The sequence below is a fragment of the Bombina bombina genome, chromosome 8 (genome assembly GCF_027579735.1).
Source record: "Bombina bombina isolate aBomBom1 chromosome 8, aBomBom1.pri, whole genome shotgun sequence".
NCBI classification, from domain to species: Eukaryota; Metazoa; Chordata; class Amphibia; order Anura; family Bombinatoridae; genus Bombina; species Bombina bombina.
The window spans coordinates 328,456,051-328,600,229 of NC_069506.1; positions in this window are offsets into that span (position 1 = coordinate 328,456,051).

Here is a 144,179-nt window from a genome sequence, read left to right on the forward strand (position 1 = left end):
TCTATTAAGTCCCTAACCATTTAATCCCCCCCTTTTTAACTCCTTTACTGCCATAACCCCCATATCACCAGTAATTAACCCAATAACTGCTATAACTTCTATCACTAAACTTCCTCTTTTGTTAACCCCTCATCCTCCAGACCCCATCACAAAACCCCCCTTGTGCTTTTAAGCCCTAAGACGCTAGACCCAATTAATGTTTAAATCTTTTTATTAACATATTTTCATACGGATTACAACATATCGCACATAATAATCATGTTTCCATTACCATATACAATCTCCAATATAATAAAAGTAACTTGTTCAATACAGACCACATTTCTTGTACTATTTGTCTTTACACATTCTACAAATGATTATATTGGACTCCAATATTAAAAGACATTTTCAAACAGTAGCAGAAGTCTATACAAACCAATACCTAATACTAAAAGTAACAATAACCAAAAAGGAGAAAGAAAAAGAAAAAAAAAAAAAGAGAAAAAAAAAAAAAAAGGAGGGGGGAAAAAACAAAATTGAGTCACTTGAATTCAATACTTCTGTGTTTGATTTAAGTTTCTAATTCTATCATTCCTTTTTTGAGGTGGAAGGGTGGACAACCTTGGGCCGTATAGATGAGAATGGCAGTTTGTTAGAATTTGACAATCTATTGCAATAATGGCCTGGTTCTAGAAGTGTTAGCAGGTGACCCTCTCAATACCCAATAAAACCAAATTTGGTCGACTGTCTCCCTATTGTCCAGAATCCAGGCTGCTGAGTCATACATGGAATAGGTGGTATTAATTTTGTTAAGAATCTCCTGCCAGGAAAGAATGCCAGTTTTCCAATGTTTAGCAATGCCTATCCTTGTGACCGTACATAATATTTTAATAAATATATTGATTGGTTTATTGAAATGAGAAAGATTTTCATTAAGCAAAGCTTGGCTCTTGGTGAGTTGTATATTTTCATCCAAGATATTGCTAAGTAAGAGAGATAGGGCATCCCAAATAATCTTGACTTTGTCACATTCCCACCATAAATGACTATACGTTCCTAGTTCACTACACCCCCTATAGCAAAATCTATTCCCCGCAGGAGTCATATGTGCTGTCTGGAGTGGAGTTAAATACCATCGAAATGTGGTTTTTATCGCATTTTCCCTTAAGTCCGCACTTAATAAACCCTTATCAGTAAGGCTCAATAAGTCAATCCATTTCTGTTCTGTCATCTCTAATCCCAATTCTTTCTCCCATTTCAACATCAATTGAGTTTTAGAGTGGATATGTGACGTCTGAATAGCTATATAGAGCCTTGAAATAGTATGTTTTGTTCTATGGGGGGACTTGCAGATGATTTCTAGGCTAGTAGTGAGTTGGGGTGAAGTGCGGTCTTGAAATTTTCTGAAAGAGGACATTATCTGTAGATATAAAAACCAATTGAGTGACAAAGGGGCAATTCTATCTTGTAACTGAGTGTATGAGACAAATTTCTTATTCGTCATTAGGTCTGCTACCCTATAAGGTCCCTTGTTGCTCCACTTATCAACTAGTGTACGGTGTTCTCGAGATAGCAAATATCTGAGTGGCATCACCCAAGAATATTGCGGTCTTAATTTGGTAGTTGTGGCTTGTTTGGTCCAGATATTTATCGTGGATTCAAGGGTGGGTGGATCAATCCGCTTTCTGGTAGGATTATGTGTATGTGGATCCCACAATATGTCTGCTGGTGAGTCCCAACCTCCTATTTCGGCTTCAAGAGCAGGCCACATAGTGTCTAAGCCGGGCTTATCTAGGAGCGTCGTTTGAGCCAATCTAGCTGCATGGTAATAGGTAATTAGGTCAGGTAATCCCACTCCCCCTATTGTTTTGTGTCTGGTAAGTATGCTTGATGTTATTCTGGGTGACTTTTTTCCCCTGATATATTTTATTAGGTCTGATTGAATCCTGACAATTTCCTGAGTTGGAATTTTTATTGGGAGTGCTCTAAATAGATACAGTATGCGTGGTAAAATGTTCATTTTAACCGCTGCTATGCGACCATACCAGGAAAACGAATATTGTGACCATTTTTGAAGGTCTCGACGGACATCTCTAAATAAGGGTGCATAATTGTATTTATATAATTGTCCAATTTGGGTCGTGACGTATATTCCCAGGTGTTTTAAGGTATGTTTGGCCCACTTCATAGAGAAGTTGAGTTCTAAGTGCTTCTGTGTTTGGTGTGGTAATATAATTGGTAGGGCCTCACTCTTATCTAAATTAATCTTATAACCTGAGATAGTAGAAAAGTTGTCTAAAAGTTGGTATAAATTAGGGAGTGAGATAAGTGGCTTGGTTATAGTCAATAAGATGTCATCGGCAAACAAAGTCAATTTATACTCAGTTGAGCGGACTCTGAATCCTGATATGTCTGGGGAACCTCTTATCCGGGCCGCTAAGGGCTCAATACATAGGGCGAATAAGAGAGGCGAAAGAGGGCAGCCCTGCCTAGTCCCGTTTAATATAGGGAATATCTTAGATTTATAGCCTGTTGCTGTCACTTGTGCAGTAGGGTTGGAGTAAATTGCTGCAATAGCCGTGATGAAAGGACCTTCAAATCCCAGATGTCGAAGCAACAGTAGTAGGTATTTCCAGTCAATCCTATCAAACGCCTTCTCTGCGTCCAAAGATAGGAGCAGAGAAGGCTTTTTAGTTTCATATAAATAGTGAATGGAATCAATTATGCGCCTAATATTGTCTGGGGCTTCCCTGTCTTTTATAAAACCAACTTGGTCGAGGTGAACTAGGGTAGGTAATATTAACTTGAGTCGGTTAGCAAGAATTTTAGTAAAGATTTTGATGTCTTGGTTGATAAGAGAAATGGGGCGATAATTTGAGCAAAACTTAGGGTTCTTACCTGGTTTGGGTATTACCACTATTTTAGCTGCTAATAGTTCTGAGGGGATAGAGTGTCCCTCCAAAATGTGGTTACAAAAGTTTGTTAAGTGTGGGATCAATATTGATTTGAATAATTTATAATATTCCCCAGGAAACCCATCAGGGCCTGGAGCTTTTCCTTTTTTAAGGTCTTTTATCGCCATAGAGACTTCCAAGGGTGAAATCTGTGCATTTAATGAGTTCTTGTCCTTCTCTGATAATTTATTTAAGTTGGCTCTTCTGAGAAACTCTAAGGAAGAGAGCTCTATATGGGGAGTATGCTCAACTTTTTTACCATTATATAATTTCCCATAGAAGTCAGCAAAAGTGTCTGCAATCTCCTGGGGATGAGAGATAGGAACCCCCCTTTCATTTATTATAGTTGGGATAGCAGATGCTTTGCACCTCTCACGAATCTTTTGGGCTAAAAATTTGTCAGGTTTGTTGGCAAATATATAGTATTGCGTCTTTAATTTCAAAAGAGCTTTAGTTGCCATAGAATTTAGAAGACCATTTAATGTGTCCCTTTTTTTGTTCAGATCTTTTAATATATTTTGTTGCTGGGTGCGTTTGTGTTGAGTTTCTAAAAATTTGATTTCATTTTGAGGTTGAGTTATCATGGTTTTGTTATGTAAGTGTATGTGAGATTTAGTTTGGATCAATATACCTCTTATGTATGCTTTATGCGCTGCCCATGTAGTCAAAGGTTTAGGAATGGAATGAGAATTGACATTCCAGAATTCTGCTAATAAGCCACTGGTTTTATCTAGTACATTATTATCCCTTAATGAACTAGGGTCAAAAGTCCACGTCCTGGCTCTCCCATAGTCCTGGACGCCATCTAAAAGGATTGAGATTGGGGAGTGGTCAGACCAGGTGCATGAGTGTATTTCGGAAGAAAGTACAAGTGGGAGTATAATCTGACTGATTAATACATAATCTAGTCTTGTATAAGATTGATGTGCCACTGAATAAAAGGTAGTGTCATTAGTGTCTCCATACAAATATTTCCAAGTGTCAATTAAGGTGTGGGGACATAACATATCTCGAATAGATTTGGCCACCTTATTATGTCGAACTTGTTTATTAGATAGCTTTGCATTTGCAGTGGGTAAAATAGGTGACATATTGATGTTAAAATCCCCTGTGAGGACTACCCTATATTGGGACCAATTTGTTAATAAGTGTGAAATATGTCTGAAAAATATATGTTGCTTGTCGTTAGGGGCGTATATATTACAGAAAATAATATCTAAATCATCCAGTTGTCCTTTCACTGCTAGACCCAATTTAAAGAGAAAAAAACATACAAAAAAATTCTGCCTATCATATGAAGACCATTTGCCAGCGTCCAGCATGTCCAGTATCTTGTTCCAAATCTTCTCACAATGCAGGGAAGCCGCTTTATGGGCTAGAGGCTAAGAGCAGGAGGTGAATTTTATCAATGAGGTTAAAAGTGGATTTTATTTTTAGTGATGGGGTTGTGGAGATTATGAAGTCAGTAAGGATCAGGGTTTTATCTTGGGGACAGGGTCAGATTTATCATTAGGCAGAGTAGGCATGTACAGACACTCTTCATAAAGGGGCGCCATGCTACTGCATACAGACACCCTTCATAAAGGGGCACCATGCTACTGCCTACAGACACCCTTCATAAAGGGGCGCCATGCTACTGCCTACAGACACCCTTCATAAAGGGGCGCCATGCTACTGCCTATCACTCGGAAGAACTGAGTAGCAAAACACATTTTATTATGTGGGGCTGTTGGCTGACAGTGAAAGGTGACATGAATCAACCAAGATCCCTTGTCACAGCTACCGCATGCTTCTAAGGGGCTGTGTACCTGGAAATGTGCCGCTAGTTTGCTCATGCATGTGGAGGGTTTTTGCTGGATCCGCATGCTGTGTGAGTAGAAGGGCAAAGTGGAAATATATGGTTAGTAATTCAATCAATATATAATGCATTAGAACAGGCCATTAACATTAGAATGCCATTTTTCTGAACTAGGATTCTCTAAAAGTCTGGCTTATACTTGTTTCTAGGTCCTTCACTCCGTGACCGGTTATAGATGACCATCACTTCACCCATCTTTTCCAACATTTCATTAGTGACAATTTTTGCCTATAGCAGGTGTAGTTGCAAGTGGTGCCCGATATATCATATGTTGCGCATTAAATGTGAAACCCTAGCAATGTGCAAACAATCATGACCCTTCCACTCAGTACCTGCTAAATAAATACACAACACAATCATGGGGTACAAAGGCTGCAGCTTTTATTTATAACATACTTTATAAATATCTTTTAACTTAAAACACACAAGGCTTGCCCATAGCAGTCCCAAATTCCACTTTAAAACACCTTACCCACCAAGCTCTCTCCTGCCTCTCCAGGAGGTACCCCCTAACTGCTAATCCAAGGCAAGCACTCCGCCACAGGCAAAGGCTACCGCCGTGCCCCGCCAACCAAATCCAAGGCCATTGTAACCCCTTCCTTTAAATTGAAATTAAACAAATGTAAACCTACTTCGTTTAAGTGCACCCCATCTCGAAGGAAAAAAGATTTGCCCGAGTCCCCCTCGAACTCCACGCGCCGTAAAGACAGCCCACCCAACCTCCTAATAAAGCTACTCATCATCCTGTTGATTTTCCTTCGAGATGCCTCCAGCCTTGCCACATCCCATGCCGCCCTCCATTCTTGTCTAGGCTCGATCTCAGACCATAACAACACTAACCCCGGAAAAAGCTCCAACAACCTCCTCACATCCCTCTTCATTCTTTCCACTAACTCTTTTGGGACATAAACCCTAAATCATTCCCCCCAGCATGTATCAACAATAACTCAGGAGGCCGGAACAATCAAGCGTATTCCACCACCTTCACCAACAACTGGTCCCACCTCATGCCTCTGAAGCCAAGCCAGTGAATGTTGACTTCCTCTGGTGACCACCCCAGCTGTCCCCTATTGTCCTTAACCACTGCTGCTTTCTTTGCCCAGTATATATACGAATGGCCCATCAACCAACACTGCACCGGACCTGTATAAACATAACAACACACAACAAAATACCATTAACATCGTATCAGCGCCGGTCTAACATATGACATATAACTACTAGAAGCCCACCTCCCAATTCTCTTTATCCCTGCCACCTCTATCCCCAAGGCGTGAGCCTCCGTCGCCGCCCCGATTCTGAAAGAATGCGTTACAAACTCCCCTGGCTCCCAACCCCCTAAGCTGACACATCTCCTAAAAACCGCCTGGAATTGAAACTGTGATAACACTGACCCATCCTTATGGATCAACAACGGACCCCCTTTCTGAGGCCTCATTCCCATGTACTCCCGAAACCCCCCAACCGGACAACAAGCCCCTCCCATAGCTTTCAGCGTTATCTGACACCCTTTTCCTTCTTGGTCCGTTTTAGATTTCCTCAACCAAATTGATAAAACCCCATCCCCTATAGCTACATCCGCCAACTGGATCCCACTTCCATCTTTCCTGTTCCTCCCCACCAGTTCTGATATCCTAAAGACCCCAAAAAACGCTAACACAAACGCTAACTTGAACAATTTCACCTCAAAATCTGAATAACACGCTTCCTTTAACTTGTCCACTATCCTGGTCAGAACCGCAAATACCACAGGCCTCCTGCCATCCTGCGTTTTTTTGCCTTTACATAATCCTCTTGCCGCCATCCTAACCATAAACTTTTTTTGTCCCGTCTTCCAAACCCATGTGTTGCCACAGGAATGACATAGCTGCTAGCCTTCTCCTCACCATGGATTTTGAAATCCCTTTTTGCTGCCACACCAGCATCCAATCCAGTAAGGCCGCCACCCTATCTTCATATGATTGTACCCCCCCCACCAGTGTTGCAAAAATTCGAACCACATAGACCATACCTGTGTGTATGCTTTCCATGTGCCTGGAGCTACCGCTCCCCTCACCATATTCAACCTGTTACGAATGCTCTCTCCCATAACGATACCGGACATTGCGATCCCCTCTCCTCCACCTCTGGAGCCAACCAACGAAATCGCTCCCACTGCAAACGGGAAAGAGCGTCAGCCACATTATTCTGTTTACCTGGCACATGCACAGCACAAAACAGAACATTGCATTTTAAGCATTTCAACACAAACAAGCGTAACAAATGAACCACAGGCAGGGATGAAGCAGACAAACGATTTACGGCTAACACCACGCTCATATTGTCTGAGTGAAACGTAACCCTCTTATCCGCTAGCAGATGAGGCCATACTTCCAGAGCTACCACCAGGGGAAACAATTCTAAGTACACCAAATTCTTAGTCAACCCTACCTTCACCCACTCCTCTGGCCATTGTCCCATGCACCATTTCCCTTGTAGGTAAGCCCCGAAACCAATCGCCCCTGCCGCATCCGTATACAGGTGCAGCTCCTCTTCTGCTGCCGCGGCCTCCTGAACCAGCGCCTTCCCATTGAATGTTTCCAGAAACTGTTTCCAAATGACCAAATCCTCCTTGAGTTCAACCCCCAACCGGATCCTATGGCTGGGCTCCCGCACCCCGGCTGTAGCCAGGGACAGCTTCCTCGTAAATATCCTTCCTACCGGGATGATCCGACATGCAAAATTAAACTTGCCGATCAGCGACTGCAACTCCCTCAATTGAAGCTTCCGCTTCCCCAATGCCACATTAATCGCCTCCGCCAAGTCCTTCACTTTGTTTGCTGGTAAGCTACACTCCATCCACACTGAGTCGATCTGGATCCCCAAAAAGCTCAGGCACGTAGACGGGCCCTCTGTCTTGTCGGCTGCCACCGGAATACCAAATTGTTCTGCCACCTCCATGAAAACATCCATCAACTGTTCGCAATCCCCCGTTCCCTCCGGGCCCACAAATAAAAAATCATCAAGGTAGTCGACCACAGAGTCCAACCCCGATTTTTGTCTAACCACCCACTCCACCAAACAGCTGAATTTTTCAAAATATGCACATGATATCGAGCAGCCCATCGGAAGGCAGAGGTCAACAAAATATTCCCCTTCAAAAGAGCAACCTAGCAAGTGGTGACACCGCGGGTGCACCGGCAACAGCCGAAAGGCGCTATCCCATCATTCACCGACTCCCCTTTGGGATACGATAAATGGTAGATCATCCGGAACTGGCCCGCAGCCTTTTTCGGGACCACTCCGAGTGGGGAAACCCTCAGGTTATCCAACGGGATCTCCTTGAATGGGCCCGCCATCCTCCCCAACGCTACTTCCTTCCTTAATTTTCCCCTCACCACCTCAGGAAACATCCTAGCCGATTTCAAATTCCCATGCGCCCTAAATCCCCTTGTGTCATCAAATGGTATCCAGAACCCAGAGCTAAATCCCGACAACAATAGCTCCGTGTCCTGCTTCCCCCTCCGCCCCTTAGCGTATCGTTTTAACCAAGGGACCATCTCTACGACCTTCACCGATGTCCTGGCCCTGTGAACCCACTTCCCCTGGCTTACCAACTCCTTTTCCTTTCTTGAAACACTTTGCGAAACTGTAGGCTCCCCCACAACCCGAACATTCGTGCTTATACTTACAGGACCCTCCGAATCTGCACTGGCCATCGTTAAACTGGAAACAAAGGCCCTTTCTGAGTGCCACTGCCGCTGTTGTTCCGGCCCCCCCGGACACCGTCCCCCCTGACCCTCGAAAGGACTGCCCCCCCCCCAAGCGGCGTCATCATCTCCAACCAGATCCCCATGTCCCAATCATCCCACTTAATGTCTGGTCGTACAACTATACTCTGCCCGGAACTGCTCGTCATACCTCCACCACGCCATCCCCCCGTACGTCCGATAGGCCGCTGATATTTTGTCATAGTAACAGAATAACGCCGAGCCCTGTTCCGGGAACTTCTCCGCCATCACGCTGGCTAAGATGCAGAAGGCCCGAGACCAATTCCCAAATGTCTTTGGCAGCTTTCTGTAACGCTTCTTACACTCCTCCTCCTCTTTCTTTCCTTGCTCCACCTTCGGATCCTCCTTGATCTCCACAAATTGCTCAAGAGGGAGCAAGGAGAATATCTCTAAGAATTCCCGCTTCCAAATCTTTTCTTTCACTTCTTGTGACAAGTGGATCCCCAGCGGCCCAATCGTGCATAAACAGGGCCTGGTCATGGCCACTTCCACCACTTTAATAGAACCCCCAGAGCCACTCGCCGCTGCCCCTGCCAGTGTACTCTGAGCCCCCACCTGTTGTCCCCAAACCCCCGCTACCGTTCCTCCCTCCCCACATTGCTTCTCAACCTGCGTTACCAAATCTCTCAAACCCTTCAATAGTGTTGCCACCCCTTCAGGAGAATTCCCTATAGTACTTGTGCCTTAAGATGCGATTGGAGTTACTCCAGACACCACACCTGTACTGGGAGATGCCGTCGCCGGTCCAGAGCTGCCGGCCCTTCCGTTTCCACTTCTGTCCTCGTCTGTCCTTCTCCTTTCAACCGACCTCCTCTCCATCCTGCTCGCTCCTGTCCGTTCAGCCGAGTGCGCTCTGGGCCTACACCTCCCCCTATCCATGCTCCTGCTTCTCCTTGGGGACCTATTCAACCTGCCCCATGTAGGGGAAGCATGCCTTTGTCTCCTTCTCCTATCGTCCACTGGGGAACGGGACCTCTCCCGCTGACCCCCTGCTCCAGATCCACTGCTCCTCTGAGCGCTACGCCTAGCGCCGTATCCCGCTCCAGCCTGTGAAGAAAGAGGATTGTCAAGGCCAGCCCCACCAGACCACCCCGTACCAGTCCTGCCCCCGCTGCCACTGCTCCTCTGCTCCCGGCCCGTTTCCTGGTTGGGCCACCTACCACCCCTTTCTCTCCCAGCAGCACCAGGCGTCACCATTTGCAACAATTGAGCTAAGACCCTCATGTCGCCTACCTGGTCCGCCGTAGTAGCTCCAACGTCCCCACCATCTTGCTGTTCCTCTTCAAACTCATTGAACGAATCCAAGAAGATGGTGTCCATATCCGCCTCATTGAAATCTGGCTTCCGGCATAGGCGACCCCTGCTCCCCAGGTCCGCCGTCCCCGCTCCTGCCCGACGCTCCACTCCCTGCTGCGTTACCAGAGGAGAAAAGAAGGTGCACACACAAAGCCACATGTTAATATCCAACCACAAAACCATGCCAGGGGAGGGGGGGGGGGGACAGAAAAAGGGGGGGGGAGGGAGGGGGCAGACAGAAGGGGGGGCACAACAAACAAGAGGGGGGGCACAACAAACAAGAGGGGGGGGCAAAGCATCTCTTCGTCAAACTGGCTGTCAAGCCACCCCCCTTTACACCCAGCAGGCTTGCCTAACCCCCCTTTCCCCAATTCATATCATTCCTCCCAGTCAGGGGTCCCCTACTAACCCCACGCTCCCAGTGGCCTAAGGCCAACTGCCAGGTGGCCAAGCCAGATTTAAACCTAACCCTGTTACAAAATGGCAGCCCAAACCCTTAGGCCCCCCCCTGTTCTCTTGAGGCCCCCATTACCGTCCCAACCCCTTAAATGACCGTCTCCCTTTGTCCTTTAATCCCACACCACTTTATCTAAAGTGGGGGGAGGCTACCATCCATATCTACCTCTCCCTAGCTAGCCTGCAAGCTGTAACGAAGTGTAGCCTAACTGTCCCTGCGCTAACTAATACCAAACTTAACCCCAACATATCCCCACTTGTGCCACAACACCCCCCCCCCAGTGCTCATCCCTGCACCTTATCCCCCAGGCCCCACCATCCATGCCTAGCCCCTCCAGTTGCAGGCCCTTCCAGTTGCGGAGCCCCCCCACCCCAGTGGCCTGCACCCATGGCTTTCCCCAGCCGTTCTTGGCTCCCAGCCTGCTGGCGTCCACAGCTTGCCCCCTCACCAGGCCCCGCACTCCAGCCCCCAGCACACTACCGCCGCACTCAGCCGTTCTTACCTGCTCCGCCTCTGGCCTTCCGTCCTCTGCCGCCCGACCGCCGGGCGGTGACGTCATCCTCCCGGCTCCCGGTCCGCCGCTCCACACAGTCCACGCCAGCCGCCCTCGCTCGAGGCGTTGCAGCTCCTGCCGCCTCCACCTCCGATCTGCCGCGGCCCCTGGAACATGACCCACGAGTCCTGGGTCTGGCCACCACCTCCGGGCTGAGTCGCGCTGGGGGTCTGGCCCTCCTCGTAGGCCTATTGCCAGGCCGTGTTGTCCTGCCTCTAGCCGCCTCTCCCGACCTCACAGGCGGCACAATGCCCGCCGCAGATAGCTGCTCCTGCAGCCAGTCAATGCCCCTGGTCTGAGCCAGGGCCATTACAGTCCCAATCAGGTCGTTTAGAGCCGCCATTATCCAAGGTTCATGGTGGAACGTACAAGCTTCTTCCCCACGGACCTTGATAATTGCTTTGGGGCTCTTTTCTCTCCCCGCCTCCTCTTCTTATAGTGACTCCCCTCTGCTCCTCCTCTCATCCTCTGCCCAATCCACAGTGCTGCACCTACGTTAGGGTCATATGCCCCTACGTAGTAGGCACTCCTACAGGGCTCCATTACACAGGTTTGTATTAAGGAAACACATGTTCCAAATAACTTATGTAAATGTGATTGTAAAGTATTTGTATGTCTGTTTAGTTATACTAAAGTGATGAGTCTCCAGGGGATAATCATAGCCGTTCTGCGGCCTTCATTGTCTGTACCTGCACCTTGTCCCTGTGAAGCCTCTTGTCTTGTGGTCATGTCTCGCTTTTCTATAGCTGTCAGGTTGTCTTGTGGTCATGTCTCGCTTTTCTATAGCTGTCAGGTTGTCTTGTGGTCATGTCTCGCTTTTCTATAGCTGTCAGGTTGTCTTGTGGTCATGTCTCGCTTTTCTATAGCTGTCAGGTTGTCTTGTGGTCATGTCTCGCTTTTCTATAGCTGCCAGGTTGTCTTGTGGTCATGTCTCGCTTTTCTATAGCTGTCAGGTTGTCTTGTGGTCATGTCTCGCTTTTCTATAGCTGTCAGGTTGTCTTGTGGTCATGTCTCGCTTTTCTATAGCTGCCAGGTTGTCTTGTGGTCATGTCTCGCTTTTCTATAGCTGTCAGGTTGTCTTGTGGTCATGTCTCACTTTTCTATAGCTGTCAGGTTGTCTTGTGGTCATGTCTCGCTTTTCTATAGCTGCCAGGTTGTCTTGTGGTCATGTCTCGCTTTTCTATAACTGTCAGGTTGTCTTGTGGTCATGTCTCGCTTTTCTATAGCTGTCAGGTTGTCTTGTGGTCATGTCTCGCTTTTCTATAGCTGTCAGGTTGTCTTGTGGTCATGTCTCGCTTTTCTATAGCTGTCAGGTTGTCTTGTGGTCATGTCTCGCTTTTCTATAGCTGTCAGGTTGTCTTGTGGTCATGTCTCGCTTTTCTATAGCTGTCAGGTTGTCTTGTGGTTATGTCTCGCTTTTCTATAACTGTCAGGTTGTCTTGTTTTTATTTTACTGTTTTTAAGTTGTCTTTTTTGCACATAGAAAAATGGACTTAACAGTAGAACTTGTTCTAAGCTCCGAGAAGATGTGGCACCATTAAAGGGACATGAAACCTAAACATTTTGTTTTGAGATTAAGGTAGAACATACAATTTTAAATAACTTTCCAGTTTACTTCTATTATGAAATTTGCTTCATTCTCTTGGTATCATTTGTTGAAGGAGCAGCAATGCACTACTGGTTTCTAACTGAACACATGGGTGAGCCAATGACAATCAGTATATATATGCAGCCACATATCAGCAGCTACAACCTAGGTTCTTTGCTGCTCCTGATCTTACCTAGATATACCTTTCAGCAAATGATAACAAGAGAAAGAAGCAAATTAAATAAGAGAAGTAATTTGGAAAGTTGTTTAAAATTGTGTGCTCTGTCTAAATCATGAATGCTTATTATGACTTTTATATTATAATATTATGCTTATTATGACTTTTATTACTGACCCTTTAAATGTTAAATGTTATCCCTCCATGTTCAATTGTAATTAGCTCTCTGTTTTGTTTTTTGTCCGTTGTATGTTCTGTCTGTCAACAAGGGTTAACAAAAAGGGTGCAGATATTTTGAGAAGGGCCGGTTCCGTTGATGTTTACCTTAATGCCAAGTAATGATTCACATATAGTAAGATATTGAATCTGTATCCGAGATTATTATTGTCTCTATGTAATTCCTCAGCATATCACATCCTCAACAGGCAACATTTACTACACATTTCTAACTATTCAGGCAGCTATGTGTTTTTAACTATTTCAGCAGCAGCAGCAGCAGATTTCCATAGGTACTCCTGTCTTTTTATATAAGCATAAATAAATGTTGTTTTATTAATAATTATTCAAGTGCAAAACAGCATCTCTTTTTTTCTCACCTATCGGAGGTATTTGTGTATACGAGTACATTATGATGCTGAAGCACACTTTTGGATAGCTACCCCTCATACAATTCATTTTTTTCTGAACGAGGTCATCCAAAAGTTACCATCCATTTTTGTTTTAGGACCACAGTACTTTTTCTTACAGTTTTATGAACAGGTTTTATTGGATCCAAGCCTATGCAATCATTTTTATTTTCATTTTTAATATTACTTAACTGGATTTGATGCATAATCCACCTTTTTAAAATTATAGATTATGTGCTCACATTTTACAACAAACTGCACATTTTGTTTAAAATACCCCCCCCACACACACTTTTATAATGATATAAGCAACTATTATATATTGTGATCTGTAATATTGCTCATATTTTCCTGAACTGCTGGTATTTAATTAGCCTCTGATTTATAGTGGAATCCTGGAGCTTTCTGCTTTTTTCCCAGTGAGATGAGCCACTGTCAGCAGATTCTGGGAATCTGAATTACATTTGATTGCACCTTTCCGAAACTCTAATGAAAATACGCAAGCTCCCTAGTGGTCTTTTGATTTATAATTAATGTCTATAAGAGGCACAAATAGTAACACTCCAGTGCCTTAGACAAATTCTTGTTTTTTGTGTGAAATATTTGCATTTTTGATAATGCCAAATTGTCTTTGTTGTTAAAGGATTCTGAAAATAAAATACACAAAAACAACAACAATAACAATATAGAACATGGTTTCCATACATTTAACAGTGCTTATTAATGGCCACAAGATGGCGATGTAGTTGCATTCTTATTTCAAGTGTCTTCCTGAGGTCCTTTTTTATCCATGTTGTATGTTATTAGTAAACATACTGTATATGTCATTGTTTATTTGCTCTCATTCTGGCTAATCCTGAAGAAGGCAGCTTAGCTCTGCTGAAACACTGATCTAATTCTAATTCTAATTATTTGTGTTTTAGAATATGATGTATGGTTAAGGTTCCTAAAAATATTATCCAAGATTTGGGAGAAGCAACTTTTTAAACTCTGTTAGTCTGTTACTTGCTTTTTTATTATAGTGGAGCCTCACTGGAAAAAGAGATGAATGGAAATCAGTCTATTTTCCCCCTTTTTAATGTGTTGTGCGCCCTCTTGTGCCTATTTACGGAGTTGACAATCTGTAGGAGAAGCGCAGTAGAAGAAACTGCAGGTGGAGAGGGGAAGTATGTTAAAGGGACAGTTCACCCCACAATGTTCTCCCATTTAAATTGTTCCCAATGATCTGGAGTGTGTTAAACTGTTTACAAGCAGTTCCTTTACTCCTATTTTGGCCTCTGAAATAGCTGATTTAGCCTTTGGTATCCCAACATAAACTGAAAGTTTTGATACTGGGGTGTCAGTTATTGAATAGCCTGAGTAAACACAGCCAGCAGAATAAATTACACTCACAGAGGGGTGCAGAATAGTTAAGTAATAAAATTATCATTTTCCATTGTTCTGTATAAGTATTGAGCTTTGGTTTTCCAGGCAAATATAAGATAAGGAAGCAAGTGTGTGTACACAAAGTGATAACATAATGAGATCTGATATTATCTGAAGCTTGACCCATTGTAATTGCTGTGGTTTAAAAGAACACAACCAGCTATTTCATATACACAAATAAAAAATGCAATTTCTCATACATTTTATTCTCTGCAGCTGGTATAAGAAGTCACTAAAAATACATTAATATAAAAACAATTTTACAGTGTACTGTCCCTTTAAGTTCAATCATATTCAAATCATATTAGTAAAGCAGAATTATAATCAACAACAAATTAGCTACCAAATCTTTTGTCTTGTAAATGCTCTCAGTCTAGACATGAGCTTTCAATGAGCCTGAGCTATTGTACAAGTATATTCATTTTATTAGTGTTATAGTACCTGGATATTTAGCCCCTTAGTTGTCACTTAGGACATAGACGACTTCAAAGCTACACTGCCAGCCAAAGGTTAATTTTAACAAAACTTTAATGTGTGTACTTAAAAGGACACTCAAGTCAAATTAAACTTTCATTATTCAGATAGAGCATGTCATTTTAAACAACTTTCCAATTTATTTCCATTAACAAAATGTGTATAGTCTTTTTATATTTACACTTTTTGAGTCACCAGCTCCTACTGAGCATGTGCAATAAAGCACAGAATATACGTCTATGCGTCTATGCATTTGTAATTGGCTGATGGGTGTCACATGATGCAGTGAGAGTGGAAATACATATAACTGAAAATTGTCAGAAAAAATCTACTACTCTCTTGACATTTAGACTAAGTGCTATTGCATTGTATTGTTATCATGCATTTGTTTATTATGCAAATCAAATATATTTACTGGTCCTTTAAAGGGACAGTAAATTCAAATTAAACCTCCAGGATTCAATTTACTTCTATTATCAAATTTCCTTTACTTCTAATATAAAATCTCCTTCTTTCTTTTGGTATCATTTATTGAAGAATAAGCCTAGGTAGCTTCAGAAGCAGCAAAGTACTACTGTGAGCTGGCTGGTGATTAGTCAGCTAGTGTTCAGCTAGTGCATTGTGGCTTCTGAGCCTATTCTTTAACAAAGGCTACCAAGAATAAAGCTAATTTTAAGTGGATTGGCATATATATTTGCTACTATTGGCTAATTCCACTGTTAAGTACTATAATCTTAGCTTGCTACATCTTTCTATTGCACATAGTACTCTTTTCTAGAATTTTCTTCTTTGGCTTATTATCTTACCTATTTCAGGGCTACATTATAGGGTCTATTTATCAAAGTGTCAATCTCAGTGCATTCACCTGCGTTAATACACTTGCCAGACATTGCTGACGCGTATCTGAATATGATCCCTCTATTTCTCAAAAAAGCCGTCAAAAACACGCGCGTCAAGTACGGTGCAAAGAGCATTGGACTGTTGTTAACTAACAGTCATCGATGTCGCGGTTATTCAGGTTTTTCCAAACTTTGTTTATACCATTTCATTACTGTCCATGAACAAGCACATTTCTCTAAAGCTAATCTTTAATTTTTCATGTTAATGTCCAATAAATAAATACATTTATACCTCAACAAACAATATCTCATAGAAAGTTATTGTTATATTTATTTATTATACAAAAAAATCTGTTATATGATACTTTCACATAAATTAATATGTATTTGTATTTCTAGAAGTCATGATATGCTTTTATCTCATGTTTTTTTTTATAAATGATTATTAATGCTAGACTTTGTACATATATCTTTGCACATACTTGTGTATATATATATATATATATATATATATATATATATATATATATATATATATATATATATGTGCATGTGTGTGTTATATCAGGAATCTTTTTCAAACATATTTATTTTTCCCTAAATTCCTTTTTTGTTCTAAACAATGTTGTCTGTCACATCTCTGTGTTTATTTATACCACTATATGTATATAGTGTAAATGTATTATTATTCTGAGCAGGAATAATTGCAAATATAGCATGTAATCAGGATATCATATGTATGTATTTGCAATCAAGGGATATTTTAAAAGCTGGGCCAGTTTTCTATCTGTACCTGTGTAACCCCTCCTGATTGCAATCTAGTTTTAAAAAAACCACCCTTCAAAGGTGTTATAAAATTGGCTGGCATATAAGATGACATTTCTTACTGAAAAATAAATTCAAGAGAAGAAGAAATGCACTGAAAATAGCTTGACAGTAAAGAGGTTATTTTATTTCTGCTGTATCTGATTCATGACAGTTTAATGTTAGGTGGGCTATCCCTTTGAGCTATCAATTTAAGATTATATTGAATCAAACATCAATTTGATTTTTAAAATCCTTGTCTAAAATATTACAGCGTGTGTCTTAATGTCAGCATCAATGTTTATCTTTAATTCTAAATTCACATATACATACTTTCAAAGTATAATACACAATGTAACAAATGACACTTACAAGTTCTGATGAGTGATCAATGACGCAAGTATCGAGCAATTGGATTTGCTAGTGATAGTTAAAAATGTATATATGAATCAGATTGGCTGATGTCCTAAATCATGTGATAATGCACACATAATAACACCATCTAATAATTATACATTACACAGTACAGTTACACTCATAATAACACTATATAATAAACATACATTACATAGTACAGTTACACTCATAACATCATCTAATAAATATACATTACACAGTACAGTTACACTCATAATAACACCGGCTTATATATATACATTACACAGTACAGTTACACTCATAATAACACTAATAAATATACATTACACAGTACAGTTACACTCATAATAACACCATCTAATAAATATACATTACACAGTACAGTTACACTCATAATAACCCTATCTAATAAACATACATTACATAGAACAGTTGCACACATAATAACACCATCTAATAAATATACATTACACAGTACAGTTACACTCATAATAAAACCATCTAATAAATATACATTACACAGTACAGTTACACACATAATAACACCATCTAATAAACATACATTACATAGCACAGTTACACTCATAATAACATCCTCTAATAAAAATACATAACACAGTACAGTTACACTCATAATAACCCTATCTAATAAACATACATTACATAGAACAGTTGCACACATACTAACACCATCTAATAAAAATACATAACACAGTACAGTTACACTCATAATAACACTGTCTAATTAAAATGCATTACAAAGTACAGTTACACTCATAATATCACTATCTAATAACAATACATTACACAGTACAGTTACACACATAATAGCACTATCTAATAAAAATACATTACACAGTACAGTTACACTAATATATATACATTACACAGTACAGTTACACACATAATAACACTATCTAATAAATATACATTACAAAGTACAGTTACACTCATAATAACACCATCTAATAAATATACATTACACAGGACAGTTACACATATAATAACACCATCTAATAAATATACATTACGCAGTACAGTTACACACATAATAACACCATCTAATAAACATACATTACACAGTACAGTTACACTCATAATAACACCATCTAATAAATATGCATTATACAGTATAGTTACACTCATCATAACACCATCTAATAAATATACATTACACAGTACAGTTACACACATAATAACACTATCTAATTAAAATGCATTACAAAGTACAGTTACACTCATAATATCACTATCTAATAACAATACATTACACAGTACAGTTACACACATAATAGCACTATCTAATAAAAATACATTACACAGTACAGTTACACTAATATATATACATTACACAGTACAGTTACACACATAATAACACTATCTAATAAATATACATTACAAAGTACAGTTACACTCATAATAACACCATCTAATAAATATACATTACACAGGACAGTTACACATATAATAACACCATCTAATAAATATACATTACGCAGTACAGTTACACACATAATAACACCATCTAATAAACATACATTACACAGTACAGTTACACTCATAATAACACCATCTAATAAATATGCATTACACAGTATAGTTACACTCATCATAACACCATCTAATAAATATACATTACACAGTACAGTTACACACATAATAACACCATCTAATAAATATACATTACACAGTACAGTTACACTCATAATAACACTATCTAATAAATATACATTACACAGTACAGTTACACACATAATAACACCATCTAATAAATATACATTACACAGTACAGTTACACACATAATAACACTATCTAATAAATATACATTACACAGTACAGTTACACACATAATAACACTATCTAATAAATATACATTACACAGTACAGTTACACACATAATAACACCATCTAATAAATATACATTATACAGCACAGTTACACACATAATAACACCATCTAATAAATAAACATTACACAGTACAGTTACACACATAATAACACTGTCTAATAAATATACATTACACAGTACAGTTACACTCATAACACCATCTAATAAATATACGTTACATAGTACAGTTACACACATAATAACACTATATAATAAATATACATTACACAGTACAGTTACACACATAATAACACTATCTAATAAATATACATTACACAGTACAGTTACACACATAATAACACCATCTAATAAATATACATTATACAGTACAGTTACACTCATAATAATACCATCTAATAAATATACATTACACAGTACAGTTACACTTATAATAACACTATCTAATAAATATATATTACACAGTACAGTTACACACATAGCACCATCTAATAAATATACATTACACAGTACAGTTACACAATAATAACACCATCTAATAAATATACATTACACAGTACAGTTACACACATAATAACACTAATAAATATACATTACACAGTACAGTTACACACATAATAACACTAATAAATATACATTACACAGTACAGTTACACACATAATAACACTATCTAATAAAAAATACATTGCAAAGTACAGTTACACTCATAATAATACCATCTAATAAAAATTATTTAAACAAATATTGCACACAAAATTTATAAGAGCTCAAAGATATGAGTTCTCAGGTTAGAGAAAAAAGGCAGGCAAAGGGCTTTAACATTGTGATACATAAGGATACATCTCTAAAATGTCTATATATATATATATATATATATATATATATATATATATATATCCATTTGTGGAAACCATTCCGAGTTATGTTAAAGATACCACACATGTATTGAACATAATGGAGAATCAAAAATGGAGTGGCTCACACAAATGGCTTACTATAGATGTGTCGTCCCTTTACTCCTACATCCCTCATGATTTGGGCATTAATACAACTGATTATCACCTATACCTTAAGAATGATTTTTCTAGTGATCTAATAGAGTTTATTCTAGAAGTGCTAATGTTTCTATTGATCCATAACTTTTTATGTTTGTCTCAAAATACAATTTACATATATGTAGTACAGCTATGGGGGCAAAATTTGCCCCCTCATATGCCAATTTGTTTTTAGGTTGGTTTGAGTCAACATATATATATGGTGATCAGAAGGTCTATGGTCAATTCATACAAACCTATGCAAGGTACATAGACGATCTGATTGTAATATGGTCTGGCACCGAGGAACAAGCACCAGAATTTGTAAAATACCTTAACTCTAATAATGTGAATTTAAAATTTACCTATCAGATAAATAACCATAGTATCCAGTATCCAGACATATTGCTAATTGGTGAAAATGATAAAGTACTATCAGAATAATACAGGAAAGAAATTGCAGGTAACACCATCTTAAGGGCTGATTTATGCCATTCTAAACATCATAAAAAGGCATTGCCAAAGGCCAACTGTTTAGAATAAGAAGGATATGTTCAAATGTGGAAAAGTATGATCAACACTCATTAGACCTGGTTAACAGACTGGTAAAAAGAGGTTATGAATGAAAACCCCTATTGCAAATTCGAGCAAAAATCAGAAGTATGAGTAGGGAACAACTTTTAAAACAAAGGGATAAGAGGAACTGTAAAAACCAGGCAGAAGATACGAGTAGTCGTATAATAAACTTTGTATATAATTAAAAGAAACAAATTAGGGAAACATGGCTAAAAACCAAAGGTTTCTTTCGCTGTGCAAGACACTGCAATGTATGTTCACATTGCGACACAGGTAATAAAGTGAGATCGACAGCAAATAATTCTATATATAATATAAATTATAGATTAGACTGCTGTTCTAAGTATGTCATCTACTTAATTACCTGTGGAGTATGTGGCAAACAATATACAGGATCCACCAGTAGGAATCTTAAAGACAGGATACGTAAAACTCACTTCCATAGATAGAGACCCACCAAAAACACCAGTTGAAAACCTTTTAACCAACACACAGAATGAAAAAAAGCATTACACTTTCAAGCCATAGATTATATACCCGAAAATATAAGAGGAGGAGATAGATATCATCAATTATTGAACAAAGAGGTCCAATCGATATTTAAATGAGGTACTAGAGAGCTGGCAGGTATTCATCTAAGGTGAGATCTGGATCTTTATCAGGGTATGCAAGGTGCAAATAAATCATCCCCTTTTGATACACAAAACTCAGTATAGGTGTGAGAAACAAATAAATAAGGCACATATTAATAATTTCCCCCAAATATATAATACCTAGTATAGATGTGAAAAGCAAATTAGACCTATTTTAGACCTACCGTGTACCTATGTATTGATGTAATGAGTTGAATACATAGGCAGAAATTGGACTATTACAGTATGATACATTCCAAATTCACTTGCATTGTGCATAATATGATACAATCACCTACAACTGCAAAAAGACTCTAGGGTATTATACCAATATTTATAGCCATATTACTATCACAATGTTATTATAATGAATATAGCATGATACAATTATTCTATACCCTTAGAAAGACACTAGGGTATTTTACTAACATTTATGGCTATGTCTATTTGATACATATCCTCCAGTCTCTGTATTGTAACTGTTTCTCTACACAAAAGTGAAAATTTGTTGACATTAACAACATCGCCTGGATTTTGGGTGTATATTTGATTTAAATGTATTCTGTATTCTGAAATGGGCATAGATCATATTGGGAATTCATTGTTGCATTACAGTTAGATAACATGTTCACAACAGACATGTATACATACTGCTAATAGTGCGGCAATCTGTATGCTGCAATATATTCCAGAGCTTTTTTCAGTTATGATATAACAATTGTCCTTTATATGTAGCATTAAGTTTTTTAATTGATTGTAGTTTTTTTTTAGTATCCAAAGTTTGGCTTTGTTAACAAATTGATTAAGTATACTCTCTGTGTATTTGTCATATATACGATCATCATTAACTCTGTTTATAATACAAATGTGAGTTGAGTGACGTCTTTTTTGTCAGATGCAGTTACACAGACCGTATAGGTCATGTTAGTTTTTGGGGGTGGGTTGACCGGGCTTGAAAAGTCTGAGATCACCTGTTCACAAATTATCTTTGAGAAAGTGCCTGTAAGGCGTGAATCGCGTCAGTTGACATGACTTGTTGCACTATTCTGCTTCACTATGAGTTTGTGCCTTTATATATTTTTAATGCTTGTTGATTAAACGATTTTAGTTTTAACAAGGCTGTGCATAGTGTGTACCTTCTACGGAGGATTCGTTACCTGTTATCTCTTCTGTGCCACAAGTCCTGGAACACCCACTGGAGGTAGTGACATCTTTCACTGGGGGTGTTTTCCTGTTACGGCGCCGAGGATGACTGCACCTTTTCCCCTCAGCACGATAAGGTACAAACATTGGTATCAATCTTAGCTCTGTGTCACCCTTACTTTTCCTCTCTTGTTATTAGTATATATATATACTGTATATATATATATATATATATATATTTGTGTGTGTATGTGTACATATGTATTTATATGTGCATATATGGATTGGAGCCCTTAAGTAGTTAAGTAGATGAAAACATGTAAAAACATATTTATGCAATATTCACATTTAATAAAGTGTTATTCTGTGTATTTATGTAATTATTTCACGTTTCTATGTTCTGCACATAGCAGAATATGTTCTAAATATTTCTAAATATACATATATATAATCTATCTATCTATCTATCTATCTATCTATCTATCTATCTATATATATATTCATATACATATATATATACTGTGTATATATATATATATATATATATATATATATATATTTATGTATAAATATATATTTGTGCAAATAAATATCATCAGATATTTGTAGACATTTTTATGAATAAATATAACATATTCTTCTATCTGGTCAGTTGTTAGCTCTCCTGGTTGGTAAGTGGACATCCTTGGGTGATCTGTGGCTGGTATGATCAGAGCTCCCAGCAGAATGTGTCAGGCATATTTATCTTTAACAGTATCAAGAATACCCTCTGTTTTTATGGAATTATGTTTCCCTGAACATCAGGGCAGGCATTGTTTAATCCTATAAGGATAATCCTTTGCCTGTTGCGCATCCACACTCTTTAGCCAATTAAATATAAACCTCTATATAAACATTATTAATGTTGGTTTATTTTTACTGAAGTAAATTTACCACATCAGTAATTAAAGGGACATAAAATACTCAGAGGAAACTTTGCAGTATGCTTTAATGATTTGATTTTGCTCAACTTTCCTGTAATTAGTGGCTTTCCAAATACCTAGAAAATTGGAATTGTTGACTTCAAAATCTTAACACATTTATGTTATTCACAGCTATCGGTGGCTCACTCTAGTTTATATGTGCCCCTTAAAGGGACACTGAACCCAAAAAAAATATTTTGTGATTCAGATAGAGCATGCAATTTTAAGCAACTTTCTAATTTACTCCTATTATCAATTTTTCTTTGTTCCCTTGCTATCTTTATTTGAAAAAGAAGGCATCTAAGCTAAGGAGTCAGCCAATTTTTGGTTCAAATCTCTGGACAGCACCAAAAATGGGCCGGCATCTAAACTTACATTCTTGATTTTCAAATAAAGATACCAAGAGAATGAAGAACATTTGATAATAGGAGTAAATTAGAAAGTTGCTTAAAATTGCATGCTCTATCTGAATCACAAAATAAAAAATGTTGGGTTCAATGTAGTGTAACCATATTGCCGCTTTAAAAAAGGACGCATGAAAAATACACGTCAGGGCTGTTTTCAGGGCTGTTTAAAGAAATGTTTTGTATAAGAACCCTTACATATGTATTTTTCATATGTGTCCCTTTTTAAACCGGCAATATGGTCAGTCTAGTTCAGTGTCCCTTTAATTACCCTCAACAAAGGAGATAAAAGAAAATCAGGGTTACAATGTGGCTTTTCCTATTAAATTATAGAGATTAAAACTCTATATCAATTTCTTCCTTTTTAAACAATGAAATAGATCGACATAAATCTTTAAATGGATATAAAACCCACATTCTTCCTTAATAATTCAGATAGAACATACACATTTAAACAACTTTCCACTGTACTTCTATTAAATTGTCTTTGTTTTCTTGCTATCCTTTATTGAAAAGCAGGAGTCATATCAGGAGTGTACACGTACAGTATCTGCAGCACTATTGGGCAACAATTTGGAAACAATGTTATAATTAGCAAGAGCACTAAATGGCAGCTTTATTTGCTGCCATGTACTGTTCCACACATGCACACTACCTATCTAGATATCCCTTCAACAATGAATAACATGAGAACTAAGCAAATGTGATAATAGAAGTAAGTTCGAATCTTTTTTAAATCGCATTCTCTATCTGAAACATAAAAGAAAAATTGTGGGTTTCATGTCCCTTTAACCATTGGGTAGCAAACACATCAGCACAGAAAATAAGGGTTTCAGAAGATTTGTTTCCCTTTTTGCTGGGTTTTTAAAATTCAGGGGAATCCAGGGGCTTGCTGAATAATATGTTTATCAGTATCTGTGCATATTATCCTGTATAGTAGTGTCTATTACATGCAGTTATATGACAATCAGTGTATACTGTATATTTATATCAGTATCTGTACATATGTATAGTAGTGTCTATTACATGCAGTTATATGACAATTAGTGTATACTGTATATTTATATCAGTATCTGTGCATATTATTCTGTATAGTAGTGTCTGTTACATGCAGTTATATGACAATTAGTGTATACTGTATATTTATATCAGTATCAGTACATATTCTGTATAGTAGTGTCTATTACCGCAGTTATATGTAATTAGTGTATAGTGTATATTTATATCAGTATCTGTACATATTCTGTATAGTAGTGTCTGTTACATGCAGTTATATAACAATTAGTGTATACTGTATATTTATATCAGTATCTGTACATATTCTGTATAGTAGTGTCTATTACATGCAGTTATATGACAATTAGTGTATACTGTATATTTATATCAGTATCTGTACATATTCTGTATAGTAGTGTCTATTACATGCAGTTATATGACAATTAGTGTATACTGTATATTTATATCAGTATCTGTACATATTCTGTATAGTAGTGTCTATTACATGCAGTTATATGACAATCAGTGTATACTGTATATTTATATCAGTATCTGTACATATGTATAGTAGTGTCTATTACATGCAGTTATATGACAATTAGTGTATACTGTATATTTATATCAGTATCTGTACATATTCTGTATAGTAGTGTCTATTACATGCAGTTATATGACAATTAGTGTATACTGTATATTTATATCAGTATCTGTACATATTCTGTATAGTAGTGTCTATTACATGCAGTTATATGACAATTAGTGTATACTGTATATTTATATCAGTATCTGTACATATTCTGTATAGTAGTGTCTGTTACATGCAGTTATATGACAATTAGTGTATACAGTATATTTATATCAGTATCTGTACATATTCTGTATAGTAGTGTCTGTTACCTGCAGTTATATGACAATTAGTGTATACTGTATATTTATATCAGTATCTGTACATATTCTGTATAGTAGTGTCTGTTACATGCAGTTATATGACAATTAGTGTATACTGTATATTTATATCAGTATCTGTACATATTCTGTATAGTAGTGTCTATTACATGCAGTTATATGACAATTAGTGTATACTGTATATTTATATCAGTATCTGTACATATTATGTATAGTAGTGTCTATTACATGCAGTTATATGTAATAAGTGTATACTGTATATTTATATCAGTATCTGTACATATTCTGTATAGTAGTGTCTGTTACATGCAGTTATATGACAATTAGTGTATACTGTATATTTATATCAGTATCTGTACATATTCTGTATAGTAGTGTCTGTTACATGCAGTTATATGACAATTAGTGTATACTGTATATTTATATCAGTATCTGTACATATTCTGTATAGTAGTGTCTATTACATGCAGTTATATGACAATTAGTGTATACTGTATATTTATATCAGTGTCTGTACATATTCTGTATAGTAGTGTCTATTACATGCAGTTATATGACAATTAGTGTATACTGTATATTTATATCAGTATCTGTACATATTCTGTATAGTAGTGTCTATTACATGCAGTTATATGACAATTAGTGTATACTGTATATTTATATCAGTATCTGTACATATTCTGTATAGTAGTATCTATTACATGCAGTTATATGACAATTAGTGTATACTGTATATTTATATCAGTATCAGTACATATTCTGTATAGTAGTGTCTATTACATGCAGTTATATGACAATTAGTGTATACTGTATATTTATATCAGTATCTGTACATATTCTGTATAGTAGTGTCTGTTACATGCAGTTATATGACAATTAGTGTATACTGTATATTTATATCAGTATCTGTACATATTCTGTATAGTAGTGTCTATTACATGCAGTTATATGACAATTAGTGTATACTGTATATTTATATCAGTATCTGTGCATATTCTGTATAGTAGTGTCTGTTACATACAGTTATATGACAATTAGTGTATACTGTATATTTATATCAGTATCTGTACATATTCTGTATAGTAGTGTCTGTTACATGCAGTTATATGACAATTAGTGTATACTGTATATTTATATCAGTATCTGTACATATTCTGTATAGTAGTGTCTATTACATGCAGTTATATGACAATTAGTGTATACTGTATATTTATATCAGTATATGTACATAATCTGTATAGTAGTGTCTATTACATGCAGTTATATGTAATTACTGTATACTGTATATTTATATCAGTATCTGTACATATTCTGTATAGTAGTGTATTACATGCAGTTATATGACAATTAGTGTATACTGTATATTTATATCAGTATCTGTACATATTCTGTATAGTAGTGTCTATTACATGCAGTTATATGACAATTAGTGTATACTGTATATTTATATCAGTATCTGTACATATTCTGTATAGTAGTGTCTATTACATGCAGTTATATGACAATTAGTATATACTGTATATTTATATCAGTATCAGTACATATTCTGTATAGTAGTGTCTATTACATGCAGTTATATGACAATTAGTGTATACTGTATATTTATATCAGTATCTGTGCATATTATTCTGTATAGTAGTGTCTGTTACATGCAGTTATATGACAATTAGTGTATACTGTATATTTATATCAGTATCTGTACATATTCTGTATAGTAGTGTCTGTTACATAGCAGTTATATGACAATTAGTGTATACTGTATATTTATATCAGTATCTGTACATATTCTGTATAGTAGTGTCTATTACATGCAGTTATATGACAATTAGTGTATACTGTATATTTATATCAGTATCTGTACATATTCTGTATAGTAGTGTCTATTACATGCAGTTATATGACAATTAGTGTATACTGTATATTTATATCAGTATCTGTACATATTCTGTATAGTAGTGTCTGTTACATGCAGTTATATGACAATTAGTGTATACTGTATATTTATATCAGTATCTGTACATATTCTGTATAGTAGTGTCTATTACATGCAGTTATATGTAATTAGTGTATACTGTATATTTATATCAGTATCTGTACATATTCTGTATAGTAGTGTCTATTACATGCAGTTATATGTAATTAGTGTATACTGTATATTTATATCAGTATCTGTACATATTCTGTATAGTAGTGTCTATTACATGCAGTTATATGACAATTAGTGTATACTGTATATTTATATCAGTATCTGTACATATTCTGTATAGTAGTGTCTATTACATGCAGTTATATGACAATTAGTATATACTGTATATTTATATCAGTATCTGTACATATTCTGTATAGTAGTGTCTGTTACATGCAGTTATATGACAATTAGTGTATACTGTATATTTATATCAGTATCTGTGCATATTATTCTGTATAGTAGTGTCTGTTACATGCAGTTATATGACAATTAGTGTATACTGTATATTTATATCAGTATCTGTACATATTCTGTATAGTAGTGTCTGTTACATGCAGTTATATGACAATTAGTGTATACTGTATATTTATATCAGTATCTGTACATATTCTGTATAGTAGTGTCTGTTACATGCAGTTATATGACAATTAGTGTATACTGTATATTTATATCAGTATCTGTACATATTCTGTATAGTAGTGTCTATTACATGCAGTTATATGACAATTAGTGTATACTGTATATTTATATCAGTATCTGTACATATTCTGTATAGTAGTGTCTGTTACATGCAGTTATATGACAATTAGTGTATACTGTATATTTATATCAGTATCTGTACATATTCTGTATAGTAGTGTCTGTTACATGCAGTTATATGACAATTAGTGTATACTGTATATTTATATCAGTATCTGTACATATTCTGTATAGTAGTGTCTATTACATGCAGTTATATGACAATTAGTGTATACTGTATATTTATATCAGTATCTGTACATATTCTGTATAGTAGTGTCTATTACATGCAGTTATATGTAATTAGTGTATACTGTATATTTATATCAGTATCTGTACATATTCTGTATAGTAGTGTCTATTACATGCAGTTATATGACAATTAGTGTATACTGTATATTTATATCAGTATCTGTACATATTCTGTATAGTAGTGTCTATTACATGCAGTTATATGACAATTAGTGTATACTGTATATTTATATCAGTATCTGTACATATTCTGTATAGTAGTGTCTATTACATGCAGTTATATGACAATTAGTGTATACTGTATATTTATATCAGTATCTGTACATATTCTGTATAGTAGTGTCTGTTACATGCAGTTATATGACAATTAGTGTATACTGTATATTTATATCAGTATCTGTGCATATACTGTATAGTAGTGTCTGTTACATGCAGTTATATGACAATTAGTGTATACTGTATATTTATATCAGTATCTGTACATATTCTGTATAGTAGTGTCTGTTACATGCAGTTATATGACAATTAGTGTATACTGTATATTTATATCAGTATCTGTACATATTCTGTATAGTAGTGTCTATTACATGCAGTTATATGACAATTAGTGTATACTGTATATTTATATCAGTATCTGTACATATTCTGTATAGTAGTGTCTATTACATGCAGTTATATGACAATTAGTGTATACTGTATATTTATATCAGTATCTGTACATATTCTGTATAGTAGTGTCTGTTACATGCAGTTATATGACAATTAGTGTATACTGTATATTTATATCAGTATCTGTACATATTCTGTATAGTAGTGTCTATTACATGCAGTTATATGACAATTAGTGTATACTGTATATTTATATCAGTATCTGTACATATTCTGTATAGTAGTGTCTATTACATGCAGTTATATGACAATTAGTGTATACTGTATATTTATATCAGTATCTGTACATATTCTGTATAGTAGTGTCTATTACATGCAGTTATATGACAATTAGTGTATACTGTATATTTATATCAGTATCTGTACATATTCTGTATAGTAGTGTCTATTACATGCAGTTATATGACAATTAGTGTATACTGTATATTTATATCAGTATCTGTACATATTCTGTATAGTAGTGTCTATTACATGCAGTTATATGACAATTAGTGTATACTGTATATTTATATCAGTATCTGTACATATTCTGTATAGTAGTGTCTATTACATGCAGTTATATGACAATTAGTGTATACTGTATATTTATATCAGTATCTGTACATATTCTGTATAGTAGTGTCTGTTACATGCAGTTATATGACAATTAGTGTATACTGTATATTTATATCAGTATCTGTACATATTCTGTATAGTAGTGTCTGTTACATGCAGTTATATGACAATTAGTGTATACTGTATATTTATATCAGTATCTGTACATATTCTGTATAGTAGTGTCTATTACATGCAGTTATATGACAATTAGTGTATACTGTATATTTATATCAGTATCTGTACATATTCTGTATAGTAGTGTCTATTACATGCAGTTATATGACAATTAGTGTATACTGTATATTTATATCAGTATCTGTACATATTCTGTATAGTAGTGTCTATTACATGCAGTTATATGACAATTAGTGTATACTGTATATTTATATCAGTATCTGTACATATTCTGTATAGTAGTGTCTATTACATGCAGTTATATGACAATTAGTGTATACTGTATATTTATATCAGTATCTGTACATATTCTGTATAGTAGTGTCTATTACATGCAGTTATATGACAATTAGTGTATACTGTATATTTATATCAGTATCTGTACATATTCTGTATAGTAGTGTCTATTACATGCAGTTATATGACAATTAGTGTATACTGTATATTTATATCAGTATCTGTACATATTCTGTATAGTAGTGTCTGTTACATGCAGTTATATGACAATTAGTGTATACTGTATATTTATATCAGTATCTGTACATATTCTGTATAGTAGTGTCTATTACATGCAGTTATATGACAATTAGTGTATACTGTATATTTATATCAGTATCTGTACATATTCTGTATAGTAGTGTCTATTACATGCAGTTATATGACAATTAGTGTATACTGTATATTTATATCAGTATCTGTACATATTCTGTATAGTAGTGTCTATTACATGCAGTTATATGACAATTAGTGTATACTGTATATTTATATCAGTATCTGTACATATTCTGTATAGTAGTGTCTATTACATGCAGTTATATGACAATTAGTGTATACTGTATATTTATATCAGTATCTGTACATATTCTGTATAGTAGTGTCTATTACATGCAGTTATATGACAATTAGTGTATACTGTATATTTATATCAGTATCTGTACATATTCTGTATAGTAGTGTCTATTACATGCAGTTATATGACAATTAGTGTATACTGTATATTTATATCAGTATCTGTACATATTCTGTATAGTAGTGTCTGTTACATGCAGTTATATGACAATTAGTGTATACTGTATATTTATATCAGTATCTGTACATATTCTGTATAGTAGTGTCTATTACATGCAGTTATATGACAATTAGTGTATACTGTATATTTATATCAGTATCTGTACATATTCTGTATAGTAGTGTCTATTACATGCAGTTATATGACAATTAGTGTATACTGTATATTTATATCAGTATCTGTACATATTCTGTATAGTAGTGTCTATTACATGCAGTTATATGACAATTAGTGTATACTGTATATTTATATCAGTATCTGTACATATTCTGTATAGTAGTGTCTATTACATGCAGTTATATGACAATTAGTGTATACTGTATATTTATATCAGTATCTGTACATATTCTGTATAGTAGTGTCTATTACATGCAGTTATATGACAATTAGTGTATACTGTATATTTATATCAGTATCTGTACATATTCTGTATAGTAGTGTCTATTACATGCAGTTATATGACAATTAGTGTATACTGTATATTTATATCAGTATCTGTACATATTCTGTATAGTAGTGTCTATTACATGCAGTTATATGACAATTAGTGTATACTGTATATTTATATCAGTATCTGTACATATTCTGTATAGTAGTGTCTATTACATGCAGTTATATGACAATTAGTGTATACTGTATATTTATATCAGTATCTGTACATATTCTGTATAGTAGTGTCTATTACATGCAGTTATATGACAATTAGTGTATACTGTATATTTATATCAGTATCTGTACATATTCTGTATAGTAGTGTCTATTACATGCAGTTATATGACAATTAGTGTATACTGTATATTTATATCAGTATCTGTACATATTCTGTATAGTAGTGTCTATTACATGCAGTTATATGACAATTAGTGTATACTGTATATTTATATCAGTATCTGTACATATTCTGTATAGTAGTGTCTATTACATGCAGTTATATGACAATTAGTGTATACTGTATATTTATATCAGTATCTGTACATATTCTGTATAGTAGTGTCTATTACATGCAGTTATATGACAATTAGTGTATACTGTATATTTATATCAGTATCTGTACATATTCTGTATAGTAGTGTCTATTACATGCAGTTATATGACAATTAGTGTATACTGTATATTTATATCAGTATCTGTACATATTCTGTATAGTAGTGTCTATTACATGCAGTTATATGACAATTAGTGTATACTGTATATTTATATCAGTATCTGTACATATTCTGTATAGTAGTGTCTATTACATGCAGTTATATGACAATTAGTGTATACTGTATATTTATATCAGTATCTGTACATATTCTGTATAGTAGTGTCTGTTACATGCAGTTATATGACAATTAGTGTATACTGTATATTTATATCAGTATCTGTACATATTCTGTATAGTAGTGTCTATTACATGCAGTTATATGACAATTAGTGTATACTGTATATTTATATCAGTATCTGTACATATTCTGTATAGTAGTGTCTATTACATGCAGTTATATGACAATTAGTGTATACTGTATATTTATATCAGTATCTGTACATATTCTGTATAGTAGTGTCTATTACATGCAGTTATATGACAATTAGTGTATACTGTATATTTATATCAGTATCTGTACATATTCTGTATAGTAGTGTCTATTACATGCAGTTATATGACAATTAGTGTATACTGTATATTTATATCAGTATCTGTACATATTCTGTATAGTAGTGTCTATTACATGCAGTTATATGACAATTAGTGTATACTGTATATTTATATCAGTATCTGTACATATTCTGTATAGTAGTGTCTATTACATGCAGTTATATGACAATTAGTGCATACTGTATATTTATATCAGTATCTGTACATATTCTGTATAGTAGTGTCTATTACATGCAATTATATGACAATTAGTGCATACTGTATATTTATATCAGTATCTGTACATATTCTGTATAGTAGTGTCTATTACATGCAGTTATATGACAATTAGTGTATACTGTATATTTATATCAGTATCTGTACATATTCTGTATAGTAGTGTCTGTTACATGCAGTTATATGACAATTAGTGCATACTGTATATTTATATCAGTATCTGTACATATTCTGTATAGTAGTGTCTGTTACATGCAGTTATATGACAATTAGTGTATACTGTATATTTATATCAGTATCTGTACATATTCTGTATAGTAGTGTCTATTACATGCAGTTATATGACAATTAGTGTATACTGTATATTTATATCAGTATCTGTACATATTCTGTATAGTAGTGTCTGTTACATGCAGTTATATGACAATTAGTGTATACTGTATATTTATATCAGTATCTGTACATATTCTGTATAGTAGTGTCTATTACATGCAGTTATATGACAATTAGTGTATACTGTATATTTATATCAGTATCTGTACATATTCTGTATAGTAGTGTCTATTACATGCAGTTATATGACAATTAGTGTATACTGTATATTTATATCAGTATCTGTACATATTCTGTATAGTAGTGTCTATTACATGCAGTTATATGACAATTAGTGTATACTGTATATTTATATCAGTATCTGTACATATTCTGTATAGTAGTGTCTATTACATGCAGTTATATGACAATTAGTGTATACTGTATATTTATATCAGTATCTGTACATATTCTGTATAGTAGTGTCTGTTACATGCAGTTATATGACAATTAGTGTATACTGTATATTTATATCAGTATCTGTACATATTCTGTATAGTAGTGTCTATTACATGCAGTTATATGACAATTAGTGTATACTGTATATTTATATCAGTATCTGTACATATTCTGTATAGTAGTGTCTATTACATGCAGTTATATGACAATTAGTGTATACTGTATATTTATATCAGTATCTGTACATATTCTGTATAGTAGTGTCTATTACATGCAGTTATATGACAATTAGTGTATACTGTATATTTATATCAGTATCTGTACACATTCTGTATAGTAGTGTCTATTACATGCAGTTATATGACAATTAGTGTATACTGTATATTTATATCAGTATCTGTACATATTCTGTATAGTAGTGTCTATTACATGCAGTTATATGACAATTAGTGTATACTGTATATTTATATCAGTATCTGTACATATTCTGTATAGTAGTGTCTATTACATGCAGTTATATGACAATTAGTGTATACTGTATATTTATATCAGTATCTGTACATATTCTGTATAGTAGTGTCTATTACATGCAGTTATATGACAATTAGTGTATACTGTATATTTATATCAGTATCTGTACATATTCCGTATAGTAGTGTCTATTACATGCAGTTATATGACAATTAGTGTATACTGTATATTTATATCAGTATCTGTACATATTCTGTATAGTAGTGTCTATTACATGCAGTTATATGACAATTAGTGTATACTGTATATTTATATCAGTATCTGTACATATTCTGTATAGTAGTGTCTATTACATGCAGTTATATGACAATTAGTGTATACTGTATATTTATATCAGTATCTGTACATATTCTGTATAGTAGTGTCTATTACATGCAGTTATATGACAATTAGTGTATACTGTATATTTATATCAGTATCTGTACATATTCTGTATAGTAGTGTCTATTACATGCAGTTATATGACAATTAGTGTATACTGTATATTTATATCAGTATCTGTACATATTCTGTATAGTAGTGTCTATTACATGCAGTTATATGACAATTAGTGTATACTGTATATTTATATCAGTATCTGTACATATTCTGTATAGTAGTGTCTGTTACATGCAGTTATATGACAATTAGTGTATACTGTATATTTATATCAGTATCTGTACATATTCTGTATAGTAGTGTCTGTTACATGCAGTTATATGACAATTAGTGTATACTGTATATTTATATCAGTATCTGTACATATTCTGTATAGTAGTGTCTGTTACATGCAGTTATATGACAATTAGTGTATACTGTATATTTATATCAGTATCTGTACATATTCTGTATAGTAGTGTCTATTACATGCAGTTATATGTCAATTAGTGTATACTGTATATTTATATCAGTATCTGTACATATTCTGTATAGTAGTGTCTATTACATGCAGTTATATGACAATTAGTGTATACTGTATATTTATATCAGTATCTGTACATATTCTGTATAGTAGTGTCTATTACATGCAGTTATATGACAATTAGTGTATACTGTATATTTATATCAGTATCTGTACATATTCTGTATAGTAGTGTCTATTACATGCAGTTATATGACAATTAGTGTATACTGTATATTTATATCAGTATCTGTACATATTCTGTATAGTAGTGTCTATTACATGCAGTTATATGACAATTAGTGTATACTGTATATTTATATCAGTATCTGTACATATTCTGTATAGTAGTGTCTATTACATGCAGTTATATGACAATTAGTGTATACTGTATATTTATATCAGTATCTGTACATATTCTGTATAGTAGTGTCTGTTACATGCAGTTATATGACAATTAGTGTATACTGTATATTTATATCAGTATCTGTACATATTCTGTATAGTAGTGTCTATTACATGCAGTTATATGACAATTAGTGTATACTGTATATTTATATCAGTATCTGTACATATTCTGTATAGTAGTGTCTATTACATGCAGTTATATGACAATTAGTGTATACTGTATATTTATATCAGTATCTGTACATATTCTGTATAGTAGTGTCTATTACATACAGTTATATGACAATTAGTGTATACTGTATATTTATATCAGTATCTGTACATATTCTGTATAGTAGTGTCTATTACATGCAGTTATATGACAATTAGTGTATACTGTATATTTATATCAGTATCTGTACATATTCTGTATAGTAGTGTCTATTACATGCAGTTATATGACAATTAGTGTATACTGTATATTTATATCAGTATCTGTACATATTCTGTATAGTAGTGTCTATTACATGCAGTTATATGACAATTAGTGTATACTGTATATTTATATCAGTATCTGTACATATTCTGTATAGTAGTGTCTATTACATGCAGTTATATGACAATTAGTGTATACTGTATATTTATATCAGTATCTGTACATATTCTGTATAGTAGTGTCTATTACATGCAGTTATATGACAATTAGTGTATACTGTATATTTATATCAGTATCTGTACATATTCTGTATAGTAGTGTCTATTACATGCAGTTATATGACAATTAGTGTATACTGTATATTTATATCAGTATCTGTACATATTCTGTATAGTAGTGTCTATTACATGCAGTTATATGACAATTAGTGTATACTGTATATTTATATCAGTATCAGTACATATTCTGTATAGTAGTGTCTATTACATGCAGTTATATGACAATTAGTGTATACTGTATATTTATATCAGTATCTGTACATATTCTGTATAGTAGTGTCTATTACATGCAGTTATATGACAATTAGTGTATACTGTATATTTATATCAGTATCTGTACATATTCTGTATAGTAGTGTCTATTACATGCAGTTATATGACAATTAGTGTATACTGTATATTTATATCAGTATCTGTACATATTCTGTATAGTAGTGTCTATTACATGCAGTTATATGACAATTAGTGTATACTGTATATTTATATCAGTATCTGTACATATTCTGTATAGTAGTGTCTATTACATGCAGTTATATGACAATTAGTGTATACTGTATATTTATATCAGTATCTGTACATATTCTGTATAGTAGTGTCTATTACATGCAGTTATATGACAATTAGTGTATACTGTATATTTATATCAGTATCTGTACATATTCTGTATAGTAGTGTCTATTACATGCAGTTATATGACAATTAGTGTATACTGTATATTTATATCAGTATCTGTACATATTCTGTATAGTAGTGTCTATTACATGCAGTTATATGACAATTAGTGTATACTGTATATTTATATCAGTATCTGTACATATTCTGTATAGTAGTGTCTATTACATGCAGTTATATGACAATTAGTGTATACTGTATATTTATATCAGTATCTGTACATATTCTGTATAGTAGTGTCTATTACATGCAGTTATATGACAATTAGTGTATACTGTATATTTATATCAGTATCTGTACATATTCTGTATAGTAGTGTCTATTACATGCAGTTATATGACAATTAGTGTATACTGTATATTTATATCAGTATCTGTACATATTCTGTATAGTAGTGTCTATTACATGCAGTTATATGACAATTAGTGTATACTGTATATTTATATTAGTATCTGTACATATTCTGTATAGTAGTGTCTATTACATGCAGTTATATGACAATTAGTGTATACTGTATATTTATATCAGTATCTGTACATATTCTGTACAGTAGTGTCTATTACATCCAGTTATATGACAACTAGTGTATACTGTATATTTATATCAGTAGCTGTACATATTCTGTATAGTAGTGTCTATTACATGCAGTTATATGACAATTAGTGTATACTGTATATTTATATCAGTATCTGTACATATTCTGTATAGTAGTGTCTATTACATGCAGTTATATGACAATTAGTGTATACTGTATATTTATATCAGTATCTGTACATATTCTGTATAGTAGTGTCTATTACATGCAGTTATATGACAATTAGTGCATCATGTATATTTATATCAGTATCTGTACATATTCTGTATAGTAGTGTCTATTACATCCAGTTATATGACAATTAGTGTATACTGTATATTTATATCAGTATCTGTACATATTCTGTATAGTAGTGTCTATTACATGCAGTTATATGACAATTAGTGTATACTGTATATTTATATCAGTATCAGTACATATTCTGTATAGTAGTGTCTGTTACATACAGTTATATGACAATTAGTGTATACTGTATATTTATATCAGTATCAGTACATATTCTGTATAGTAGTGTCTATTACATGCAGTTATATGACAATTAGTGTATACTGTATATTTATATCAGTATCTGTACCTATTCTGTATAGTAGTGTCTATTACATGCAGTTATATGACAATTAGTGTATACTGTATATTTATATCAGTATCTGTACATATTCTGTATAGTAGTGTCTATTACATGCAGTTATATGACAATTAGTGTATACTGTATATTTATATCAGTATCAGTACATATTCTGTATAGTAGTGTCTATTACATGCAGTTATATGACAATTAGTGTATACTGTATATTTATATCAGTATCAGTACATATTCTGTATAGTAGTGTCTATTACATGCAGTTATATGACAATTAGTGTATACTGTATATTTATATCAGTATCTGTACATATTCTGTATAGTAGTGTCTATTACATGCAGTTATATGACAATTAGTGTATACTGTATATTTATATCAGTATCTGTACATATTCTGTATAGTAGTGTCTATTACATGCAGTTATATGAAAATTAGTGTATACTGTATATTTATATCAGTATCTGTACATATTCTGTATAGTAGTGTCTATTACATGCAGTTATATGACAATTAGTATATACTGTATATTTATATCAGTATCTGTACATATTCTGTATAGTAGTGTCTATTACATGCAGTTATATGACAATTAGTGCATCATGTATATTTATATCAGTATCTGTACCTATTCTGTATAGTAGTGTCTATTACATCCAGTTATATGACAACTAGTGTATACTGTATATTTATATCAGTAGCTGTACATATTCTGTATAGTAGTGTCTATTACATGCAGTTATATGACAATTAGTGTATACTGTATATTTATATCAGTATCTGTACATATTCTGTATAGTAGTGTCTATTACATGCAGTTATATGACAATTAGTGCATCATGTATATTTATATCAGTATCTGTACATATTCTGTATAGTAGTGTCTATTACATCCAGTTATATGACAATTAGTGTATACTGTATATTTATATCAGTAGCTGTACATATTCTGTATAGTAGTGTCTATTACATGCAGTTATATGACAATTAGTGTATACTATATATTTATATCAGTATCTGTACATATTCTGTATAGTAGTGTCTATTACATGCAGTTATATGACAATTAGTGCATCATGTATATTTATATCAGTATCTGTACATATTCTGTATAGTAGTGTCTATTACATCCAGTTATATGACAATTAGTGTATACTGTATATTTATATCAGTATCTGTACATATTCTGTATAGTAGTGTCTATTACATGCAGTTATATGACAATTAGTGTATACTGTATATTTATATCAGTATCTGTACATATTCTGTATAATAGTGTCTATTACATGCAGTTATATGACAATCAGTGTATACTGTATATTTATATCAGTATCTGTACATATTCTGTATAGTGGTGTCTATTACATGCAGTTATATGAAAATTAGTGTATACTGTCCCTTTAATAAATAGACTGAAAAATAAATATGGATGGTCATTCATTTTTTTTCTAAAACAACCAATCTAATGGTGGCCTAAGACTTTTGTACAGTACTGTATATATAAGACCAAAAAGAACCCATCAGATATATATATATAAATATGCATTTAAGAATAAATAGATCATATTCTACTATGTGAAAAATACTGTAATGTGATTTATTTATATTTTTTGTCGGGTTAGCGTACTTGATTAAACAAGATCGAGTATGTGTGTTAGTTTTTTTCTCCACTGTTCACGCTCCATTAAACTTGTACATTTAACTTGTAATATGCGCTCTAGCTGACACGCACTATCAGGCCCATTTATCAAGCTCCGTACGGAGCTTGAAGGGCCGTGTTTCTGGCGAGTCTTCAGACTCGCCAGAAACACAAGTTATGAAGCAGCGGTCTAAAGACCGCTGCTCCATAACCCTGTCCGCCTGCTCTGAACAGGCGGACAGGAATCGCCGGACATCAACCCGATCGAATACGATCGGGTTGATTGACAGCTCCCTGCTGGCGGCCGATTGGCCGCGAGTCAGCAGGGGGCAGCGTTGCACCAGCAGCTCTTGTGAGCTGCTGGTGCAATGTTAAATGCGGAGAGCGTGTCGGATCAGGTCCGCAAGCCCTTTGATAAATGGGCCTGTAAATGCTTACTTCTAGTGAGGTTAATGCACGAGAGGGTGCACTAATTTGCACTCCACTTGTAATCTAGCCCCAGATGTGTGCAGCTAGCTCCTATTTACTTTAAAAAAAAAAATAAAGTTAAAGGGACAGTCAAGTATAAATTAAACTTTCATTATTCAGATAGGACTTTTAATTTTAATTGACTTTCCAATTTACTTTTATCATCAAATTTGCTTTTTTCTCTTGGTATTCTTAGTTTAAACTAAACATAGGTAGGCTCATATGCTAATTTCTAAGCCTTTGAGGGCTGCCTCTTATCACATTCTTTTTAAATCTCTTTTCAACACAAAGAGACAGAAAGTACACGTGGGCCATATAGATAACACTGTGTTCAGACACAGGGGGTTATTTAAGATCTAGCACAACACAATGCTAAATGCAAGACAATAGATACTAAACAGTCACAGTCATGTGATCGGGGGGGGGGGGGCTGGAAGAAGGTTCCTAGATACAAGGTAATCACAAAGGTAAAAAGTACATTAATATAACTGTGTTGGTTATGCAAAACTGGGGAATGGGTAATAAAGGGATTATCTATATTTTAAAACAATAACAATTCTATGGTTGACTGTCCCATTAATAATTAGAATTGTAGCTTTGACACTTGTACCTGTATTAACTGATAATATTTTTTAGCTCATTGTATAATGGTTTAACTCATTATGGGCCAGAGAGGAATGAAATATTGAATATCTAGACATCCAAGCAGCCTACGGGAGTCAATTGGTTAAACATGATACTGCCACTTTAAATTGACTCAGACAATACATTTTCCAATTTTATTAGCATCCTGTAGAAATTTAATTTAATATTGCTTCCCTAGGATCTGTGTAAATCAAGCATATCAGCTACTTATGCTTATCTGTTTGACTAATGAGGCCTTCTTAATTACATTGCCAAACAACAGACTTTACAAAAACAATTCATTTCTAGTTTACAAGACTGACAATCTTATCACCCAAACAAACTAAATAAAGATTCAGGGAAAATAAAAAAAACAGCTCTAAAACTTCAGTGAGAAGGAAAACTAAATTTAAAGGGACACTACAGTTAAAATTAAACTTTCATGATTTATACAGAGCATGCAATTTCAATAGGTTTACAATTGACTTCTATTATCAAACTGTGCACAGTGTTTTTTATGCACACTTTCTGAGATTCAAACTACTACTGAGCATGTGCAACAGCTCACAATCTGTACTTTAAGCCTATGATTGGCTGATGACTGTCATATGACACATCAGGCTGACAATTTGAAAATTGTCAGAAAAAAAATCTACTGCTCATTTTAAATTCTGAGCTAGGTGCTATTGCAATGTCTTTTTATTATGAACTTGTTGGATATGCAATTCTACTGTATTCAATTGTCCTTTAAAGGGACACAAATCTCTCCTGTTATATAATTATTATTCTGAGCTACATCCATGTTGAAAAGGTAGAATGTACCAAAAACTCTCACTTATCTTTAAATAGTCTGTACACACCCGTCTAACCTTATGAAATACTCTTGAATACTGCTGTTTTCTATTTGTAAACTAACCCTGCAACATTGTGAATCCTTATTTCAGTGCAACAACTTATTTATATCTGTTGCTAATAGCTATAGCAAAGAGGATAATAAGATAAGTGTAATCAAGAGGATTCTGTGAGGGGTGTGTGCAGGGCTGAAACTAGAGGGGGTGCAGAGGTCGCAATTGCGACTGGGCCCCCAAGAATAGGGGCCCAGCTAAAAAAAAAATGTACTGCACTGATATCATGTGAGTGTGACATGATGCTACACTAGTGTCTCTGACTACAGGGGTTAGTGTTTCTGTTTTACCCATTGGTGTTTGTGTGTGTATGTATGTGTGTATGTGACTGTGTGTGTATTTATACATGTATGTGTGTGTGTATGTTTGTAGAACCAGCAAATTACAGACCTTGTTACTACAGCATGGGGGGGGCAGGGGGTAAACAGTGTCAGTCTATACAGTACCACTATATACAGTACGGGGGGCTGGACCATGTCACAGACTACTGTGGTCACTTTATAAAGTACTGGGGCGGGTAGGGTCAGGCCAGCCATCTCACCGGCAGATTACAGACGGTGTCACTGACTCACTATATACAGTACTGGTGGGTTAAACAGTGTCACTATATACAGTAATAGGGGATCAGAACATCTCACAGACTGTGGGCACAGGGTACCTCCTTTTGCAGACATGTAATCTGATTCACTTTTTTTATTTCTGTGTTAAATTTAAAAAAAAAAAAAAAGATATGTATCAAATTCACTTTTTTTTTTGGGGTGGGGGGGGGGGGTTGGGGGCCCTTCTTAGATTCTTGCACCTGGGCCCTGCGGCTTCTAGTTACGCCTCTGGGTGTGTGCCTTAAAACAACACTAAAAACAGTGGAATTATTGACAAATGCATAATAAAAATAAAATGCAATAGCACTTACTTTGAGATTAAAATGACCAATAGAATATTTTCTGGCAAAATTATTCTAATTGTCCCTCCCCCTCTGCCATGTGACAGCCATCATATCACAAGATACATATACAGAAATAATCTGCAGCTCAGAAAGTGAACGTATAAAAAGAATGTGTATCATATGTTTTGATAATTGGAGTATATTAGAAAGTTTTTTATCTGAATAAATAAACTTTGTTTGACTTTAGTGTCACTTTAACCCCTTAGTGACCAGGGCTGTTTTTACATTTCTGTGGTGTTTGTGTTTAGCTGTAATTTTCCTCTTACTCATTTACTGTACCCACACATATTATATACCGTTTTTCTCACCATTAAATGGACGTTCTAAAGATACCATTATTTTCATCATATCTTATAATTTATTATAATTTACTATTTTTTTTTAATAAAATATGACGAAAAAATGGAAAAAAACACACTTTTTCTAACTTTGACCCCAAAAATCTGTTATTTTGTCCTTAGTTTCGAAATACCCAATGTTTACATGTTCTTTGCTTTTTTTGCAAGTTATAGGGCAATAAGTACAAGTAACACTTTTGCTATTTCCAAACCATTTTTTCCCCAAAATTAGCAATAGTTACATCGTAACACTGATATCTGTTAGGAATACCTGAATAACCCTTCACATGTATATATTTTTTTAGTAGACAACCCAAAGTATTGATCTAGGCCCATTTTGGTATATTTCTTGCCACCATTTCACCGCTAAATGCAATCAAATAAAAAAAAAAATGTTAACTTTTTCACAAACTTTAGGTTTCTCACTGAAATCATTTACAAACAGCTTGTGCAATTATGGCACACATGGTTGTAAATGCTTCTCTGGGATCCCCTTTGTTCAGAAATAGCAGACATATATGGCTTTGGCGTTGCTTTTTGGTAATTAGAAGGCCGCTAAATGCTGCTGCGCCCCACACTTGTTTTATGCCCAGCAGTGAAGGGGTTAATTAGGTAGCTTGTAGGGTTAATTTTAGCTTTAGTGTAGAGATCAGCCTCCCACCTGACAAATCCTAGCCTCTCACCTTATTATTTATTTATTTATATATATATATTTTCTGCAGGGTAGTATAATCCCTTTACCTCCTAACCATTTTTTTCCGTAGTGTAGCTGCCCCCCCGCTAGCAATGGCCGTCAATCATCCCACCAGGACCGCTGCTTCTTAAATTCCGTTTCATGTGCACTTAAATTGTTAAAGTATACAATAAGAATCAAATTGATTTTACACATTAAAATTTGTATTTTTGCAGTAAAATTGCTATTTAAAGGACATAATAAAAGTTATATTTACAGTTATATAAAACCCCAAATTTGAGCGTACAATTTTTAAAAAAGTTTTGAGTTTAGGTCTATTATCAAATTTGATAAAAATGGAAAAAGTTTAAAACTGCATGCTCTGTCTGAATTGCAAAATAAAAACTTGAGGTTTAATGTTCCTTTAATGTGTAATGTAATTTTAAAGTAATTGTACACATTTTTTTTTTTAAACTGTACATTGTTTTTCTATTGTAAAATAAATCTCGCAGACATAGCGGTATATTTATCATGCTGCGGAAGCAGCTGTTTCCGCGCAAGCCTTCAGACTCACCGGAAACAAAAGTTAAGAAGCAGCGATCGCAAGATCGGATACGATCGTGATGATCGACACACACTGCTAGCGGCCGATTGTCTGCGAATGTGCAGGTGGCGGCATTGCACAAATATTTCACCAGAAATGGCTGTGCAATGTTAAATGCCGCCAGCATATGCTGTCGGCCTTTAGTGATGCTACAGCTACAGTTGTTAAATCTACACCATTGAGTATTAACTGCAGTAGAAATAAGCTTTTTGAATGCATCGGCTTACGCTCAAATTATGAGTTGAAAGTAAAATGTTTTTGTTCGCATGCTAACCCGACAAATGCAAAAAGCCAAACTTAGAATATTGCATGCACGTTCACGTATTCCCCCTTAGAAGTTAATGAAGAGAAAAAAGTGGAAAGTAGCCTAACACCCAACTCACATGCAAACCAGAACGCATATTCTCAAGTGCCCTAAACCAACATGAACATATGAATATTTCAAATTCCATTGTTCTTCACATAAACGAATATATTCTATTTATTCATAAATACATATTTCTATATATAAATGATGTTTTTTTGGTACAATATACAGTATATTTATACCTACATACAGGAAGTGCAGAATTATTAGGCAAGTTGTATTTTTGAGGATTAATTTTATTATTGAACAACAACCATGTTCTCAATGAACCCAAAAAACTAATTAATATCAAAGCTGAATATTTTTGGAAGTAGTTTTTAGTTTGATTTTAGTTTTAGCTATTTTAGGGGGATATCTGTGTGTGCAGGTGACTATTACTGTGCATAATTATTAGGCAACTTAACAAAAAACAAATATATACCCATTTCAATTATTTATTTTTACCAGTGAAACCAATATAACATCTCAACATTCACAAATATACATTTCTGACATTCAAAAACAAAACAAAAACAAATCAGTGACCAATATAGCCACCTTTCTTTGCAAGGACACTCAAAAGCTTACCATCCATGGATTCTGTCAGTGTTTTGATCTGTTCACCATCAACATTGCGTGCAGCAGCAACCACAGCCTCCCAGACACTGTTCAGAGAGGTGTACTTTTTTCCCTCCTTTTAAATCTCACATTTGATGATGGACCACAGGTTCTCAATGGGGTTCAGATCAAGTGAACAAGGAGGCCATGTCATTAGATTTTCTTCTTTTATACCCTTTCTTGCCAGCCACGCTGTGGAGTACTTGGACGCGTGTGATGGAGCATTGTCCTGCATGAAAATCATGTTTTTCTTGAAGGATGCAGACTTCTTCCTGTACCACTGCTTGAAGAAGGTGTCTTCCAGAAACTGGCAGTAGGACTGGGAGTTGAGCTTGACTCCATCCTCAACCCGAAAAGGCCCCACAAGCTCATCTTTGATGATACCAGCCCAAACCAGTACTCCACCTCCACCTTGCTGGCGTCTGAGTCGGACTGGAGCTCTCTGCCCTTTACCAATCCAGCCACGGGCTAAACCATCTGGCCCATCAAGACTCACTCTCATTTCATCAGTCCATAAAACCTTAGAAAAATCAGTCTTGAGATGTTTCTTGGCCCAGTCTTGACGTTTCAGCTTGTGTGTCTTGTTTAGTGGTCGTCTTTCAGCCTTTCTTACCTTGGCCATGTCTCTGAGTATTGCACACCTTGTGCTTTTGGGCACTCCAGTGATGTTGCAGCTCTGAAATATGGCCAAACTGGTGGCAAGTGGCATCTTGGCAGCTGCACGCTTGACTTTTCTCAGTTCATTGGCAGTTATTTTACGCCTTGGTTTTCCCACACGCTTCTTGCGACCCTGTTGACTATTTTGAATGAAACGCTTGATTGTTCGATGATCACGCTTCAGAAGCTTTGCAATTTTAAGAGTGCTGCATCCCTCTGCAAGATATCTCACTATTTTTGACTTTTCTGAGCCTGTCAAGTCCTTCTTTTGACCCATTTTGCCAAAGGAAAGGAAGTTGCCTAATAATTATGCACACCCGATATAGGGTGTTGATGTCATTAGACCACACCCCTTCTCATTACAGAGATGCACATCACCTAATATGCTTAATTGGTAGTAGGCTTTCGAGCCTATACAGCTTGGAGTAAGACAACATGCATAAAGAGGATGATATGGTCAAAATACTCATTTGCCTAATAAATCTGCACTCCCTGTATATAGATGATTATATAAAGGTATAAAAATACAGTATATAGCTATAACTAGGAATTCTATTTATAAATACTTAGAACATAATTTGCTATGTGCAGAACATAGGGATGTGAAATATTTACAGTAAATACATAGTTAAAACCTTTATTAAAAAATGAATATTACATAAATATTTTTTTCATGTGCTTAACTGCAAAGGGTGCCAACTAGTGATGTCGCGAATAGTTCGCCGGCGAATAGTTCCCGGCGAACATAGCATGTTCACGTTCGCCACAGCGGGCGAACATATGCGATGTTCGATCCGCCCCCTATTCGTCATCATTGAGTAATAATTTGACCCTGTACCTCACAGTCAGCAGACACATTCCAGCCAATCAGCAGCAGACCCTCCCTCCCAGACCCTCCTACCTCCTGGACAGCATCCATTTTAGATTAATTCGGAAGCTGCATTGTTAGTGAGAGGAGGGACAGTGTAGCTGCTGCTGATTTTATAGGGAAATCGATAGCTAGGCTAGTGTATTCAGTGTCCACTACAGTCCTGAAGGACTCATCTGATCTCTGCTGTAAGGACAGCACCCCAAAAAGCCCTTTTTAGGGCTAGAACATCAGTCTGCTTTTTTTTTTTTCCCTGTGTAATCTAATTGCAGTTGCCTGCCTGCCAGCGTGTGTGTCAGACTCACAGCGTATACTGTGCCCACTTGCCCAGTGCCACCACTCATATCTGGTGTAACAGTAGTGTAGATTTAAAAAAACAACACTTTTTTGACTGTGTTAAATAACAGCAGTCAGTTTCCTTCACACGTGTGCGTTTCAGTGCCTGTCTGCCAGGGCACAGTGTCACCCCAGTGCAACTCATATCTGGTGTAACAGTAGTGTAGATTTAAAAAAACAACACTTTTTTGACTGTGTTAAATAATAGCAGTCAGTTTCCTTCACACGTGTGCGTTTCAGTGCCTGCCTGCCAGGGCACAATGTCACCCCAGTGCAACTCATATCTGGTGTAACAGTAGTGTACATTTAAAAAAAACAACACTTTTTTGACTGTGTTAAATAATAGCAGTCAGTTTCCTTCACACGTGTGCGTGTCAGTGCCTGCCTGCCAGGGCACAGTGTCACCCCAGTGCAACTCATATCTGGTGTAACAGAAGTGTAGATTAAAAAAAACAACAACACTTTTTTGACTGTGTTAAATAATAGCAGTCAGTTTCCTTCACACGTGTGCGTTTCAGTGCCTGCCTGCCAGGGCACAGTGTCACACCAGTGCAACTCATATCTGGTGTAACAGTAGTGTAGATTTAAAAAAAACAACACTTTTTTGACTGTGTTAAATAATAGCAGTCAGTTTCCTTCACACGTGTGCGTTTCAGTGCCTGCCTGCCAGGGCACAGTGTCACTAGTGATGTCGCAAACTTAAAATTTTCCGTTTGCGAACGGCGAACGCGAACTTCCACAAATGTTTGCGAACGGGCGAACTTCCAGTTTTCTTTCTGTTGTTTGCTCAAGTCATGGGTATTTTGAGCAACTGTGAGACCTTCAGAAGGTTATTAGTCATCTGTAGTGATGTCGTGAACCTAAAAAATTGGGTTCGTGAATGGCAAATGCGAACTTCCACAAAAGTTTGCGAACAGGCGAACCGGCGAACCGCCATTGACTTCAATAGGCAGGCAAATTTTAAAACCCACAGGGACTCTTTATGGCCACAATAGTGATGGAAAAGTTGTTTCAAGGGTACTAACACCTGGACTATGGCATGCGGAGGGGGATCCATGGCAAAACTCCCACAGAAAATTACATAGTTGATGCAGAGTCTGGTTTTAATTCATAAAGGGCATAAATCACCTAACATTCCTAAATTGTTTGGAATAGCGTGCTTTAAAACATCAGGTATGATGTTGTATCAATCAGGTAGTGTAAGGGTTACGACCGCTTCACAGTGACAGACCAAACTCCCCGTTTAACGCACCGCAAACAACCACAAACAGTCCATTTGCACAACCGCAAACTCCCCATTTGTACAAGGTTGGATACCAAGCTAGCCATGTCCCGTTCCTTGTCCTCACTGATGTCATTGAAGGTCTCTTCCTCCACCCAGCCACGTACAACACCAAGGGTCCCCGAAAGGTGACAACAAGCCCCCTGGGATGCCTGCTGTGTTTGGTCTTCCACCTCCTCAAAGCCACCTTCTTCCTCTGACTCCTCTTCTTCAGACTCCTCTCTCTGCGTTGCCTCTCTCTGCATTATTATAAGGTGTGTTAAGTAGTTCTATTCTTATCAGTTTAATCCCTGTTACGCCCCTATCAGGGGACGTGTATATGGCATGGATTTTAGGAACCGGGAGATGGAAAAAGATGCTTGGTCGGTCCTCCTACTTCAAATTAGGGGCACTGCACGTGCAATCGTGGCCGGACTTTTAGCCGAAGGACATTTGGCAGACGGACATTTGGCCGACGGACATTTGGCCGAAACACAAGTGGCTGTCACAAAACAGTCCGGCCACGAGATAGATAGATTTGATAGATAGATAGATAGATACATAGATTAGATAGAAGGATCAATAGATGCAATAGATACATTTGATAGATACAATAGATAGATAGATAGATAGATAAGTTCCCAGACAGAGAATTACAAGATGTGCGGTCTGGGACCCATGGTAAGGTTCCCAGAGGCAGTTGCGGCGCCAGGGGACGTGTATATGGCATGGATTTTAGGAACCGGGAGATGGAAAAAGATGCTTGGTCAGTCCTCCTACTTCAAATTTGGGGCACTGCGCGTGCAATCTACTGTGCCACCAGATATGAGTGGTGTGTTAAGTAGTACTATTCTGATCAGTTTAATCCCTGTTACGTCCCCTATCAGGGGACGTGTATATGGCATGGATTTTAGGAACCGGGAGATGGAAAAAGATGCTTGGTCGGTCCTCCTACTTCAAAATTGGGGCACTGCGCGTGCAATCTACTGTGCCACCAGATATGAGTGGTGTGTTAAGTAGTACTATTCTGATCAGTTTAATCCCTGTTACGTCCCCTATCAGGGGACGTGTATATGGCATGGATTTTAGGAACCGGGAGATGGAAAAAGATGCTTGGTCGGTCCTCCTACTTCAAATTTGGGGCACTGCACATGCAATCTACTGTGCCACCAGATATGAGTGGTGTGTTAAGTAGTACTATTCTGATCAGTTTAATCCCTGTTACGTCCCCTATCAGGGGACGTGTATATGGCATGGAATTTAGGAACCGGGAGATGGAAAAAGATGCTTGGTCGGTCCTCCTACTTCAAATTTGGGGCACTGCGCGTGCAATCGTGGCCGGACTTTTAGCCAACGGACATCTGGCCGAAACACAAGTGGCTGTCACAAAACAGTCCGGCCACGAGATAGATAGATTTGATAGATAGATAGATATATAGATTAGATAGATAGATCAATAGATGCAATAGATACATTTGATAGATACAATAGATAGATAGATAGATTTGATAGATAAATAGATAGATTTGATAGATAGATAATTTCCCGGAAAGAGAATTACAAAACGTGCGGTCTGTGACCCATGGTAAGGTTCCCAGAGGCAGTTGCGGCGCCAGGGGACATGTATATGGCATGGATTTTAGGAACCGGGAGAGCGAAAAAGATGCTTGGTCGGTACTCCTACTTCAAAATTGGGGCACTGCACGTGCAATCTACTGTGCCACCAGATAGGAGTGGTGTGTTAAGTAGTACTATTCTGATCAGTTTAATCCCTGTTATGTCCCCTATCAGGGGACGTGTATATGGCATGGATTTTAGGAACCGGGAGATGGAAAAAGATGCTTGGTCGGTCTTCCTACTTTAAATTTGGGGCACTGTGCGTGCAATCTACTGTGCCACCAGATATGAGTGGTGTGTTAAGTAGTACTATTCTGATCAGTTTAATCCTTGTTAGTCCCCTATCAGGGGACGTGTATATGGCATGGATTTTAGGAACCGGGAGATGGAAAAAGATGCTTGGTCGGTCCTCCGACTTCAAATTTGGGGCACTGCGCGTGCAATCTACTGTGCCACCAGATATGAGTGGTGTGTTAAGTAGCATTATTCTGATCAGTTTTATCCCTGTTACGTCCCCTATCAGGGGACGTGTATATGGCATGGATTTTAGGAACCGGGAGATGGAAAAAGATGCTTGGTCGGTCCTCCTACTTCAAATTTGGGGCACTGCGCATGCAATCTACTGTGCCACCAGATATGAGTGGTGTGTTAAGTAGTACTATTCTAATCAGTTTAATCCCTGTTACGTCCCTTATCAGGGGACGTGTATATAGCATGGATTTTAGGAACCGGGAGATGGAAAAAGATGCTTGGTCGGTCCTCCTACTTCAAATTTGGGGTACTGCGCGCACAATCATGGCCGGACTTTTAGCCAATGGACATTTGGCAGACGGACATTAGGCCGACAGACATTTGGCCGAAACATAAGTGGCTGTCACAAAACAGTCCGGCCACAAGATAGATAGATTTGATAGATAGATACATAGATTAGATAGATAGATAGATCAATAGATGCAATAGATAGATTTGATAGATACGATAGATAGATAGATAGATATATTTGATAGATAAATAGATAGATTTGATAGATAGATAATTTCCCAGACAGAGAATTACAAGATGTGCGTTCTGGAACCCATGGTAAGGTTCCCAGAGGCAGTTGCGGCGCCAGGGGATGTGTATATGGCATGGATTTTAGGAACTGGGAGATGGAAAAATATGCTTGGTCGGTCCTCCTACTTCAAATTTGGGGCACTGCGCGTGCAATCTAATGTGCCACCAGATAGGAGTGGTGTGTTAAGTAGTACTATTCCTATCAGTTTAATCCCTGTTACGTGCCTTTTTTTTGGTTTGGTTTTTGAAGCCACAGTGCAGCACCAGAGGCCAGAAAAATTTGGCATGTACACATGCCTGAAAAATTAGGTATTGTTGCAGCCTCTGCTGTAGCAGCGGCCAGAAAAATTGATGTTTGTTTCCCAGGCAGAAAGTGCCCTAAAACATTGCGGCTTGAACCCTAGTTGGTGGCGGATGAGTCACGCAAGTCATCCGGCATTTGAAGATAAAATACAACAGCGTGTGGACCATTTTTAGCCCAAGGCATCTCATCTCATCAGGCCTTTTTTACTCGAATGTATCGCCCAATGTCAGTCCCTTCGGGATCCATCCCTCATTCATCTTAATAAAGGTGAGGTAATCTAGACTTTTTTGACCTAGGCGACTTCTCTTCTCAGTGACAATACCTCCTGCTGCACTGAAGGTCCTTTCTGACAGGACACTTGAAGCGGGGCAGGCCAGAAGTTCTATTGCAAATTGGGATCGCTCAGGCCACAGGTCAAGCCTGCGCACCCAGTAGTCAAGGGGTTCATCACTCCTCAGAGTGTCAAGAACTGCATTTAAGGCGAGGTAGTCTGCTACCTGTTGGTCGAGTCGTTCTCTGAGGGTGGACCCCGAAGGGCTGTGGCGATGCATAGGACTGAAAAAGCTCTGCATGTCCTCCATCAACAACATGTCTGTAAAGCATCCTGTCCTTGCCAGCGTGGTCGTGGGAGGAGGAGGATTACTTTCACCTCTTCCCCTGTTAGATTCCCATTGTGCTGTGACATCACCCTTATACGCTGTGTAAAGCATACTTTTTAATTTATTTTGGAACTACTGCATCCTTTCCGACTTGTGGTAATTCGGTAACATTTCAGGCACTTTATGCTTATACTGGGGGTCTAGTAGCATGCACACCCAGTACAGGTCGTTCTCCTTCAGCTTTTTTATACGAGGGTCCCTCAACAGGCACGACAGCATGAAAGACCCCATTTGCACAAGGTTGGATGCTGAGCTAGTCATGTCCCGTTCCTCGTCCTCAGTGATCTCACTGAAGGTATCTTCTTCCCCCCAGCCACGTACAACACCATGGGTACCATATAGGTGACAATGAGCACCCTGGGATGCCTGTTGTGGTTGGTCTTCCTCCTCCTTTTCAAAGCCACATTCCTCCTCTGACTCCTCTTCCTCACAATCCTCTTCCAGCGTTGCCGCTGGTCCAGCAAGCGATGCTGATAAGGCTGTTTCTGGTGGTGATGGTGACCACAACTCTTCCTCTTCCTCTTCACGCTCATCTATGGCCTGATCCAGCACTCTTCACAGGGCACACTCCAGGAAGAAAACAAATGGTATGATGTCGCTGATGGTGCCTTCGGTGCGACTGACTACGTTTGTCACCTCCTCAAAAGGATGCATGAGCCTACAGGCATTGCGCATGAGCGTCCAGTAACGTGGCAAAAAAATCCCCAGCACCGCAGAGGCTGTCCTAGCACCCCGGTCATACAAATAGTCATTAACAGCTTTTTCTGGTTGGATCAGGCGGTCAAACATTAGGAGTGTTGAATTCCAATGTGTCGGGCTGTCGCAAATCAAGCGCCTCACTGGCATGTTGTTTCGCCGCTGGATATCTGAAAAGTGCCCCATGGCAGTGTAGGAACGCCTCAAATGGCCACACACCTTCCTGGCCTGCTTCAGGATGTCCTGTAAGCCTGGGTACTTATGCACAAAGCGTTGTACGATCAGATTACACACATGTGCCATGCACGGCACATGTGTCAACTTGCCCAATTTCAATGCCGCCACCAAATTACTTCCGTTGTCAGAAACCACTTTGCCGATCTCCAGTTGGTGTGGAGTCAGCCACTGATCCACCTGTGCGTTCAGGGCGGACAGGAGTGCTGGTCCGGTGTGATTCTCTGCTTTCAGGCAAGTCAACCCCAAGATGGAGTGACACTGCCGTATCCGGGATGTGGAATAGTACCTGGGGAGCTGGGGGGGTGCCGTTGATGTGGAGCAAGACGCAGCAGCAGAAGAGGACTCAGCCGAGTAGGTTATGGAAGAGGATGGAGTAGGAGGAGTAGAGGAGGTGGCAGCAGGCCTGCCTGCAAGTCGTGGCGGTGTCACCAACTCCTCTGCAGAGCCACGCATTCCATGCTTGGCAGCCATCAGCAGGTTTACCCAATGCGCAGTGTAGGTGATATACCTGCCCTGACCATGCTTTGCAGACCAGCTATCAGTGGTCAGATGGACCCTTGCCCCAACACTGTGTGCCAGACATGCCATTACTTCCTTTTGCACAATTGAGTACAGGTTGGGGATTGCCTTTTGTGCAAAGAAATTTCAGCCGGGTACCTTCCACTGCGCTGTCCCAATAGCTACAAATTTTTGGAACGCCTCAGACTCCACCAGCTTGTATGGTAAAAGCTGACGGGCTAAGAGTTCAGACAAGCCAGCTGTCAGACGCTGGGCAGACACACAAAAAAAAATACCACACTGCTGAGCTCTGCGATGACGGCATTCTGGTGTTGGCAACAGCATGCGTTGATTGGTGTGCTGTCTGGCTGACCCCGGGTGCCGATGTATGCTGTCTGACTGTGCCACTAGCTCCTTGCGATGACCTCCCCCTGCTCCCAACTCGTCTCCTCCTCCTCTCTGTCTCCCCATCTGAACTTTCCCTCTGTTCTTCTTCTCTTCTAGCGGGCACCCACGTGACATCCACGGACGCATCATCATCATCAACCGCTTCACTTGTATCTGACAAATCAACAAAGGAAGCAGCAGCGGGTACAACATCATCATCATCACACCGTACGTCCATGTCTGTAATGCTGCCTGACTGAGACATATCACTGTTATATACATCCTCTGTCAATGATGGTTGCGCATCACTAATTTCTTCCAACTGCTGTGTAAATAACTCCTCTGACAGATCAAGTGAAGCGGCTGTGGTGCTAGTGTTGGTGGTGGCGGCAGGCGGGCGAGTGGTAACTTGAGAGGTGCCCGAAGATAAGCTGGAGAAGGGTGGTGCGTCAAGGTTCGGAGCGGAAGCTATAGACGATTGGGTGTCCTGTGTTAAAAAGTCAACAATGTCCTCCTCAGAACTTTTCGAGTTCATGGTACGTGGCCTCTGAACACTGGGCATTATTCTACGGCCAAAGGAAATCACAGCACCACGACCACGACGGCACCTGCGGGGTGGCCTGCCTCTGCCTGTCATTTTTTTTTTAAATGTACACTTACACTACTATTAAACAAGATATGAGTGGTGGCACTGGGCAAGTGGGCACAGTATACGCTGTGAGACTGACACAAAAAAGCAGACTGATGTTTCACAGTCCAAAAAGTTTTAGTTTTTTTTAAATGTACACTTACACTACTATTAAACAAGATATGAGTGGTGGCACTGGGCAAGTGGGCACTGTATACGCTGTGAGCCTGACACAAAAAAGCAGACTGATGTTTCACAGTCCAAAAAGTTTTTTTTTTTTAAATGTACACTTACACTACTATTAAACAAGATATGAGTGGTGCCACTGGGCAAGTGGGCACAGTATACGCTGTGAGCCTGACACAAAAAAGCAGACTGATGTTTCACAGTCCAAAAAGTTTTGTTTTTTTTAAATGTACACTTACACTACTATTAAACAAGATATGAGTGGTGGCACTGGGCAAGTGGGCACAGTATACGCTGTGAGCCTGACACAAAAAAGCAGACATGTTTCACAGTCCAAAAAGTTTTTTTTTTTTTTTAAATGTACACTTACACTACTATTAAACAAGATATGAGTAGTGCCACTGGGCAAGTGGGCACAGTATACCCTGTGAGCCTGACACAAAAAAGCAGACTGATGTTTCACAGTCCAAATTTTTTTTTTTTTTTAAATGTACACTTACACTAGTATTAAACAAGATATGAGTGGTGCCACTGGGCAAGTGGGCACAGTATACGCTGTGAGCCTGACACAAAAAAACAGATTGATGTTTCACAGTGCAAAAAGTTTTTTTTTTTTAAATGTACACTTACACTACTATTAAACAAGATATGAGTGGTGGCACTGTGCAAGTGGGCCCAGTATAAGCTGTGAGCCTGACACAAAAAAGCAGACTGATGTTTCACAGTCCAAAAAGTTTTTTTTGTTTTTAAATGTACACTTACACTACTATTAAACAAGATATGAGTGGTGGCACTGGGCAAGTGGGCACAGTATACGCTGTGAGCCTGACACAAAAAGCAGACTGATGTTTCACAGTCCAAAAAGTTTTTTTTTTTTTTTTAAATGTACACTTACACTACTATTAAACAAGATATGAGTGGTGGCACTGGGCAAGTGGGCAACGTATACGCTGTGAGCCTGACACAAAAAAAGCAGACTGATTTTTCACAGTCCAAAAACTTTTTTTTTTTTAAATGTACACTTACACTACTATTAAACAAGATATGAGTGGTGCCACTGGGCAAGTGGGCACAGTATACACTGTGAGCCTGACACAAAAAAGCAGACCGATGTTTCACAGTCCAAAAAGTTTTTTTTTTATTTATTTTTTAAATGTACACTTACACTACTATTAAACAAGATATGAGTGGTGGCACTGGGCAAGTGGGCCCAGTATAAGCTATGAGCCTGACACAAAAAAGCAGACTGATGTTTCACAGTCCAAAAAGTTTTTTTTGTTTTTAAATGTACACTTACACTACTATTAAACAAGATATGAGTGGTGGCACTGGGCAAGTGGGCCCAGTATAAGCTGTGAGCCTGACACAAAAAAGCAGACTGATGTTTCACAGTCCAAAAAGTTTTTTTTGTTTTTAAATGTACACTTACACTACTATTAAACAAGATATGAGTGGTGGCACTGGGCAAGTGGGCACAGTATACGCTGTGAGCCTGACACAAAAAAGCAGACTGATATTTTATAGTCCAAAAAGTTTTTTTTTGTTTTAAATGTACACTTACACTACTATTAAACAAGATATGAGTGGTGGCACTGGGCAAGTGGGCCCAGTATAAGCTGTGAGCCTGACACAAAAAAGCAGACTGATGTTTCACAGTCCAAAAAGTATTTTTTTTTTTTTAAATGTACACTTACACTACTATTAAACAAGATATGAGTGGTGCCACTGGGCAAGTGGGCACAGTATACACTGTGAGCCTGACACAAAAAAGCAGACTGATGCTTCACAGTCCAAAAAGTTTTTTTTTTTTAAATGTACACTTACACTACTATTAAACAAGATATGAGTGGTGCCACTGGGCAAGTGGGCCCAGTATAAGCTGTGAGACTGACACAAAAAAGCAGACTGATGTTTCACAGTCCAAAAAGTATTTTTTTTTTTTTTAAATGTACACTTACACTACTATTAAACAAGATATGAGTGGTGCCACTGGGCAAGTGGGCACAGTATACACTGTGAGCCTGACACAAAAAAGCAGACTGATGCTTCACAGTCCAAAAAGTTTTTTTTTTTTTTAATGTACACTTACACTACTATTAAACAAGATATGAGTGGTGCCACTGTGCAAGTGGGCACAGTATACGCTGTGAGCCTGACACAAAAAAAGCAGATTAATGTTTCACAGTCCAAAAAGTTTTTTTTTATTTTTAAATGTACACTTACACTACTATTAAACAAGATATGAGTGGTGGCACTGGGCAAGTGGGCCCAGTATAAGCTGTGAGCCTGACACAAAAAAGCAGACTGATGTTTCACAGTCCAAAAAGTTTTTTGTTTTTTTTAAATGTACACTTACACTACTATTAAACAAGGTATGAGTGGTGGCACTGTGCAAGTGGGCACAGTATATGCTGTGAGCCTGACACAAAAAAGCAGACTGATGTTTCACAGTCCAAAAAGTTTTTTTTGTTTTTAAATGTACACTTACACTACTATTAAACAAGATATGAGTGGTGGCACTGGGCAAGTGGGCACAGTACACGCTGTGAGCCTGACACAAAAAAGCAGACTGATGTTTCACAGTCCAAAAAGTTTTGTTTTTTTAAATGTACCCTTACACTACTATTAAACAAGATATGAGTGGTGCCACTGGGCAAGTGGGCACAGTATACCCTGTGAGCCTGACACAAAAAAGCAGACTGATGTTTCACAGTCCAAATTTTTTTTTTTTTTTAAATGTACACTTACACTAGTATTAAACAAGATATGAGTGGTGCCACTGGGCAAGTGGGCACAGTATACGCTGTGAGCCTGACACAAAAAAACAGATTGATGTTTCACAGTGCAAAAAGTTTTGTTTTTTTTAAATGTACACTTACACTACTATTAAACAAGATATGAGTGGTGGCACTGGGCAAGTGGGCACAGTATACGCTGTGAGCCTGACACAAAAAAGCAGACTGATGTTTAACAGTCCAAAAAGTTTTTTTTGTTTTTAAATGTACACTTACACTACTATTAAACAAGATATGAGTGGTGGCACTGGGCAAGTGGGCACAGTATACGCTGTGAGCCTGACACAAAAAGCAGACTGATGTTTCACAGTCCAAAAAGTTTTTTTTTTTTTTTTAAATGTACACTTACACTACTATTAAACAAGATATGAGTGGTGGCACTGGGCAAGTGGGCAACGTATACGCTGTGAGCCTGACACAAAAAAAGCAGACTGATTTTTCACAGTCCAAAAATTTTTTTTTTTTTTTTAAATGTACACTTACACTACTATTAAACAAGATATGAGTGGTGCCACTGGGCAAGTGGGCACAGTATACACTGTGAGCCTGACACAAAAAAGCAGACCGATGTTTCACAGTCCAAAAAGTTTTTTTTTTATTTATTTTTTAAATGTACACTTACACTACTATTAAACAAGATATGAGTGGTGGCACTGGGCAAGTGGGCCCAGTATAAGCTATGAGCCTGACACAAAAAAGCAGACTGATGTTTCACAGTCCAAAAAGTTTTTTTTGTTTTTAAATGTACACTTACACTACTATTAAACAAGATATGAGTGGTGGCACTGGGCAAGTGGGCCCAGTATAAGCTGTGAGCCTGACACAAAAAAGCAGACTGATGTTTCACAGTCCAAAAAGTTTTTTTTGTTTTTAAATGTACACTTACACTACTATTAAACAAGATATGAGTGGTGGCACTGGGCAAGTGGGCACAGTATACGCTGTGAGCCTGACACAAAAAAGCAGACTGATATTTTATAGTCCAAAAAGTTTTTTTTTGTTTTAAATGTACACTTACACTACTATTAAACAAGATATGAGTGGTGGCACTGGGCAAGTGGGCCCAGTATAAGCTGTGAGCCTGACACAAAAAAAGCAGACTGATGTTTCACAGTCCAAAAAGTTTTTTTTTTTTTAAATGTACACTTACACTACTATTAAACAAGATATGAGTGGTGGCACTGGGCAAGTGGGCCCAGTATAAGCTGTGAGACTGACACAAAAAAGCAGACTGATGTTTCACAGTCCAAAAAGTATTTTTTTTTTTTTTTTTAAATGTACACTTACACTACTATTAAACAAGATATGAGTGGTGCCACTGTGCAAGTGGGCACAGTATACGCTGTGAGCCTGACACAAAAAAAGCAGATTAATGTTTCACAGTCCAAAAAGTTTTTTTTTATTTTTAAATATACACTTACACTACTATTAAACAAGATATGAGTGGTGGCACTGGGCAAGTGGGCCCAGTATAAGCTGTGAGCCTGATACAAAAAAGCAGACTGATGTTTCACAGTCCAAAAAGTTTTTTTTTTTTTTTAAATGTACACTTACACTACTATTAAACAAGGTATGAGTGGTGGCACTGGGCAAGTGGGCACAGTATATGCTGTGAGCCTGACACAAAAAAGCAGACTGATGTTTCACAGTCCAAAAAGTTTTTTTTTTTTTTAAATGTACACTTACACTACTATTAAACAAGATATGAGTGGTGGCACTGGGCAAGTGGGCACAGTACACGCTGTGAGCCTGACACAAAAAAGCAGACTGATGTTTCACAGTCCAAAAAGTTTTGTTTTTTTAAATGTACCCTTACACTACTATTAAACAAGATATGAGTGGTGCCACTGGGCAAGTGGGCACAGTATACGCTGTGAGTCTGACACAAAAAAGCAGACTGATGTTTCACAGTCCAAAAAGTTTTTTTTATTTAAATGTACACTTACACTACTATTAAACAAGATATGAGTGGTGCCACTGGGCAAGTTGGCACAGTCTATGCTGTGAGCCTGGCACACACGCTGGCAGGCATGCAACTGCAATTAGATTACACAAGCAGACTGATGTTTCACAGTTAAAAAAGTTTTTTTTTTTTTTTAAATGTACACTTACACTACTATTAAACAGGATATGAGTGGTGGCACTGGGCAAGTGGGCACAGTATACGCTGTGAGCCTGACACAAAAAAGCAGACTGATATCTCACAGTCCAAAAAGTTTTTTGTTTTTTTTTAAATGTACACTTACACTACTATTAAACAAGATATGAGTGGTGCCACTGGGCAAGTGGGCACAGTATACGCTGTGAGCCTGACACAAAAAAGCAGACTGATGTTTCACAGTCCAAAAAGTTTTTTTTTTTTTTTTAAATGTACACTTACACTACTATTAAACAAGATATGAGTGGTGGCACTGGGCAAGTGGGCACAGTATACGTTGTGAGCCTGACACAAAAAAGCAGACTGATGTTTCACAGTCTAAAAAGTTTTTTTTGTTTTTAAATGTACACTTACACTACTATTAAACAGGATATGAGTGGTGGCACTGGGCAAGTGTGCACAGTATACGCTGTGAGCCTGACACAAAAAAGCAGACTGATGTTTCACAGTCCAAAAAGTTTTATTTTTTTAAATGTACACTTACACTACTATTAAACAAGATATGAGTGGTGGCACTGGGCAAGTGGGCACAGTATATGCTGTGAGCCTGACAAAAAAAAGCAGACTGATGTTTCACAGTCCAAAAAGTTTTTTTTGTTTTTAAATGTACACTTACACTACTATTAAACAAGATATGAGTGGTACCACTGGGCAAGTGGGCACAGTATGCGCTGTGAGCATGACACAAAAAAGCAGACTGATGTTTCACAGTCCAAAAAGTTTTTATTTTTTTAAATGTACACTTACACTACTATTAAACAAGATATGAGTGGTGGCACTCAGCAAGTGGGCCCAGTATAAGCTGTGAGCCTGACACAAAAAAGCAGACTGATGTGTCACATATCAAAAAGTTTTTTTTGTTTTTAAATGTACACTTACACTACTATTAAACAAGATATGAGTGGTGGCACTGGGCAAGTGGGCACAGTATACGCTGTGAGTCTGACACAAAAAAGCAGACTGATGTTTCACAGTCCACAAAGTTTTTTTTTAAAATGTACACTTACACTACTATTAAACAGGATATGAGTGGTGGCACTGGGCAAGTGGGCACAGTATACGCTGTGAGCCTGACACAAAAAAGCAGACTAATGTTTCACAGTCCAAAAAGTTTTTTTTGTTTTAAATGTACACTTACACTACTATTAAACAAGATATGAGTGGTGCCACTGTGCAAGTGGGCACAGTATACGCTGTGAGCCTGACACAAAAAAGCAGACTGATGTTTCACAGTCCAAAACGATTTTTTTTTTTTAAATGTACACTTTCACTACTATTAAACAAGATATAAGTGGTGGCACTGGGCAAGTGGGCACAGTATACGTTGTGAGCCTGACACAAAAAAGCAGACTGATGTTTCACAGTCTAAAAAGTTTTTTTTGTTTTTAAATGTACAATTACACTACTATTAAACAGGATATGAGTGGTGGCACTGGGCAAGTGGGCACAGTATACGCTGTGAGCCTGACACAAAAAAGCAGACTGATGTTTCACAGTCCAAAAAGTTTTATTTTTTTAAATGTACACTTACACTACTATTAAACAAGATATGAGTGGTGGCACTGGGCAAGTGGGCACAATATATGCTGTGAGCCTGACAAAAAAAAGCAGACTGATGTTTCACAGTCCAAAAAGTTTTTTTTTGTTTTTAAATGTACACTTACACTACTATTAAACAAGATATGAGTGGTACCACTGGGCAAGTGGGCACAGTATGCGCTGTGAGCATGACACAAAAAAGCAGACTGATGTTTCACAGTCCAAAAAGTTTTTATTTTTTTAAATGTACACTTACACTACTATTAAACAAGATATGAGTGGTGGCACTCAGCAAGTGGGCCCAGTATAAGCTGTGAGCCTGACACAAAAAAGCAGACTGATGTGTCACATATCAAAAAGTTTTTTTTGTTTTTAAATGTACACTTACACTACTATTAAACAAGATATGAGTGGTGGCACTGGGCAAGTGGGCACAGTATACGCTGTGAGGGGCCCATTTATCAAAGGGCTTGCGGACCTGATCCGACACTGCGGATCAGGTCCGTAAGACCTCGCTAAATGCGGAGAGCAATACGCTCTCCACATTTAACATTGCACCAGCAGCTCACAAGAGCTGCTGGTGCAACGCCGCCCCCTGCTGACTCGCGGCCAATCGGCCGCCAGCAGGGAGCTGTCAATCAACCCGATCGTATTCGATCGGGTTGATTTCCGGCGGTTCCTGTCTGCCTGCTCAGAGCAGGCGGACAGGGTTATGAAGCAGCGGTCTTTAGACCGCTGCTTCATAACTTGTGTTTCTGGCGAGTCTGAAGACTCGCCAGAAACACGGCCCTTCAAGTTCCATACGGAGCTTGATAAATGGGCCTGTGAGTCTGACACAAAAAAGCAGACTGATGTTTCACAGTCCACAAAGTTTTTTTTTTAAATGTACACTTACACTACTATTAAACAGGATATGAGTGGTGTCACTGGGCAAGTGGGCACAGTATACGCTGTGAGCCTGACACAAAAAAGCAGACTGATGTTTCACAGTCCAATTTTTTTTTTTTTTAAACTTACACTACTGTTACAACAGATATGAGTGGTGGCACTGGGCAAGTGGGCACAGTATACGCTGTGAGCCTGACACAAAAAAGCACACTGATATTTCACAGTCCAAAAAGTTTTTTTTTTTTTAAATGTACACTTACACTACTATTAAACAAGATATGAGTGGTGGCACTGGGCAAGTGGGCCCAGTATAAGCTGTGAGCCTGACACAAAAAGCAGACTGATGTTTCACAGTCCAAAAAGTTTTTTTTGTTTTTAAATGTACACTTACACTACTATTAAACAAGATATGAGTGGTGGCACTGGGCAAGTGGGCCCAGTATAAGCTGTGAGCCTGACACAAAAAAGCAGACTGATGTTTCACAGTCCAAAAAGTTGTTTTTGTTTTAAATGTACACTTACACTACTATTAAACAAGATATGAGTGGTGCCACTGTGCAAGTGGGCACAGTATACGCTGTGAGCCTGACACAAAAAAGCAGACTGAGGTTTCACAGTCCAAAAAGTGTTTTTTTTTTTTTTTTAAATGTACACTTACACTACTATTAAACAACATATGAGTGGTGCCACTGGGCAAGTGGGCACAGTATACACTGTGAGCCTGACACAAAAAAGCAGACTGATGCTTCACAGTCCAAAAAGTTTTTATTTATTTAAATGTACACTTACACTAATATTAAACAAGATATAAGTGGTGCCACTGTGCAAGTGGGCACAGTATACGCTGTGAGCCTGACACAAAAAAAGCAGACTGAGGTTTCACAGTCCAAAAAGTGTTTTTTTTTATTTTTAAATGTACACTTACACTACTATTAAACAAGATATGAGTGGTGGCACTCAGCAAGTGGGCCCAGTATAAGCTGTGAGCCTGACACAAAAAAGCAGACTGATGTGTCACATATCAAAACGTTTTTTTTGTTTTTAAATGTACACTTACACTACTATTAAACAAGGTATGAGTGGTGGCACTGGGCAAGTGGGCACAGTATATGCTGTGAGCCTGACACAAAAAAGCAGACTGATGTTTCACAGTCCAAAAAGTTTTTTTTGTTTTTAAATGTACACTTACACTACTATTAAACAAGATATGAGTGGTGGCACTGGGCAAGTGGGCACAGTATATGCTGTGAGCCTGACACAAAAAAGCAGACTGATGTTTCACAGTCCAAAAAGTTTTTTTTTGTTTTTTTTAAATGTACACTTACACTACTATTAAACAAGATATGAGTGGTGGCACTGGGCAAGTGGGCACAGTATACGTTGTGAGCCTGACACAAAAAAGCAGACTGATGTTTCACAGTCTAAAAAGTTTTTTTTGTTTTTAAATGTACACTTACACTACTATTAAACAAGATATGAGTGGTGGCACTGGGCAAGTGGGCACAGTATACGCTGTGAGCCTTACACAAAAAAGCAGACTGATGTTTCACAGTCCAAAAAGTTTTATTTTTTTAAATGTACACTTACACTACTATTAAACAAGATATGAGTGGTGCCACTGGGCAAGTGGGCACAGTATACACTGTGAGCCTGACACAAAAAAGCAGACTGATGCTTCACAGTCCAAAAAGTTTTTATTTATTTAAATGTACACTTACACTACTATTAAACAAGATATGAATGGTGCCACTGTGCAAGTGGGCACAGTATACGCTGTGAGCCTGACACAAAAAAAGCAGATTAATGTTTCACAGTCCAAAACGTTTTTTTTTATTTTTAAATGTACACTTACACTACTATTAAACAAGATATGAGTGGTGGCACTGGGCAAGTGGGCCCAGTATAAGCTGTGAGCCTGACACAAAAAAGCAGACTGATGTTTCACAGTCCAAAAAAGTTTTTTTTGTTTTTAAATGTACACTTACACTACTATTAAACAAGATATGAGTGGTGGCACTGGGCAAGTGGGCACAGTATACGCTGTGAGCCTGACACAAAAAAGCAGACTGATGTTTCACAGTCCAAAAAGTTTTGTTTTTTTAAATGTACACTTACACTACTATTAAACAAGATATGAGTGGTGCCACTGGGCAAGTGGGCACAGTATACGCTGTGAGCCTGACACAAAAAAGCAGACTGATGTTTCACAGTCCAAAAAGTTTTTTTTTATTTAAATGTACACTTACACTACTATTAAACAAGATATGAGTGGTGCAACTGGGTGTGGGCACAGTCTATGCTGTGAGCCTGGCACACACGCTGGCAGGCATGCAACTGCAATTAGATTACACAAGCAGACTGATGTTTCACAGTTAAAAAAGTTTTTTTTTTTTAAATGTACACTTACACTACTATTAAACAGGATATGAGTGGTGGCACTGGGCAAGTGGGCACAGTATACGCTGTGAGCCTGACACAAAAAAGCAGATTGATATTTCACAGTCCAAAAAGTTTTTTGTTTTTTTTAAATGTACACTTACACTACTATTAAACAAGATATGAGTGGTGCCACTGGGCAAGTGGGCACAGTATACGCTGTGAGCCTGACACAAAAAAGCAGACTGATGTTTCACAGTCCAAAAAGTTTTTTTTTTTTTTTTAAATGTACACTTACACTACTATTAAACAAGATGTGAGTGGTGGCACTGGGCAAGTGGGCACAGTATACGTTGTGAGCCTGACACAAAAAAAGCAGACTGATGTTTCACAGTCTAAAAAGTTTTTTTTGTTTTTAAATGTACACTTACACTACTATTAAAAAGGGTATGAGTGGTGGCACTGGGCAAGTGGGCACAGTATACGCTGTGAGCCTGACACAAAAAAGCAGACTGATGTTTCACAGTCAAAAAAGTTTTATTTTTTTAAATGTACACTTACACTACTATTAAACAAGATATGAGTGGTGGCATTGGGCAAGTGGGCACAGTATACGCTGTGAGCCTGACACAAAAAAGCAGATTGATATTTCACAGTCCAAAAAGTTTTTTGTTTTTTTTAAATGTACACTTACACTACTATTAAACAAGATATGAGTGGTGCCACTGGGCAAGTGGGCACAGTATACGCTGTGAGCCTGACACAAAAAAGCAGACTGATGTTTCACAGTCCAAAAAGTTTTTTTTTTTTTTTTTTAAATGTACACTTACACTACTATTAAACAAGATATGAGTGGTGGCACTGGGCAAGTGGGCACAGTATACGTTGTGAGCCTGACACAAAAAAGCAGACTGATGTTTCACAGTCTAAAAAGTTTTTTTTGTTTTTAAATGTACACTTACACTACTATTAAACAAGATATGAGTGGTGGCACTGGGCAAGTGGGCACAGTATACGCTGTGAGCCTTACACAAAAAAGCAGACTGATGTTTCACAGTCCAAAAAGTTTTATTTTTTTAAATGTACACTTACACTACTATTAAACAAGATATGAGTGGTGCCACTGGGCAAGTGGGCACAGTATACACTGTGAGCCTGACACAAAAAAGCAGACTGATGCTTCACAGTCCAAAAAGTTTTTATTTATTTAAATGTACACTTACACTACTATTAAACAAGATATGAATGTTGCCACTGTGCAAGTGGGCACAGTATACGCTGTGAGCCTGACACAAAAAAAGCAGATTAATGTTTCACAGTCCAAAACGTTTTTTTTTATTTTTAAATGTACACTTACACTACTATTAAACAAGATATGAGTGGTGGCACTGGGCAAGTGGGCCCAGTATAAGCTGTGAGCCTGACACAAAAAAGCAGACTGATGTTTCACAGTCCAAAAAAGTTTTTTTTGTTTTTAAATGTACACTTACACTACTATTAAACAAGATATGAGTGGTGGCACTGGGCAAGTGGGCACAGTATACGCTGTGAGCCTGACACAAAAAAGCAGACTGATGTTTCACAGTCCAAAAAGTTTTGTTTTTTTAAATGTACACTTACACTACTATTAAACAAGATATGAGTGGTGCCACTGGGCAAGTTGGCACAGTATACGCTGTGAGCCTGACACAAAAAAGCAGACTGATGTTTCACAGTCCAAAAAGTTTTTTTTTATTTAAATGTACACTTACACTACTATTAAACAAGATATGAGTGGTGCAACTGGGCAAGTGGGCACAGTCTATGCTGTGAGCCTGGCACACACGCTGGCAGGCATGCAACTGCAATTAGATTACACAAGCAGACTGATGTTTCACAGTTAAAAAAGTTTTTTTTTTTTAAATGTACACTTACACTACTATTAAACAGGATATGAGTGGTGGCACTGGGCAAGTGGGCACAGTATACGCTGTGAGCCTGACACAAAAAAGCAGATTGATATTTCACAGTCCAAAAAGTTTTTTGTTTTTTTTAAATGTACACTTACACTACTATTAAACAAGATATGAGTGGTGCCACTGGGCAAGTGGGCACAGTATACGCTGTGAGCCTGACACAAAAAAGCAGACTGATGTTTCACAGTCCAAAAAGTTTTTTTTTTTTTTTTAAATGTACACTTACACTACTATTAAACAAGATGTGAGTGGTGGCACTGGGCAAGTGGGCACAGTATACGTTGTGAGCCTGACACAAAAAAAGCAGACTGATGTTTCACAGTCTAAAAAGTTTTTTTTTTTTTTAAATGTACACTTACACTACTATTAAAAAGGGTATGAGTGGTGGCACTGGGCAAGTGGGCACAGTATACGCTGTGAGCCTGACACAAAAAAGCAGACTGATGTTTCACAGTCAAAAAAGTTTTATTTTTTTAAATGTACACTTACACTACTATTAAACAAGATATGAGTGGTGGCATTGGGCAAGTGGGCACAGTATACGCTGTGAGCCTGACACAAAAAAGCAGATTGATATTTCACAGTCCAAAAAGTTTTTTGTTTTTTTTAAATGTACACTTACACTACTATTAAACAAGATATGAGTGGTGCCACTGGGCAAGTGGGCACAGTATACGCTGTGAGCCTGACACAAAAAAGCAGACTGATGTTTCACAGTCCAAAAAGTTTTTTTTTTTTTTTAAATGTACACTTACACTACTATTAAACAAGATATGAGTGGTGGCACTGGGCAAGTGGGCACAGTATACGTTGTGAGCCTGACACAAAAAAAGCAGACTGATGTTTCACAGTCTAAAAAGTTTTTTTTGTTTTTAAATGTACACTTACACTACTATTAAAAAGGGTATGAGTGGTGGCACTGGGCAAGTGGGCACAGTATACGCTGTGAGCCTGACACAAAAAAGCAGACTGATGTTTCACAGTCCAAAAAGTTTTATTTTTTTAAATGTACACTTACACTACTATTAAACAAGATATGAGTGGTGGCATTGGGCATGTGGGCACAGTATATGCTGTGAGCCTGACAAAAAAAAGCAGACTGATGTTTCACAGTCCAAAAAGTTTTTTTGTTTTTAAATGTACACTTACACTACTATTAAACAAGATATGAGTGGTACCACTGGGCAAGTGGGCACAGTATGCGCTGTGAGCATGACACAAAAAAGCAGACTGATGTTTCACAGTCCAAAAAGTTTTTATTTTTTTAAATGTACACTTACACTACTATTAAACAAGATATGAGTGGTGGCACTCAGCAAGTGGGCCCAGTATAAGCTGTGAGCCTGACACAAAAAAGCAGACTGATGTGTCACATATCAAAACTTTTTTTTGTTTTTAAATGTACACTTACACTACTATTAAACAAGATATGAGTGGTGCCACTGGGCAAGTGGGCACAGTATACGCTGTGAGCCTGACACAAAAAAGCAGACTGATGTTTCACAGTCCACAAAGTTTTTTTTTTTAAATGTACACTTACACTACTATTAAACAAGATATGAGTGGTGGCACTGGGCAAGTGGGCACAGTATAGGCTGTGAGTCTGACACAAAAAAGCAGACTGATGTTTCACAGTCCACAAAGTTTTTTTTTTTAAATGTACACTTACACTACTATTAAACAAGATATGAGTGGTGAAACTGGGCAAGTGGGCACAGTATACGCTGTGAGCCTGACACAAAAAAGCAGACTGATGTTTCACAGTCCAAATTTAGTTTTTTTTTAAACTTACACTACTGTTACAACAGATATGAGTGGTGGCACTGGGCAAGTTGGCACAGTATGCTCTGTGAGCCTGACACAAAAAAGCAGACTGATGTTTCACAGTCCAAAAAGTTTTGTTTTTTTTAAATGTACACTTACACTACTATTAAACAAGATAAAAGTGGTGGCACTGGGCAAGTGGGCCCAGTATAAGCTGTGAGCCTGACACAAAAAAGCAGACTGATGTTTCACAGTCCAAAAAGTTTTTTTTTGTTTTAAATGTACACTTACACTACTATTAAACAAGATATGAGTGGTGGCACTGGGGAAGTGGGCCCACTATAAGCTGTGAGCCTGACACAAAAAAGCAGACTGATGTTTCACAGTCCAAAAAGTTTTTTGTTTTTTTTAAATGTACACTTACACTACTATTAAACAAGATATGAGTGGTGCCACTGGGCAAGTGGGCACAGTATACGCTGTGAGCCTGACACAAAAAAGCAGACTGATGTTTCACAGTCCAAAAAGTTTTATTTTTTTAAATGTACACTTAAACTACTATTAAACAAGATATGAGTGGTGGCACTGGGCAAGTGGGCACAGTATATGCTGTGAGCCTTACAAAAAAAAGCAGACTGATGTTTCACAGTCCAAAAAGTTTTTTTGTTTTTAAATGTACACTTACACTACTATTAAACAAGATATGAGTGGTACCACTGGGCAAGTGGGCACAGTATGCGCTGTGAGCATGACACAAAAAAGCAGACTGATGTTTCACAGTCCAAAAAGTTTTTATTTTTTTAAATGTACACTTACACTACTATTAAACAAGATATGAGTGGTGGCACTCAGCAAGTGGGCCCAGTATAAGCTGTGAGCCTGACACAAAAAAGCAGACTGATGTGTCACATATCAAAACTTTTTTTTGTTTTTAAATGTACACTTACACTACTATTAAACAAGATATGAGTGGTGGCACTGGGCAAGTGGGCACAGTATAGGCTGTGAGTCTGACACAAAAAAGCAGACTGATGTTTCACAGTCCACAAAGTTTTTTTTTTTAAAATGTACACTTACACTACTATTAAACAAGATATGAGTGGTGGCACTGGGCAAGTGGGCACAGTATACGCTGTGAGCCTGACACAAAAAAGCAGACTGATGTTTCACAGTCCAAATTTTTTTTTTTTTTAAACTTACACTACTGTTACACCAGATATGAGTGGTGGCACTGGGCAAGTGGGCACAGTATACGCTGTGAGCCTGACACAAAAAAGCAGACTGATGTTTCACAGTCCAAAAAGTTTTGTTTTTTTAAATCTACACTTACACTACTATTAAACAAGATATGAGTGGTGGCACTGGGCAAGTGGGCACAGTACACGCTGTGAGCCTGACACAAAAAAGCAGACTGATGTTTCACAGTCCAAAAAGTTTTGTTTTTTTAAATGTACCCTTACACTACTATTAAACAAGATATGAGTGGTGCCACTGGGCAAGTGGGCACAGTATACGCTGTGAGTCTGACACAAAAAAGCAGACTGATGTTTCACAGTCCAAAAAGTTTTTTTTATTTAAATGTACACTTACACTACTATTAAACAAGATATGAGTGGTGCCACTGGGCAAGTTGGCACAGTCTATGCTGTGAGCCTGGCACACACGCTGGCAGGCATGCAACTGCAATTAGATTACACAAGCAGACTGATGTTTCACAGTTAAAAAAGTTTTTTTTTTTTTTTAAATGTACACTTACACTACTATTAAACAGGATATGAGTGGTGGCACTGGGCAAGTGGGCACAGTATACGCTGTGAGCCTGACACAAAAAAGCAGACTGATATCTCACAGTCCAAAAAGTTTTTTGTTTTTTTTTAAATGTACACTTACACTACTATTAAACAAGATATGAGTGGTGCCACTGGGCAAGTGGGCACAGTATACGCTGTGAGCCTGACACAAAAAAGCAGACTGATGTTTCACAGTCCAAAAAGTTTTTTTTTTTTTTTTAAATGTACACTTACACTACTATTAAACAAGATATGAGTGGTGGCACTGGGCAAGTGGGCACAGTATACGTTGTGAGCCTGACACAAAAAAGCAGACTGATGTTTCACAGTCTAAAAAGTTTTTTTTGTTTTTAAATGTACACTTACACTACTATTAAACAGGATATGAGTGGTGGCACTGGGCAAGTGTGCACAGTATACGCTGTGAGCCTGACACAAAAAAGCAGACTGATGTTTCACAGTCCAAAAAGTTTTATTTTTTTAAATGTACACTTACACTACTATTAAACAAGATATGAGTGGTGGCACTGGGCAAGTGGGCACAGTATATGCTGTGAGCCTGACAAAAAAAAGCAGACTGATGTTTCACAGTCCAAAAAGTTTTTTTTGTTTTTAAATGTACACTTACACTACTATTAAACAAGATATGAGTGGTACCACTGGGCAAGTGAGCACAGTATGCGCTGTGAGCATGACACAAAAAAGCAGACTGATGTTTCACAGTCCAAAAAGTTTTTATTTTTTTAAATGTACACTTACACTACTATTAAACAAGATATGAGTGGTGGCACTCAGCAAGTGGGCCCAGTATAAGCTGTGAGCCTGACACAAAAAAGCAGACTGATGTGTCACATATCAAAAAGTTTTTTTTGTTTTTAAATGTACACTTACACTACTATTAAACAAGATATGAGTGGTGGCACTGGGCAAGTGGGCACAGTATACGCTGTGAGTCTGACACAAAAAAGCAGACTGATGTTTCACAGTCCACAAAGTTTTTTTTTAAAATGTACACTTACACTACTATTAAACAGGATATGAGTGGTGGCACTGGGCAAGTGGGCACAGTATACGCTGTGAGCCTGACACAAAAAAGCAGACTAATGTTTCACAGTCCAAAAAGTTTTTTTTGTTTTAAATGTACACTTACACTACTATTAAACAAGATATGAGTGGTGCCACTGTGCAAGTGGGCACAGTATACGCTGTGAGCCTGACACAAAAAAGCAGACTGATGTTTCACAGTCCAAAACGATTTTTTTTTTTAAATGTACACTTTCACTACTATTAAACAAGATATAAGTGGTGGCACTGGGCAAGTGGGCACAGTATACGTTGTGAGCCTGACACAAAAAAGCAGACTGATGTTTCACAGTCTAAAAAGTTTTTTTTGTTTTTAAATGTACACTTACACTACTATTAAACAGGATATGAGTGGTGGCACTGGGCAAGTGGGCACAGTATACGCTGTGAGCCTGACACAAAAAAGCAGACTGATGTTTCACAGTCCAAAAAGTTTTTATTTATTTAAATGTACACTTACACTACTATTAAACAAGATATAAGTGGTGCCACTGTGCAAGTGGGCACAATATACGCTGTGAGCCTGACACAAAAAAAGCAGATTAACGTTTCACAGTCCAAAACTTTTTTTTTTATTTTTAAATGTACACTTACACTACTATTAAACAAGATATGAGTGGTGGCACTCAGCAAGTGGGCCCAGTATAAGCTGTGAGCCTGACACAAAAAAGCAGACTGATGTGTCACATATCAAAACGTTTTTTTTGTTTTTAAATGTACACTTACACTACTATTAAACAAGGTATGAGTGGTGGCACTGGGCAAGTGGGCACAGTATATGCTGTGAGCCTGACACAAAAAAGCAGACTGATGTTTCACAGTCCAAAAAGTTTTTTTTGTTTTTAAATGTACACTTACACTACTATTAAACAAGATATGAGTGGTGGCACTGGGCAAGTGGGCACAGTATACGCTGTGAGCCTGACACAAAAAAGCAGACTGATGTTTCACAGTCCAAAAAGTTTTTTGTTTTTTTTAAATGTACACTTACACTACTATTAAACAAGATATGAGTGGTGCCACTGGGCAAGTGGGCACAGTATACGCTGTGAGCCTGACACAAAAAAGCAGACTGATGTTTCACAGTCCAAAAAGTTTTTTTTTTTTTTTTTTAAATGTACACTTACACTACTATTAAACAAGATATGAGTGGTGGCACTGGGCAAGTGGGCACAGTATACGTTGTGAGCCTGACACAAAAAAGCAGACTGATGTTTCACAGTCTAAAAAGTTTTTTTTGTTTTTAAATGTACACTTACACTACTATTAAACAAGATATGAGTGGTGGCACTGGGCAAGTGGGCACAGTATACGCTGTGAGCCTTACACAAAAAAGCAGACTGATGTTTCACAGTCCAAAAAGTTTTATTTTTTTAAATGTACACTTACACTACTATTAAACAAGATATGAGTGGTGCCACTGGGCAAGTGGGCACAGTATACACTGTGAGCCTGACACAAAAAAGCAGACTGATGCTTCACAGTCCAAAAAGTTTTTATTTATTTAAATGTACACTTACACTACTATTAAACAAGATATGAATGGTGCCACTGTGCAAGTGGGCACAGTATACGCTGTGAGCCTGACACAAAAAAAGCAGATTAATGTTTCACAGTCCAAAACGTTTTTTTTTATTTTTAAATGTACACTTACACTACTATTAAACAAGATATGAGTGGTGGCACTGGGCAAGTGGGCCCAGTATAAGCTGTGAGCCTGACACAAAAAAGCAGACTGATGTTTCACAGTCCAAAAAAGTTTTTTTTGTTTTTAAATGTACACTTACACTACTATTAAACAAGATATGAGTGGTGGCACTGGGCAAGTGGGCACAGTATACGCTGTGAGCCTGACACAAAAAAGCAGACTGATGTTTCACAGTCCAAAAAGTTTTGTTTTTTTAAATGTACACTTACACTACTATTAAACAAGATATGAGTGGTGCCACTGGGCAAGTGGGCACAGTATACGCTGTGAGCCTGACACAAAAAAGCAGACTGATGTTTCACAGTCCAAAAAGTTTTTTTTTATTTAAATGTACACTTACACTACTATTAAACAAGATATGAGTGGTGCAACTGGGCAAGTGGGCACAGTCTATGCTGTGAGCCTGGCACACACGCTGGCAGGCATGCAACTGCAATTAGATTACACAAGCAGACTGATGTTTCACAGTTAAAAAAGTTTTTTTTTTTTTAAATGTACACTTACACTACTATTAAACAGGATATGAGTGGTGGCACTGGGCAAGTGGGCCCAGTATAAGCTGTGAGCCTGACACAAAAAAGCAGACTGATGTGTCACATATCAAAACTTTTTTTTGTTTTTAAATGTACACTTACACTACTATTAAACAAGATATGAGTGGTGCCACTGGGCAAGTGGGCACAGTATACGCTGTGAGCCTGACACAAAAAAGCAGACTGATGTTTCACAGTCCACAAAGTTTTTTTTTTTAAATGTACACTTACACTACTATTAAACAAGATATGAGTGGTGGCACTGGGCAAGTGGGCACAGTATAGGCTGTGAGTCTGACACAAAAAAGCAGACTGATGTTTCACAGTCCACAAAGTTTTTTTTTTTAAATGTACACTTACACTACTATTAAACAAGATATGAGTGGTGAAACTGGGCAAGTGGGCACAGTATACGCTGTGAGCCTGACACAAAAAAGCAGACTGATGTTTCACAGTCCAAATTTAGTTTTTTTTTTAAACTTACACTACTGTTACAACAGATATGAGTGGTGGCACTGGGCAAGTTGGCACAGTATGCTCTGTGAGCCTGACACAAAAAAGCACACTGATATTTCACAGTCCAAAAAGTTTTGTTTTTTTTAAATGTACACTTACACTACTATTAAACAAGATAAAAGTGGTGGCACTGGGCAAGTGGGCCCAGTATAAGCTGTGAGCCTGACACAAAAAAGCAGACTGATGTTTCACAGTCCAAAAAGTTTTTTTTTGTTTTAAATGTACACTTACACTACTATTAAACAAGATATGAGTGGTGGCACTGGGGAAGTGGGCCCACTATAAGCTGTGAGCCTGACACAAAAAAGCAGACTGATGTTTCACAGTCCAAAAAGTTTTTTGTTTTTTTTAAATGTACACTTACACTACTATTAAACAAGATATGAGTGGTGCCACTGGGCAAGTGGGCACAGTATACGCTGTGAGCCTGACACAAAAAAGCAGACTGATGTTTCACAGTCCAAAAAGTTTTATTTTTTTAAATGTACACTTAAACTACTATTAAACAAGATATGAGTGGTGGCACTGGGCAAGTGGGCACAGTATATGCTGTGAGCCTTACAAAAAAAAGCAGACTGATGTTTCACAGTCCAAAAAGTTTTTTTGTTTTTAAATGTACACTTACACTACTATTAAACAAGATATGAGTGGTACCACTGGGCAAGTGGGCACAGTATGCGCTGTGAGCATGACACAAAAAAGCAGACTGATGTTTCACAGTCCAAAAAGTTTTTATTTTTTTAAATGTACACTTACACTACTATTAAACAAGATATGAGTGGTGGCACTCAGCAAGTGGGCCCAGTATAAGCTGTGAGCCTGACACAAAAAAGCAGACTGATGTGTCACATATCAAAACTTTTTTTTGTTTTTAAATGTACACTTACACTACTATTAAACAAGATATGAGTGGTGGCACTGGGCAAGTGGGCACAGTATAGGCTGTGAGTCTGACACAAAAAAGCAGACTGATGTTTCACAGTCCACAAAGTTTTTTTTTTAAAATGTACACTTACACTACTATTAAACAAGATATGAGTGGTGGCACTGGGCAAGTGGGCACAGTATACGCTGTGAGCCTGACACAAAAAAGCAGACTGATGTTTCACAGTCCAAATTTTTTTTTTTTTTAAACTTACACTACTGTTACAACAGATATGAGTGGTGGCACTGGGCAAGTGGGCACAGTATACGCTGTGAGCCTGACACAAAAAAGCAGACTGATGTTTCACAGTCCAAAAAGTTTTGTTTTTTTAAATGTACACTTACACTACTATTAAACAAGATATGAGTGGTGGCACTGGGCAAGTGGGCACAGTACACGCTGTGAGCCTGACACAAAAAAGCAGACTGATGTTTCACAGTCCAAAAAGTTTTGTTTTTTTAAATGTACCCTTACACTACTATTAAACAAGATATGAGTGGTGCCACTGGGCAAGTGGGCACAGTATACGCTGTGAGTCTGACACAAAAAAGCAGACTGATGTTTCACAGTCCAAAAAGTTTTTTTTATTTAAATGTACACTTACACTACTATTAAACAAGATATGAGTGGTGCCACTGGGCAAGTTGGCACAGTCTATGCTGTGAGCCTGGCACACACGCTGGCAGGCATGCAACTGCAATTAGATTACACAAGCAGACTGATGTTTCACAGTTAAAAAAGTTTTTTTTTTTTTTTAAATGTACACTTACACTACTATTAAACAGGATATGAGTGGTGGCACTGGGCAAGTGGGCACAGTATACGCTGTGAGCCTGACACAAAAAAGCAGACTGATATCTCACAGTCCAAAAAGTTTTTTGTTTTTTTTTAAATGTACACTTACACTACTATTAAACAAGATATGAGTGGTGCCACTGGGCAAGTGGGCACAGTATACGCTGTGAGCCTGACACAAAAAAGCAGACTGATGTTTCACAGTCCAAAAAGTTTTTTTTTTTTTTTTAAATGTACACTTACACTACTATTAAACAAGATATGAGTGGTGGCACTGGGCAAGTGGGCACAGTATACGTTGTGAGCCTGACACAAAAAAGCAGACTGATGTTTCACAGTCTAAAAAGTTTTTTTTGTTTTTAAATGTACACTTACACTACTATTAAACAGGATATGAGTGGTGGCACTGGGCAAGTGTGCACAGTATACGCTGTGAGCCTGACACAAAAAAGCAGACTGATGTTTCACAGTCCAAAAAGTTTTATTTTTTTAAATGTACACTTACACTACTATTAAACAAGATATGAGTGGTGGCACTGGGCAAGTGGGCACAGTATATGCTGTGAGCCTGACAAAAAAAAGCAGACTGATGTTTCACAGTCCAAAAAGTTTTTTTTGTTTTTAAATGTACACTTACACTACTATTAAACAAGATATGAGTGGTACCACTGGGCAAGTGGGCACAGTATGCGCTGTGAGCATGACACAAAAAAGCAGACTGATGTTTCACAGTCCAAAAAGTTTTTATTTTTTTAAATGTACACTTACACTACTATTAAACAAGATATGAGTGGTGGCACTCAGCAAGTGGGCCCAGTATAAGCTGTGAGCCTGACACAAAAAAGCAGACTGATGTGTCACATATCAAAAAGTTTTTTTTGTTTTTAAATGTACACTTACACTACTATTAAACAAGATATGAGTGGTGGCACTGGGCAAGTGGGCACAGTATACGCTGTGAGTCTGACACAAAAAAGCAGACTGATGTTTCACAGTCCACAAAGTTTTTTTTTAAAATGTACACTTACACTACTATTAAACAGGATATGAGTGGTGGCACTGGGCAAGTGGGCACAGTATACGCTGTGAGCCTGACACAAAAAAGCAGACTAATGTTTCACAGTCCAAAAAGTTTTTTTTGTTTTAAATGTACACTTACACTACTATTAAACAAGATATGAGTGGTGCCACTGTGCAAGTGGGCACAGTATACGCTGTGAGCCTGACACAAAAAAGCAGACTGATGTTTCACAGTCCAAAACGATTTTTTTTTTTAAATGTACACTTTCACTACTATTAAACAAGATATAAGTGGTGGCACTGGGCAAGTGGGCACAGTATACGTTGTGAGCCTGACACAAAAAAGCAGACTGATGTTTCACAGTCTAAAAAGTTTTTTTTGTTTTTAAATGTACACTTACACTACTATTAAACAGGATATGAGTGGTGGCACTGGGCAAGTGGGCACAGTATACGCTGTGAGCCTGACACAAAAAAGCAGACTGATGTTTCACAGTCCAAAAAGTTTTTATTTATTTAAATGTACACTTACACTACTATTAAACAAGATATAAGTGGTGCCACTGTGCAAGTGGGCACAATATACGCTGTGAGCCTGACACAAAAAAAGCAGATTAACGTTTCACAGTCCAAAACTTTTTTTTTTGTTTTTAAATGTACACTTACACTACTATTAAACAAGATATGAGTGGTGGCACTCAGCAAGTGGGCCCAGTATAAGCTGTGAGCCTGACACAAAAAAGCAGACTGATGTGTCACATATCAAAACGTTTTTTTTGTTTTTAAATGTACACTTACACTACTATTAAACAAGGTATGAGTGGTGGCACTGGGCAAGTGGGCACAGTATATGCTGTGAGCCTGACACAAAAAAGCAGACTGATGTTTCACAGTCCAAAAAGTTTTTTTTGTTTTTAAATGTACACTTACACTACTATTAAACAAGATATGAGTGGTGGCACTGGGCAAGTGGGCACAGTATACGCTGTGAGCCTGACACAAAAAAGCAGACTGATGTTTCACAGTCCAAAAAGTTTTTTGTTTTTTTTAAATGTACACTTACACTACTATTAAACAAGATATGAGTGGTGCCACTGGGCAAGTGGGCACAGTATACGCTGTGAGCCTGACACAAAAAAGCAGACTGATGTTTCACAGTCCAAAAAGTTTTTTTTTTTTTTTTTTTAAATGTACACTTACACTACTATTAAACAAGATATGAGTGGTGGCACTGGGCAAGTGGGCACAGTATACGTTGTGAGCCTGACACAAAAAAGCAGACTGATGTTTCACAGTCTAAAAAGTTTTTTTTGTTTTTAAATGTACACTTACACTACTATTAAACAAGATATGAGTGGTGGCACTGGGCAAGTGGGCACAGTATACGCTGTGAGCCTTACACAAAAAAGCAGACTGATGTTTCACAGTCCAAAAAGTTTTATTTTTTTAAATGTACACTTACACTACTATTAAACAAGATATGAGTGGTGCCACTGGGCAAGTGGGCACAGTATACACTGTGAGCCTGACACAAAAAAGCAGACTGATGCTTCACAGTCCAAAAAGTTTTTATTTATTTAAATGTACACTTACACTACTATTAAACAAGATATGAATGGTGCCACTGTGCAAGTGGGCACAGTATACGCTGTGAGCCTGACACAAAAAAAGCAGATTAATGTTTCACAGTCCAAAACGTTTTTTTTTATTTTTAAATGTACACTTACACTACTATTAAACAAGATATGAGTGGTGGCACTGGGCAAGTGGGCCCAGTATAAGCTGTGAGCCTGACACAAAAAAGCAGACTGATGTTTCACAGTCCAAAAAAGTTTTTTTTGTTTTTAAATGTACACTTACACTACTATTAAACAAGATATGAGTGGTGGCACTGGGCAAGTGGGCACAGTATACGCTGTGAGCCTGACACAAAAAAGCAGACTGATGTTTCACAGTCCAAAAAGTTTTGTTTTTTTAAATGTACACTTACACTACTATTAAACAAGATATGAGTGGTGCCACTGGGCAAGTGGGCACAGTATACGCTGTGAGCCTGACACAAAAAAGCAGACTGATGTTTCACAGTCCAAAAAGTTTTTTTTTATTTAAATGTACACTTACACTACTATTAAACAAGATATGAGTGGTGCAACTGGGCAAGTGGGCACAGTCTATGCTGTGAGCCTGGCACACACGCTGGCAGGCATGCAACTGCAATTAGATTACACAAGCAGACTGATGTTTCACAGTTAAAAAAGTTTTTTTTTTTTTAAATGTACACTTACACTACTATTAAACAGGATATGAGTGGTGGCACTGGGCAAGTGGGCACAGTATACGCTGTGAGCCTGACACAAAAAAGCAGATTGATATTTCACAGTCCAAAAAGTTTTTTGTTTTTTTTAAATGTACACTTACACTACTATTAAACAAGATATGAGTGGTGCCACTGGGCAAGTGGGCACAGTATACGCTGTGAGCCTGACACAAAAAAGCAGACTGATGTTTCACAGTCCAAAAAGTTTTTTTTTTTTTTTAAATGTACACTTACACTACTATTAAACAAGATGTGAGTGGTGGCACTGGGCAAGTGGGCACAGTATACGTTGTGAGCCTGACACAAAAAAAGCAGACTGATGTTTCACAGTCTAAAAAGTTTTTTTTGTTTTTAAATGTACACTTACACTACTATTAAAAAGGGTATGAGTGGTGGCACTGGGCAAGTGGGCACAGTATACGCTGTGAGCCTGACACAAAAAAGCAGACTGATGTTTCACAGTCAAAAAAGTTTTATTTTTTTAAATGTACACTTACACTACTATTAAACAAGATATGAGTGGTGGCATTGGGCAAGTGGGCACAGTATACGCTGTGAGCCTGACACAAAAAAGCAGATTGATATTTCACAGTCCAAAAAGTTTTTTGTTTTTTTTAAATGTACACTTACACTACTATTAAACAAGATATGAGTGGTGCCACTGGGCAAGTGGGCACAGTATACGCTGTGAGCCTGACACAAAAAAGCAGACTGATGTTTCACAGTCCAAAAAGTTTTTTTTTTTTTTTTAAATGTACACTTACACTACTATTAAACAAGATATGAGTGGTGGCACTGGGCAAGTGGGCACAGTATACGTTGTGAGCCTGACACAAAAAAAGCAGACTGATGTTTCACAGTCTAAAAAGTTTTTTTTGTTTTTAAATGTACACTTACACTACTATTAAAAAGGGTATGAGTGGTGGCACTGGGCAAGTGGGCACAGTATACGCTGTGAGCCTGACACAAAAAAGCAGACTGATGTTTCACAGTCCAAAAAGTTTTATTTTTTTAAATGTACACTTACACTACTATTAAACAAGATATGAGTGGTGGCATTGGGCATGTGGGCACAGTATATGCTGTGAGCCTGACAAAAAAAAGCAGACTGATGTTTCACAGTCCAAAAAGTTTTTTTGTTTTTAAATGTACACTTACACTACTATTAAACAAGATATGAGTGGTACCACTGGGCAAGTGGGCACAGTATGCACTGTGAGCATGACACAAAAAAGCAGACTGATGTTTCACAGTCCAAAAAGTTTTTATTTTTTTAAATGTACACTTACACTACTATTAAACAAGATATGAGTGGTGGCACTCAGCAAGTGGGCCCAGTATAAGTTGTGAGCCTGACACAAAAAAGCAGACTGATGTGTCACATATCAAAACTTTTTTTTGTTTTTAAATGTACACTTACACTACTATTAAACAAGATATGAGTGGTGCCACTGGGCAAGTGGGCACAGTATACGCTGTGAGCCTGACACAAAAAAGCAGACTGATGTTTCACAGTCCACAAAGTTTTTTTTTTTAAATGTACACTTACACTACTATTAAACAAGATATGAGTGGTGAAACTGGGCAAGTGGGCACAGTATACGCTGTGAGCCTGACACAAAAAAGCAGACTGATGTTTCACAGTCCAAATTTAGTTTTTTTTTAAACTTACACTACTGTTACAACAGATATGAGTGGTGGCACTGGGCAAGTTGGCACAGTATACGCTGTGAGCCTGACACAAAAAAGCACACTGATATTTCACAGTCCAAAAAGTTTTTTTTTTTTTAAATGTACACTTACACTACTATTAAACAAGATAAAAGTGGTGGCACTGGGCAAGTGGGCCCAGTATAAGCTGTGAGCCTGACACAAAAAAGCAGACTGATGTTTCACAGTCCAAAAAGTTTTTTTTTGTTTTAAATGTACACTTACACTACTATTAAACAAGATATGAGTGGTGGCACTGGGGAAGTGGGCCCAGTATAAGCTGTGAGCCTGACACAAAAAAGCAGACTGATGTTTCACAGTCCAAAAAGTTTTTTGTTTTTTTTAAATGTACACTTACACTACTATTAAACAAGATATGAGTGGTGCCACTGGGCAAGTGGGCACAGTATACGCTGTGAGCCTGACACAAAAAAGCAGACTGATGTTTCACAGTCCAAAAAGTTTTATTTTTTTAAATGTACACTTAAACTACTATTAAACAAGATATGAGTGGTGCCACTGGGCAAGTGGGCACAGTATACGCTGTGAGCCTGACACAAAAAAGCAGACTGATGTTTCACAGTCCAAAAAGTTTTATTTTTTTAAATGTACACTTACACTACTATTAAACAAGATATGAGTGGTGGCATTGGGCATGTGGGCACAGTATATGCTGTGAGCCTGACAAAAAAAAGCAGACTGATGTTTCACAGTCCAAAAAGTTTTTTTGTTTTTAAATGTACACTTACACTACTATTAAACAAGATATGAGTGGTACCACTGGGCAAGTGGGCACAGTATGCGCTGTGAGCATGACACAAAAAAGCAGACTGATGTTTCACAGTCCAAAAAGTTTTTATTTTTTTAAATGTACACTTACACTACTATTAAACAAGATATGAGTGGTGGCACTCAGCAAGTGGGCCCAGTATAAGCTGTGAGCCTGACACAAAAAAGCAGACTGATGTGTCACATATCAAAACTTTTTTTTGTTTTTAAATGTACACTTACACTACTATTAAACAAGATATGAGTGGTGGCACTGGGCAAGTGGGCACAGTATAGGCTGTGAGTCTGACACAAAAAAGCAGACTGATGTTTCACAGTCCACAAAGTTTTTTTTTTTAAATGTACACTTACACTACTATTAAACAAGATATGAGTGGTGGCACTGGGCAAGTGGGCACAGTATACGCTGTGAGCCTGACACAAAAAAGCAGACTGATGTTTCACAGTCCAAATTTTTTTTTTTTTTTAAACTTACACTACTGTTACAACAGATATGAGTGGTGGCACTGGGCAAGTGGGCACAGTATACGCTGTGAGCCTGACACAAAAAAGCAGACTGATGTTTCACTGTCCAAAAAGTTTTTTTTGTTTTAAATGTACACTTACACTACTATTAAACAAGATATGAGTGGTGACACTGTGCAAGTGGGCACAGTATACGCTGTGAGCCTGACACAAAAAAAGCAGACTGATGTTTCACAGTCCAAAAAGTGTTTTTTTTTTTTTTTTTTAAATGTACACTTACACTACTATTAAACAAGATATGAGTGGTGCCACTGGGCAAGTGGGCACAGTATACACTGTGAGCCTGACACAAAAAAGCAGACTGATGCTTCACAGTCCAAAAAGTTTTTATTTATTTAAATGTACACTTACACTACTATTAAACAAGATATGAGTGGTGCCACTGTGCAAGTGGGCACAGTATACGCTGTGAGCCTGACACAAAAAAAGCAGATTAATGTTTCACAGTCCAAAACTTTTATTTTTATTTTTAAATGTACACTTACACTACTATTAAACAAGATATGAGTGGTGGCACTGGGCAAGTGGGCCCAGTATAAGCTGTGAGCCTGACACAAAAAAGCAGACTGATGTTTCACAGTCCCAGTGGCGTAGCGTGGCTTCTCAGTGCCCAGGGCAAGGCAAGAATTGCGCCCCCCTAATCCATTAGCACTGACTGATTCTCTTCCACCAGTACAGTAGGGATTGGCAAATTTGCTTTGAATCTAGGAGACAGCTCAACAACTTAGGAGACAGGTTTTTGTTTTAAAACAAACAAAGCTTTATTTTAACAACAAAAATATATACTATATATATATATATATATATATATATATATATATAAATATATATATATATATAATTCTAAACTCTACATTCATCCTTAAAAATTAGGATTCAATATGGTTGCAGGCAGCCATTACTTTATTATATACATTAAGTAAATACATTGGGGGCTAGTTATCAAGCCGTCTACTTTTCTGGCTTCGCCGGCCCAATACGTCCGCCTAAGCTCGCCTACCTTCGCCGCCGCGGACCTGAAAAAATACGCCTAAGTTATCAAATAAAGCTGTCAAAAAGCCGCGGGGCGATGAGCAGCGGACTGTGACAGTTATCACTCATCCGATCTCGCTGCCCTTCGGCTTTTTCCCAGCTTTATTGCTAGCCTGTCACTAAGCACTCACACTAAACTGCACTGTTCTACCCCCTATACCGGCGCCCCCGGAGCCCCCCGCAACTCAATAAAGTTACTAACCCCTAAACCGCCGCTCCTAGACCCTGCCGCAACTCTGATAAATGTATTAACCCCTAAACCGCCGCTCCCGGACACCGCTGCCACCTACATTATACCTAGTAACCCCTATCCTGCCCCCCCTATACCGTCGCCCTCTATTATAAAATTATTAACCCCTATCCTGCTGATCCCGCACCTCTCCGCAACTAAATAAATAGTTTAACCCCTAAACCGCCGCTCCATGAACCCGCCGCAACCTATAATAAATTTATTAACCCCTATCCTGCCCCCCACTACGCCGCCGCCACTGTAATAAAATGATTAACCCCTAAACCTAAGTCTAACCCTAACCATAACGCCCCCCTAACTTAAATATTAATTAAATAAATCTAAATAAATTAACTCTTATTAACTAAATGAATCCTATTTAAAACTAAATACTTACCTTTAAAATAAACCCTAATATAGCTACAATATAAATAATAATTATATTCTAGCTATCTTAGGATTTATTTTTATTTTACAGGTACCTTTCAATTTATTTTAACCATGTACAATAACTATTAAATAGTTATTAACTATTTAATAGCTTACCTAGCTAAAATAAAGAGAAATGTACCTGTGAAATAAATCCTAACCTAAGTTACAATTACACCTAACACTACACTATACTTTAATAAATTATTCCTATTTAAACTAAATACTTACCTGTAAAATAAACCCTAAGATAGCTACAATATAATTAATAATTATATTCTAGCTATCTTAGGATTTATATTTATTTTACAGGTAACTTTGTATTTATTTTAGCTAGTTAGAATAGTTATTAAATAGTTATTAACTATTTAATAACTACCTAGCTAAAAGAAATATAAAATTACCTGTAAAATAAATCCTAACTTAAGTTACAATTAAACCTAATACTACACTATCATTAAATTAACTAAATAAACTACCTACAAAGAACTACAATGAAATACAATTACATAAACTAACTAAAGTACAAAAAATAAAAAAAGCTAAGTTACAAAAAATAAAAAATTAAGTTACAAACATGTTAAAAATATTACAACAATTTTAAGCTACTTACACCTAATCTAAGCCCCCTAATAAAATAACAAACCCCCCCAAAATAAAAAAAATCCCTACCCTATTCTAAATTACATAAATTTCAAAGCTCTTTTACCTTACCAGCCCTTAAAAGGGCCATTTGTGGGGGCATGCCCCAAAAAGTTCAGCTCTTTTGCCTGTAAAATAAAAATACAACCCCCCCCAACATTAAAACCCACCACCCACATACCCCTAATCTAACCCAAACCCCCCTTACAAAAACCTAACACTAATCCCCTGAAGATCATCCTACCTTGAGTCGTCTTCACTCAGCCGAGCCACCGATGGAACTGAAGAGGACATCCGGAGCGGAAGAAGTTAATCCTCCAAGCGGCGCTGAAGAAATCTTCCATCCGATGAAGTCATCATCCAGGCGGCGCTGAAGAAGTCTTCGATCCGGCCGATGTCATCTTCAAAGAGGCGCTGAAGAGGTCTTCTATCCGGGCGAAGTCATCTTCCAAGCCGGGTCTTGAATCTTCCTTCCGCCGACGCGGAACCACCTTCTTCACCGACGGACTACGACGAATGACGGCTCCTTTAAGGGACGTCATCCAAGATGGCGTCCCCTCAATTCCGATTGGCTGATAGGATTCTATCAGCCAATCGGAATTAAGGTAGGAAAATCTGATTGGCTGATGGAATCAGCCAATCAGATTGAGCTCGCATTCTTTCTGTGGATGGTTTGTGGTTGATTACACTTATCACATCTAGTTATGTGTGGCTGGTGAATTTGGTCTGTATATTTTTTTGGGAAAGTGCAGTTCCGTCACTTTTAATGAAAAAGCGTTTTACATGCCGGAATGGGTATTGGAACGTGTTTTCTGTGTATGGTTTGTGGTTGATTACACTTATCACATCTAGTTATGTGTGGCTGGTGAATTTGGTCTGTATATTTTGCTGAGAAGGTGCCGTTCCGTCGCTTTTTATAAAAAAGTGTATTAAAGGCCGGAACTGATATCATAATGTGGTTTCTGTGGATGGTTTGTGGCTGACTACACTTATAACATTTAGTTATGTGTGACTGGTGAATTTGGTGTATCTGGTTTGCTGGTAAAGTGCCGTTCCGTCACTTTTCATGAAAAAGCATTTTACAGGCTGGAACGGGTATTGGAACGTGGTTTCTGTGGATGGTTTGTGGTTGATTAAACTTATCACAACAAGTTATGTGTGGCTGGTGAATTTGGTCTGTATATTTTGCTGGAAAGGTGCCGTTCCATCACTTTTTTATAAAAAAAGTGTATTAAAGGCCGGAACAGATATTATAATGTGGTTTCTGTGGATGGTTTGTGGCTGATTACACTTATAACAATTAGTCATTTGTGACTGGTGAATTTGGTGTATCTGGTTTGCTGGCAAGTCCCGTTCCATCACTTTTAATGAAAAAGCATTTTTCAGGCCGGAACGGGTATTGGAACGTGGTTTCTGTGGATGGTTTGTGGATGATTACACTTATCACATCTAGTTATGTGTGGCTGGTGAATTTGGTCTGTATATTTTGTTGGGAAGGTGCCTTTCCATCACTTTTTATAAAAAAGTGTATTAAAGGCCGGAACAGATATCATAAAGTGGTTTCTGTGGATGGTTTGTGGCTGATTACACTTATAACATTTAGTTATGTGTAGCTGGTGAATTTGGTGTATCTGGTTTGCTGGTAAGGTGCCGTTCCGTCTCTTTTCATGAAAAAGCGTTTTACAGGCCAGAACGGGTATTGGAACGTGGTTTCTGTGGATGGTTTGTGGTTTATTACACTTACCACATCTAGTTATGTGTGGCTGGTGAATTTGGTCTGTATGTTTTGCTGGGTAGGTGCCGTTCCGTCACTTTTTATAATAAAGTGTATTAAAGGCAGGAACAGATATCATAATGTGGTTTTTGTGGATGGTTTGTGGCTGATTACACTTATAACATTTAGTCATGTGTGACTGGTGAATTTGGTTATCTGGTTTGCTGGTAAGGTGCTGTTCCGTCACTTTTCATGAAAAAGCGTTTTACAGGCCAGAACGGGTATTGGAACGTGGTTTCTGTGGATGGTTTGTGATTGATTACACTTATCACATCTAGTTATGTGTGGCTGGTGAATTTGGTCTCTATATTGTGCTGGGAAGGTGCCGTTCGTCACTTTTTATTAAAAAAAAGTGAATTAAAAGCCTGAACAGATATCATAATGTGGTTTCGGTGGATGGTTTGTGGCTGATTACACTTATAACATTTAGTTATGTGTAACTGGTAAATTTGGTGTATCTGGTTTGCTGGTAAGGTGTCGTTCCGTCACTTTTCATGAAAAAGCATTTTACAGGCCGGAACGGGTATTGGAACGTGGTTTCTGTGGATGGTTTGTGGTTGATTACACTTACCACATCTAGTTATGTGTGGCTGGTGAATTTGGTCTGTATATTTTGCTTGTTAGGTGCCGTTCCGTCACTTTTTAAAATAAAGTGTATTAAAGGCTGGAACAGATATCATAATGTGGTTTCTGTGGATGGTTAGTGGCTGATTACACTTATAACATTTACTCATGTGTGACTGGTGAATTTGGTGTATCTAGTTTGCTGGTAAGGTGCTGTTCCGTCACTTTTCATGAAAAAGCATTTTACAGGCTGGAACGGGTATTGGAACGTAGTTTTTGTGGATGGTTTGTGGTTGATTACACTTACCACATCTAGTTATGTGTGGCTGGTGAATTTGGTCTGTATATTTTGCTGGGAATGTGCCGTTCCGTCACTTTTTATAAAAAAAAGTGTATTAAAGGCCGGAACAGATATTATAATGTGGTTTCTGTGGATGGTTTGTGGCTGATTACACTTATAACATTTAGTCATGTGTGACTGGTGAATTTGGTGTATCTAGTTTGCTGGTAAGGTGCTGTTCCGTCACTTTTCATGAAAAAGCATTTTACAGGCCGGAACGGATATTGGAACGTGGTTTCTGTGGATGGTTTGTGGGTGATTACACTTATCACATCTAGTTATGTGTGGCTGGTGAATTTGGTCTGTATATTTTGCTGGAAAGGTGCCGTTCCGTCACTTTTTATAAAAAAGTATATTAAAGGCCGGAACAGATATCATAATGTGGTTTCTGTGGGTGGTTTGTGGCTGATTACACTTATAACATTTAGTTATGTGTAATTGGTGAATTTGGTGTATCTGGTTTGCTGGTAAGGTGCCATTCCGTCACTTTTCATGAAAAAGCATTTTACAGGCCGGAACGGCTATTGGAACGTGGTTTCTGTGGATGGTTTGTGGTTGATTACACTTGCCACCTCTAGTTATGTGTGGCTGGTGTATTTGGTCTGTATATTTTGCTGGGTAGGTGCCGTTCCATCACTTTTTATAAAAAAGTGTATTAAAGGCCGGAACAGATATCATAGTGTGGTTTCTGTGGATGGTTTGTGGCTGATTACACTTATAACATTTAGTCATGTGTGACTGGTGAATTTGGTGTATCTGGTTTGCTGGTAAGGTGCTGTTCCGTCACTTTTCATGAAAAAGCGTTTTACAGGCCGGAACGGGTATTAGAACGTGGTTTCTGTGGATGGTTTGTGGCTGATTACACTTATTACATTTAGTCACATGTGACTTGTGAATTTGGTGTATCTGGTTTTCTGGGAAGGTGCTGTTCCGGGCTTTTATGTTTGGTTCCGGACACTATTTTGGTAGTTAAAGGGTTAATTAATTATTATATCACAAATATTCTTGTTCTTAAAAATTGTTCTCAAGAGTCTCTAACACATCCCATTATATTTTAAATCAATTTCCTTCATAAAAGGCCTGTCCCGGCCTGTTCCGTTCTTTCCGGCTTTTACACCGTTCCTTTTTGAGGTGCTGTCCTTACAGCAGAGATCAGATGAGTCCTTCAGGACTGTAGTGGACACTGAATACACTAGCCTAGCTATCAATTTCCCTATAAAATCACCAGCAGCTACACTGTCCCTCCTCTCACTAACAATGCAGCTTCCGAATGAATCTAAAATGGCTGCTGTCCAGGAGCTGGGAGGGTCTGGGAGGGAGGGTCTGCTGCTGATTGGCTGGAATGTGTCTGCAGACTGTGAGATACAGGGTCAAAGTTTACTCAATGATGACGAATAGGGGGCGGATCGAACATCGACTATGTTCGCCCGCCGCGGCGAATGCGAACATGCTATGTTCGCCGGGAACTATTCGCCAGCGAACTATTCGCGACATCACTAAGTGTCACCCCAGTGCAACTCATATCTGGTGTAACAGTAGTGTACATTTAAAAACAACAACACTTTTTTGACTGTGTTAAATAATATCAGTCAGTTTCCTTCACACATGTGCGTTTCAGTGCCTGCCTGCCTGCCAGGGCACAGTGTCACCCCAGTGCAACTCATATCTGGTGTAACAGTAGTGTACATTTAAAAAAAACAACACTTTTTTGACTGTGTTAAATAATAGCAGTCAGTTTCCTTCACACGTGTGCGTTTCAGGGCCTGCCAGGGCACAGTGTCACCCCAGTGCAACTCATATCTGGTGTAACAGTAGTGTACATTTAAAAAAAAAATACAATTTTGACTGTAATAGATTGAATAGCAGTTAGTTGTCTGCAAGCGTGTGTGACAGGCCTACAGCGTTTACTCTGCCAACTTCTGCCAGTGCACAGTGCCACTCATATCTGTTGTCACAGTAGCTTGCACGCATAGTACCACTAATTGAAAAAAAAATGACAGGCAAAGGCAGGCCACCCCGCAGGGTCCGTCGTGTTCGTGGTGCTGTGATTCCCTTTGGCCACGTACCCCAAACTCGAACATTTCTGAGGACATAGTTGACTGGCTAACACAGGACACCCAATCTTCTACAGCTTCTGCTCGGAACCTTGACGCACCATCCTCCTCCAGCTTATCTTCGGGCAACTCTCAAGTTACCACTCGCCCGCCTGCCACCACCAACACTAGCACCGCAGCCACTTCACTTGATCTGTCAGAGGAGTTATTTACACATCAGTACAAAGAAATGAGTGATAGTGATGCACAACCATTATTGCCAGAGGATGTAGATAACAGGGATATGTCTCAGTCAGGCAGCATTACACACATGGACGTACAGTGTGATGATGATGATGTTGTACCCGCTGCTGCTTCCTTTGTTGAGTTGTCAGATACAAGTGAAGCGGTTGATGATGACGATGCATCATGGATGTCACGTGGGTGCCCGCTAGAAGAGAAGAAGAAGAGGGGGAAGGTTCAGATGGGGAGACAGAGAGGAGGAGATGAGTTGGAAGGAGGGGGAGGTCATCGCAAGGAGCTAGTGGCACAGTCAGACAGCATGCATCGGCACCCGGGGTCAGCCAGACAGCATGCCAATCAACGCATGCTGTTGCCACTACCAGAATGCCGTCATCGCAGAGCTCAGCAGTGTGGCATTTTTTTTGTGTGTCTGACTCTGACAACAGTGATGCCATTTGCAACCTGTGCCAAAAGAAACTGAGTCGTGGGAAGTCCAACACCCACCTAGGTACAACTGCTTTGCGAAAGCACATGATCGCACATCACAAACGCCTATGGGATCAACACATGAGTACAAGCAGCACACAAACTCAAAGCCGCCATCCTCCTCCTGATCCAGCATCTTCAGCCACGTCAACCACTGCTGTCCTCCTTGCCCCCTCTCAACCATCCGCCACTCCATGTCTTGCCTTGAGCAGTTTCTGCTCATCTGCCCACAGTCAGGACATGTTTGAGCATAAGAAGCCAATGTCACAAAGTCACCCCCTTGCCCGGCATCTGACAGCTGGCTTGACTGAACTCTTAGCCCGCCAGCTTTTACCATACAAGCTGGTGGAGTCTGAGGCGTTCAAAAAATTTGTAGCTATTGGGACACCGCAGTGGAAGGTACCCGGCCAAAATTTCTTTGCACAAAAGGCAATCCCCAACCTGTACTCGATTGTGCAAAAGGAAGTAATGGCATGTGTGGCACACAGTGTTGGGGCAAGGGTCCATCTGACCACTGATAGCTGGTCTGCAAAGCATGGTCAGGGCAGGTATATCACCTACACTGCGCATTGGGTAAACCTGCTGATGGCTGCCAAGCATGGAATGTGTGGCTCTGCAGAGGAGTTGGTGACACCGCCACGACTTGCAGGCAGGCCTGCTGCCACCTCCTCTACTCCTCCTACTCCATCCTCTTCCCTAACCTCCTTGGCTGAGTCCTCTTCTGCTGCTGCATCTTACTCCACATCAACGGCAACCCCCCAGCTCCCCAGGTACTATTCCACATCCCGGATACGGCAGTGCCACGCCGTCTTGGGGTTGACTTGCCTGAAAGCAGAGAGTCACACCGGACCAGCACTTCTGTCCGCCCTGAACGCACAGGTGGATCAGTGGCTGACTCCGCACCAACTGGAGATCGGCAAAGTGGTTAGTGACAAAAGAAGAAATTTGGTTGCGGCATTGAATTTGGGCAAGTTGACACATGTGCCTGCATGGCACATGTGTAATCTGATCGTACAACGCTTTGTGCATAAGTACCCAGGCTTACAGGACGTCCTGAAGCAGGCCAGGAGGGTGTGTGGCCATTTCAGGTGTTCCTACACGGCCATGGTGCACTTTTCAGATATCCAGCCGCGAAACAACATGCCAGTGAGGCGCTTGATTTGCGACAGCCCGACACGTTGGAATTCAACACTCCTAATGTTCGACCACCTGATCCAACAAGAAAAAGCCGTTAACGACTATTTGTATGACCGGGGTGCTAGGACAGCCTCTGCAGAGCTGGGATTTTTTTTGCCACGTTACTGGACGCTCATGCGCAATGCCTGTAGGCTCATGCGTCCTTTTGAGGAGGTGACAAACCTAGTCAGTCGCACCGAAGGCACCATCAGCGAAATTATACCATTTGTTTTCTTCCTGGAGCGTGCACTCCGAAGAGTGCTGGATTAGGCCATAGATGAGCGTGAAGAGGAAGAGGAAGAGTTGTGGTCACCATCACCACCAGAAACAGCCTTATCAGCATCGCTTGCTGGACCTGCGCAACGCTGGAAGAGGATTGTGAGGAAGATGAGTCAGAGGAGGAATGTGGCTTTGAGGAGGAGGAGGAAGACCAACCATATCAGGCATCCCAGGGTGCTCGTTGTCACCTATCTGGTACCTGTGGTGTTGTACGTGGCTGGGGGGAAGAAGATACCTTCATTGAAATCACTGAGGACGAGGAACGGGACATGAGTAGCTCCACATTCAACCTTGTGCAAATGGGGTCTTTCATGCTGTTGTGCCTGTTGAGGGACCCTCGTATAAAAAGGCTGAAGGAGAACGACCTGTACTGGGTGTCCACAAGTCGGAAAGGATGCAGCAGTTCCAAAATAAATTAAAAAGTATGCTTTGCACAGCGTATAAGGGTGATGTCACAGCACAACGGGAATCTAACAGGGGAAGAGGTGAAAGTAATCCTCCTCCTCCCACGACCACACCGGCAAAGACAGGACGCTTTACAGACGTGTTGTTGATGGAGGACATGCAGAGCTTTTTAAGTCCTATGCATCGCCACAGCCCTTCGGGGTCCACCCTCAGAGAACGACTCGCAGACTACCTCGCCTTAACTGCAGATATCGACACTCTGAGGAGCGATGAACCCCTTGACTACTGGGTGTGCAGGCTTGACCTGTGGCCTGAGCTATCCCAATTTGCGATAGAACTTCTGGCCTGGAGACTTCCGGATGGGTGGAGTCAGCAAACACATGCACGCTGACGGAGGGCTCTGAATTTGGAAGAGCCGGAATACCTCCCCAAGACGCCTGCATCCCTTGACTGTGCGTGGATTACAGTACGGGCAGTGGGCCGACGCGGTCCTATCGCAGGCAGGGAAGTCTTCGGATGCGGATAGGCTCACAGCAGAGCCACTTTTCTTGGCACCGAGAAACAACCGTCTGCAGCAGAGTGAGGCAGATTGGAAGTAGATCTGGTCCACAGCTACAGACGAGGTGCGGGTACAGGAATTGCCAGGAGTCAGTCAAAGCCAACCAGTAAAGAAAGGAGTCTGGTAGTGGAAAGCCTGACAGAAGCTGTGATTACTTTTGCCTGGATATTAACACCTATTCAGCAACCTATCTGGCCTGGTTCCAGACCTCCGTATAGCTGGGTAAGGGATTGCCCGATATGAAGGAGGACGGAGGCATTGCTGAACAGTAAGGTGTATGTGGGTTAATACGATAACTGTGTCCTGGGTAAATGTGGAATAGAGGTGGGCTCTCAGAACAGCTATTTGTATAAGGTGAAAAAGCTAGCAGACTTATAGTCTGTTAAAGACCGTACATATAAGAGGCTGCTTTTTGTCTGCTGGAATTTATATAATGGCTCCATCTCTATGTACATAAGCTAATGTGAAAGTGCTGAGAGACCCATAAGTACTGCTCTGAAAAGGTTAAAACTAAGGCACAACACATTAATCTGCAAATGAGGTGCTATTTATATGCAGAGGGTATATGAGCTGTAGGGTGAAAAACCCTCAGTTAAGAAAATCAGCAAATACAATTAACCTTATTGAATCGCAATTAAAATTGACTGTGTTGATTTCTCTACTTCTAAGTTTTACTGGGTATCTTTGAAATAAAAGCCCAGGCTAATGATACAACTGGAGGATTCCTATAGTTTGCTGGTATTGTAGTGAGCTATTGGTGAAACGCCTGGGAATTGTTTAAGAGGAAAGACTGTGCTATCTCCTGATTGAAACAGAATACAAGGTCAAACAATATAGGGCTGATACTCTATTTGGAGAAAACTGGCTATCTGGGGTTAACCCGGTACTCCCTTTGTTGGACATGTCTGCATCAATTAAGTAACTTAATCTGATAGTTAAGACAGGTTTAATGCTGTGTGCTCAGGTTGATGTGTTATACTGATTTGCTACATTCAATTTTCCCTGCTACATTGAATATACTGAGTAGACAACAAAAATAAGTGTATTGGCATTATACTATAAAGTGTTGTGGATAAAAATCAGAATGTCTGTATAATTTGATTGAAGCAAGGTTATCAACGGTGAAATATCCTGTTGTACTATATAGGTTAGAAGTAGTAAAACAGTAACTGTATTGCCTTGTATATATCCTTGTATATTGCCTGTTGAAGAATAGAGCAATTTAGTAATAGCTACTGTACCTAGATCTAATAGCTACTATTAGTGCTGATAAGTTGATAAGACGAGGCCAGGAGTAAGGTTCCTGATACGTTAAGATAAAGCCTAGGTCTGTTAAAATTGAGGACTAGTGTGCTTGGTGGAATATTATTGCTTTTCTTCCACTTTATTTGAGCGGGCTGCCGCTCTCTATCACTTTTTTTTTTTTTTTTTCTTTTTTCTTCACGTCACTGGGTTTTTGAATCTTAAAGGTCACATACACATTTGCCTTCTTTGGCTGTTCTCGGCACTCCACTTTTCTTTTTTCTTTTTTTTAAGGATCTTATATATACAGGTATATTTCTTCCTGCTTTAGAGAGGGCAGGTGGATCGGCGCTCACAACTCTCCTTCTTTGCACGAGCAATTAGGTTGATATTTTCTTAAAAAAAGGGAAGAAATTTTTTTTTTATTTCTAACGGTACACGTCACTTGTCACCATCTTTTTACACGGGTGTTTTTCACAACTATTTTATGCACTGGGACTAATTTCTGATTTCTTATGGAAAAATTTGTACTGCACTCAAAGAATAATTCGCCAATAATGGCGCCTAAGCACAAGGATAGAAAAGCTAAACAGGCTGACACTAGTACAGAAGTTGTTAATGATCCGCCAGTGAGCACACCAGACAATGGGAAGTTACTACAGCAAATTGCGGAACTTTTTATGCCACAGTTTGAACTAATCAAACAAGATATTGCAAGCCTCTCGGGAGAGGTAAAGCAGTTTGCAACAAGGATAGCAGAAGTAGAAATGAGGGTTTCAGACATAGAGGACCGATTTAATATACAAGAGCAGGCAAGTCTTACTCAGAGTCGCCAGATTACGAAATTGCATCTGAGAATGGAGGAGCTAGAGGATAGGGCTCGCCGTAATAACCTGAGAATAGTGGGGCTCCCAGAAACATTAGAGTACCAGGATTTAATGACCTCTGCCTCCTCCAGTCTCCCGCAATTGGTAGGGTGTCCCGTAGATGTCCCGCCAGTACAGATAGAAAGAGCTCACAGAGTTGGTCCAATTAGAAATAACTCTGATGGTAATGGCAGGGCAAGACCGGTTCTTATAAAATTCTTAAATTTCCAGGATAAGGTCAATATACTTAGACATTACCGTAAAAATAACAGTTTAATGATAGATCAACATAGGATATTAATCTTCCAAGATTTTTCAGCAGAGACCTTATCTAAAAGAAGGGAGATGTCTCCGTTTTGCTCAAGATTGATCAAGGCAAAGGTTAATGCAAAATTAGTATATCCCGCTAAAATTATTTTCGAACAAGAGGGTACTTTAGTAACTTTAAATAACCAGGTGGAAGCACAGGAATGGTGTACCAGATTTTTGTGAAAAAGAGGAAATATAATTACTCAAAACTGTGTATCCATGAGATAGAATTGTTCTTGCTGATTCTCCTTGCTATATATGATATATTGGTAAAGTGGCCGGCCCCAGGATGTAAGGGGAGAGACATTAATGTTTTTATTTGTATATTGAAGGGTAACAATTTAAATTTTATGTTGAGGACAGACCTGGTATTGGAGATGGATGTAATCATTAGCGACTCCAAATGGTGGATAAATTGAAATTAGTTTCGGGGAATGTGGGGGGTATATCCTCCCCAATCAAGAGGAAATTGATTATTAAAGAATTAGGGAAATGTAAGCCCGATATTGCATTTATTCAAGAGACCTGGTTGAAACCCCATGAAATACCCAAACTGAAAACAAAATGGGTGGGAGAGATTTCTGCAACATCATATGATAAGAGAAAAAGAGGAGTTGCCATACTGTTTAATAAGCATCTCTCCTATCAGATTATATCGCAAGTATTAGACACAGAAGGCAGATTTCAGATTCTAGAAATAGTGATTAATAAATGCCATTTTGTTTTTTGCAACGTTTATGGCCCAAACTCCTTGGATAGAGGATTCTGGGAAAAGCTGAGTGTGCAGTTACTCCCGTTTTTGGGGAAGAATATTGTCTTGGCTGGAGATTTGAATATGGCATTCACCCCGAGTTTAGATAGGTCCAACCTTATGCAAAGATCCAGATATAACAGGGAAACTAAGGTACTACAAAATCTGGGGTATAAGCTCTCACTTAAAGATATATGGAGGTTACAACATCCGGACAGCAGGGAGTATACTTGTGAATCTAAGTCATTCAAATCATTCTCTAGAATAGATTATTTTTTAATATCCAGTAATTTGCTCAGTTTAGAGATTCAATCAGAAATAGGCGAGATCGTCATCTCCGATCATGCAATTATTACTCTGGAGATTAATGCAATTAGGTCCCCAGATCTCTATAATCCCCGTTTCTTTTTCCCCCAATATTTAGTTAATAACGCTAAATTCAAGAACTGGCTGCAAGCTAGATGGAAAGAATTCCATCAGATTAATGTGGCATATACAGATAAACCAGAAATTTTATGGGAAACAGCAAAATCAGTCCTGAGGGGTGAAATTATTGCCTTTCTATGCAAGTGGAAAAAGAAGAGGAAAAGTAGAGAAGAACAATTAGCCAATCAGGTTAAAAATGCCTTAAAAAAATATGTAAACCGCCCAAATCAGACCCTTTGGGATAAGTATATTGCGGCCCGAACAGAGAGAGACTTGTTCTTGAAACAAGTCATGGCTTTAGAAGACCTAAAACAAAAAGCTAGATTTAGAGGACATTACGGTCATTCGGCAAAATATTTAGCTAAATTAGCTAAAGGATGGTCTCAGAAGAATTTTATAGCCACAATTAAGATTGGGGACAGAAGGGTCATCAACATAGCCGAGATAAGACGTGAATTCGTTAATTATTTTCAAGAGGTTTACTCAACAGGATCAGTTAATCTAAATAATAAACAAGATTTCTGGAAAAGAGTAGTGTTACCCAGAATAGACCCACAGGACCTGAGACGATTTAAATGAGCCTATATCGATAGGTGAGATCTCAAACGCCATTAAACAGGCCAAGTCAAACAAGACGCCAGGTCCGGATGCTCTTCCATCAGAGTTTTATAAACTCTTGCATGATCAAATTTTACCTATATTAACATCACTTTTTAATGAGTATTATATTAAAAATCAGATGCAGTCGAGGATCTTCTCAGTGTCGAACGTGGCACTGATTTTGAAAAAAGATAAAAATCCAGAAATGATGTCTTCTTATAGGCATATATCACTGTTAAACCAGGATTATAAGCTGCTAACTGCTATAATTGCATCTAGACTTAAGAAGATTCTTGAGCCTTTAATACATCCGGACCAAGCAGGTTTTATGGTGGGCAGAAACTCGGTGAAGAATCTTCGAAAAGTGATGTTAGCTATTGACCATTTCTGGAGTAAAGCGATAAATAAGAAAAAAGCACACTTTAATACAGACTTAGCCCTACTCACAGTCGATGCTGAGAAGGCGTTCGACTGTATAGTGTGGGACCATCTGTTTACGGCACTTAAAGGATTTGGTCTCAAAGGGAATTTCTACCAGTTTGTGCGGATTTTATATCGGGCCCCAACATCTGCTATTATTGTTAATGGGGAAGTATCTAAGAGTTTTACTCTTCAACGTGGCACACGACAGGGGTGTCCCCTTTCCCCTTTGCTTTTTAATTTATCATTAGAGCCGCTAGCTATTCTATTAAGAAAAGAGCTAAAGGGAATTAAGTTAGGGGATAAAAATCTGGTGACATCGCTATTTGCGGATGATATTTTACTTTTTCTAAGTAATATCAATCAATCCATACCCCAATTACTAAAAATTATAGAAATTTTTAGCTCAATCTCGGGCTATAAAATTAATTGGGGGAAATCGGAATTGATGTGGATTTATAAGCCTAAGCTCCCTGTTCTTCACCTTTTCAAAGAAGTACAGGAAATTAAGTACCTGGGTATTATCCTAAGTAAGAACCCCTCGTGCTGGTATGAACTAAATTTTCGGAAATGTATTGAGATGTTTAAGCAGAAATTATTAGCATGGCATAATTTACCCATTTCACTCTCTGCCAGAGTTATGCTAGTTAAAGCAATTTTATTCCCAAAATTATTGTACTTGCTACAGAATCTTCTGCTGTTAATTACTAAAAAGGACTTAAAAATAGTACAAAGTCTGTTCAGTAGATTTATATGGCATGGGAAGAAACCTAGGGTTTCTTTATTTAAATTATCACATTTCAAAGTACATGGTGGCTTAGCACTTCCGAATCTCCAGTTTTACAATTACGCCTCACTGGTTAAATTTGTATTAGACTGGATACTAGAAAAAGAACATGTTTCTTTTTTTGGATTAGAAACACACTTGGTGGGCCCATTTGCCTTGAAAGCGCTGATCCATATTCCTTTTTCTAAACTACCAACAAATGTGGCACATATGATCACTTTTAAATATATAGTTTTGGCATGGCAAAAAGTATGCTCGGAATTACATATTAATTTTCGCAGATCTGCATTTCTCCCCTTAGTAGGTAACCCGTATTTTATGCCGGGACGCACATATAAAATTTTCTCTACATGGGCTAGCAATGGCCTTAAAAATATAAAAGATATGTGTGTAAATGAGTCACTAGTGATTAAGACATTCACAGAGCTAAAAGCTCATTTTAATTTACCAAAAACTTCTTTCTATGCTTATCTCCAGGCACAACACTGGATTGGGTCTTTACGAACAGAGGCTGAAAATTCTACGTCACTGGGAGATTTAGATGATGTAATTAAACTATATCAAGCTGGAAAAACCTCCATTTCAATTTTATATAATCTACTTATTAAACATAAGGGGCTGTTGCATATTGAGGATTTAGAGAGGAAATGGAATAAGCTCCTTCCAAATGTAAACAAAGATCATATTTTACAAAGCTTTAGATTAATTGACCAAACGCAAGTTTTTATAGATTGGAAGGAATCACATTTCAAGTTAATTAATTTAGTATATGTTACACCAGCTAAGATGTCAAAATGGTATAAGACAGAAGTTAATTGTCCCAAATGTAATGCTAAAGATGCAGATGAAAGACACTGTTTTTGGAATTGCCCTAAAGCGTCTCAGTTTTGGAGTAAAGTGTGTTTTTGGGTGAATAAGGTAAATCCGTGCAATTTCAACTTTGAGTCAAGACATATTTTTTTTTTCATAGGGCAGGAGGAACCCTATGCAAATATTAGGCTCATAAATACATTAATTTTAGTAGGACGTAATGTTCTGCTTAGGAATTGGAAATCCCCACGTGAACCTAAATTCAAGGAGTTTGTAAATAAAGTTTATAATCAGATTACAATGGAACAATTTAATTTAAGAGATGCCAACGACAAGTCAATACAAAGATTCTTTGCTAAATGGAAAAAAGTGATATTAACCTTACCTATAAGTGCTCAATTACAGTTAGTTGCCCCATTTAGGGATTCCAGCTGGTTTGTGCAGCAACTAGAGCTTGGTTTATTTTCTCCCGAGTGGAAGGTTTAACTATACTATTAGGGGATCTCTAAAGGGGGCTTTTTGTATTTGCTTTTCGTTTCTCCTTCCATTCTGGGGTCGGGCCGACTGACCAGCTTAGGAAGACCCAAACTGTTTGCTACCTGTATATTCTTATTCTGTTTCTGTATATATTTAAGTCTTTGTCGTATGAGGGGTAACAATTGATAACTTAATTTTGTTATTGAAGAAATGTTCTATTCCCTATCATGTAATCAAGTGATCATAACTGATATCCTAATCTTTTTTTCTTTACCCCTGAATGATATTTCAAATAAAAAATTGAAAAAAAAAAAAAAAAAAAAAAGAACTTCTGGCCTGCCCCGCTTCAAGTGTCCTGTCAGAAAGGACCTTCAGTGCAGCAGGAGGTATTGTCACTGAGAAGAGAAGTCGCCTAGGTAAAAAAAGTCTAGATTACCTCACCTTTATTAAGATGAATGAGGGATGGATCCCGAAGGGACTGACAGTGGGCGATACATTTGACTAAAAAAGGCCTGATGAGATGAGCTGCCTTGGGCTAAAAATGGTCCACACGCTGCTGTATTTGATCTCTGAATGCCGGATGACTTGCGTGACTTATCCGCCACCAACTACGGTTCAAGCCGCAATGCTTTAGGGCACTTTCTGCCTGGGAAACAAACATAAATTTTTCTGGCTGCTGCTACAGCAGCGGCTGCAACAATGCCTAATTTTTCAGGCATGTGTTAATGCCTAATTTTTCTGGCCTCTGGTGCTGCACTGTGGCTTCAAAAACCAAACCAAAAAAAAGGCACATAACAGGGATTAAACTGATAGGAATAGTACTATTTAACACACCACTCCTATCTGGTGGCACATTAGATTGCACGCACAGTGCCCCAAATTTGAAGTAGGAGGACCGACCAAGAATCTTTTTCCATCTCCCGGTTCCTAAAATCGATGCCATATACACGTCCCCTGATAGGGGACGTAACAGGGATTAAACTGATAAGAATAGAACTACTTAACACACCACTCATATCTGGTGGCACATTAGATTGCACGCGCAGTGCCCCAAATTTGAAGTAGGAGGACCGACCAAGCATCTTTTTCCATCTCCCGGTTCCTAAAATCCATGCCATATACACGTCCCCTGATAGGGGACGTAACAGGGAATAAACTGATAAGAATAGAACTACTTAACACACCACTCATATCTGGTGGCACATTAGATTGCACGCTCAGTGCCCCAAATTTGAAGTAGGAGAATCGACCAAGCATCTTTTTCCATCTCCCAGTTCCTAAAATCCATGCCATATACACGTCCCCTGATAGGGGACTTAACAGGGATTAAACTTATAGGAATAGTACTACTTAACACACCTTATAATAACACAGAGAGAAGCAATGCAGAGAGAGGAGTCTGAAGAAGAGGAGTCAGAGGAGGAAGATGGCTTTGAGGAGGTGGAAGACCAAACACAGCAGGCGTCCCAGGGGGCTTGTTGTCACCTTTCGGGGGCCCTTAGTGTTGTACATGGCTGGGTGGAGGAAGAGACCTTCAATGACATCAGTGATGACAAGGAACGGGACATGGCTAGCTTGGTATCCAACCTTGTGCAAATGGGGAGTTTGCGGTTTTGCAAATGGACTGTTTGCGGTTGTTTGCGGTGCGTTAAAGGGACAGTCTAGGCCAAAATAAACTTTCATGATTCAGATAGAGCATGTAATTTTAAACAATTTTCCATTTAACTTTTATCACCAATTTTGCTTTGTTCTCTTAGTATTCTTAGTTGAAAGCTTAACCTAGGAGGTTCATATGCTAATTTCTTAGACCTTGAAGCCCACCTCTTTCAGATTGCATTTTAACAGTTTTTCACCACTAGAGGGTGTTAGCTCACGTATTTCATATAGATAACACTGTGCTCGTGCACGAGAAGTTATCTGGGAGCAGGCACTGATTGGCTAGACTGCAAGTCTGTCAAAAGAACTGAAAAAAGGGGCAGTTTGCAGAGGCTTAGATACAAGATAATCACAGAGGTTAAAAGTATATTATTATAAATGTGTTAGTTATGCAAAACTGGGAAATAAAGGAATTATATATCTTTTAAAATAATAAAAATTCTGGTGTAGACTGTCCCTTTAAACGGGGAGTTTGGTCTGTCACTGTGAAGCGGGCATAACCCTTACACTACCTGATCGATACAACATCATACCTGATGTTTTAAAGCACGTTATTCCAAACAATTTAGGAATGTTAGGTGAGTTATGCCCTTTATGGCTTAAAACCAGACTCTGCATCAACTATGTAATTTTCCATGGGAGTTTTGCCATGGATCCCCCTCTGGCATGCCACAGTCCAGGTGTTAGTCCCCTTGAAACAATGTTTCCATCACTATTGTGGCCAGAAAGAGTCCCTGTGGGTTTTAAAGTTCGCCTGCCTATTGAAGTCTATGGCGGTTCGCCCGTTCGCGAACAGTTGCGGAAGTTTGCGTTCGCCATTCGTGAAACCAAATTTTTATGTTCGCGACATCACTAGTGCCAACGCACTTATATATATAATAATATATAATATAATAGCCCAGACGGCTCATTTGTCTGCTACATACCCAGATTCTTGAATCACTAAAGTTCCTGCGTCAGATGAGCCCAAAACTAATGTGATAGAGACAACTGTGAGCACCCGGAGCAAACTTTAAGGTTGAGGCTTTTTACCCCCCCGGCGAGGCACTCTTGGGGCCTTGTCATTATGCAGCACATAGTGCTGAATGCAAAGTACCTAGAGGGTACTGGCACTAAACACCCTGAGAGGAATCTACACTTCTACCTACCGGATGGAGTCTAACTGTGCCAAATTACACAACCAACTACAGGACCTCCTGGATGAACATTTCCTGCATCTTGTGTGTACATTAGATACAACTTGGGGTCACAACAGCAACTCAGAATGGCACCTTTGCACCGATAGCATGGAGAACATTCTACTCGAGTCTGTTGATAGGAGCAAGGAATCGGTTACAGGATGGCAACCTGGTGTCCCCCTCACGAGCAATTGCCCTCCAAACGAAACAAGCACAGCAATCTGTTTAGACCACAAAATGGAGAACGCTGCAACAACCTTATCTACGCCTACCCACTTTCCTTCTGTCCCGAACCCGGATCCAAGGACAGCTATGGACTATTATTCTTTGAATGGTCAAAGGGATCAGTGCACTGCCATTCAACCAGTCACTATGTTTCTGCAATTAGAAGTGTCACTGCAGGGCAGTGAAAAGAGGTCGCCTATTGCGATCACAATCCTGGTCACGCTTACATCCCGTTTCAGACCCAGTTCCATGGGGGACATCAGTTGGTGGTCAACTTACATACGCCTATTATTTAGACTTCCATACAATAAAACTGGTGTGGGCTAGACATTGCTATACATATAGTTTAAGGTGGGGAGCATTAAATATATGCAGTTCCCTGCATGAATCAACAATCAAGACTATACAGACTCTCATAAACACAAATGGGACTTTATCTGTGAAACAACGCACATTTAAAAAGTATTTTGTATCGTAAGGTTGTATTTTTTTTTTTTGAAAATAATTTTTTTATTGAAGTTAAAACATATATCGTCTAAACAAAGACTCGCCCTAAGGCAAAAATTACAGCAAAGAGAATAGTACATTGTCTATATAAAAGCATTATTGAGAAAGTAATATGCATATACAGCAAGAAAGAAAATACATTTCAAATCTGGTTATGAAGATAGACAATATCTTTGGCGAGATAAAATAGAACTTCTTTTTATATTATCAGCGTATAAACTCCACAATCTAGTAAAATATTACCTTAGACCAAAATATTAGCCTGTGGAGGCTTAACATAAGTATCAGCCACTCTTGGGCCGAGATATATAGAGGGAGGGGGATATTCAGCGGGTAAGCACCGCTATATTTATAGGAAAAGGGGGTGGGAGGACGGAGCCATATTTAAGTGTAAGTAGCATAGGGTACCGGGAGTGGGCCTAAGGATAAACTAGGCTTAGGAGCAATTGTGATGCCAGAGGCAGATCATATAGCAAGTTAGCTGCTGTGATACCATCAAAATTATGGTACCTACAATATATTAAAAGTTTACAGCCACACTATTGTGAATTAAACATATAAAATGACACGTATGTCCCTGAGTCACAGGGTGTCTGGGCTGCTATACAGAGTCTTCATTAGCTAGCTGAAAGTCTACACTTCAGACTTACCGCATTCGAATTATAATATTCATAGAGTAGAGAGCAATGTTATGGTGAACACAATACTTATAATAGTGTAAATACAATCTTAGAGGAATCTTTTGGTCTATACATAAAGAGAGCTTTAACTATCTATATTATAGACTATTATTATGCAAGAAGCTAAACTAAATGTTAGAGTTAATAACTAACAGGAGCCCTCTATAAGACATAATAACCTGGATATGAACTCCATTGCATATTGCGCCTTCATGGGGCTTAATTGTGAGACCTTACATTAACAATAGGACATATAAGCAAGCAAGATAAAATTTCCTATTGACAAGCCTGCAGTAAAACTCTATGTGTAATAACAATATTAACTGTGCAAGCTAGGTGAGCTTTGGAGTTAACTAACATCTAATCTTAACATAACTTAGCATTTCTTAACAACTTCTAATATGATATGATATGGGAGCACAGGTAGCAGTACTCCCCAATATTGGTGAAATATAACAGACCCCCTCATAAAGATACTAGACAATTAGATTTTATATACAAATAGCTGGGTAGGGTAGCTTAAGGGTGGTCAGTAGGCCTGGGAGTTCATACTAGATGTCATAGATTGCAGATCCTGCGTAATATAATCATGGGACTTCTACACACAGCGTAAATGTAACCTATATGACATGAATTAAACCAAAAAGAGAAGACCTGTGCTTCTAAATGTAACTCTATTGGGAGAGTACGCTGCTAGTATATAGAGAGTATTGTCATAATAGAGATGAACCTCATATATAAATGTAGAACATTATAAGGCTTAATGTAACTAGTAAAGGGATTTACCATTATACAACATTAGGATCGGTATATCTAATTAAAATATATAATGGAAGTGGACCCAAAAAAGTAAGCCTATAATCAACAGCAGTAAACAAGCTTGCTCAAAATAAGCAGCAATATAGGATGGTTGTCTGCATTAAGATTGCTAAAGCCATATATTTCCAAATAGCTATCTGTATAGTCCCAATATACAAATAATGTCTGCAACCGGATTTTCAAAATGTGTACATCAGGCATGAGGCAAAACATTGAAATTTGCATGGTAACAGAAACATCACATAACAAAATGAGCTATGAAAAGGTAGTTATACAATCATTTCAAGGAGAAACATCTCAGCTGCACAGACAGAACTGTGTTATATAGCATTTCATATGTAAGCATAAGGAAGCTAATTATTTGTGTAGTTCTTGTCTAGAGAAAGTGAAAGCCTGAATAGAGTTCATGAGCCTAAATAATTTATATGAAGTGAAGCGTATCATCTGCGCCAACTCTAATGAAACCTCTTCCACATTTGCTCTATTACTTAGAAGAACATGTTGCTCTGTATAAGGCTCGATGTCATGAGTTAGACATCGCAGGGCAGAACCCATCTGTACAAATATTTACATATACCTCTCTCAACATTGCATTCTCATACTAGAGTAGCGCTGAGGCTAAAGGAATAAGACTGTATCGTTAGGGTATATTGAGCCTTGTAACCATGTACACATGTGGAGATCTTAGTGGGTGATGAATTATAAAAAGCTGCCAAGGGAGTCAAGACGTTGCACGTATCAGCTATATAAATATATGTCACATTAATAGTCGTTTACATAGATATTCAGGACTAATCTAAAAATAAGAATAAAAAAAAAATACAAGCAGCATATTAACTGATCCATATATTACTTGTTAAGCTTGCCTACTAGTAGGAATAGAGTATGACATATAATATATAGTATTATAAAACACTTAAGAAAACAGTTACATCTAATGACTATAAAACAAACATTTCTCATTCTGATATCCCACTCTCCCTAATTACAGGGCCGTGAGAGTAGAAAAACATAGAACATTTAGCCGCCATCTTAGAGAGTTCCCAGAGCCAAGATATATCTGGCGCCCGGTCATTTAAAACTTATTTATTTTGTCCAGGGTAGAGACAAACATCTTACTGTAAGTCTTTAGGAGTGTATATAACGTTTGACGCACTGAAAGTCTTTAATACGAGCTGCCCGATATTTGAAGACAAGTACAGATCTATCTCATCAGCCTATACCGGCTCTTCTAGTGTAGATGCAGCACGGGAGAACCCGCACAGAGTCCCACCTTTGTGAGGTAATAGACAGAAAGTTACCATCTGGGCAAATTATGAGTAGACACACAAGCCTTTTAGGGAGATATCGATCTCTGCGGAGAAGAGTCAGTAGCGGTTCCCACCGCTGCTTATATTTGACAAGACGCCTCACAGAAATCTTTGCCGGTTCTTCTGTCCCATACGAGATAATATCAGAAGGTGCTGTGAGCGATCGATATATGCGCTCTGACCTCTGCACACAGCAGTCTTCTGCACCGCGCGTTGCCTCAGCAGTGTTAGGGCTTGGGGACATGTGCAAACTTAGATGAGGGAGTACACCGGGTATCTGATATTGCAGCGCTTTGTTCTGGGTAGTCTCCACTATACCCATCGGACTAGTTGCCATGTGAAGCGTGTTATCAATTTCCAATTGCGTAGGGTCACCTCCTTCATAGCCACCTAATACACAGATCAGGTCTCCTCCAGGCTGCTCCGCCTGTGATCGTGTGAGGTAAGGCTGGGTAAGCGGCGGATCTTCTGTAAGGCCCTCCAAGTGGGCCTCATATTGAGGTAGGCAGACAGCGCCATCTTGGCTTCGTAGCTCCGTAAAGACGGACCGTAGACTGCAGAAATGACTATCAGCTTTGTCCAATAAGCCCGCCATCAGTGTAGTTAGATGCACAGAAATGTCTTCCATCTTAGGGGTAAGGTATGATGACAGGATAGGTTCACAATCTTCAATATATTAAAGTTTTAACTTTCAGGCTCCAGGAGCCCAGCTAAGGTAGTCTGTCTCCTTTGACAGTTGGCTCCGCCCCCGTAAGGTTGTATTTTATATGTTCTGAAATTTGCAAGCTAGATGATAAGTATATTTTCTTTGTACCTAGTAGTAAATACTGGATAATGCAGTTATAACAGTACTCTGTGTAGTCTTATAAACACAGCTTCTTGTTGGTCATAACTGTGAAAGTGGATTATTTACCTATTTTATATTCACAGAAAAAGAAAAAAACGTATCTTTTATTTTCTTCCATGCCAGTTGCATTTTTTATGTTTAGATGTTCACAGCCTTTATATTTTCACTGTACTCACCAGTCTGAGATTTAATAAGGCAGCTAGAGTTGCATACTGAAGTTATATCTTATACATGTAGATACTTGTTGGTTACTACACTATAAGTTGAATGCTTGACTAAATGTATACCTGCAGGTTAAACATATTTTTAGCATTTCTGATGTATGGCTACCAGTTATCCTCTATATGTTTTGCTGTTTACAGCCACTATAGTGGTTTTGTTTTTACCAGTTTGAGATCTCACAAAGCTATCAGGGCAGCAATCTGAAGATACTCCTTTTAAAACTACCTCTTGGTTATAGTAATAGAAACTGAATGTTTATTTAATATATTTCTGCAGGTCAAATATAAACATGTACCCATCCTACATAATTCCTATTTATATTTCTATAGCTCCTACTAGACTGAGATTTGATAAGAGGGATAGAGTAGCAATCTATAGATATCTCTTGTTGAGGCAGTAACCTACAGAAACTAAGTCCTCACCTAATATATATTTGCAGGACAAATATATTTATTCTCTCCCAACTAGCAGTACTAATTTTACCAACGTTACTCCTTATTTTGATTTCTCTAGCTACACCTAAGAGTGCTTGCTTCTGGTCCCCCATTAGCATGTCTTAGGGTCTCGCTGTCTACGGCCGGGATGGCGAGATCCTATCTTTGTTGAAACAGGTAGGTGTGTCTTATATCTGGATTTATCCTTATGATGACTGCCCTAATAATGCTCCTAGCCAAGAAGCTTCCACTCATTTCCAAAATAAGATATGAGCGCAGTGTTGAGTATCTCTTCACTTTTTCTTCGCCTGATACTCCCATTAATAAATTCAAGCCTACACTATACGACTTATAATGGACTACTTAACCAAGGATATGAGCTGTATTGCCTTACTAGCCAAAGCATACCCCCTGATAATCTATAGCTTATAATCTACAGGTGCATGTCCCTCAAGACCTGCTAATTAACACTATGCCCTTGAAATTGGTTCTATCCATGACCCTAGCTTTCCATATAGCATATGTGCACTTACCTGTAACCCTTTGTAATTGTTTTGATGCAGGAATATCACCCATGGTATGGCTCCAGCCATGTTCCTATGCTCTAGACTCCTATGGTAGATTCATTCTACTAGAAAGAAAATCTTATTTTTCCCCCTATTTATCTATCTAATAAATATACAGTAAAATAAAATTAAAATCTGAGGTCTTTATAATGAGCTCCACAAGTGGCCTCCTACCATTGTGGTAACCTTCCACTATTGTTACTTAATACCTTTCATGTGAGGTCCAAGAGTGGCCTCTTAGAAAGATAAGAAGGTTCAAAATTCTTATTGGCATTTCCTTGAACCGTATTTTCGCTTTTCTTTTTTCAGCAATTGTCTGTATTATTTACGTTGCTTTGTACAATAGGGATATGTAACCCATACAATGTAGCTTGTCACAAGCAATTTTAGAATTCTGTTGTATATTGCTGCAATCATTTGTCTGTTTGCCAAATCAGTACCTCAATAAAAAAAAAAAAAAAACTGAAAGTAAGACTGAATTTTCTATTTCAGCAGCTTATTTATTTGCCCTTTGCTTTAAAATAAAATGATGCAACATGACCTTTAAAGTCGTCAATCCCCGGCCCAACATAATAACTCTTTATAAAACTACAATACTTATATAAATAAGACTTGCACACAAAACCTTGGTATAAAATTGGCCGCAGCCATTTTATTAATAACAATAAATTAAATATTAAATATAATAAAACATTTTAAACATTTTAAACAGAACATACCTGATGTTCTTAATTAACATTAAAACAAAACATATTGCCAATTCCCCACAGTGGTGCTAGTTCCCAAACCCACAAAAAACAACATGGCCGTCATTCAAAAAACTGGACTCAACTATATCCACGTTGAGTCCGTACCAAGCACACCTCCACTTTAATAGGGAACCCATCCAAATCACTTGGCCATATTGCTTAAAATATTTGTCTGGGAACTAGCACCCCCGCCTTGCTGCGACAATCACAAAACAAGGAAGAAACACCGCATATTCAGGGAGGGAGGGAGCACTTTTTCAAACAATATTTCTAACAATCTGATGACAGATTCTCCCGCTTTTTTCTTAAGTACGCAGTAGCGCGTGCTAACCCCGCCCATTACCCCTTAATACCCAATCAGAACAAACTAGGCCTATTCCTCCAACGGTCAAGGCCCCTTCCCGTTACTCCGCACTCCCAGGGGCTCCTTGACCTTTAAAGTCGTCAATCCCCGGCCCAACATAATAACTCTTTATAAAACTACAATACTTATATAAGTAAGACTTGCACACAAAACCTTGGTATAAAATTGGCCGCAGTCATTTTATTAATAACAATAAATTAAATATTAAATATAATAAAACATTTTTCAACATTTTAAACAGAACATACCTGATGTTCTTAATTAACATTAAAACTTAAAACATATTGCCAATTCCCCACAGCGGTGCTAGTTCCCAAACCCACAAAAAACAACATGGCCGTCATTCAAAAAACTGGACTCAACTATATTCACGTTGAGTCCGTACCAAGCACACCTCCACTTTAATGGGGAACCCCTTGTCCCTATAATAAACCAGTTGCCCACTCACCCAATGGAGAGGCAACTTCTTAAAATCCTCCAAATCACTTGGCCATATTGCTTAAAATATTTGTCTGGGAACTAGCACCCCCGCCACCGACTAGTCTGCTCAAGCAGCCCAGTCCTGCCAAACCCAAAATTTTTCCCAAAGCTTGTTTGATGTCAAACAGAAATAGCTGCAGCCCAAATTGATTGAAATGAACCCCATCTTTTAGATAAAATTCCTCAGCCCCTTCAACTTCAAAATCAGGGTGGAAAACAACACCCCCCAACCTTCTTACAAAGGAACTAATTATTTTATTAATTTTTTTACGGCTCCTTTCAAGCTTTTCTTAATCCCAGGCTGATCTCCACACTAGTCGTGGAGTGATCTGTGACCAAATTATCTTTATCTCAGGATAAAGATCTTTAATATTGCCTAAATCTCTTTTTATCCTTCTGGCCAGTTCCTTTTGAGGAATAATACCCAAGTCATTCCCCCCCCAAATGTAACACTAAAACATCAGTGATGGAAAACCTTACTGTACTCAACAAATACTGGAAACAAAAGCTCCCAACACATGCCCCTAATCCCAAACCATTTGACTTCCCATTGACCAACTGGACACCCAAGCTGCAGGCCGCCCATTTTCTTACTGGCCTCAGCATTGGCCCAATAAATAAATGAATGCCCCATCACCCATACGATCCTCACACCTGAAAATACAAGAAAATAAAAGAAAAAAACATTCAGGATGCTATTTGCTCAGGCATTCCCACAACATTCTCCCACTTTTTTTTTTTTTTTTTAAACTCTCAAATCAGGCCTAACATAAGATTTGTAACAATTTGAACCCCATTTACCAATCTTTTTTACTATATCTTCCCTCAAACCTAGTATAGAAGCCTCAGTAGCGGCCCCTATACGAAATGAATGAGACCCAAACTCCAACGGATTAAAACCCAATAACACAATTGATCCCATCAAAATGGCTCTAAATTGATACTGCGACAAAAAAGAACCATCGGAATGAATCAATAACGGGCCATCTTGCGAAGGCCGTATAGACCCATAATGCAACAATACCTGACAAGGACATACTACTGACCCACTAGGGAAAAGAACTATATTCTTGCCTTTTTTATAAATGTCAGTTTTACTACTCCTCAATAAAATTTCCACCCTATTTTCATCCCATATCACATCTTCTTTCTGTAAACCCCCAGAAACCCTTCTGCTAGGGCTTACTAATTCAGATATCCTGAAGGCCCCGAAAAAGGCCAAAACAAAGGCCGTTCGAAACAATGTTATTTCAAATGCTGATGAACAAATTTAAGACAGTACTACCCAAATCTTTTCCAACAATGTAAATGTAATAGGCCTTCTCTTATCTATATTCTTCGCCTTCTTTTTCAATCCCTTAAGGACCTGACGTACCCAAAAAACTTTTGTAATATCACACATACCCAATAAACGGAATCTAAAAGCTAATGCCACCAATCTTTTATCCATATTAGATGCTGACAAACCCAAAGTTCCCCAATGCCACATCCATTCCAATAAGCAACCTGTGACATCATCAGCCTCTTCCTTAAGTTCAGCATGACCTAACCACGTTTCCCATTCTCTCCATACTGATACATAAGAAGACCAAGTACCTGTAGCCAAAGAATTCTTAACTAACTCAGCCAGTCCTCCTCCCCAAGCCTCCATAATTGATTCGGGAAATTCTCTCCTACTGCATCGGCTTGAGGTGCTAGCTCCCGAAAACGGCTCCACTGTGAACGAGATAAAGCATCTGCTATCAAATTACACTTACCAGGGATATGTTTATACTCAAACATTTTAAAACCAGCACTCTCAGTAAACGCAAAACTGGCAATGAGGAAGCAGATAACGAATTGATAGCAGAAACAACACCCATATTATCCATGTGGAATAATATCGATTTATTAACCAAGTCACCCTCCCAAACAAATAAAGCTACCAATATCGGAAATAGTTAAAAAAATACCAGGTTTCGAGTTAAACCAAGTCCCACCCAATCCTGAGGCCACACATCGGCACACCAATGACCCTGAAAATATGCCCCAAAACCAACACCACCAGCTGCATCCGTTACCAAATCCAACTCAACATTGGAGACCCGAGCTTCCATGAAGATCGCAGCTCCATTAAAATTTTTAAGGAACTCTAACCAAACCCTCAAATCATCTTTGTGTCCTTTTTTAACCCTCACAAAATGGTGAGGCTTGCTTACACCAGATGTGGCCGATGACATTCTCCTGGAAAACACTCTCCCAATGGGAATAATTCTGCAAGCAAAATTCAATTTCTCCAACAGTGATTGCATTTCCCGCAGTCACCTTACGAACACCAAGAAAACACTGAATCATTTCCGACAAATCCACATTCTTTTCCCTCGGCAACCTACATTCCATCTTAACCGAATCAATTGTGATCCCCAAAAAATTGAGGGCCGTAACTGGACCCTCAGATTTTTCCATTGCAATGGGAACCCCAAATTCAGATGTCATTAAATAAAAGCAATCCCTCAACTTCAAACAAACATCCGACTCAGGAGGACCCACAAACAGAAAGTCATCGAGATACTGTACAATAGAAGAAAATCCTGACTTAACCTTCACTACCCATTCCAAAAAGAAACTAAAACACTCAAACAATGAACAGGAAATAGAACACCCCATCGGAAGACAAAGGTCCACATAAAAAACTCCATCAAAACAGCAACCCAAAAGGTAGTGGGAAGAAGGATGAACCGGAGGCAACCAAAAAGCTGCCTCTATATCAACCTTTGCCAGCCAAGCAAACTGACCCGCTTCCCTAACCATCTTAACCGCCAGATCGAAAGATGCATAAGACACGGACGATAATTCCTCCGGAATGCCATCATTCACAGACCCACCTTTTGGAAAAGACAAGTGGTGAATAAGACGGAATTTACCCGGATCCTTCTTAGGAACCACACCCAAAGGTGAAATACGCAAATGGGGGATTGGGGTAACTTTAAAAGGCCCCGCCATTCGACCCAACGAAACCTCCTTCTCAAGTTTACTCTTAACAACATCTGGCCATTCCCTAGCTGACTTCAAATTGCCTCTATAATAAACAACTCCTCCAGAAGATGGAATTTTAAAACCATATTCAAAACCATGAAACAATAACAAAGCTTTCTCCCTAAAACCCTTTTGTTTAGCGTAAAGTACGAGCCACAGCTCCATCCCGCTTAACCTCACCAGAGTTACTCCCTTTTTCAGACAACTCTTGGGCTCCACCCAATTTGTTCTTTTTGAAACACTTGGAGAATGGGTGAGCGCCCCCACACCCTGAACACTCATGTCTGAACTTACAAGCAGCTCCCCATTTGCAACTCTTCTCATTGAAAGCGAAGCAGAAACCTTTTTTAACTGTTGCCGACGACCCACTCTTGAGCGACCCGCCGGCTCCCCCACGAAAGGGCTGTGAAGACCTTAACGAGGTCATAATCTTGAGCCAAAGACCCATATCCCGATCATCCCATTTCATCTCAGGCTTAACCGATAAACGTTGCCTAAATTGCTCATCATAAACCCACCAAGCCATACCCCCATATGTTCTCTGAGCAGCAGCAACTTCATCTAAATAACAAAAAAGAGCCGCTCCCTGTTCAGGAAACTTACCAGCAAACACACTGGCATAAATAACAAAAGCTTGAAACCAATTGGTAAAGGTTTTAGGTAGCTTTCTGTACCGTTTTTTCCTCTCCTCTTCCTCCTTTTTTAACGCATCTTTCTTTGAATCCACATTATTAGAAACAGGCAAATTTTCAACCACATCAACATTTTCACCCCTCAAATTTCTTATCTCACCCCTTAAAATTAAATCTCTCGATGACCTAACTGATGGCCTAAACTGGCAAAGAGAACCAACCGTACGAGGAGAAGAAGGTATAAAATCCTCCTCAGAGGAATCTAAATATAAGGTTAAATCCTCATCACCAGTACAAGCTTCCGCATCAGGCTGATTCTCAATTACTTCAACCCCCTTAACTCTTTCATCTAACACTCGAACAGTCTGCTCCTCAAAACTGCTACTAGGCCTCAAAACCTTTGCCGTCCTCGAAACTTTATGTACCTGCGCCTCTACCACCTGAGATAAAACAGACGAGCCTGAAACCCCTGCCTCCCTTCTATCCTCGACTCTCTGTCTTTCTAATACACCTACTGACCTAACACTATTTTGCTCATTAACAACGCCCGCTATGCTAGGCCTCGACGAGCCATCACCTTTATTAACATGTCTCCTTTCTTTACTAGACTCTTTCTGGCCTACAATGGCCGTCTTACCCTTAGGCAAAGAATCACCCTCCTTTTCCGAAACTATCACTTGGTCCGGTACAGAAACAATGCTGCTGGATGGTATAGAAGGCTGCCTGGTCTCCGCTTCAACCTGCCGACTCCCAGAACCGGAACCTGTTCTCTTCTTCATAGTCGACTTTACCCCCGGACTGGGGCTGGATCTCCTGCGGCCACCGGTACTTCCTTCAGAATCCGGATCCAGACGAACCGGAGGCCTAGAAAGCCTTACCGGTCTAGGAGAAACAGACTCTTTATCCTCCCTCTCTCCAGTATCCGGAACCAACAGTGGATGGAGCTTCTCTTCCAGCCAGGTAGGGCCCCTTTTAACCGCTTCTTCTTTAAGCTGCTCTAATAGAGCATCAAACTGCACCATAGCAATAACGCAAACGAACAAGCACTTTTTCAAACAATTTTTCTAACAATCTGATGACAGATTCTCCCGCTCTTTTCTTAAGTATGCAGTAGCGCGTGCTAACCCCGCCCATTACCCCTTAATCAGAACAAACCAGGCCTATTCCTCCAACGGTCAAGGCCCCTTCCCGTTACTCCGCACTCCCAGGGGCTCCTTTTTAAACTGTCAGGTTTGAAAAAACGGTTCTTTCTGGTACTCAGTGTACCATTAATTAGCATCTCTCATTGCTGCAGCAGTTATTTGAGCTCGCCAGTTGCGGTCACATGACCAGCTTTACTTCATAACGTTTCTGAGGAAAAAGTTGTTTTTCTCCATTTCTGGGTGATACGGTCTTAATTGGTAGCGGTAAGGCACCTCAGTAATTGTGGTGTGGGGTTGCCTGAGGGGTATTTTTGAAGTTTATTTGATGTTTATTTAATGTTTTTTCTTAAATTTTCTCACATATTTTTACCTGGGGATCGATTCTAATGTGGGATAAAATTTAAAGTGTATTTTTTTTTCCTTGGCTTATTTTAATTGAATATTAAAATCTTTTAAACTTATCTGTACACGTTTATTTACTGTTTCACAACATGTCTGATATGGAGCAAGAGCCTGCTCTCATGAATTCATGCTTATTATGTTTAGATGCACAAATTGCTGCTCCTATGCAATTTTGTTCTTCATGTGTCAAGAAAACCTTGCAAAATAAAGGTAATTTTTTTTAGCCTAATGTCTCTCAGGATGATGCTGTTAAAATAATATCTCAGCTTTCTCCTGCTACATCCCAAGCCTCAATTGCATCACATGCAGTGCCCTGCGCTTCCTCTATAACTCCTATAGGAGTTTATTTAAAAGCAGAAATTGCTGCCCAGGTATCTTCCGTGGTATCTGCGACATTAACTGCCATTCCCAGATTACAGGGAAAACGCAAGAGGAAATCTAGAAATTCAGAAAGTAAGGTGCCTGTCCTCAGTTCTGCTTCCCAAGTTGCCCTTTCTCATAAGTCGGATGAAGAAGATACATTGGGACTTTCTGAGGGTGAAATCTCAGATTCGGACAGAATAATACCTTCTTCTGAGAGTGAGGTGGTATCCTTCAGATTTAAGCTTGAATACCTTTGTGTATTGTTAAAGGAGGTTTTAGTTACTTTAGATGACTCAGTTACCCCTGTTGTCAATCCTAAGAATTCTAGTAAACTTAATAGTTTCTTTGATGAACCTTCCACTTTGGAGGTTTTTCCTTTGTCGGACAATGCTAGGGAGATTATCTCAAAGGAATGGGAAAAACCAGGGGTGTCTTTTTCCCCTTCACCCATTTTTAAGAAAATGTTTCCTGTCGAGGACTCCATTAAAGACCCTTGGTATAGTGTACCCAAAGTTGAAGGGGGCATTTCCACTCTGGCTAAGAGAACCACTATTCCTATTGTGGATAGCTGTGTTTTCAAGGATCCGATAGACAAGAAGCTGGAGGCTTATTTGAAAAAGATTTATGTTCATCAAGGTCTCCAATGGCAACCTGCGGTCTGTGCATCTTTTTGGTTCAACACCTTGTCCGATTCTCTTCAAGTAGAGACTTTCTTGGATGAAATTCAAGATAGGATTAAAGCTCTTAAGTTGGCCAATTACTTTATTGCAGATGCCATTTTACAGGTTGTTAGACTAGGAGCTAAAACTTCTAGTTTTGCTGTCCTAGCCCACAGGGCGTTACGGTTGAAATCCTGGTCTTGCGGACACTTCCTCTAAAGTCAAGCTTCTGATGACTCCTTACAAGGACAAAACCTTGTTTGGACCCAGTTTGGCAGAAATTATCTCTTATATTACGTGTGGAAAATGGACTTTTCTACCTCAAGATAAGAAGAATAGTCCTAAAGGACGTCAGAGTAATTTTCATTCCTTTTGTAACTTCAGAGGAAAGCCTTCCCCTTCTTCTTCCAAGCAGGAACAATCCAAGTCTTTTTGGAAACCCAATAAGTCTTGGAACAAGGGGAAACAATCAAAGAAACTAGCAGCTGATTCCAAATCAACATGATGGGTTTGCCATCGATCCGGGATCAGATCAGGTGGGAGACAAACTTTCTCAGTTCTCTCAAGCCTGGATACGAGATGTCCCATATCCCTGGACTGTGGACATAGTATCCCAGGGTTACAAATTGGAATTCAAGACTTTTCCTCCCAGAGGCAGATTCCATCTCTCAAGATTATCTGCAGACCAGATAAAGAGAGAGGCATTCTTAAAATGTATACAACATATTTCCTCTCTGGGAGTGATAGTTCCAGTTCCAGTGCAGGAACAGGGTCTTGGGTTCTACTCCAACATATTTGTGGTTCCCAAAAAAGAGGGAACTTTCAGTCCCATTCTAGACTTGAAATGTCTAAACAAGTTTCACAAAATTCCATCCTTCAAGATGGAGACTATATGCTCCATTCTTCCTTTACAAGAGGGTCAGTTCATGACAACCATAGACCTAAAGGATGCATATCTTCATGTTCCTATTCACAGGGACCATCAGAGATTCCTGAGATTTTCCTTTCTGGACAAACATTTCCAGTTTGTGGCCCTTCCATTTGGTCTAGCCATGGCTCCCAGAATTTTTTCAAAGGTTTTGGGGGCTCTTTTGGCAGTGATCTGATGTCATGGAATTGCTGTGGCTCACTACCTAGACCACAAATTGGTTCAGGCGCCATCTTTTTAACAAGCAAAATCTCACACAGAGATATTGTTTTCTTTTGTTTCCACGGATGGAATGTGAATCTGGAAAAAAGCTCCCTTTCCCCTGCTACAAGAGTAGTGTTCTTAGGGACCATAGTATATTCTCTATTAATGAAGATTTTTTTGACAGAGGTCAGGAAAAACAAAATAATTTCCTCTTGCCTCTCTCTACAGGCTACTGCTTATCCTTCAGTGGCTTAATGTATGGAGGTAATCAGTCAAAACGGTGGCTTCCATGGACATAATTCCTTTCGCTCAATTCCATTTGAGAGCTCTCCAATTGTGCATGCTCAGTCAATGGAATGGTGACCATGCGTATCTATCTCAGAGAATAGAGTTAGATCAGTCATCAAGGCACTCTCTCCGGTGGTGGATTTCTCAGGTACATCTGTCTCAGGGCACATGCTTTCATAGACCTTCATGGGTGATCGTGACCACGTAAGCCAGCCTGCTGGGCTGGGGAGCAGTCTGGAACTCGTTAAAAGCTCAGGGCCATTGGACTCTTCCCATCAACATCTTGGAGTTGAGGGTGATTCACAATGCTCTACTGGCTTGGCTTCAGTTGTCCTGCCATCCCCATTCCAGGAGTAGACAACTCAGTGAGCTGCTCTTGTGAGCTGCTGGTGCAAATCCGCCCCCTGCAGATTTGCGGCCAATCGCCACCAGCAGGGGGGTGTCAAACAACCGATTGTACCTGATCAGGTTGAATTGCGGCAATGTCTGTCCGCCTGCTCAGAGCAGGTGGACAGGTTATGGAGCAGCGGTCTTTAGACCGCTGCTTCATAACTGGTGAGAAACACAGATAAGCCCCTGTATCTAAAGATGTATCTGAGCATATGGCAGGGTCAAAATTGGGGTCTGAGTCAGACATAGAGGCGTCTGACTCTGAAGCAAGAATGGCATACGCCTCCTCAGCAGTATATGTACTCTGTGACATGATTTATTTTTATCAGTCACAGAAAAAAAAATACTAAAAAAAAAAAATCAACACAAAATTTAAATTTAAATTAACTAAATTAACTAAATGGCTCTGAAAAGAGCCTTTGGGTGTCAAAAAAATGACAAAAAAAAAATTAACCCCTAAAAAAATGCACAGAGCAAAAAAGTGCTGTTGTGCAAGAGCCAGTGATTTTTAGTGATCACTGGCAAGCTAGAGGTTAATGGCTCTGAAAAGGGTCTTTGAGTCTCGCAATTTTTTACAAAATTAATTTAAACTAGCTAAATGGCTCTGAAAAGAGCCTTTGGGCGCGATCCGATATAGATCGCAGTTTGCGGCGCAAGCGAGGGAACCCGCGTCGCCGCAGTTTCAGCTCGCAACTCGAGCTATCCCATATATGTCGCCGTCAGATGCTAATGTGCCGTAAGTCTGACAAACCAGCGATGTCCAGAAATCTGCGCAAGTACAAATTTCTGGCGTCGCCAGTGACTTGCGGCACGTTAGAAACTGCCGGCGCCTACAAAACCTGACTAAAGTCTAAATCACCCGCACTGTCTAACACGCCTCCCTAACATAGCCCGACACGTCTAACACGCCTCCCTAACATAGGCTGACACGTCTAACCCTCTATCCGCTATCCCCCCTCACTAGCCTAACCATAAAATATGTATTAACCCCTAAACCGCCGCTACCTAATAAAGTTATTAACCCCTAAACCGCCGCCAGCTATATTAAATCTATAACCCCCTAAAGTGAGCCCCTAACACCGCCGCCATCTACCTTACCTACCCCCTAAAGTGAGCCCCTACCCCGCCGCTATTTTAAAATTATTTACCCCTAATCTAATCCCCCTACCCCACCGCCATCTATATTAAATTATTTAACCCCTAAAATACTAAACTATCCCTACCACTAAACCTAAGTCTAACCCTACGAATAGCCCTGAAAAGGGCTTTTTGCGTGGCATTGCCCCAAAGTAACAGCTCTTTTGCCAGCCCTTAAAAGGGCTTTTTGCGGGGCATGCCCCAAAGTAACAGCTCTTTTGCCAGCCCTTAAAAGGGCTTTTGGCGGGGCTTTGTCACAAAGTAAACTGCTCTTTTGCCTACAATCTACATCCCCCTACACCGCGGCCACCTATAATAAATGTATTAACCCCTAATCTAATCCCCCTACACCGCGGCCACCTATAATAAATGTATTAACCCCTAATCTAATCCCCCTACACCGCCGCCAGCTATATTAACTATATTAACCCTAATTATATTAGGGTTAATATAGTTAATATAGTTATTATATTATATATATTAACTATATTAACCCTAATTATATTAGGGTTAATATAGTTAATATCGTTATTATATTATATATATATATTAAGTATAATAACCCTATCTAACTCTAACATCCTAACTAAACTCTTATTAAAATAAATCTAATATTAATATTATTAATTAAAATATTCCTATTTAAATCTAAATACTTACCTATAAAATAAACCCTAAGATAGCTACAATGTAATTAATAATTACATTATAGCTATGTTAGGGTTTATATTTATTTTACAGGTAAATTGTTAATTATTTTAACTAGGTATAATAGCTATTAAATAGTTATTAACTATTTAATAGCTACCTAGTTAAAATAATTACCCAATTACCTGTAAAATAAATCCTAACCTAAGTTACAAATACACCTACAGTATCAATAAATTAAATAAACTACAAATATCTATCTAAAAATACAATTAAATAAACTAAACTAAATTACAAAAAACAAACAAACACTAAATTACAAAAAATAAAAAAAAGATTACAAGATTTTTAAGCTAATTACACCTATTCTAAGCCCCCTAATAAAATAATAAAGCCCCCCAAAATAAAAAAATTCCCTACCCTATTCTAAATTAAAACAAGTTCAAAGCTCTTTTAACTTACCAGCCCTTAAAAGGGCCTTTTGTGGGGGCATGCCCCAAAGAAAACTGCTCTTTTGCCTGCAAAAAAAAAACACAATACCACCCCCCAACATTACAACCCACCACCCACATACCCCTAATCTAACCCAAACCCCCCTTAAATAAACCTAACACTACCCCCCCTGAAGATCTCCCTACCTTGTATTCACCCCGCTGGGCAGAACTCCTGATCCGATCCGGGCGATGTGTTCCAGCAAGCGGCAGTGAAGTCTTCTTCCATCCGGGAGATGTCTTGAAGCAAGCGGCAGAGAGTCTTCTTCCATCGGCGATGTCTTCAAGCAAATCGGCATCTTCAATCTTCTTACTTCGCTCCTCCGCCGCGGAGCATCCTTCCAGCACGACGACTTCCCGACGAATGAGGTTCCTTTAAATGACGTCATCCAAGATGGCGTCCGTCGAATTCCGATTGGCTGATAGGATTCTATCAGCCAATCGGAATTAAGGTAGAAAAATCTGATTGGCTGATTGAATCAGCCAATCAGATTCAAGTTCAATCTGATTGGCTGATTGGTTCAGCCAATCGGATTGAACTTGAATCTGATTGGCTGATTCAATCAGCCAATCAGATTTTTCTAACTTAATTCCGATTGGCTGATAGAATCCTATCAGCCAATCGGAATTCGGCGGACGCCATCTTGGATGACGTCATTTAAAGGTACCTCATTCGTCGTTCAGTCGTCGGCCGGGATGGATGCTCCGCGGTGGCGGAGCAAAGAAAGAAGATTGAAGATGCCGCTTCATGGAAGATGCTGCCGGAAGGAAGAAGACTTTGCTGCCGCTTGGAGGAAGACGTCGCCGGGAGGAAGAATTCTTCTTTTCCGCTTGGAGCAAGACATCGCCCGGATCGGATGAGGAGTTCGGCCCGGTGTGGTGAAGACAAGGTAGGGAGATCTTCAGGGGGGTAGTGTTAGGCTTTTTTAAGGGGGGTTTGGGTGGGTTTAGAATAGGGGTATGTGGGTGGTGGGTTGTAATGGGGGGGGTATTGTATATGTTTTTAAATGCAAAAGAGCTGAATTCTTTGGGGCATGCCCCACAAAAGGCCCTTTTAAGGGCTGGTAAGGTAAAGAGCTTTGAACTTTTTTTAATTTAGAATAGGGCAGGGAATTTTTTTTTATTTTGGGGAGCTTTATTATTTTATTAGGGGGCTTAGAATAGGTGTAATTAGCTTAAAAATCTTGTAATCTTTTTTTATTTTTTGTAATTTAGTGTTTGTTTTTTTTGTAATTTAATTTAGTTAATTTAATTGTATTTTTGATAGATATTTGTAGTTTATTTAATTTATTGATAGTGTAGGTGTATTTGTAACTTAGGTTAGGATTTATTGTACAGGTAATTGGGTAATTATTTTAACTAGGTAGCTATTAAATAGTTAATAACTATTTAATAGCTATTATACCTAGTTAAAATAATTAACAATTTACCTGTAAAATAAATATTAACCCTAACATAGCTACAATGTAATTATTAATTATATTGTAGCTATCTTAGGGTTTATTTTATAGGTAAGTATTTAGATTTAAATAGGAATATTTTAGTTTATAATATGAATTAGATTAATTTAATATAAATTTAGTTAGGGGTGTTAGGGTTAGATAGAGTTAATATAGTTAATATAAATACTATAGTAACTATATTAACTATATTAACCCTAATATAATTAGGGTTAATATAGTTAATATATATAATGTAATAACTATATTAACTATAATATACTTAGGGTTAATATAGATAATATAGCTGGCGGCAGGGTAGGTAGATTAAATTAGGGGTTAATAATTTTAATAGAGATGGCGGCGGTGTAAGGGGCTTACATTAGGGGTTAATAATATTAATATAGCTGGCGGCGGTATAGGGGGATTAGATTAGGGGTTAATAATTTTTATATAGGTGGCGGCGGTGTAAGGGGTCAGATTAGGGGGATAGATAAGGTAGATGGCGGCGGTTTTAGGGGCTCACAGTAGGGGGTTAGTTTATGTAGATGGCGGCGGGGTCTGGGAACGGCAGTTTAGGGGTTAATAACTTTATTAGGGATTTCGGGGGGGGGATAGCAGGTGACAGGTAGATAGACATTGCGTATGCGTTAGGTGTTCGGTTTTATTTAGCAGATCGCGGGTGACAGGTAGATAGACATTGTGCATGCGTTAGGTGTTAGGTTTATTTTCTAGCTAGTTTAGGGAGTTACGGGGCTCCAATAGTCAGCGTAAGGCTTCTTACGGCTGCTTTTTGTGGCGAGGTGAAAATGGAGTAAGATTTCTCCATTTTCGCCACGTAAGTCCTTACGCTGCATATTGGATACCAAACTGCGCTGGTTTGGTATACCTGCCTATGGCCCAAAAAACTACGGGCGACGGCAGAAATATACGGGCGTAACTTCTAGGTTACGCCGTATATGTGATACCAAACCAGCGTAAATATTGGCGTCGCCGGCTTTTGTGGGCAACGATTTTTATCGGATCGACCCCTTCGTGTCTCACAGAAAATTACTAAAAAAAATGAACAGAGAGCAAAAAAGTGCTGCTGCGCAAGAGCCAGTGATTTGTGGTGATCACTGGCAAGCTAGGGGTTAATGGCTCTGAAAAGAACCTTTGGGTCTCACAATTTTTAAACTAATATTACTAATTAAATCTCTCTCTCTCTCTAAACACAGATCTCTCTCTCCCACAAAAACACAAGTGAGGAGAGGGAAGGAGATCCACACTGGTCAGTGTCAATATTTACTAATATTGACATGATCAGACAAATGGAATCTTTTATTATTATACATGTAAGATTACCCAAGGACGTGTCAGGCACGTCCTTAGTCCTTAACTGTATTTTTTTGTAGGACGTGTCTGACACGTCCTCTGTCGCCAAGGTGTTAATTTAATAACAGGAGTAAACTAGATTGTTTTTTAAATCTATTCTTTAACTGAGTTTTGAAAGTTTAGTTTTGACTTATATATTGCTATAATCTTATTTATTCGGAAAAGCAATCTTGTCTACACTAATTTTAATTTTAAGCTTCTAATTTTCAGACGATAAGTTGATTGTATTGAGTGAGAATTTAGACCACCAAAGCTACTCTGATAAGCTAGAAGAAAAGGAAATAATTTGTTTTTAATCATATTTTTGAAACTAGAACTAATATCAGTCATCATGTTACTTATTTCTTATGTTTGTTTAATGGAAGGTTGAAAAAATAATCCAGATCAAAACCAGACAATAAATGTATTCTTGTCTGATTGTCAAAGTGAATTATTTGCCATTTGAAATTGTGCTGTGCTCAAAAGTCAGACTAATTCAGGGACCCAGGGGTTAATTAAAATTGCAGCTTTTTCAGCACTTCTCAAGAATAACCATCTAATAAACCTCCTCAAGACACTTTTGAAGACTGCTGATAAAATCCTCCCCTCTTTTGTTTTCCCACTTCTTCATTGAATAGTGCTTTTTAATTGCTTTTCCATGCTCAATAAACAAGAATGACTAGCACAGCCCTTTCATCACACACACAGTGGTTATGATCAAGCTCAACAGATTTCCTAAGGAGGTTTTATTAACCACTGCACTGCTGACAGCATGCTTAATGCTAAACCCAAGCTTTAGCCACTTTTAGCATAATCAAATGTGATAAATATATACCTACAATGGACCTCAATTTTTAAATAAGCCTTTTTTTTTTAACAATTGGTGCTTTTTAAGGGATAATAAACACCTTGTAATTAGAACAATTTTTCTGCAATCTTGAAATAAAATTAACAGAGTTGATAAGTTTGAAAAAAGTTTTGAATGGAATAAGACTTTGCAGCAAATGTTTTTCCATAGCCAAACGTCACCCACTACTTGCCTTTTTTGGAGGAGCCAGTCAAGACTTGTTACTGGAGACACAAAAAAGTCAGTAATTTATTTGGCAAAATTTCCACTGTTTTGCAGTTCCTTTGCTTCTGAAACCAATAAGGGACATATCTGAAGCCTGCCAATCATCAGAATTGGATGACTCTTAATTTTCATAGTGAAATTAAAAAAATGGAGATATAAATATACCCTGTATATGCAAAGATCAAATACCAACAAGCTTACACATACAAACACAAACCTACACAGTCAGACACACATGTATGAACACACACACATAGAGACACACGTGTGTTTTTATATATATATATATATATATATATATATATATATATATATATATATATATATATATATAACTTTGTACATGGCTTGATTCATGCGTCCTTCACAAAGATATATCTGCCCGATTCCAGTCTTGCTGAAGCACCCATAGATCATTACTGATCCTCTACCAAAAAAACATAATTTATGTAAGAACTTACCTGATAAATTCATTTCTTTCATATTAACAAGAGTCCATGAGCTAGTGACGTATGGGATATACATTCCTACCAGGAGGGGCAAAGTTTCCCAAACCTTAAAATGCCTATAAATACACCCCTCACCACACCCACAAATCAGTTTAACGAATAGCCAAGAAGTGGGGTGATAAGAAAAAGTGCGAAGCATATAAAATAAGGAATTGGAATAATTGTGCTTTATACAAAAAAATCATAACCACCACAAAAAAGGGTGGGCCTCATGGACTCTTGTTAATATGAAAGAAATGAATTTATCAGGTAAGTTCTTACATAAATTATGTTTTCTTTCATGTAATTAACAAGAGTCCATGAGCTAGTGACGTATGGGATAATGACTACCCAAGATGTGGATCTTTCCACACAAGAGTCACTAGAGAGGGAGGGATAAAATAAAGACAGCCAATTCCTGCTGAAAATAATCCACACCCAAAATAAAGTTTAACAAAAAACATAAGCAGAAGATTCAAACTGAAACCGCTGCCTGAAGAACTTTTCTACCAAAAACTGCTTCAGAAGAAGAAAATACATCAAAATGGTAGAATTTAGTAAAAGTATGCAAAGAAGACCAAGTTGCTGCTTTGCAGATCTGGTCAACCGAAGCTTCATTCCTAAACGCCCAGGAAGTAGATACTGACCTAGTAGAATGAGCTGTAATTCTTTGAGGCGGAGTTTTACCCGACTCAACATAGGCAAGATGAATTAAAGATTTCAACCAAGATGCCAAAGAAATGGCAGAAGCTTTCTGGCCTTTCCTAGAACCGGAAAAGATAACAAATAGACTAGAAGTCTTACGGAAAGATTTCGTAGCTTCAACATAATATTTCAAAGCTCTAACAACATCCAAAGAATGCAATGATTTCTCCTTAGAATTCTTAGGATTAGGACATAATGAAGGAACCACAATTTCTCTACTAATGTTGTTGGAATTCACAACTTTAGGTAAAAATTCAAAAGAAGTTCGCAACACCGCCTTATCCTGATGAAAAATCAGAAAAGGAGACTCACACGAAAGAGCAGATAATTCAGAAACTCTTCTAGCAGAAGAGATGGCCAAAAGGAACAAAACTTTCCAAGAAAGTAATTTAATGTCCAATGAATGCATAGGTTCAAACGGAGGAGCTTGAAGAGCTCCCAGAACCAAATTCAAACTCCAAGGAGGAGAAATTGACTTAATGACAGGTTTTATACGTACCAAAGCTTGTACAAAACAATGAATATCAGGAAGAATAGCAATCTTTCTGTGAAAAAGAACAGAAAGAGCAGAGATTTGTCCTTTCAAAGAACTTGCGGACAAACCCTTATCCAAACCATCCTGAAGAAATTGTAAAATTCTCGGTATTCTAAAAGAATGCCAAGAAAAATGATGAGAAAGACACCATGAAATATAAGTCTTCCAGACTCTATAATATATCTCTCGAGATACAGATTTACGAGCCTGTAACATAGTATTAATCACGGAGTCAGAGAAACCTCTATGACCAAGAATCAAGCGTTCAATCTCCATACCTTTAAATTTAAGGATTTCAGATCCGGATGGAAAAAAGGACCTTGTGACAGAAGGTCTGGTCTTAACGGAAGAGTCCATGGCTGGCAAGATGCCATCCGGACAAGATCCGCATACCAAAACCTGTGAGGCCATGCCGGAGCTATTAGCAGAACAAACGAGCATTCCCTCAGAATCTTGGAGATTACTCTTGGAAGAAGAACTAGAGGCGGAAAGATATAGGCAGGATGATACTTCCAAGGAAGTGATAATGCATCCACTGCCTCCGCCTGAGGATCCCGGGATCTGGACAGATACCTGGGAAGTTTCTTGTTTAGATGAGAGGCCATCAGATCTATCTCTGGGAGCCCCCACAATTGAACAATCTGAAGAAATACCTCTGGGTGAAGAGACCATTCGCCCGGATGCAACGTTTGGCGACTGAGATAATCCGCTTCCCAATTGTCTACACCTGGGATATGAACCGCAGAGATTAGACAGGAGCTGGATTCCGCCCAAACCAAAATTCGAGATACTTCTTTCATAGCCAGAGGACTGTGAGTCCCTCCTTGATGATTGATGTATGCCACAGTTGTGACATTGTCTGTCTGAAAACAAATGAACGATTCTCTCTTCAGAAGAGGCCAAAACTGAAGAGCTCTGAAAATTGCACGGAGTTCCAAAATATTGATCGGTAATCTCACCTCCTGAGATTCCCAAACTCCTTGTGCCGTCAGAGATCCCCACACAGCTCCCCAACCTGTGAGACTTGCATCTGTTGAAATTACAGTCCAGGTCGGAAGAACAAAAGAAGCCCCCTGAATTAAACGATGGTGATTTGTCCACCACGTTAGAGAGTGTCGAACAATCGGTTTTAAAGATATTAATTGAGATATCTTCGTGTAATCCCTGCACCATTGGTTCAGCATACAGAGCTGAAGAGGTCGCATGTGAAAGCGAGCAAAGGGGATCGCGTCCGATGCAGCAGTCATAAGACCTAGAATTTCCATGCATAAGGCTACCGAAGGGAATGATTGTGACTGAAGGTTTCGACAAGCTGTAATCAATTTTAGACGTCTCTTGTCTGTTAAAGACAGAGTCATGGACACTGAATCTATCTGGAAACCCAGAAAGGTTACCCTTGTTTGAGGAATCAAAGAACTTTTTGGTAAATTGATCCTCCAACCATGATCTTGAAGAAACAACACAAGTCGATTCGTATGAGACTCTGCTAAATGTAAAGACGGAGCAAGTACCAAGATATCGTCCAAATAAGGAAATACCACAATACCCTGTTCTCTGATTACAGACAGAAGGGCACCGAGAATCTTTGTGAAAATTCTTGGAGCTGTAGCAAGGCCAAACGGTAGAGCCACAAATTGGTAATGCTTGTCTAGAAAAGAGAATCTCAGGAACTGATAATGATCTGGATGAATCGGAATATGCAGATATGCATCCTGTAAATCTATTGTGGACATATAATTCCCTTGCTGAACAAAAGGCAATATAGTCCTTACAGTTACCATCTTGAACGTTGGTATCCTTACATAACGATTCAATAATTTTAGATCCAGAACTGGTCTGAAGGAATTCTCCTTCTTTGGTACAATGAAGAGATTTGAATAAAACCCCATCCCCTGTTCCGGAACTGGAACTGGCATAATTACTCCAGCCAACTCTAGATCTGAAACACAATTCAGAAATGCTTGAGCTTTCACTGGATTTACTGGGACATGGGAAAGAAAAAATCTCTTTGCAGGAGGTCTCATCTTGAAACCAATTCTGTACCCTTCTGAAACAATGTTCTGAATCCAAAGATTGTGAACAGATTTGATCCAAATTTCTTTGAAAAAACGTAACCTGCCCCCTACCAGCTGAACTGGAATGAGGGCCGTACCTTCATGTGAACTTAGAAGCAGGCTTTGCCTTTCTAGCAGGCTTGGATTTATTCCAGACTGGAGATGGTTTCCAAACTGAAACTGCTCCTGAGGACGAAGGATCAGGCTTTTGTTCTTTGTTGAAACGAAAGGAACGAAAACGATTGTTAGCCCTGTTTTTACCTTTAGATTTTTTATCCTGTGGTAAAAAAGTTCCTTTCCCACCAGTAACAGTTGAAATAATAGAATCCAACTGAGAACCAAATAATTTGTTTCCCTGGAAAGAAATGGAAAGTAGAGTTGATTTAGAAGCCATATCAGCATTCCAAGTCTTAAGCCATAAAGCTCTTCTGGCTAAGATAGCCAGAGACATAAATCTAACATCAACTCTAATAATATCAAAAATGGCATCACAGATGAAATTATTAGCATGCTGGAGAAGAATAATAATATCATGAGAATCACGATTTGTTACTTGTTGCGCTAGAGTTTCCAACCAAAAAGTTGAAGCTGCAGCAACATCAGCCAATGATATAGCAGGTCTAAGAAGATTACCTGAACATAGATAAGCTTTTCTTAGAAAAGATTCAATTTTTCTATCTAAAGGATCCTTAAACGAGGTACCATCTGACGTAGGAATGGTAGTACGTTTAGCAAGGGTAGAAATAGCCCCATCAACTTTAGGGATTTTGTCCCAAAATTCTAACCTGTCAGGCGGAACAGGATATAATTGCTTAAAACGTTTAGAAGGAGTAAATGAATTACCCAATTTATCCCATTCCTTAGCAATTACTGCAGAAATAGCATTAGGAACAGGAAAGACTTCTGGAATAACCGCAGGAGCTTTAAAAACCTTATCCAAACGTATAGAATTAGTATCAAGAGGACTAGAATCCTCTATTTCTAAAGCAATTAGTACTTCTTTAAGTAAAGAGCGAATAAATTCCATCTTAAATAAATATGAAGATTTATCAGCATCAATCTCTGAGACAGAATCCTCTGAACTAGAAGAGTCCAAAGAATCAGAATGATGGTGTTCATTTAAAAATTCATCTGTAGAGAGAGAAGATTTAAAAGACTTTTTACGTTTACTAGAAGGAGAAATAACAGACAAAGCCTTCTTTATGGATTCAGAAACAAAATCTCTTATGTTATCAGGAACATTCTGCACCTTAGATGTTGAGGGAACTGCAACAGGCAATGGTACATCACTAAAGGAAATATTATCTGCTTTAACAAGTTTGTCATGACAATTAATACAAACAACAGCTGGAGAAATAGCTACCAAAAGTTTACAGCAGATACACTTAGCTTTGGTAGATCCAGCAGGCAGTGGTTTTCCTGTAGTATCTTCTGGCTCAGATGCAACGTGAGACATCTTGCAATATGTAAGAGAAAAAACAACATATAAAGCAAAATAGATCAAATTCCTTATAAGACAGTTTCAGGAATGGGAAAAAAATGCCAAACATCAAGCTTCTAGCAACCAGAAGCAAATGAAAATGAGACTGAAATAATGTGGAGACAAAAGCGACGCCCATATTTTTTGGCGCCAAATAAGACGCCCACATTATTTGGCGCCTAAATGCTTTTGGCGCCAAAAATGACGCCACATCCGGAACGCCGACATTTTTGGCGCAAAATAACGTCAAAAAATGACGCAACTTCCGGCGACACGTATGACGCCGGAAACGGAAATGAATTTTTGCGCCAAAAAAATCCGCGCCAAAAATGACGCAATAAAATGAAGCATTTTCAGCCCCCGCGAGCCTAACAGCCCACAGGGAAAAAAGTCAAATTTTTGAGGTAAGACAAAATATGATAATTTAAAGCATAATCCCAAATATGAAACTGACTGTCTGGAAATAAGGAAAGTTGAACATTCTGAGTCAAGGCAAATAAATGTTTGAATACATATATTTAGAACTTTATAAATAAAGTGCCCAACCATAGCTTAGAGTGTCACAGAAAATAAGACTTACTTACCCCAGGACACTCATCTACATGTTTGTAGAAAGCCAAACCAGTACTGAAACGAGAATCAGTAGAGGAAATGGTAAATATAAGAGTATATCGTCGATCTGAAAAGGGAGGTAAGAGATGAATCTCTACGACCGATAACAGAGAACCTTATGAAATAGACCCCGTAGAAGGAGATCACTGCATTCAATAGGCAATACTCTCCTCACATCCCTCTGACATTCACTGCACGCTGAGAGGAAAACCGGGCTCCAACTTGCTGCGGAGCGCATATCAACGTAGAATCTAGCACAAACTTACTTCACCACCTCCCTTGGAGGCAAAGTTTGTAAAACTGATTTGTGGGTGTGGTGAGGGGTGTATTTATAGGCATTTTAAGGTTTGGGAAACTTTGCCCCTCCTGGTAGGAATGTATATCCCATACGTCACTAGCTCATGGACTCTTGTTAATTACATGAAAGAAAAGTGGGTGGCAGGCGTTGCACCAATAGTTAATGTTGGCGTGTCTAGTATCTCAATGTGCTCTAAAGAGCAGTTGTCTATTATGCTCCTAATATTGTGTCAATATCTCTTTAAGTGCCTAATATTCTATATGTTGATTTGTGCTTATCCTACTTGCAAGTGTTGAACAAATGTTCGGATGTAATTGTGAAGGCATTAGGCATATATTTGCCAATATATCAGTGTGATGTTAGCATTACAAAAAATTATATGTCGTGAGAAAAGGAAGAGAAAATTATGATAGCACACAAATTCAGTTAACACATAAAAAATTAAAATTAAAGTTTTTACTTCTAAATATCGTACAAATACAATGTTAAAATATTGCAGTTCATATGTGATTCATATCAGATTGGTAACCATATGTTGCAATGTAACAATAAAAAATTGCAATTTTTAAAACATCCGCAAAGAAATGCTGTTTCCTATAGGCGCAAAGTATTAAATAATAAAAAATGCTGTATATCACTTTAGCAACGGTTGCAATGTTACTTGCGGACTGTTCAGTATACAGTTAAGTTGTGGCCACAACTCTATGTCCCAGTTTAAAAGGGGATATATCCAAATATCCAAATAGGGTGTCTTATCCTCTGTATTGTGAAAGTCAAGTTTCACTCCCCCTTACCGGACCTCCGATCGCTCTTACCTCCTTTCCCTTTTTCAGATCAGTGGGTCTTGGAATGGTTGCTTTTATGTATCTCTTTTACCTTTGGAGAGGAAAGGAAACTCGTCCTGTGTTAGCGTCTCTCTGTTTAGATTTCCCGGCAATTCGCTTCTACCCAATCACGTGTGGTGTCCGTTCCACGTGACCATGGAGGGCCAATCACTGATCCGAAAAAGGGAAAGGAGGTAAGAGCGATCGGAGGTCCGGTAAGGGGGAGTGAAACTTGACTTTCACAATACAGAGGATAAGACACCCTATTTGGATATTTGATATATCACAGATTAATAATAAAGTTAAATTCATATTAACAATATTTCTGAGACACACAAAGCTACCCAGTCACAAATAGACACGTCCATACTCACAGCTGTTATAGCGCTCCCCACCCCTATTCGCACTATTGTATTTTGATCCGGTATTGGGAGGATATCGGTATTGCGGTAGCATTGTGAGTCGAATAGGTCTGGCATTAGTATAACCAAACACACTTTTTTCTGATAAAAAGCAGTTTTGTCTGATTGAGGGGCTGTAACAGAACCCCTGTCTCCTCCCTGTTTGAGCTAGATGTCTTTGTAGGATGCAGATGATCCCCATGACAAATGATACTACCCTAATGAACATCAGGGGGATTTTTAATGGAGTGGGAGGGGCTATTGAAGAGCCCCATCTCTTTCTTTGATTAAATCAGAGGAGATGAGATTCCCATTTGAAAGAGGACATTCTACTACATTGAATAAAGGGTCACATGACTTTTTATTTTTCAGATGATCAACAGTAATCCAAGTACCTGCAAGTAGGAGACACAGGTAAGTTGTTTACTGAGAGGAAGAGGAGTGCTTTTAGAACACCTATTACCTTCTAAGGTACATGAGACCCACATTTCAGAATGAGGGGAGCGAGTATTTCATTTGAGGGTCCCCATGTAGGTGGTTGCTGTAAAAATGGTGATAATATACAAATTTTACTGCACTGATGTTAGTGGTGCCAAGGAACCATATCTTTTAAAGAAAGTATACAACACACAGTCACACAAATGAAAGAGGGGATTATCTTCTTTTGAATGAGGGGCATCATTCCCTTTTCACATAAACATAACAATCACATATCTACTAGATTATGGTTGCTATTGTCTCTAAAAGGGCAAACCTACCATTGGTGCAGCAGGTGCAGTTACAAAAGGGCCCAAGTGCTGGAGGGGCCCCATAGCAGCCATTCTATACATAGGTGTGTGCAGAATGTGTACAATACTAATGCTGGGGGTCCCATAGCAGTCAGTCTATACATAGGTGTGTGCAGAATGTGTACAATACTAATGCTGGGGGTCCCATAGCAGTCAGTCTATACATAGGTGTGTGCAGAATGTGTACAATACTAATGCTGGGGGGTCCCATAGCAGTCAGGCTATACATAGGTGTGTGCAGAATGTGTACAATACTAATGCTGGGGGGTCCCATAGCAGTCAGTCTATACATAGGTGTGTGCAGAATGTGTACAATACTAATGCTGGGGGGTCCCATAGCAGTCAGTCTATACATAGGTGTGTGCCAAATGTGTACAATACTAATACATGGGGGTCCCATAGCAGTCAGTCTATACATAGGTGTGTGCAGAATGTGTACAATACTAATTCTGGGGGGTCCCATAGCAGTCAGTCTATACATAGGTGTGTGCCAAATGTGTACAATACTAATACATGGGGGGCCCATAGCAGTCAGTCTATACATAGGTGTGTGCAGAATGTGTACAATACTAATGCTGGGGGGTCCCATAGCAGTCAGTCTATACATAGGTGTGTGCAGAATGTGTACAATACTAATGCATGGGTGTTCCATAGCAGTCAGGCTATACATAGGTGTGTGCAGAATGTGTACAATACTAATGCATGGGCCCCATAGCAGTCAGTATATACATAGGTGTGTGCAGAATGTGTACAATACTAATGCTGGGGGGTCCCATAGCAGTCAGTCTATACATAGGTGTGTGCAGAATGTGTACAATACTAATGCTGGGGGGGTCCCATAGCATTCAGGCTATACATAGGTGTGTGCAGAATGTGTACAATACTAATGCTGGGGGGTCCCATAGCAGTCAGTATATACATAGGTGTGTGCAGAATGTGTACAATACTAATGCTGGGGGGTCCCATAACAGTAAGGCTATACATAGGTGTGTGCAGAATGTGTACAATACTAATGCTGGGGGGTCCCATAACAGTCAGGCTATACATAGGTGTGTGCAGAATGTGTACAATACTAATGCTGGGGGTCCCATTGCAGTCAGGCTATACATAGGTGTGTGCAGAATGTGTACAATACTAATGCATGGGCCCCATAGCAGTCAGTATATACATAGGTGTGTGCAGAATGTGTACAATACTAATGCTGGGGGGTCCCATAGCAGTCAGTCTATACATAGGTGTGTGCAGAATGTGTACAATACTAATGCTGGGGGGGTCCCATAGCATTCAGGCTATACATAGGTGTGTGCAGAATGTGTACAATACTAATGCTGGGGGGTCCCATAGCAGTCAGTATATACATAGGTGTGTGCAGAATGTGTACAATACTAATGCTGGGGGGTCCCATAACAGTAAGGCTATACATAGGTGTGTGCAGAATGTGTACAATACTAATGCTGGGGGGTCCCATAACAGTCAGGCTATACATAGGTGTGTGCAGAATGTGTACAATACTAATGCATGGGGGTCCCATAGCAGTCAGTCTATACATAGGTGTGTGCATAATGTGTACAATACTAATGCTGGGGGGTCCCATAGCAGTCAGTCTATACATAGGTGTGTGCAGAATGTGTACAATACTAATGCATGGGTGTCCCATAGCAGTTAGGCTATACATAGGTGTGTGCAGAATGTGTACAATACTAATGCATGGGGGCCCCATAGCAGTCAGTCTATACATAGGTGTGTGCAGAATGTGTACAATACTAATGATGGGGGGTCCCATAGCAGTCAGTCTATACATAGGTGTGTGCAGAATGTGTACAATACTAATGCTGGGGGATCCAATAACAGCCAGGCTATACATAGGTGTGTGCAGAATGTGTACAATACTAATGCTGGGGGGTCCCATAGCAGTCAGTCTATACATAGGTGTGTGCAGAATGTGTACAATACTAATGCATGGGGGTCCCATAGCAGTCAGTCTATACATAGGTGTGTGCCAAATGTGTACAATACTAATACATGGGGGTCCCATAGCAGTCAGTCTATACATAGGTGTGTGCAGAATGTGTACAATACTAATGCATGGGGGTCCCATAGCAGTCAGTCTATACATAGGTGTGTGCAGAATGTGTACAATACTAATGCTGGGGGGCCCATAGCAGTCAGTCTATACATAGGTGTGTGCAGAATGTGTACAATACTAATGCTGGGGGGTCCCATATTAGTCAGTCTTTACATAGGTGTGTGCAGAATGTGTACAATACTAATGTATGGGGGCCCCATAGCAGTCAGTCTATACATAGGTGTGTGCAGAATGTGTACAATACTAATGCAGGGGGGTCCCATAGCAGTCATTCTATACATAGGTGTGTGCAGAATGTGTACAATACTAATGCATGGGGGTCCCATAGCAGTCAGTCTATACATAGGTGTGTGCAGAATGTGTACAATACTAATGCATGGGGGGCCCATAGCAGTCAGTCTATACATAGGTGTGTGCAGAATGTGTACAATACTAATGCTGGGGGTCCCCTAGCAGTCAGTCTATACATAGGTGTGTGCAGAATGTGTACAATACTAATGTAGGGGGGCCCATAGCAGTCAGTCTATACTTAGGTGTGTGCAGAATGTGTACAATACTAATGCTGGGGGTCCCATAGCAGTCAGTCTATACATAGGTGTGTGCAGAATGTGTACAATACTAATGTAGGGGGGCCCATAGCAGTCAGGCTATACATAGGTGTGTGCAGAATGTGTACAATACTAATGCTGGGGGGTCCCATAGCAGTCAGTCTATACATAGGTGTGTGCAGAATGTGTACAATACTAATGCATGGGGGTCCCATAGCAGTCAGGTTATACATAGGTGTGTGCAGAATGTGTACAATACTAATGCTGGGGGGTCCCATAGCATTCAGGCTATACATAGGTGTGTGCAGAATGTGTACAATACTAATGCTGCGGGGTCCCATAGCAGTCATTCTATACATAGGTGTGTGCAGAATGTGTACAATACTAATGCTGGGGGGTCCCATAGCAGTCAGTCTATACATAGGTGTGTGCAGAATGTGTACAATACTAATGCATGGGTGTCCCATAGCAGTCAGTCTATACAAAGGTGTGTGCAGAATGTGTACAATACTAATGCATGGGTGTCCCATAGCAGTCAGTCTATACAAAGGTGTGTGCAGAATGTGTACAATACTAATGCATGGGTGTCCCATAGCAGTCAGTCTATACAAAGGTGTGTGCAGAATGTGTACAATACTAATGCATGGGTGTCCCATAGCAGTCAGTCTATACATAGGTGTGTGCAGAATGTGTACAATACAAATGCTGGGGGTCCCATAGCAGTCAGTCTATACATAGGTGTGTGCAGAATGTGTACAATACAAATGCTGGGGGTCCCATAGCAGTCAGGCTATACATAGGTGTGTGCAGAATGTGTACAATACTAATGCTGGGGGTCCCATAGCAGTCAGTCTATACATAGGTGTGTGCAGAATGTGTACAATACTAATGTAGGGGGGGCCATAACAGTCAGGCTATACATAGGTGTGTGCAGAATGTGTACAATACTAATGCATGGGGGTCCCATAGCAGTCAGGTTATACATAGGTGTGTGCAGAATGTGTACAATACTAATGCTGGGGGGGGTCCCATAGCATTCAGGCTATACATAGGTGTGTGCAGAATGTGTACAATACTAATGCTGCGGGGTCCCATAGCAGTCAGTCTATACAAAGGTGTGTGCAGAATGTGTACAATACTAATGCTGGGGGTCCCATAGCAGTCAGGCTATACATAGGTGTGTGCAAAATGTGTACAATACTAATGCTGGGGGGGTCCCATAGCAGTCAGTCTATACATAGGTGTGTGCAGAATGTGTACAATACTAATGCTGGGAGGTCCCATAACAGTCAGTCTATACATAGGTGTGTGCAGAATGTGTACAATACTAATGCAGGGGAGTATTTTATTAGTGCAGGTAGGTAGCAGGTCTATCTATCTATCTATCTATCTATCTATCATCTATCTATCTATTGATCATCTCTCCTTAAAATCATTACACAGAGATACATACTGTATATATTATTGCTCATGCTTACTATTGAGTTACCTTTGTGGGGCCCAAAAGTAATTTTGCACTTAGGCCCTCTGTTGAGTAGGTTCACTCCTGGGCCCTACATTCCTGTTTTAAACAAAATAGGTCCCTCTAGAAAAAGAGGTGTCACACATACAGGTTATCATCATAGCGCAATGTGTCATAGTTATCAAGTGGTCCTTTATGTAATAAAGTAAGAATTCCTTTGTGGTAACCACTAGTCCTATTTTGTTGTGTTGGTGATGACTCCTTTTTTCACTGATTGTAAAAATAGATAACATTTTGTGAAATTCTATAGAGGGGGGATTTTGAAATAAGCATTGTATGGTGTTTTGTTTTTAACTGCATTAATTGAATTTAAACAGGGATTAGATTAAGCACGCATTGTTAAAATTGTTGGCATTTGTTAGCAAATAATCCCCATTATGATATTATCACATCATGTATTAGTCTTCTGTATTAAAGGGACACTGAACCCAAATGCATAACAATTACCATATGTATTTACTGACATATTAAAGTGCACGTGTATATACATATACTAGAATTGCTTTTCAATACATCATTTTTCATTCTCATAATTTTGTACTCTGATGAAAAAATTTAATGTTTAGACATTTTACTTCTGCAATTCAAGGGCCCTAACAGTTGAATGATTTTAATCGTTATATTTGAAAACACTAATGGTATAAATTAGGTCATATAATTTTGGATGCACTACAGAAATAGGAAAATGCTATATTCACCCATCTGTGAACTTAATGTTGTTTTTAAACGTATCTAATATTTTAACATTAGAAATGTTATTCCTTCTCATTTGCTGCACAAAATGCAAGATGGGGCTTGGTCTGCTGAACCCCCCCCCCAAAAAAAAACAAAAAAACAAAGCGTTATTTGCGTTAGTACCTCACAAAAAAGCATTGAATTTGATGTTTAAAATATACAATGTGTACAGAAGACTAAAGATTCAGCACCAGAATTTGAAATAGCTGAGTAGCTAAAAATCATAATTTATGTAAGAACTAACCTGATAAATTCATTTCCTTCATATTAGCAAGAGTCCCTGAGCTAGTGACGTATGGGATATACAATCCTACCAGGAGGGGCAAAGTTTCCCAAACCTCAAAATGCCTATAAATACACCCCTCACCACACCCACAATTCAGTTTAACGAATAGCCAAGAAGTGGGGTGAAAAAGAAAGGAGTAAAAAGCATCAACAAAGAAATTTGGAATAATTGTGCTTTATACAAAAAATCATAACCACCATAAAAAGGGTGGGCCTCATGGACTCTTGCCAATATTAAAGAAATTAATTTATAAGGTAAGTTCTTACATAAATTATGTTTTCTTTCATGTAATTGGCAAGAGTCCATGAGCTAGTGACGTATGGGATATCAAATACCCAAGATGTGGAACTCCACGCAAGAGTCACTAGAGAGGGAGGGATAAAAATAAACAACAGCCAAAATGCTGAAAAAATAATCCACAACCCAAAAGATAAGTTATTCTCATGAAAAAAAGAAAAACTTAAAACATCAGCAGAAGAATCAGACTGAAACAGCTGCCTGAAGAACTTTTCTTCCAAAAACTGCTTCAGAAGAAGCAAATACATCAAAACGGTAGAATTTAGTAAATGTATGCAAAGAGGACCAATCACTGCTTTGCAAATCTGATCAACTGAAGCTTCATTCTTAAAAGCCAACAAAGTGGAGACTTATCTAGTAGAATGAGCTGTAATTCTCTGAGACGGGGCTTGACCCGACTCCAAATAAGCTTGAAGAATCAAAAGCTTTAACCAAGAGGCCAAGGAAATAGCAGAGGCTTTCTGACCTTTCCTAGGACCAGAAAATAAAACAAATAGACTAGAAGTCTTTCTGAAATCTTTAGTAGCTTCAACATAATATTTCAAAGCTCTTAGCACATCCAAAGAATGTAAGGATCTTTCCAAAGGATTCTTGGATTCTTTGGATTAGGACACAAAGAAGGAACAACAATTTCTCTACTAATGTTGTTAGAATTCACAACCTTAGGTAAAAATTCAAATGAAGTCCGGAAAACCGCCTTATCCTGATGAAAAATCAGAAAAGGAGATTCACAAGAAAGAGCAGACAGCTCAGACACTCTTCTAGCAGAAGAGATGGCCAAAAGGAACAATACTTTCCAAGAAAGTAGTTTAATGTACAAAGAATGCATAGGCTCAAACGGAGGAGCCTATAATGCCTTCAAAACCAAATTAAGACTCCAAAGAGGAGAAATTGATTTAATGATGGGCTTAATACGAACTAAAGCCTGTACAAAATAGTGAATATCAGGAAGTTTAGCAATCTTTCTGTGAAATAAAACGGAAAGAGCAGATATTTATCCATTCAAGGAACTTGCAGACAAACCCCTATCCAAACCATCCTGGAGAAACTGTAAAATTCTAGGAATTCTAAAAGAATGCCGAGAGAATTTATGAGAAGAACACCATGAAATGTAAATCTTCCAAACTCTATAATAAATCTTCCTAGAGACAGATGTACAAGCTTGTAACATAGTATTAATTACTGAGTCAGAGAAAGCTCTATGACTTAATACTAAGCGTTCAATTTCCATACCTTCAAATTTAATGATTTGAGATCCTTATGGAAAAATGGACCTTGAGACAGTAGGTCCGGCCTTAACGGAAGTGGCCAAGGTTGGCAACTGGAGATCCGAACAAGATCCGCATACCAAAACCTGTGGAGCCATGCTGGAGCCACCAGCAACACAAACGATTGTTCCATGATGACCTTGGAGATCACTCTCAGAAGAAGAACTAGAGGCAGGAAGATATAAGCAAGTTGATAACAGCAATGAAGTGTCAGCGCATCCACTGCTTCCGCCTGAGAATCCCTGGACCTGGTATCTGGGAAGTTCCTTGTTTAGATGAGAGGCCATCATATCTATTTCTGGAAGACCCCACATCTGAACAATCTGAGAAAACACATCCGGATGGAGAAACCTCTCCCCTGGATGTAAAGTCTGACGGCTGAGATAATCCGCCTCCCAATTGTCTACACCTGGGATATGAACCGCAGAAATTAGACAAGAGCTGGATTCCGCCCAAACAAGTATCTGAGATACTTCTTTCATAGCTAGGGGACTGTGAGTCCCAACCTGATGATTGACATATGCCACCGTTGTGATATTGTCTGTCTGAAAACAAATGAACGGTTCTCTCTTCAACATAGGCCAAAACTGAAGAGCTCTGAGAATTGAACAGAGTTCTAAAATATTGATTGGTAATCTCCCCTCTTGAGATTTCCAAACTCCTTGTGCTGTCAGAGATCCCCGACAGCTCCCCAACCTGAAAGACTCGCATCTGTTGTGATCACAGGTTGGCCAAACAAAAGAGGCCCCTTGAACTAAACGCTGGTGATTTAACCACCACGTCAGAGAGTGTCGAATATTGGGATTTAAGAATATTAATTGTGATATCTTTGTATAATCCCGGCACCATTGATTCAGCATGCAAAGCTGGAGAGGTCTCATGTGAAAACGAGCAAAAGGGGTGGTGGGGGAGTGAGCTGTCCGTGACGTATTGCGACGTCAGTGCGGAAGCACGTCTCATAGCAGAGGTGGAGCTCGGGAGAGTAGCAGCACAGTAATCAAGTGCTGCAGTGGCAGACTCAACCGACGCCGACACAGAGTGTGTCAGAAATACCTCAGATGGTGGCTGCAATTTTGCAGGGCAGCTGTGAAGAGGCGGACGGCGCAGTGGCTGGCGGTTATCTGTAGTAGCCGGCCAAATACAGGCTTCGTAGCCTCTGTAGCTGTACAGTGGCGGAAGATTCTCCTGCAAAGGAGGAGGAGGAGGCATATGCCATCAAGAGGCCTCCTTTTCAACCTGAACCCCCAGAGTGGCTGTCAAGAAGGCACATGTAAGTAAATCATTTCTTTTTATGATTTAAATCAAGACACGCAGTGCCAAGCCGAAATACTAGAAACATAAGGGAAGGAGGAGGGGAAGTAAAATCTATCTAAACTTAACTCCCCTTTGAATGTGAACTAAGGATTAAACATGGCTCGATTGCACACTAAATATCCCTCTTATCCCCTCCCGGACATCTGGGTTGTCATTTATGTTAGTGCTGGATACTAAAGAAGGAGAGGGGTATTTCGGTGCAAGAAGGGATAAGCAGCTTAAAAATTAATCTCCATATACTTACTGCAAGCAAGAACACCTGCACGTAAGGAGCTATAGTCTGGGAACAGCACTAATTAAGACTTTAGACACAGCAACGGTAGGACTAAAGATCAGCTTGCTTTTAAGAGCAGGAGGCAAACCTAAAGCTTGTATATTATTGAACCGTCCTTTATATTGGCCTTCCCACTTAAGTTATGGACTTTTTTCAATTAACTTACAGTTAAAACAAGAAGAAGAAATTAGGAAGATCCTTACAGTAAGGACATTAACTTAATGGAGAAATACCTAAAATCACAGAAAATGTCTCCTAAGATCAAATCTAATGAAAAAAGGAATACTAAGAATACTAGTGTGCTTGGTACATCTGTTGAAGAAGGTCCAGTAGGGGGCAGGGCGGAGGAGAGTAATGAAGCTAATCTCATAGCCTCTCAGGTGTGTGCCTTGATACTACCTAAGATTGAAGAGATTAATTTGAGGCTGATTACTATAACTGAGGAGCTGAAAGCTCAAAGCACAAGAATAATAGTTATAGAACAAAGGTTGTCAGACTGTGAAGATATGCAGAACGCTTGGGAACCTAAGCTGGAGTGTGTAATAAAAACCCACACATTGCTTGCTAATAGGCTGGAAGAATCAGAGAACAGGAGCAGGCGTAACAACTTGAGGGTGATTGGCTTATCAGAAGATGTTAAACAGGATAATTTAATACATTTTGCTGAGGAAACTCTCCCCCAAATTCTGAGTGTGGAAGGGAAAAAAGATTTATTCAGCGTTGAAAGAGCTCATAGACTGGGCAGAGAAAAAGATGCAGTCTCCTTTAAGGATAACAGACCGCGCCCAGTCATCATCAAATATTTGAACTATAGAGCCAAGATGGAGATATTAAGATCCTATAGGAGATCCCAGCAACTGTTCTTTAAAGATTCTAAGATTCTGCTTTTTCAGGACTTTTCCTTTGAAACGTCAACCAAAAGGAGACTCTTTTCAAAAATCTGCACTGAGCTGGTGAAAGAGGGAAGATCTTTTTCACTGTTGTACCCTGCAAAGTTGAAAATTAAGTCAGGAACAGACTTTTTTGTTTTTGAGTCTCCAGAACAAGCACGTACCTTTCTGGATAAAGAAAAAGAAGTGTAACTTTAGTAGGATGCTACTTATCATGTATAGGAAAAAGGGCAATTTAATTTAAAAGTTAAAATTTTAACAGAAAGGAGAGAAGTGAGAAAAGGGGAAAAAAAATTTCCCCCTTTTTTTTTTGAGGTAAACTTGGGTACGAGCCAAGCTTATTTTTTCATAAATCACTACTAGTTTTTTAGTTGTCTCTGTTTAATGTTTTTTCTTCACCATGTGGAAAGCTATTCAGATGCTTATGTTTAAAAATGTTTGAAAATAGGGTGAATTAAATGATTAAGAAGTGTAATATATAAGGTAGAATCTTCTTTCCACCCCCCCCTTTTTTTTTTTTTTTAAATCTGGTTATTTTTTTGTCACAAACCACTATATGATAAGTTTTTTGTTCACAATGTTAGAAACATGGTGAAAGTTTTAAAGGATCAAGAAATAGTTGTTTTTTTTGTTGTAAATCTGGTTACTACTTTGTCACACATCACTATATGACAAGTTTTTTGTTCACAATGTTAGGAATATGATGGAAGTTTTTTAAAGGATCAAGAAATTGATTATTTTTTATTTTTTTTTAAATTTGGGTATTACTTTTTCACAATCACAATATGATAAGTTTTTTAGATGTCTTTGTTTAAAGTTTTTTCTTCACTATATGGGAAGCTATTCAGATACTTCTGTTTAAAATGTCTGAAAACAGGGTGAAATAAATAATTCAGAAAGGGAATTATATAAGGTAGAATTTTTCTTCTCCTTCCTTCCCCCCCCCCATTTTTTTTCTCTTTTCTCCCCCTCTCCTTCTTTTTCTTCTTTCTGTTTCTCTTTCCTCCCCCCCCCTTTTTTTTTTTTTTCTCTCTTCTTTTTTTGGTAAATAGGAGCTCTTTTCCTTATTTCATACAAAAGGATTGTGTGTAACCATTGTATATATGTATTTTGGAATTGATTTACTGATGGCCAGAATGGCTGTGTTTGGAAACTTTACATTTGAATCTCGTAATAAACAGCTAGGGTGTGCTAGGATTTCCCCCCCCCTTTTTTTTCTCTTTTGCCTCCCCCCCCTCCCCCCCTCTCCAAGTTTTTGAATATTTATTATTTTTTAAATATAGAACTCGCAGAATGGGGGAATTTTTTTTTTTTTGTTTAATGGTTAAGCTTATATCATGGAATGTCGGGGGAATTCATTCCCCTGCTAAAAGGAAAGCCATAATAAATTACCTAGGTAGAAGGAGCCCTGATATAGTTTGTTTGCAGGAGACCCATCTTTCTGAGATTGAACATCTTAAATTAAAAGTAAAATGGGTAGGAGAACTTGTCTCAGTATCATACTCTAGAGCAGCAAGAGGGGTTGCAGTTTTATTTAATAAACGTTTAGATTACACAATAAAAAAAATAATAAAAGACAAAAAAGGCAGATTTCAATTTCTTATAATAACATTAAATGGAAAAGATGTGCTGTTGGGTAATATCTATGGGCCCAACAACCAAGATAGTAAATTTTGGAGGAAAATAAATAAAATAATGGCAAATCAACCAGATATTGATATTATACTAGCAGGCGATTTCAATGCTACCCCTAATGGAATGCTAGACAGGAAAATTATGACAGCTCAGAACAAAGGTACCAAAACAAGACGGGCACAGTTAAAATTTGAGACAAATATATTTTCTACACTCTGTTCTCAATTTGAACTGGTTGATATTTGGAGATTGCTTTATCCAAATTGCTTGGAATACACTTGTATTTCCAAGACACATAGTTCCCTTTCTAGATTGGATATTTTTTTAATATCAGACAAGTTGACACATTGAGTGAGGGAAGCTAAAATTCTGGACCTCTTATTGTCTGATCATGCTCCGATACTTTTAAAATTAGAAGAACATACTACAAGCAATTATAATACGTTTTTCTTCCCCAAATTTCTGTACCACTCAGCTAAATTCAAATCATACCTAGTTAACTGCTGGGAAGAGTATTGTCGGAATAATGAGGGCTATAGAGATAATAGTAATATCTTTTGGGAAGCAGCAAAGGTTACCTTAAAAGCCGATATTAATTTCTTTGTGAACATTTTTAAGAAAGAACAACAGAAAGAGGATAAAGACCCAGCTTGTAAATTATCTACAGCATGCTCAAATTATAGGAAGAAACCAAATAGAATAAACAAAGATAAGTATTTTGCTTGTAAAAAAGAGAGGGAATTATTCCTCTTAGATTTAGCACAAGTAGATATTTATAAAGGCACAACCCAATTTAGGAGATTTGGTAATAAAGTGGGCAACTACTTGTCAAGATTATTTAAGAAAAATAATAAAAAGAAGCCAATTAAAATCTTAAGAGATGGGGGCAGGGTTGTAAATAAAGTTGAGGAAATATTGGATCTATTCCAAAAATATTATAGTAATTTATACACCTCCCAGTCCCCTGATGGATCCGAGATAGTGGGATTCTTTAAAGACTTGAATTTGCCACATATTTCAGAATCAGAATTGGATTTTTTGAATGGACCTATCTCAGACCAGGAGATAGGTAAAACGATTAAATTAATGTCTAAAGGTAAAGCCCCCGGACCGGACGGTCTACCTATAAAATTTTATGATATTCTTAAAGAAGAAATTATACCTACATTAAATTCCCTCTATAATAACTATTATTGTCATAATGCTAAAATTACAGAGCAGTTTAAGACTGCAAACATAATATTAATTCCCAAAGAAGGGAAAGATCCAGAGGAGGTCACTTCTTATAGGCCAATTTCATTATTGGACGTGGACTATAAGATCTTAATGAAGATAATAGCAGAGAGATTAAAGGATATCCTTCCAAACTTAATTCATAGTGATCAAGTGGGGTTTGTTAAGGGGAGAACCTCTGAAATGAACATCAGAAGAATTCAACATGTTATTTGTCAATGCGCTGAGGAGGATGCTGGGGGAGGGCCCGGCGCGCTGCCGGAGGCCTTTCTCCTGTCATTAGACACGGAGAAGGCCTTCGACAGGGTGGAGTGGGCCTTCCTCCAGCAGACATTGTTACATTTTGGCCTTGGGGGTAATTTTTTTAAATTTGATATCTAACGTATATCTAACGTATACTCGGATGCCAGGGCTACCCTTTTGGTAAATGGTGATATTTCTGCTCCCTTCTCTCTTTTCAGAGGAACCAGACAGGGGTGCCCTATGTCACCATTGCTTTTTGACTTGGTACTTGAACCCCTGGCTATGAAACTCAGGAGGAAAGTACTGGGTTGTAGATTGGATGAGGAAATATTTCAGTTATCTATCTTTGCGGATGACCTTCTATTATGTGTATCAGATCCAAACCTTCAAACTAACGAAGTGATCTCTCAGTTAGAGTTATATGGAAAGGTCTCAGGATACAAAATAAACTTTTCTAAGTCTAGTATATTATGGCTTAAAAAAACAAAAATAAATGTGGCTTACCCATTTGTAGAAACGGATATTTTAAAGTATTTAGGTATATACTTATCCTCCTCCCCCCAAAACTGGTATAGGGATAACATAGTGTATGTTTTAAATCACTGTATAGATAAATTTAAAAACTGGGTAAACCTGCTGCTCTCCCTTTCAGGGAGAGTGGCAGCTTACAAGATGTTTATCCTCCCAAGGATACTCTATACGTATGTTTCCTTTACTAA